General features: G+C 44.9%; 1 protein-coding gene across 1 annotated transcript; it reads left to right on the top strand.

The window, feature by feature from the left end:
* Window positions 1-29,450: 29,450 nt before the first annotated feature.
* Window positions 29,451-120,179, top strand: ADSS1 (adenylosuccinate synthase 1). Its single transcript, XM_082275480.1, has 13 exons — window positions 29,451-29,726; window positions 68,152-68,254; window positions 71,123-71,185; window positions 74,772-74,822; window positions 75,381-75,447; window positions 77,848-77,955; window positions 79,533-79,614; window positions 93,299-93,425; window positions 101,643-101,797; window positions 106,759-106,883; window positions 113,567-113,664; window positions 115,801-115,950; window positions 120,017-120,179. The coding sequence occupies exons 1-13, from the start codon at window positions 29,553-29,555 to the stop codon at window positions 120,067-120,069; spliced, it is 1,356 nt and encodes a 451-aa protein (XP_082131606.1). The 5' UTR covers window positions 29,451-29,552; the 3' UTR covers window positions 120,070-120,179.
* The last annotated feature ends 24,000 nt before the right edge of the window (window positions 120,180-144,179 follow it).

The raw sequence follows: 144,179 nt of genomic DNA, 5'->3' as shown, positions 1-144,179 counted from the left end.
TGGAGTCTCAAAACTTCTCAGTATGAGGGCAACATCGTTTAACAAATATTCAGGGGCTGAAAAAAATCAGTTTTAATAATCCATGAATAATGAATGAATACATTTTACTTGGATCTGTATTTGAATCAGCGTGATAGGAGTTAAAAACAAGAGGGAGAGCCAAGTCCTCCCTTACATATGGGGTCCCATCAGAGCTCTCCTTACTTAGTTCCCCGTTTGCAACAATGTCTTCAGGTTTGCCACAGTTTTCATCAAGGTCCCCACCAGGGTTCTTCTACCTATGTCAGGGTCCCTATCAGAACCCTTCTTAGGAGTCACTACCTTTATATCAGGGTCCCATCAGGAGTCCCCCACCCTCCACAACTGAGTTTTCATTAAGGTCCACACCTTGAATTCCCTTCCTTTGTCACTGTCCCTATCAGAGCCCCCCTTTACAACAGAGTCTTCATCAAGATCCCAATAAGAGTGCCCCTGCCTTGCATCAGAGACCCCTTAATTGTCTTCTTTCTTTACATCAGGGTCCCCATCGGTCTTCATCAGGAGTCCCCAGCTAAACAAGCAGCCAGGGCCAGACTGGCCATAGGGCAGACCGGGCGTATTCTTCTGGCCGTCTGCCCCGCGTTACGAGTATGTCCCTGCCACTCCCCACTCCTAAGGCACTGTGTCTGCGCTGGCCGCTCACTGCGGCCGGTTCCGCAGCCATCCATCATAGCTCAGGAGGGGTGGACCAGGTGACCGTGACTCACTGAAGAGGGTGGAGCAAGAGAGGACCCCTTCTGCTTGTCGGGACGGGAAGAAGCGGGAACGGAGTCTCTGGCTCTGCAGCCGCACGCACCGCAGACATCAACACACCACCCAAGCCAAGGCCGGCTGCAAGGTAAGGAAAGGGCATCCCATCCCTCCCACTGCCATCCAGCCCATCCCTCTGCTGGATCCCACCATCCCTCCCACTGCCATCCCTCTCCTGGATCCCACCATCCCTCCCACTGCCATCCCTCTCCTGGATCCCACCATCCCTCCCACCGCTAACCATCCCTCTCCTGGATCCCACCATCCCTCCCACCGCCATCCCTCTCCTGGATCCCGACATTCCTCCCACCGCCATCCCCCTCCTCGATCCCGCCATCCCTCCCACCATCCCTCTCACCGCCATCCCTCTCCTGGATCCCACCATCCCTCTCACCGCCATCGGTCTTCCAGGATCCCACCATCCCTCCCACCGCCATCCCTTTTCTGGATCCCACCATCCCTCCCACTGCCATCCCTTTCCTGGATCCCACCATACCTCCCACCGCTAACCATCCCTCTCCTGGATCCCGCCATCCCTCTCCTGGATCCTGCCATTCCTCCCACTGCCATCCCCCTCCTGGATCCCGCCATCCCTCCCACCGTCATCCCCCTCCTGGATCCCACCATCCCTCTCACCGCCATCCCTCTCCTGGATCCCACCATCCCTCCCACCGCCATCCCTCTCACCGCCATCCCTCTCCTGGATCCCACCATCCCTCTGCCTGATCCCATCTCTCCCACCGCCATCCCTCTGCCTGATCCCATCTCTCCCACCGCCATCCCTCTGCCTGATCCCATCTCTCCCACTGTCATACCATACCTGTCTGATCTCCCCCCCTCCCATGAGTGGTGATGAGGATAGGGATGACATCAGTGGCAATGGTGGTGAGGATAGGGATGACATCAGTGGCAGTGAACATTGTCATTCCTATCCCCACCACCACTGCCACTGATGTTATTCCTATCCTTACCACCACTCCCCACTGATGTCAACCCTATCCTCATCATTCCCACTGATGTCATCCCTATCCTCATCATTCCCACTGATGTCATCCCTATCCCCACCACTGCCACTGATGTCATCCCTATCCCCACCACTGCCACTGATGTCATCCCAATCCCCACCACTGCCACTGATGTCATCCCAATCCCCACCACTGCCACTGATGTCATCCCAATCCCCACTACCACTGATGTCATCCCTATCCCCACCACCACTGATGTCACCCCTATCTCCACCACCACTGATGTCACCCCTATCCCCCACCACCACTGATGTCACCCCTATACCCCACCACCACTGATGTCACCCCTATTACCACTGCCACTGATGTCATCCCAATCCCCACTGCCACTGATGTCACCCCAATCCCCACTACCACCACCACTGATGTCACACCTATCCCCACTACCACTGATGTCATCCCAATCCCCACTGCCACTGATGTCATCCCAATCCCCACTGCCACTGATGTCATCCCAATCCCCACTGCCACTGCTGTCATTCCTATTTGCACTGCCACTGATGTCATCCCTATCCTACCACCACTACTGATGTCACCCCAATCCCCACTACCACCACCACTGATGTCACCCCTATCCCCACTACCACTGATGTCATCCCAATTCCCACTACCACTGCTGTCATTCCTATTTGCACTGCCACTGATGTCATCCCTATCCTACCACTGCTACTGATGTAATCCCTATCTCACCAATACCATAAGAAACTACATATACATTTTGGGGGCGCCTGTGAACAAAAACCTTGATTTTACTACACGTGTAATATATGACCCTGCACACTGGAATGAGAGCAATAATTATAGGATCATTATTCATGGTTAACTCTTAACTGATGACCTCTATGATCTTTAATAGCTTTGCCTATGGAAAATACAGGGTACTGAAATATGTTGCTATTTTCGGGCATGCATAGTCTTAAGGGTTGACATGTTGGGTATTTATTTACTTGACACAAACTCATCTTTTATATTTTACCCAAAAATTAGGTAATATATTTTCAATGTACCCTAAAATTACCTGTTATCTCTTAGCCTGGGTTCGCATCTAAATAGCAACCCGTCCATGCAAACAGATTGCGGAGTGTATGTTAGGTTAACGACACCCCGCAATTGGTTTTCAAAACACAGTGTGATTTGCAGAATCGGATCGCATGGGTGTGCAGGCTAAATATAACTAAAAAACATAGAGAAACCGGTAGGTGTTCATCATTGGTAATTTTGTTTTTTAAAAAAAAAAAAAAAAAAAAAAAAAGGGCTGCTCAGCCTAAAATGCCCGGGCCTATTTTATGTCCCAGTCCGGGCCTGCATGTAACCCTGTGTTATCCAAACTAACCAACTAAACCCTCCATATACAAATTACCATTCCTCAAACATAGCAGAGCGCTGTGTGTTCAGAGATTTACATGGCAGTGCAAATGTATGAACACTCATTATTTAGAGAATCATAGATGAAGAAGCTAATAATAGTATAAATACATCATAATAATCTATTATTATTTATTAGCTAGTCTTCTATCTATCATCATTTATAGAGAATACAGATAATGACAGGGTCGCTTTCATGATAAATATGTAAATGATCAGATTGGGGGAATTACCTTTCTTCACTATCAGTGACGTATGGTGGGTTTTTGTATCTTACACTGGTGAAATTGGTGGGTGGTGCTGCCGGGCTGGATCCGCCTACAGTTTCCTAGATCCTCTAGTAAAAATGTCCGACTCGGCTTCAGTAAATGCCGCCCCCTCTCTGCCTCTAATGCTCTAGTTATAATCTCCGCCCTCTGAGAGTCCAGCTGTGACTCTGTAGGAGGGCATTAAGGTGGGCGAGACGGAGAACGGCCGAATCGTTCTGCTCTTCTAGCTGGTCAATCGCAGACTCATCCTCACGCGGAGGGACGAACTAAATAAACCCCTCTGACTGCGCGCGCTCGCAGCTGATTGGCTGTCTCGCTAGCAAGCTCCGCCCCCTCAATCCTGCTGTCTTTCACTGCCAGTGGGCGCGGCCTGTGTGTGTGTGTCTTCTTAGCACCGACTCCTCCCACCGTCCTTAGCCCGTACAGCAGCTTCTCTCCTCCCTCCCTGAGCTGGCTCCGCCCCTGATTCCTTGGTTATGACAGCTCTCTCCTCGTAGCGGTGTAGTATACAGGGGGGTCCCCGTGTGCTGGGTATCTATCCTGTACAGGGGCGGACTGATAACCTATGGGGCCCCCGGGCAATATGAGATCATGGGGCCCCCCTGTGTCCATGTCCATGAGTACACATGTTGCAGCAGGAGTTAAACCCCCTGTTGCTTTTGGTGGGTTATCGTGACCCATTCAAGTGAATGAGGCCCACTCAGCAAACACCCTGCAACCATGTGCAATGCACATAGTTTCAGCATGCTAGTGTGTGATTCAAGGAGTTGAAGCAGGTGATGAGGAGGCAATACAACGCCTTCTCATTGCCTACTTTAACCCTTTTTTTTTTTTGCTGTACTGCACAAGGTTGCACAGCCTTTGCAATGCAGCCCCATTCACTTGAATGAGTTATGCTTGGCAGGTGCTACATCTGCCAAGCGTGACAGGACATATAATTCCTGATGCGGATGCAACATGTGTACACCCCTGGCCCTTGCAGTTAAAGGGGGTGTGGTGGGGGTGAGTAAATACAGGGCTCAATTCTGAGGTTTTCCTGCCCCCAAACTGCAAATTTAAACAGGCCCTTGCTGTCCTGAACAACCTATCCCAGTTGGTGTTTAGGGGACCCCTTGAAAGAGGACAGAGAGGGACCCCTGAGATAAAGACAGAGAGTGACCCTTGGAATAATGACAGAGAGTAGCCCCTGGGATAAGAACAGAGAGGGACCCCTGGGATAAGGACAGAGAGGGGCCCCAGGGATGAGAGCAGAGAGGGTCCTGGAATGAGAACAGAGAGAGGGTCCTAATATGAGAGCAGAGAGGGGGTCCAGGGATGAGAGCAGAGAGGGGGTCCTGAGATGAGAGCAGAGAGGGGGGTCCTGGGATGAGAGCAGAGAGGGGGTCCTGGGATGAGAGCAGAGAGGGGGGTCCTGGGATGAGAGCTGAGAGAGACCCCTGGGATGAGAGCAGAGAGGGGGTCCTGGGATGAGAGCAGAGAGGGGGCCATGGGATGAGAGCAGAGAGGGGGTCCTGGGATGAGAGCAGAGAGGGGGTCCTGGGATGAGAGCAGAGAGGGGGTCCTGGGATGAGAGCAGAGAGGGGGTCCTGGGATGAGAGCAGAGAGGGGGTCCTGGGATGTGAGCAGAGAGGGGGTCCTGGGATGTGAGCAGAGAGGGGGTCCTGGGATGAGAGCAGAGAGGGGGTCCTGGAATGAGAGCAGAGAGGGGGCCCTGGAATGAGAGCAGAGAGGGGGCCCTGGGATGAGGAGAGAGGGGGTCCTGGGATGAGGAAAGAGGGGGTCCTGGGATGAGGAAAGAGGGGGTCCTGGGATGACAGCAGAGAGGGGTCCTGGGATGAGGAGAGTGGGGGTCCTGGGATGAGGAGAGAGGGGTCCTGGGATGAGGATAGAGGGGGTCCTGGGATGAGGAGAGAGGGGGTCCTGGGATGAGGAGAGAGGGGTCCTGGGATGAGGAGAGAGGGGTCCTGGGATGAGGAGAGAGGGGGTCCTGGGATGAGGAGAGGGGGGGTCCTGGGATGAGGAGAGAGGGGTCCTGGGATGAGGAGAGAGGGGTCCTGGGATGAGGAGAGAGGGGGTCCTGGGATGAGGAGAGAGGGGGTCCTGGGATGAGGAGAGGGGGGGTCCTGGGATAAGGAGAGAGGGGTCCTGGGATGAGGAGAGAGGGGTCCTGGGATGAGGAGATAGGGGGTCCTGGGATGAGGAGAGAGGGGTCCTGGGATGAGGAGAGAGGGGGTCCTGGGATGAGGAGAGAGGGGTCCTGGGATGAGGAGAGAGGGGGTCCTGGGATGAGGAGAGAGGGGTCCTGGGATGAGGAGAGAGGGGGTCCTGGGATGAGGAGAGAGGGGGTCCTGGGATGAGGAGAGAGGGGTCCTGGGATGAGGAGAGAGGGGGTCCTGGGATGAGGAGAGAGGGGGTCCTGGGATGAGGAGAGAGGGGGTCCTGGGATGAGGAGAGAGGGGTCCTGGGATGAGGAGAGAGGGGTCCTGGGATGAGGAGATAGGGGGTCCTGGGATGAGGAGAGAGGGGTCCTGGGATGAGGAGATAGGGGGTCCTGGGATGAGGAGAGAGGGGTCCTGGGATGAGGAGAGAGGGGGTCCTGGGATGAGGAGAGAGGGGTCCTGGGATGAGGAGAGAGGGGGTCCTGGGATGAGGAGAGAGGGGGTCCTGGGATGAGGAGAGAGGGGGTCCTGGGATGAGGAGAGAGGGGGTCCTGGGATGAGGAGAGAGGGGGTCCTGGGATGAGTGGCAATCTGCACCTCTTTGATTTGGGGAGAAGGGGCGGTAAGAGAACATGTGCTGGGGGTGCATTTGGAGGGGAGAGGTCAGAGTTGAAATCCCCTCACACCACCTCCTCACCTTCTAGCACAAGTCATTCCCCCTCCAAAAGCATCCCCCTAGCATATGCCCCGCCCCCATCACTTCTCCATATGTGCATCCTTGTTATCTGTCCCCCTTCCGTATCCATAAACTATGTACAGTACTTACCTCAGATAATCAGTGCAGCTCTTGAAGTTAATGTCCCTCCTCCCCGGCTACTCCTCCTCCTGTCTGTGTACTTCAGAGCCGTGGAGGAGGATCCTTGGTGAGCTCTGTGTGTACTGTGCAGGCATCAGTTGGGGGACAGATGTAAGTGTCAGCTGCTGCAGAGGGACGATCGCTGCGTGAGGGAGCCCAGGCACCCTGAAAGAGATGCAGGGAAGGTGTCCTGAGTGCCCACGCTAGTGTGTCTCTGTCAGGCCAGTTACCGGAGCTCAGCGCTGGAACTTGTTCTGGCACTGGGCTCCGGGATCATCACAGATGCTTTGGAAGGTAGGTGCCAGGAGTCTTTCATGGGGCCCCCTACTAGCCCCGGGCCCTCGGGCAGTGCCCGAGTGCCCTAATGGTCAGTCCGCCCCTGATCCTGTATATAGGGGCCTCATGTACTGTGTTGGTGTATAGATGTAGAAGGGCCCCTGGGCTATGTGCAGTGTGTGTATATAATATATTTGTCCCTGGTGTTTGTGTGGGTATAGAGGGACCCCTGGGCTCTGTGGTGCGGGTGTATGGCTGGGGGGGCCCCTGGTGTGTGCGGTGTGAGTGTATAGTGTGGCCCCTCGCTATCATTTTAGCTCAGTAAAGCAGTGATAGGTGTGTAATGCTGGACTCCGCTCATCCAATCAGAATTCTTCTGTCATGTACTGTCTGGTTGCTATGGGTTACCACATATTGTTGGCTCCTATACTGTGCAATGGCCAGGGAAGCGGTATTTCCAGATGGGCAGTCAGTACTGGGAGTCGGCAGAGTCCTCCCATGACTGGTTTATGGTGAATGGGACCTCTGCTGAGAGAATGTACAGGCTGAGTGATTCCCCTCTACTGACAGCACAACATTTATGAATTTTTCCTTGGCTTCAGTTAATCCCACCCCTATCTTCCATGTTTCTCTAAATTGCAAAAAAAAAATTGGGGGGGGGAGGGGTCAGCAGAGCACAACACCTTTCAGATCTAGACCAGAACTACTTCTCCTGCCAGCAGATGCAGAGTGGGACGCTTACTCTCTGTGTGGAAGCAGCAGTCTCTCTGCAGAGGTCCAATACACCACCTGCTGAGTCAGAGCCCTCCAATCAGCAGGAAACATGACCTTTGCTGATTGCACAGCTCGATGTCGGACTCAGCTGGAGGTGTCGGACCTCTGCAGAGAGACACACAGAGCGAGTGTCCCACTTTGTATCTGCTGGCGGGGGCAGGCTTTTCTGTGCAGGCAGTGACTACATAAGGAAGAAAATAAGTATAAGATAAGAAGACGTCTCGGCTTCATGCAGCTGGAATGTGTATTGGTTTTATGGTGATAGTACTATTGTGCTTTACCATCATGTCATCCATAGCAGGGGATTTTGGGGGGGGGGGGGGAGGGGAGTAAAAATGCATTTGCTGTCCCCTAGACCTGGAGTCTCAAAACTTCTCAGTATGAGGGCCACATCGTCTAACAAATATTCAGGGGCTGAAAAAAATCAGTTTTAATAATCCATGAATAATGAATGAATACATTTTACTTGGATCTGTATTTGAATCAGCGTGATAGGAGTTAAAACAAGAGGGAGAGCCAAGTCCTCCCTTACATATGGGGTCCCATCAGAGCTCTCCTTACTTAGTTCCCCGTTTGCAACAATGTCTTCAGGTTTGCCAGTTTTCATCAAGGTCCCCACCAGGGTTCTTCTACCTATGTCAGGGTCCCTATCAGAACCCTTCTTAGGAGTCACTACCTTTATATCAGGGTCCCGATCAGGAGTCCCCCACCCTCCACAACTGAGTTTTCATCAAGGTCCACACCTTGAATTCCCTTCCTTTGTCACTGTCCCTATCAGAGCCCCCCTTTACAACAGAGTCTTCATCAAGATCCCAATAAGAGTGCCCCTGCCTTGCATCAGAGACCCCTTCATTGTCTTCTTTCTTTACATCAGGGTCCCCATCGGTCTTCATCAGGAGTCCCCAGCTAAACAAGCAGCCAGGGCCAGACTGGCCATAGGGCAGACCGGGCCTCTATTTCGGGCACATGATTGTCACTAGTGTAGTGTCCCTCCGCTGTCCGCTCTGATGCCGGTTGCCGCTGGCCTCTCCGCGGCTGATTCCGCAGAGAGGGCTGGCCGCCGCATTACCAGCCGCTACCGCATATTCTTCTGGCTGTCTGCCCCATGTTACGAGTATGTCCCCGCCACTCCCCACTCCTAAGGCATTGTGTCTGCGCTGGCCGCTCACTGCGGCCGGCTCCGCAGCCATCCAGCGTAGCTCAGGAGGGGTGGACCAGGTGACAGTGACTCACTGAAGAGGGTGGAGCAAGAGGGAAGCCCTTCTGCTTGTCAGGACGGGAAGAAGCGGGAACAGTGTCTCGGGCTCTGCAGCCGCACGCACCGCAGACATCAACACACCACCCAAGCCAAGGCCGGCTGCAAGGTAAGGAAAGGGCATCCCATCTCTCCCACTGCCATCCGGCCCATCCCTCTGCTGGATCCCACCATCCCTCCCACTGCCATCCCTCTCCTGGATCCCACCATCCCTCCCACTGCCATCCCTCTCCTGGATCCCACCATCCCTCCCACCGCCATCCCTCTCCTGGATCCCGCCATTCCTCCCACCGCCATCCTCCTCCTGGATCCCGCCATTCCTCTCACCGCCATCCCCCTCCTGGATCCCGCCATCCCTCCCACCGCCATCCCTCTCCTGGATCCCACCATCCCTCTCCAGGATCCCACCATCCCTCCCACCTCCATCCCTCTCCTGGATCCCACCATCCCTCCCACTGCCATCCCTCTCCTGGATCCCACCATCCCTCCCACCGCTAACTATCCCTCTCCTGGATCCCGCCATCCCTCCCACCGCCATCCCTCTCCTGGATCCTGCCATTCCTCCCACCGCCATCCACCTCCTGGATCCCGCCATCCCCCTCCTGGATCCACCATCCCTCTCACCGCCATCCCTCTCCTGGATCCCACCATCCCTCTCACCGCCATCCCTCTCCTGGATCCCACCATCCCTCCCACCGACATCCCTCTCACCGCCATCCCTCTCCTGGATCCCACCATCCCTCCCACCGCCATCCCTCTCCTGGATCCCACCATCCCTCCCACCGCCATCCCTCTGCTGGATCCCACCATCCCTCCCACCGCCATCCCTCTCCTGGATCCCACCATCCCTCCCACCGCCATCCCTCTGCCGGATCCCACCATCCCTCCCACCGCCATCCCTCTCCTGGATCCCACCATCCCTTCCACCGCCATCCCTCTGCTGGATCCCACCATCCCTCCCACCGCCATCCCTCTGCTGGATCCCACCATCCCTCCCACCGCCATCCCTCTCCTGGATCCCACCATCCCTTCAACCGCCATCCCTCTGCTGGATCCCACCATCCCTCCCACCGCCATCCCTCTCCTGCATCCCACCATCCCTCCCACCGCCATCCCTCTCCTGGATCCCACCATCCCTCCCACCGCCATCCCTCTGCTGGATCCCACCATCCCTCCCACCGCCATCCCTCTCCTGGATCCCACCATCCCTCTCACTGCCATCCCTCCCACCGCCATCCCTCTCCTGGATCCCGCCATCCCTCTCCTTGATCCCACCATCCCTTCCACCGCCATCCCTCTCCTGCATCCCTCCCACCGCCATCCCTCTCCTGCATCCCACCATCCCTCCCACCGCCATCCCTCTCCTGGATCCCGCCATCCCTCTCCTTGATCCCACCATCCCTTCCACCGCCATCCCTCTGCTGGATCCCACCATCCCTTCCACCGCCATCCCTCTGCTGGATCCCACCATCCCTCCCACCGCCATCCCTTTCCTGCATCCCACCATCCCTCCCACTGCCATCCCTCTCCTGGATCCCACCATCCCTCCCACTGCCATCCCTCTGCTGGATCCCACCATCCCTCTCCTGGATCCCACCATCCCTCCCACTGCCATCCCTCTCCTGGATCCCACCATCCCTCCCACCGCCATCCCTCTCCTGGATCCCACCATCCCTCCCACCGCCATCCCTCTGCTGGATCCCACCATTCCTCCCACCGCCATCCCTCTCCTGGATCCCACCATCCCTTCAACCGCCATCCCTCTGCTGGATCCCACCATCCCTCCCACCGCCATCCCTCTCCTGCATCCCACCATCCCTCCCACCGCCATCCCTCTCCTGGATCCCACCATCCCTCCCACCGCCATCCCTCTGCTGGATCCCACCATCCCTCCCACCGCCATCCCTCTCCTGGATCCCACCATCCCTCTCACTGCCATCCCTCCCACCGCCATCCCTCTCCTGGATCCCGCCATCCCTCTCCTTGATCCCACCATCCCTTCCACCGCCATCCCTCTCCTGCATCCCTCCCACCGCCATCCCTCTCCTGCATCCCACCATCCCTCCCACCGCCATCCCTCTCCTGGATCCCACCATCCCTCCCACCGCCATCCCTCTCCTGGATCCCACCATCCCTCCCACCGCCATCCCTCTGCTGGATCCCACCATCCCTCCCACCGCCATCCCTCTCCTGGATCCCACCATCCCTTCCACCGCCATCCCTCTGCTGGATCCCACAATCCCTCCCACCGCCATCCCTCTCCTGCATCCCACCATCCCTCCCACTGCCATCCCTCTCCTGGATCCCACCATCCCTCTCACTGCCATCCCTCCCACCGCCATCCCTCTCCTGCATCCCACCATCCCTCCCACCGCCATCCCTCTGCTGGATCCCACCATCCCTCCCACCGCCATCCCTCTGCTGGATCCCACCATCCCTTCCACCGCCATCCCTCTGCTGGATCCCACCATCCCTCCCACCGCCATCCCTCTGCTGGATCCCACCATCCCTCCCACTGCCATCCCTCTCCTGGATCCCACCATCCCTCCCACTGCCATCCCTCTCCTGGATCCCACCATCCCTCTCACTGTCATCCCTCCCACCGCCATCCCTCTCCTGGATCCCGCCATCCCTCCCACCGCCATCCCTCTCCTGGATCCCACCATCCCTCCCACTGCCATCCCTCTCCTGGCTCCCACCATTCCTCCCACTGCCATCCCCCTCCTGGATCCCGCCATCCCTCTCACCGCCATCCCTCTCCTGGATCCCGCCATCCCTCCCACTGCCATCCCTCTCCTGGATCCCACCATCCCTCCCACCGCCATTCCTCTCCTGGCTCCCACCATTCCTCCCACTGCCATCCCCCTCCTGGATCCCGCCATCCCTCTCCTGGATCCCGCCATCCCTCCCACCGCCATCCCTCTCCTGGATCCCACCATCCCTCCCACTGCCATCCCTCTGCTGGATCCCACCATCCCTCCCACCGCCATCTCTCTTCCTGATCCCATCTCTCCCACCGCCATCCCTCTGCCTGATCCCATCTCTCCCACCACCATCCCTCTGCCTGATCCCATCTCTCCCACCGCCATCCCTCTGCCTGATCCCATCTCTCCCACTGCCATACCATACCTGTCTGATCTCCCCCCCCCCTCCCATGAGTGGGGATGAGGATAGGGATGACATCAGTGGCAATGGTGGTGAGGATAGGGATGACATCAGTGGCAGTGAACATTGTCATTCCTATGCCCACCACCACTGCCACTGATGTCATCCTTATCCCCACCACCACTGCCACTGATGTTATTCCTATCCTTACCACCACTCCCACTGATGTCACCCCTATCTCCACCACCACTGATGTCACCCCTATCCCCACTACCACTGATGTCACCCCTATCCCCCACCACCACTGATGTCACCCCTATCCCCCACCACCACTGATGTCACCCCTATTACCACTGCCACTGATGTCATCCCAATCCCCACTGCCACTGATGTCATCCCAATCCCCACTGCCACTGATGTCATCCCAATCCCCACTACCACCACCACTGATGTCACCCCTATCCCCACTACCACCACCACTGATGTCACCCCTATCCCCACTACCACTGATGTCATCCCAATCCCCACTGCCACTGATGTCATCCCAATCCCCACTACTACTGATGTCATCCCAATCCCCACTACCACTGATGTCATCCCAATTCCCACTACCACTGCTGTCATTCCTATTTGCACTGCCACTGACGTCATCCCTATCCTACCACCACTACTGATGTCATCCCTATCCCCACTACCACCGCTGCTACTGATGTCATCCCTATCCCACCAAAACCATAAGAAACTACATATACATTTTGGGGGCGCCTGTGAACAAAAACCTTGATTTTACTACACGTGTAATATATGACCCTGCACACTGGAATGAGAGCAGTAATTATAGGATCATTATTCATGGTTAACTCTGAACTGATGACCTCTATGACCTTTAATAGCTTTGCCTATGGAAAATACAGGGTACTGAAATGTGTTGCTATTTTCGGGCATGCATAGTCTTAAGGGTTGACATGTTGGGTATTTATTTACTTGACACAAACTCATCTTTTATATTTTACCCAAAAACTGGGTAATATATTTTCAATGTACCCTAAAATTACCTGTTATCTCTTAGCCTGGGTTCGCATCCAAATAGCAACCCGTCCATGCAAACAGATTGCGGAGTGTATGTTAGGTTAACGACACCCCGCAATCGGTTTTCAAAACACAGTGTGATTTGCAGAATCGGATCGCATGGGTGTGCAGGCTAAATATAACTAAAAAACATAGAGAAACCGGTAGGTGTTCATCATTGGTAATTTTTTTTTTTTTAAAACAAAAAGGGCTGCTCAGCCTAAAATGCCCGGGCCTATTTTATGTCCCAGTCCGGGCCTGCATGTAACCCTGTGTTATCCAAACTCACCAACTAAACCCTCCATATACAAATTACCATTCCTCAAACATAGCAGAGCGCTGTGTGTTCAGAGATTTACATGGCAGTGCAAATGTATGAACACTCATTATTTAGAGAATCATAGATGAAGAAGCTAATAATAGTATAAATACATCATAATAATCTATTATTAGCTTCTATTATTATTTATTAGCTAGTCTTCTATCTATCATCATTTATAGAGAATACAGATAATGACAGGGTCGCTTTCATGATAAATATGTAAATGATTAGATTGGGGGAATTACCTTTCTTCACTATCAGTGACGTATGGTGGGTTTTTGTATCTTACACTGGTGAAATCTGTGGGTGGCGCTGCCGGGCTGGATCCGCCTACAGTTTCCTAGATCCTCTAGTAAAAATGTCCGACTCGGCTTCAGTAAATGCCGCCCCCTCTCTGCCTCTAATGCTCTAGTTATAATCTCCGCCCTCTGAGAGTCCAGCTGTGACTCTGTAGGAGGGACATTAAAGCGGAGTTCCACCCTGGTTATACATTTCTTTACAAAAATACCCCCGGGACAGTCAGGGCTAGCACATTCCACAATGGCTAGCCTCTGATCTGTCCCGGGTTGCACTTACCTTTCAGGAGATATACTTACCTTGAAATTGTCTTCTCCAGCGCTGCCATCTCAGGTGTGGGCAGCTTGAAGCCAGCACGATCCTCTTCCGCGTCCTCTTCGGTCCTCTTCCTCCTTCTTCGGTCCCACGATGCACTGCACCGGCCCCGACGTCACTTCCGGGTCGCGCGCGTCATCCCTCCACAGCTTCTGGGCATGCCCAGAAGCTGTTTAGAAGGGGATGACGCGCGCGCCCCGGAACTGACGTCGGGGCTGGTGCAGGCGCAATGATTCCTGGGAGCTATGACGTTCAGCTCCCAGGAATCATTGCAAAAGCCAGGAAGTGACGAATCGCCGTGGCCGCCGAGGGGAGGAAGAAGGAAGTAAGGTGAGTATATTTTCTCTAAAAGGTAAGTGAAAAAAAAAAAAAAATTGCGATTATCCATTTGTTTTTCAGGTGACCGGGAGCGAGAAGATGGAGGTAAGTATAAATTTCGGGTGGAACTCCGCTTTAAGGTGGGCGAAACGGAGAACGGCAGAATCGATCCGCTCCTCTAGCCGGTCAGTCGCATACTACTGAACCTCCCTCGGAGTGAGGCTCTAAATAAATCCCTCTGACCGCGCGCTCGCAGTTGATTGGCTGTCTCGCTAGCAAGCTCCGCCCCCTCAATCCTGCTGTCTTTCACTGCCAGTGGGCGCGGCCTGTGTGTGTGTGTCTTCTTAGCACCGACTCCTCCCACCGTCCTTAGCCCGTACAGCAGCTTCTCTCCTCTCTCCCTGAGCTGGCTCCGCCCCTGATTCCTTGGTTATGACAGCTCTCTCCTCGTAGCGGTGTAGTATACAGGGGGGTCCCCGTGTGCTGGGTATCTATCCTGTATATAGGGGCCTCATGTACTGTGTTGGTGTATAGATGTAGAAGGGCCCCTGGGATATGTGCAGTGTGTGTATATAATATAATATATTGGTCCCTGGTGTTTGTGTGGGTATAGAGGGACCCCTGGGCTCTGTGGTGCGGGTGTATGGCTGGGGGGGCCCCTGGTGTGTGCGGTGTGAGTGTATAGTGTGGCCCCTCGCTATCATTTTAGCTCAGTAAAGCAGTGATAGGTGTGTAATGCTGGACTCCGCTCATCCAATCAGAATTCTTCTGTCATGTACTGTCTGGTTGCTATGGGTTACCACATATTGTTGGCTCCTATACTGTGCAATGGCCAGGGAAGCGGTATTTCCAGATGGGCAGTCAGTACTGGGAGCCGGCAGAGTCCTCCCATGACTGGTTTATGGTGAATGGGACCTCTGCTGAGAGAATCCCTCCCACTGCCATCCCTCTGCCTGATCCCATCTCTCCCACCGCCATCCCTCTGCCTGATCCCATCTCTCCCACTGCCATACCATACCTGTCTGATCTCCCCCCCTCCCATGAGTGGTGATGAGGATAGGGATGACATCAGTGGCAATGGTGGTGAGGATAGGGATGACATCAGTGGCAGTGAACATTGTCATTCCTATCCCCACCACCACTGCCACTGATGTCATCCTTATCCCCACCACCACTGCCACTGATGTTATTCCTATCCTTACCACCACTCCCACTGATGTCAACCCTATCCTCATCATTCCCACTGATGTCATCCCTATCCTCATCATTCCCACTGATGTCATCCCTATCCCCACCACTGCCACTGATGTCATCCCTATCCCCACCACTGCCACTGATGTCATCCCTATCCCCACCACTGCCACTGATGTCATCCCAATCCCCACCACTGCCACTGATGTCATCCCAATCCCCACCACCACTGATGTCACCCCTATCTCCACCACCATTGATGTCACCCCTATCCCCACCACCACTGATGTCACCCCTATCCCCCACCACCACTGATGTCACCCCTATTACCACTGCCACTGATGTCATCCCAATCCCCACTGCCACGGATGTCACCCCAATCCCCACTGCCACCACCACTGATGTCACCCCTATCCCCACTACCATTGATGTCATCCCAATCCCCACTGCCACTGATGTCATCCCAATCCCCACTACCACTGATGTCATCCCAATTCCCACTACCACTGCTGTCATTCCTATTTGCACTGCCACTGATGTCATCCCTATCCTACCACCACTACTGATGTCATCCCTATCCCCACTACCACCACTGCTACTGATGTCATCCCTATCTCACCAAAACCATAAGAAACTTCATATACATTTTGGGGGCGCCTGTGAACAAAAACCTTGATTTTACTACACGTGTAATATATGACCCTGCACACTGGAATGAGAGCAATAATTATAGGATCATTATTCATGGTTAACTCTGAACTGATGACCTCTATGATCTTTAATAGCTTTGCCTATGGAAAATACAGGGTACTGAAATATGTTGCTATTTTCGGGCATGCATAGTCTTAAGGGTTGACATGTTGGGTATTTATTTACTTGACTCATCTTTTATATTTTACCCAAAAATTAGGTAATATATTTTCAATGTACCCTAAAATTACCTGTTATCTCTTAGCCTGGGTTCGCAACTAAATAGCAACCCGTCCATGCAAACAGATTGCGGAGTGTATGTTAGGTTAACGACACCCCGCAATCGGTTTTCAAAACACAGTGTGATTTACAGAATCGGATCGCATGGGTGTGCAGGCTAAATAGAACTAAAAAACATAGAGAAACCGGTAGGTGTTCATCATTGGTAATTTTGTTTAAAAAAAAAAAAAAAAAAAAGGGCTGCTCAGCCTAAAATGCCCGGGCCTATTTTATGTCCCAGTCCGGGCCTGCATGTAACCCTGTGTTATCCAAACTCACCAACTAAACCCTCCATATACAAATTACCATTCCTCAAACATAGCAGAGCGCTGTGTGTTCAGAGATTTACATGGCAGTGCAAATGTATGAACACTCATTATTTAGAGAATCATAGATGAAGAAGCTAATAATAGTATAAATACATCATAATAATCTATTATTATTTATTAGCTAGTCTTCTATCTATCATCATTTATAGAGAATACAGATAATGACAGGGTCGCTTTCATGATAAATATGTAAATGATCAGATTGGGGGAATTACCTTTCTTCACTATCAGTGACGTATGGTGGGTTTTTGTATCTTACACTGGTGAAATCTGTGGGTGGCGCTGCCGGGCTGGATCCGCCTACAGTTTCCTAGATCCTCTAGTAAAAATGTCCGACTCGGCTTCAGTGAATGCCGCCCCCTCTCTGCCTCTAATGCTCTAGTTATAATCTCCGCCCTCTAATAGTCCAGCTGTGACGCTTTAGGAGGGCATTAAGGTGGACGAGACCTTAGAACGGCCGAATCGTTCTGCTCTTCTAGCTGGTCAATCGCAGACTGATCCTCACTCGGAGGGACGAACTAAATAAATCCCTCTGACTGCGCGCGCTCGCAGCTGATTGGCTGTCTCGCTAGCAAGCTCCGCCCCCTCGAACCCACTGTCTTTCAATGCCAGTGGGCGTGGTCCGATTGTGTGTGTCCTCTTAGCGCCGACTCCTCCCACCGTCCTTAGCCCTTACGGCAACTTCTCTCCTCCCTCCCTGAGCTGGCTCCGCCCCTGATTCCTTGCTTATGACAGCTCTGTCCTCGTAGCGGTGTAGTATACAGGGGGGTCCCCGTGTGCTGGGTAAATATCCTGTATATAGGGGCCTCATGTACTGTGTTGGTGTATAGATGTAGAAGGGCCCCTGGGCTATGTGCAGTGTGTGTATATAATATATTTGTCCCTGGTGTTTGTGTGGGTATAGAGGGACCCCTGGGCTCTGTGGTGCGGGTGTATGGCTGGGGGGGCCCCTGGTGTGTGCGGTGTGAGTGTATAGTGTGGCCCCTCGCTATCATTTTAGCTCAGTAAAGCAGTGATAGGTGTGTAATGCTGGACTCCGCTCATCCAATCAGAATTCTTCTGTCATGTACTGTCTGGTTGCTATGGGTTACCACATATTGTTGGCTCCTATACTGTGCAATGGCCAGGGAAGCGGTATTTCCAGATGGGCAGTCAGTACTGGGAGCCGGCAGAGTCCTCCCATGACTGGTTTATGGTGAATGGGACCTCTGCTGAGAGAATGTACAGGCTGAGTGATTCCCCTCTACTGACAGCACAACATTTATTATTTTTTCCTTTGCTTCAGTTAATCCCACCCCTATCTTCCATGTTTCTCTAAATTGCTGTCCCCTAGACATGGAGTCTCAAAACTTCTCAGTATGAGGGCAACATCGTCTAACAAATATTCAGGGGCTGAAAAAAATCAGTTTTAATAATCCATGAATAATGAATGAATACATTTTACTTGGATCTGTATTTGAATCAGCGTGATAGGAGTTAAAACAAGAGGGAGAGCCAAGTCCTCCCTTACATATGGGGTCCCATCAGAGCTCTCCTTACTTAGTTCCCCGTTTGCAACAATGTCTTCAGGTTTGCCACAGTTTTCATCAAGGTCCCCACCAGGGTTCTTCTACCTATGTCAGGGTCCCTATCAGAACCCTTCTTAGGAGTCACTACCTTTATATCAGAGCCCCCATCAGGAGTCCCCCACCCTCCACAACTGAGTTTTCATTAAGGTCCACACCTTGAATTCCCTTCCTTTGTCACTGTCCCTATCAGAGCCCCCCTTTACAACAGAGTCTTCATCAAGATCCCAATAAGAGTGCCCCTGCCTTACATCAGAGACCCCTTCATTGTCTTCTTTCTTTACATCAGGGTCCCCATCGGTCTTCATCAGGAGTCCCCAGCTAAACAAGCAGCCAGGGCCAGACTGGCCATAGGGCAGACCGGGCGTATTCTTCTGGCCGTCTGCCCCGTGTTACGAGTATGTCCCTGCCACTCCCCACTCCTAAGGCACTGTGTCTGCGCTGGCCGCTCACTGCGGCCGGTTCCGCAGCCATCCATCGTAGCTCAGGAGGGGTGGACCAGGTAACCGTGACTCACTGAAGAAGGTGAAGCAAGAGGGGACCCCCTTCTGCTTGTCGGTACGGGAACAGAGTCTCTGGCTCTGCAGCCGCACGCACCGCAGACATCAACACACCACCCAAGCCAAGGCCGGCTGCAAGGTAAGGAAAGGGCATCCCATCCCTCCCACTGCCATCCAGCCCATCCCTCTGCTGGATCCCACCATCCCTCCCACTGCCATCCCTCTCCTGGATCCCACCATCCCTCCCACCGCTAACCATCCCTCTCCTGGATCCCACCATCCCTCCCACCGCCATCCCTCTCCTGGATCCCGCCATTCCTCCCACCGCCATCCCCCTCCTGGATCCCGTCATCCCTCTCACCACCATCCCTCTCCTGGATCCCACCATCCCTCTCACCGCCATCGCTCTCCAGGATCCCACCATCCCTCCCACCGCCATCCCTTTCCTGGATCCCACCATCCCTCCCACTGCCATCCCTTTCCTGGATCCCACCATCCCTCCCACCGCTAACCATCCCTCTCCTGGATCCCGCCATCCCTCCCACCGCCATCCCTCTCCTGGATCCCGCCATTCCTCCCACCGCCACCCCCCTCCTGGATCCCGCCATTCCTCCCACCGCCATCCCCCTCCTGGATCCCGCCATCCCTCCCACCGCCATCCCCCTCCTGGATCCCACCATCCCTCTCACCGCCATCCCTCTCCTGGATCCCACCATCCCTCCCACCGCCATCCCTCTCCTGGATCCCACCATCCCTCCCACCGCCATCCCTCTCCTGGATCCCACCATCCCTCCCACCGCCATCCCTCTGCTGGATCCCACCATCCCTCCCACCGCCATCCCTCTCCTGGATCTCACCATCCCTCCAACCGCCATCCCTCTCCTGGATCCCACCATCCCTCTCACTGCCATCCCTCCCACCGCCATCCCTCTCCTGGATCCCACCATCCCTCCCACCGCCATCCCTCTCCTGGCTCCCACCATTCCTCCCACTGCCATCCCCCTCCTGGATCCCGCCATCCCTCTCCTGGATCCCGCCATCCCTCCCACTGCCATCCCTCTCCTGGATCCCACCATCCCTCCCACTGCCATCCCTCTGCTGGATCCCACCATCCCTCTGCCTGATCCCATCTCTCCCACCGCCATCCCTCTGCCTGATCCCATCTCTCCCACCGCCATCCCTCTGCCTGATCCCATCTCTCCCACCGCCATCCCTCTGCCTGATCCCATCTCTCCCACTGCCATACCATACCTGTCTGATCTCCCCCCCTCCCATGAGTGGTGATGAGGATAGGGATGACATCAGTGGCAATGGTGGTGAGGATAGGGATGACATCAGTGGCAGTGAACATTGTCATTCCTATCCCCACCACCACTGCCACTGATGTCATCCTTATCCCCACTGCCACTGATGTTATTCCAATCCTTACCACCACTCCCACTGATGTCAACCCTATCCTCATTATTCCCACTGATGTCATCCCTATCCTCATCATTCCCACTGATGTCATCCCTATCCCCACCACTGCCACTGATGTCATCCCAATCCCCACCACTGCCACTGATGTCATCCCAATCCCCACCACTGCCACTGATGTCATCCCTATCCCCACCACCACTGATGTCATCCCTATCCCCACCACCACTGATGTCACCCCTATCTCCACCACCACTGATGTCACCCCAATCCCCACTACCACCACCACTGATGTCATCCCAATCCCCACTACCACTGCTGTCATCCCAATTCCCACTACCACTGCTGTCATTCCTATTTGCACTGCCACTGATGTCATCCCTATCCTACCACCACTACTGATGTCACCCCAATCCCCACTACCACCACCACTGATGTCACCCCTATCCCCACTACCACTGATGTCATCCCAATTCCCACTACCACTGCTGTCATTCCTATTTGCACTGCCACTGATGTCATCCCTATCCTACCACTGCTACTGATGTAATCCCTATCTCACCAATACCATAAGAAAATTCATATACATTTTGGGGGCGCCTGTGAACAAAAACCTTGATTTTACTACACGTGTAATATATGACCCTGCACACTGGAATGAGAGCAATAATTATAGGATCATTATTCATGGTTAACTCTGAACTGATGACCTCTATGATCTTTAATAGCTTTGCCTATGGAAAATACAGGGTACTGAAATATGTTGCTATTTTCGGGCATGCATAGTCTTAAGGGTTGACATGTTGGGTATTTATTTACTTGACACAAACTCATCTTTTATATTTTACCCAAAAATTAGGTAATATATTTTCAATGTACCCTAAAATTACCTGTTATCTCTTAGCCTGGGTTCGCATCTAAATAGCAACCCGTCCATGCAAACAGATTGCGGAGTGTATGTTAGGTTAACGACACCCCGCAATCGGTTTTCAAAACACAGTGTGATTTGCAGAATCGGATCACATGGGTGTGCAGGCTAAATATAACTAAAAAACATAGAGAAACCGGTAGGTGTTCATCATTGGTAATTTTGTTTAAAAAAAAAAAAAAAAAAAAAAGGGCTGCTCAGCTGAAAATGCCCGGGCCTATTTTATGTCCCAGTCCGGGCCTGCATGTAACCCTGTGTTATCCAAACTAACCAACTAAACCCTCCATATACAAATTACCATTCCTCAAACATAGCAGAGCGCTGTGTGTTCAGAGATTTACATGGCAGTGCAAATGTATGAACACTCATTATTTAGAGAATCATAGATGAAGAAGCTAATAATAGTATAAATACATCATAATAATCTATTATTAGCTTCTATTATTATTTATTGGCTAGTCTTCTATCTATCATCATTTATAGAGAATACAGATAATGACAGGGTCGCTTTCATGATAAATATGTAAATGATCAGATTGGGGGAATTACCTTTCTTCACTATCAGTGACGTATGGTGGGTTTTTGTATCTTACACTGGTGAAATCTGTGGGTGGCGCTGCCGGGCTGGATCCGCCTACAGTTTCCTAGATCCTCTAGTAAAAATGTCCGACTCGGCTTCAGTAAATGCCGCCCCCTCTCTGCCTCTAATGCTCTAGTTATAATCTCCGCCCTCTGAGAGTCCAACTGTGACTCTGTAGGAGGGCATTAAGGTGGGCAAGACGGAGAACGGCCGAATCGTTCTGCTCTTCTAGCTGGTCAATCGCAGACTGATCCTCACTCGGAGGGACGAACTAAATAAATCCCTCTGACTGCGCGCGCTCGCAGCTGATTGGCTGTCTCGCTAGCAAGCTCCGCCCCCTCGAACCCGCTGTCTTTCAATGCCAGTGGGCGTGGTCTGATTGTGTGTGTCCTCTTAGCGCCGACTCCTCCCACCGTCCTTAGCCCTTACGGCAACTTCTCTCCTCCATCCCGGAGCTGGCTCCGCCCCTGATTCCTTGCTTATGACAGCTCTCTCCTCGTAGCGGTGTAGTATACAGGGGGGTCCCCGTGTGCTGGGTATATATCCTGTATATAGGGGCCTCATGTACTGTGTTGGTGTATAGATGTAGAAGGGCCCCTGGGCTATGTGCAGTGTGTGTATATAATATATTTGTCCCTGGTGTTTGTGTGGGTATAGAGCAGGGATCCTCAAATGACGGCCCTCCGGCTGTTGCAGTACTACACATCCCATGAGGCATTGTAAAACTGTGACATTCACAGACATGACTAGGCATGATGGGAATTGTAGTTCCTGAACAACTGGAGGGCCATAGATTGAAGACCCCTGGTATAGAGGGACCCCTGGGCTCTGTGGTGCGGGTGTATGGCTGGGGGGGCCCCTGGTGTGTGCGGTGTGAGTGTATAGTGTGGCCCCTCGCTATCATTTTAGCTCAGTAAAGCAGTGATAGGTGTGTAATGCTGGACTCCGCTCATCCAATCAGAATTCTTCTGTCATGTACTGTCTGGTTGCTATGGGTTACCACATATTGTTGGCTCCTATACTGTGCAATGGCCAGGGAAGCGGTATTTCCAGATGGGCAGTCAGTACTGGGAGTCGGCAGAGTCCTCCCATGACTGGTTTATGGTGAATGGGACCTCTGCTGAGAGAATGTACAGGCTGAGTGATTCCCCTCTACTGACAGCACAACATTTATGAATTTTTCTTTTGCTTCAGTTAATCCCACCCCTATCTTCCATGTTTCTCTAAATTGCAAAAAAAAAAATTGGGGGGGGGGGGGGAGGGGTCAGCAGAGCACAACACCTTTCAGATCTAGACCAGAACTACGTCTCCTGCCAGCAGATGCAGAGTGGGACGCTTACTCTCTGTGTGGAAGCAGCGGTCTCTCTGCAGAGGTCCAATACACCACCTGCTGAGTCAGAGCCCTCCAATGATTGCACAGCTCGATGTCGGACTCAGCTGGAGGTGTCGGACCTCTGCAGAGAGACCACTGCTTCCACACAGAGCGAGTGTCCCACTTTGTATCTGCTGGCGGGGGCAGGCTTTTCTGTGCAGGCAGTGACTACTTTAGGAAGAAAATAAGTATAAGATAAGAACACGTCTCGGCTTCATGCAGCTGGAATGTGTATTGGTTTTATAGTGATAGTACTATTGTGCTTTACCATCATGCCATCCATAGCAGGGGATTTTGGGGGGGGGGGGGGGGGGGGAGGGGAGTAAAAATGCATTTGCTGTCCCCTAGACCTGGAGTCTCAAAACTTCTCAGTATGAGGGCAACATCGTCTAACAAATATTCAGGGGCTGAAAAAAATCAGTTTTAATAATCCATGAATAATGAATGAATACATTTTACTTGGATCTGTATTTGAATCAGCGTGATAGGAGTTAAAACAAGAGGTAGAGCCAAGTCCTCCCTTACATATGGGGTCCCATCAGAGCTCTCCTTACTTAGTTCCCCGTTTGCAACAATGTCTTCAGGTTTGCCACAGTTTTCATCAAGGTCCCCACCAGGGTTCTTCTACCTATGTCAGGGTCCCTATCAGAACCCTTCTTAGGAGTCACTACCTTTATATCAGGGTCCCCATCAGGAGTCCCCCACCCTCCACAACTGAGTTTTCATCAAGGTCCACACCTTGAATTCCCTCCTTTGTCAGTGTCCCTATCAGAGCCCCCCTTTACAACAGAGTCTTCATCAAGATCCCAATAATGGGCCATACACACTATAAGATTTTCTGAATCCTTTTTCCTTTAGATTTACCAAAAGCCTATACTATGAGGTCAAACCTAAACACTTTCAATTTGTATGCAATCTGGCAGGCCCTTGCACTACATAGAAAAGGTAAATCTGAAGGAAAAAGTCTTCAGAAAATCTTATAGTGTGTATTAGGGCTGCACGATATTGGGGAAAAAAGTATATTGCGATATTTCGTTTTTAACGATATATATCGCGATATTTCTCCAGACAGTCTCCGGAGGAGGGATCAGTTAGCAGAGCTCAGCTTTCTGCCAGGGGATCCACCACACTCCTAGAACTTCTCCCGCCTGAGCCTTCTGTCGGAGCCAGAGTGTAGAGGAAGCGGGCTGTCGGTAGCAGCCTTTGTCCCGCAGTGCTCCTCCGCCATGCTCCGGCCATCTCCCCCCTCTCCTGCTGCAAACACTGTTCCGCCGCCATGCAATCCGCCCCGTACTCCAGCCCTCCCTCTTAGTCAACAGCCGACCATTACATCCGCCCATTGTCTCTCCATTGAAAAACATTACAGCCTGATCCCACCCCCGATGCAGCCAGGAGAGACAATGGGCGGAGTAATGGTCAGCTGGATACTAGAGGCAGAGCTGGGAGGGAAGTGTGGGACGGACGCAGTCACTGTAAGTCCTCCTCCTCCTCCCCCCGAGTCCCGACTTCTCCCCGCTCTGCCTAATGCCGAAATATCGTGGCTTCGGCGATATGAATATCGCCCGTGCCTGCAGAACGATAGTCGATATCACATCGACTATCGTTCAGCCCTAGTGTGTATAGTGCCCCTGTCTTGCATCAGAGACCCCTTTCATTGTCTTCTTTCTTTACATCAGGAGACCCCAGCTAAACAAGCAGCCTTGCAGTGCAGGAGCAGCCCCACTTCAAGGGAGAATTTGAAGGCTTCCTGGAGTTGTGCTTTTTATTTATAACAAGCAGTGTAATTACTTTCCATCTGACCTTGTATCGCTCTTTATGTCCCTGTACAGAGCTCAGACTGAGATAAGGAGAAGCCGCTAAAAAAACCGAATAGATTTATGTGCTGACAGGAGGTGAGATCAGAGTGACAGATGAGCCCATCACTGTGCTGCTTCTCCTTTCCTTGTCCAGTCACAGGGTGGGGGAGGAGCCATGACAGTCTGAGCTCATTGGAAGTGGTGGGCTGATTTTTTTTTTTTTTTTTTTTTTTGCTGGCTGTCATTTTAACCCAGAATACTGAAGACCTCTAGAGGTAAAGAATTACCAAGGAGAATGAAGGTGATTATTGCAGCCAAAGATTATTTTTTTTAATTATCATTGACTGAAGTTCTTCTCAAAGATTCTTTATGATGGGTGTTCGGTGTCTTTTAACTCCCCCTACTTCTCCTTAAACAGCTTGGAGCGTAGAGCAGCTGAATGCATTAAGTCCTAAAAATAAAATGTCCATCTTCTGTCAGTCCCGGTAATGACCCCCCCCCCCCTCCATACTATAGTATCCTTATATCAGTTTTGTATTGTGTATTTACAGCTTTAACAAATTTTGGTTGCTAAGCGCACTTCCCCCATCTGTCTTGGTTATGTCCATCAGCAGTGTGCTCCTCTGTCTAGCTATTCATTCATCATGCTGTAATGTTGCTTTAATTCATGAGATTGATCCATAAATCTCTGAGAAGCATGTTTCCGGTCTCCAGAATGGACCGGGAGCTGTTGGTCGTATTTCTCACATGTCAGTCTGATGCTGCGGCAGGTTGTGTTGGTGTATTTGTTTGGGTCAGAGATTTTCGAGGGTGGCTGCAGTGTCTGCGTTGTGGTTAAACACCTCCAGAGATATGAACCCCTGGACCGTGCCTATTTTTGACACTTGGTGTTTACAAGATAAAATCATTTTTTTTTTTTTTTGCTAGAAAACGACTTTGAACCCCCAAACATTATATATTTTGTTTTTTAACAGAGACTCTAGAGAATAAAATGGAGATCGTTGCAATATTTTTGATCACACTGTATTTGCGCAGCGTTCTTCCAAACGCAATTTTTTTTTAAAAAAAAATTAAATTTTTGAGTTGAAAAAATAAAAAAAAACAGTAAAGTTAGCCCAATTTTCTTTCCATAAAGTGAAAGATAATGTTACGCCGAGTAAATTGATACCCAACATGTCATGCTTCAAAATTGCGCACGCTCGCGGAATGGTGACAAACATTGGTACTTAAAAATCGTTATAGGCGACACTTTCTACAGGTTACCATCTTAGAGTGATGCCCCATACACACGTGCAGATTATCTGCAGACTTTTGTCTGCAGACTTACCAAAACCATATAATATAGGGTCAACCCTAAACACTTTCAATTTGTATGCAATCCAGCAGGCCCTTGCACTACATAGAAAAGGTAAGTCTGCAGACAAAAGTCTGCAGATAATCTGCACGTGTGTATGGGGTATTACAGAGGAGGTCTAGGGCTCAAATGATTGCTCTTGCAATCATGTATACAAAAAAGATTCCCCTTGTGGAATGGGACTGTAAATGCCACTAGACACTGTGTATTGTATAAAAAATAACTTTATTGAATTACCAAATTTTAAACAAACAAAAAAGACAAAAAATAACAAGAATCAAAAACACATACAGGGCATTAAAATATTCATGCGTTTGACAGACCATATACCGAACCAAGATAAGGACGCTCAGGTGTACAAGGCGATCATGGAACCGGAACCGACCCTACGCGTTTCGGGCATTGAGAAAGCCCTTCCTCAGGGGTCACCCAAAGTTCCAGATAAAGCACCTAGTGTATCTAGGAAAGCAAGATGTTTTAGTATATTGTAAAATAAATGTCTATACATCCATAAACAGGCAATTATATACTTGTCTTATAGTGCATGCTTTATGCTAATGAACCTACCCTTTGCGTCCAACCAATGGATTGGATCGGTCTGTCAGATTAAAAACGGTATTGCTACCGTATGGAGGGATGCCCAAGTTCCCCAAGGCCCGTTCAGGGCAAAGATCCGTGAGAGTATAGAAGAAATTGCAGTAGCTGCCCAGAGGGACCGACAGGGCACCACGATGACCGGTAAGTGTGTGTCTCAATGTGGACCGCTCACATGTAGGGGGATATGTTCATATATCATACCTAATGCAAAAATGTAGAAAAATAAAAATACACAAGGGCTGTAATGACCAGGGATAGGAGTTTACCTTGCAAATTGGTCACAGGCCCCTTTATACCCTGAAAAAAGACATTTACCTGTAGTATATGAAGTAAATGAGACCGCAGAGGGTCATGTGGAGTAGGTGTAGTAACAGTCTCGTATTAACGTGGTCAGAGTATATGATTATCTGTAAAAGTGAGGGGGTATGAAAAACTATTAGGGAAGCCATTGGGTTAAAAAACACAGTATCAATAAGATACGGTGACACCGGGATCCCAGGATTGTGCAGAAAGCCAAGAATACGTGCACAAGAGAACGTGATACAGGAGAATACAAGATTGGGGTGGGAGTGAGTTATATTGCTCTAGCAATCACAGCGATACCTCACGTGTGGTGTGAACACCGTTTAAATATGTGAGCGGGACTTGTGTGTGCTTCTGCGCGCAAGCTAACGGGGACAGGGCGTTTTAATTTTTAAATTTTAATTTTAAATTAAAAATTTTAAATCTTCCTTATAGCCTAGCCCTAGGCCATCTTTATGTAGAGCAAGAATTCTTTTTTTTCAGATCCTCAGAGTTCGTTGCCATGTTGAACTTCCAGTGACCAGTATGAGAGAGTAATAACAGCAACTTTAACCACTTAAGCCTCGGAGGATTTGGCTGCTAAAAGACCAGGGGGTATTTTGCAATTCGGCACTGCGTGACTTTAACGGACAATCGCGCGGTCGTGCGATGCTGTACCTAAACGAATTTGGCGTCCTTTTTTTCCCCAAAAACAGAGCTTTCTTTTGGTGGTATTTGATCACCTGTGCGTTTTTTTGATCACGCGCTATAAACTTTTTAAAAAAAAAAAAGAGCGTAAATTTTGCAAAAATAGCAATATTTTTCACATTTTTTTTTATATGAAATTCCCCCCCAAAAAAATGTAAAAATCAAAATTTTTTAACATTTTCGGTCAATTTGTTTTATGCTACCTATGTTTGGAGGAAAAAAAAAAAAAAAAAAAAAAAAAAAAAAAAATCGCAAAAAGCGTATTTTGATTGGTTTGCGCGAAAGTTATCGCGTTTACTAACAAAGGGAAAGATTTTTGTCATTTTTGTTGTTTTTTTTTTTTAACGCGTAATGGCGGCGATCTGCGATTTTTTTTGCGGTACTGCGACATTGCGGCGGACAGATCGGACCCTTGACTGACATTTTTGCCACTTTTGGGGTTACCAGTGACATTTCTACAGTAATCAGTGCTATACATATGCACTGTTACTGTAAAAATACACCGGCAGTGAAGGGGTTAACTTTTTTAAAGGGACGGGCTATGTGTGTCCCTAGGGGCGTGCTTTCTTCTGTGATTGGCTGTGGCTTCAGATGTATGAAGAGTGATCAACGGTTCTACATAGTAGAACCCTATGATCATCCTTCATACACAGGGGAGAATGACAGGCAGCTTGTTTACACAAGCCGCCTGACTTTCTCCCTCTCCCCCGCCGATCGCAGAACAACAAAAATATTGTTGTTTTTTCAAAATTTACGCTATTTTTTTGTTTATAGCACAAAAAGTAAAAATCGCACAGGTGGTCAAATACCACCAAAGGAAAGCTCTGTTTGTGGGAAAAAAAGGACGTAAATTTTGTTAGGGTACGGCGTCGCACGACCGCGCAATTGTCATTTAAAGTCACACAGCACCGAATCGCAAAAAGTGGCCCAGACATAAGACAGCAAAATCCTCCGGTGGTAAAGTGGTTAATCTGATCTTTCTCTTGGCAAAGTTTTTTTAATCTAATATTAGGTTCATTATTATTTATAAATAGCTTCTATTATTATAATCATTTAGTAGCTAGTTATATTTATCATCATTTATAGAGAATACAGATAATGACAGGGTCGCTTTCATGATAAATATGTAAATGATCAGATTGGGGGAATTACCTTTCTTCACTATCAGTGACGTATGGTGGGTTTTTGTATCTTGGTGAAATCGGTGGGTGGCGCAGCCGGGCTGGATCCGCCTACAGTTTCCTAGATCCTCTAGTAAAAATGTCCGACTCGGCTTCAGTGAATGCCGCCCCCTCTCTGCCTCTAATGCTCTAGTTATAATCTCCGCCCTCTGAGAGTCCAACTGTGACTCTTTAGGTGGGCGAGACGGAGCACGGCAGAATCGATCCGCTCCTCTGGCTGGTCAGTCGCATACTACTGATCCACCCTCGGAGTGACGCTCTAAATACATTCCTCTGACTGACCGCGCGCTCGCAGTTGATTGGCTGTCTCGCTAGCAAGCTCCGCCCCCTCAATCCTTCTGTCTTTCACTGCTAGTGGGCGCGGCCTGTTTGTGTGTCTTCTTACCACCGACTCCTCCCACCGTCCTTAGCCGTTACGGCAGCTTCTCTCCTCCCACCCTGAGCTGGCTCCGCCCCTGATTCCGTGCTTATGACACAGAGCTCCCCCCTCGTAGCGGTGACCCCGCCTCCTTCAGTGCCTGTCTCATTTCCTTCACTTCTCCCGCCTTTGTAGGTCCTTACTTTGCCTGTCACTGAGCGAGGACTCGGGTCATGTCCGGCACACCGGCCGCCAACGACCGCAGCCCCCCCGGCACACAGAAGAGGCCCCGGCACGATGTGGGCAATAAGGTCATCGTGGTCCTGGGGGCGCAGTGGGGGGACGAAGGCAAGGGCAAGGTGGTGGATCTGCTGGCCATGGACGCCGATGTGGTGTGCAGGTGTCAGGTACGTCCGTGACCCCGGGGTGTCCTCTACAGCGGGGCGGGATCCCCGGAATGGACCATTCATTGGAACCCCCGCCATCTCCATCCCCGGGAAGACACGTGTTCCCTGCAGGAGGAGGAGTGAGACTCCTCCGTACACAGCTCACCCGGGGGGCTTCTAATGTCCTCTCCCTACACATGGAGGCCAATCAGAGCCGGACCGGCCTGCCTGTCACCCCCCCCGGCTTCTATGCTGGATGTCTGTACACCTGTGTATATGGGGAGGGCCCCCCCCCTGTGTATATGGGGAGGGCCCCCCCCCTGTGTATATGGGGAGGGCCCCCCCCCCCTGTGTATATGGGGAGGGCCCCCCCCCCCTGTGTGCTGGGTATATATCCTGTATATAGGTTCCTCATGTACTGTGTTGGTGTATAGATGTAGAAGGGCCCCTGGGCTATGTGCAGTGTGTGTATATAATATATTTGTCCCTGGTGTTTGTGTGGGTATAGAGGGACCCCTGGGCTCTGTGGTGCGGGTTTATGGCTGGGGGGGCCCCTGGTGTGTGCGGTGTGAGTGTATAGTGTGGCCCCTCGCTATCATTTTAGCTCAGTAAAGCAGTGATAGGTGTGTAATGCTGGACTCCGCTCATCCAATCAGAATTCTTCTGTCATGTACTGTCTGGTTGCTATGGGTTACCACATATTGTTGGCTCCAATACTATGCATTGTGCAGGATCCTACAGAATATCTCCATCTATATATAGTGCTGGACTTATCCCAGAGCCCGGGGCCCCGTGTGCCTGGAGGTGTCCTGTGGATTCTGTGCTGGGACCGGTGAGAAGTGTGCAGATCAGAGGAGTCACCAGTCATCTACTCCAGTCCTGACAGTGACTTCTATTGTTATAGCTGGAGGGTCAGTGTGATGGCCAGGGAAGCGGTATTTCCAGATGGGCAGTCAGTACTGGGAGCCGGCAGAGTCCTCCCATGACTGGTTTATGGTGAATGGGACCTCTGCTGAGAGAATGTACAGGCTGAGTGATTCCCCTCTACTGACAGCACAACATTTATGAATTTTTCCTTTGCTTCAGTTAATCCCACCCCTATCTTCCATGTTTCTCTAAATTGCAAAAGAAAAAAAAATTGGGGGGGGGGGAGGGGTCAGCAGAGCACAACACCTTTCAGATCTAGACCAGAACTACGTCTCCTGCCAGCAGATGCAGAGTGGGACGCTTACTCTCTGTGTGGAAGCAGCGGTCTCTCTGCAGAGGTCCAATACACCACCTGCTGAGTCAGAGCCCTCCAATCAGCAGGAAACATGACCTTTGCTGATTGCACAGCTCGATGTCGGACTCAGCTGGAGGTGTCGGACCTCTGCAGAGAGACACACAGAGCGAGTGTCCCACTTTGTATCTGCTGGCGGGGGCAGGCTTTTCTGTGCAGGCAGTGACTACTTTAGGAAGAAAATAAGTATAAGATAAGAACACGTCTCGGCTTCATGCAGCTGGAATGTGTATTGGTTTTATAGTGATAGTACTATTGTGCTTTACCATCATGTCATCCATAGCAGGGGATTTTTGTGGGGGGGGGGGGGGGGGAGTAAAAATGCATTTGCTGTCCCCTAGACCTGGAGTCTCAAAACTTCTCAGTATGAGGGCCACATCGTCTAACAAATATTCAGGGGCTGAAAAAAATCAGTTTTAATAATGAATGAATACATTTTACTTGAATCAGCGTGATAGGAGTTAAAACAAGGAGAGCCAAGTCCTCCCTTACATATGGGGTCCCATCAGAGCCCTCCTTAGTTTCCCCTTTGTAACAATGTCTTCAGGTTTGCCACAGTCTTATCAGGGTCCCCATCAGACGCCCCCTTAGGAGCCCCTGTTTACAACTGAGTCTTCATCAAGGTCCCCACCCGGGGGTTCTTCTACCTATGTCAGGGTCCCTCTCAGAACCCTTCTTAGGAATCACTACCTTTATATTAGGAGTCCCCCGCCCTCCACAACTGAGTCTTCATCAAGGTCAACACCAGGAATCCCCTCCTTTGTCAGTGTCCCTATCAGAGCCCCCCTTTAGGAGCCTCCCCCTTTAAAACAGAGTCTTCATCAAGATCCCAATAAGATCTAGTTTGACAGTTGTGTTGGATAATATAGTTTATACATGATACCTACGTCCCATAATAATTGGAAAAGGTTGTGGAACCAACTACCGAAAAGAAAAAAAAAGGGGGGGATTGGTTATTGAGGGCTTAAACAGGGACTTTGTTGGTATCGTTCTCTCAATGTAGAACACCCATATTTTTTTATATAAAATTACAAATTCTTTATTAAATGTTTACATATAAAATTCCATATACATAGGACATACAAATTATAAAAGAAATGGCAATTTGACAAAAAGACAAGATTAGAACTTCTCATAATTACAGAGTACTTGGTGGGCCCATTGGGCTATCACCTAGGTCAGTGATGGCGAACCTTGGCACCCCAGATGTTTTGGAATTACATTTCCCATGATGCTCGTGCACACTGCAGTGTAGTTGAGCATTATGGGAAATGTAGTTCCAAAACATCTGGGGTGCCAAGGTTCGCCATCACTGACCTAGGTCCATGCCCAACATGTTTCGCTGTATGTTTCTTCAGGGGCGAATTATAGTAGAGAAAGTCCTTTGTTATCTAGAATATATTGTAAAAGATAATACTAATGGTCATACATTCATATTTTGATATTAAGTGATAACCCTCAGTTGGATATACCCCAGTGCAGTGTCCACATGCGCCACACTACCAGAAGGCCAGCCAGATGGAATAGGAGCGTATATGGCATGCAGTGTCCCCCTGGGCGAGTGTGGGGGTAATAGAAGAAAAAAAAAAAGAGAAGATATATTGTAGATATTATGACCCAATGAGCAAAAATAAACTATTTATGGAGCCCTCCAACCTAGATTGAATAAAGAACCACCATACTACTCAGTGATTTACCATTACCACAATATAGACCTATTATAGCTGGGTACATACCCAAATTATTGCCAATTGAAGCCTAAACATTGAGTTTAGCGGGGAATCGAGTCCTAAGAGGCATTGGTCATATGCCTACACCGATTTCCACCATGATTCACATATTCGCTGATAAATATAATAAGGGGAAACAGAAGGAGATGGCATAAGAAGGTGTGAGTGTATATTAACATATACTGGTGCCAGTGAACATACCCCATATTTATAGAATTGGGGTAGCCAAAAGCGTCCCACATGATTTATATGCACCAGAGCCCATAAGGGTTTCCTGGCAGTGTGTGTGTGTGTGTGTGTATGTATATATCCAGCTGTAATAGGTCTATATTGTGGTAATGGTAAATCACTGAGTAGTATGGTGGTTCTTCTTTATTCAATCTAGGTTGGAGGGCTCCATAAATTTTTTTTCTTTTTTTTTTTATTGCCCGAAGCGTGTGAATCACACTCAAAAAGACTTAGCACCCGGTGCATAAAAAGTGCACACACGCAAACGTGAACACACAAAAACTGTACAGGGTGTGCAAAAATGGTCTGGCCTCCGAAGAGGTTGGACCTATACCTTGATCCCCCGGGGCGCAAGACTCCTGACAGGGACTGAGGTACTTCCTATGGTTTGCCTGGCCGAGACCTGGCAAACCCCGTTCTCCAGGGGGACTGCCGAAACAGCCCACCCCAAGTACTGGGTGGGGCTCCCCCGAAGGGAGACCCCATGAGAGAGGGCGAACTAAGCCAGAAGGCCATGTCCACCCCCCTCCCAAGACTTTCAAGGTAGGCCCAGAGACCCACACCGTACTCATCGTGCAGGAAGAGAAGAGTGAAAGTGAAGTGACACACCACAAAGACAAATACACACAAACAAAAAGGTGGGGAAGGGGAAGTGGAGAGGTGAATTAGTGCCTAAGTGAAAATACAAAGGCAGGCCTTCCGGCCGGAATAAAAATTCCTCTGGTCGAAGCCAAAAGGCCTTGCCCAAGAGGCAGGTGCTGAAAAAGTGTGTAGGTGCAGTCAGTGGTGTATTTTAGTTTTGTGCTGCCCTAGGCAAGACTAAATTTGGGCGCCCCCCTCCCCCTCCTATGTAAACGTGCCCCACTCCTTCCTTTTTAATGGATGTGACTCCCTCCAAAATTGAGAGGGGGTGGGAGAGAGAGAGGGGGGTGGGTGAAGGAGGTAGAGAGAGGGGGGGGTGAGAGCGAGAGAGGGGGGGTGAGAGAGAGGGGGTGAGAGAGAGGGGGTGAGAGAGAGGGGGTGAGAGAGAGGGGGTGAGAGAGAGGGGGTGAGAGAGAGGGGAGAGAGAGGGTGAGAGAGAATGGGGGTGAGAGAGGGAGGGTGAGAGAGAGAGGGGATGAGAAAGAGAGAGAGAGATGGGGGGTGAGAGAGGCAGCTCTAGCAACTAGTGGCCAACAGAGTCTAAGGTGGAGGTGGGCTTTTTTGACACCCCCTGCAAAGTGCCGCCCTAGGCCTGGGCCTTGTCGGCCTAGGCCAAAATACAGCATTGGGTGCAGTGACCATGGTGCCGAAAAACTCAAGGCGAGCTGCCCCTCACCAGTGAGAATTAAGGCACCCCTGGGCTGCCACCCCAGGGGCACATACACTACGGGCTTTTTCTATCCCGGCCCAAAGGCCAGACCGAGTGTAGCCCTATCCTACCAGGAGGCTTTAGAACTTTAGACAGCTTAGGGTGAGCCTGCCTTCAACTGGGGACAAGCCTTTTGCAAGGCCAGATTCAACCCAGGAGGAAAGGCTCTCCCACCGCCATCCGCCGTTCCTTACCAATCACATCCAGGAGCAGTACTAACTGGCCACAGATCCAGTTTTCTCGCTCCCTTCAAACTGGTAGGGGCGGACCCATTCAAATCAGAAGGCAATGGACCCATCCGGCTTTCTCTGATGTGGCTTACTTCCCAGTCCCCTGGTAGTTCCGGAGCGCCCTGGTTCATTTCGGCCCCCACCGATACTAACCATCAGGTTCCATACCAACTGATAAGAACAGATACTACACTTTATCTTAGCCAAAAGGCAGAGAAGCGATGGAGGGCTCCATAAATAGTTTATTTTTGCTTATATAGTATACAGGTATCAATTTTATACTGTGTCCCCCTAAGGGCAACTGCTTCAACTCATGGGGAGCAGGAAGGGTCTTCTATTATCTCCAGTTATATGCAGATGTCCCGAGAATCACAAGATAAATCTGTGAAAAAGGTCCATCAGTTAACCATAGTCCCCAAACAGTAAGGCAAAGATCCCCCCTTCTATCATGCATGCTCCTGATAATATATACCGCCTCTCGCGTCCCCGCTGCTCTGTCGCCATAGCGGCACTGACGTTTAAATTACCCCAGCCCGTGTGCCTCGCGTCCAGTCGGACGTGACGTCAACATGGGTCCGGTCTCCCAACTGAGCATGCACTCTGCCAACTGCAGGGATCTCACAGAGCTCTGTGGATCCTTAAAGCCGTAAGAGACCGGATGAACATAAGATTATCCTGCCCCCCCCACCCGGAGGCCGCAACACTCGCCCAGGAGAAAGCGCCACGTCGCCACCTAGAGGCTTGCTCAGATGAGTGCAAGGCATGGTACACTGGCGTGCTGGGATCAACTGGATAGGGTTCCCGCCGAACTAGTAGAATTTAGTGCTATTCACATTCGACATTATTAAAACAATATATATCAGAAAAAAGAACAGAACAGTGTATGAAGTACTTAAATACAAAAAGGCTACTTCATCATTATGATCAAATGCAGTAGTGTTTGTGGATTTCCACAAACCGTCAATCAGTTGCATTTAATACATAGATAATGTTGTATACCATTAGACAATGTATTCCCAAAACGTCATAGCACATCTAGACCATAGACCCATCGATTCTCGAATTCGCGGGCAGCTCACCATTTTCTGCCATCACCTGCTGTGGTATATCAAATAATATTGAGCACAGTGCTGCCTGCAATGCATATTTTAAATTGTATTCTATGATGTAACATATGAACATTTCATTTTACATCACCATCCAAAGGGTACATATTAGGGATGCACCGAAATGAAAATTCTGGGCCGAAACCGAAAATTCAGGATGCCCTTGGCCGAAAACCGAAAATGACTTTTTCCCCAAATGATTTTAAATAAGTTATCTGACACTGACTGACTGACACTCTGCAATTAGAAGGGGATGAGCACTAGGCTGTGAATCCGTTCTACTGCTGACACTTATGCAGGACAAAAGGGGAGAAACAGTTTTTTTTTTTTTTTTTTTTTTTACAGCACATAACATTACCTTCCTCCGCAGCGAACACCACGTGAAGGGAGGAGGTTGGTGGAGCATGCAGCAGTCAGCGCGGAGGAGAATGAGATCCTCCTACACTCTGCATTCTGGGTCCCTCTCCCCCAGGACGTCACTGGTCTAGCAAGCTGTAAATCACAATGAAGGCATAGGCATCAGATCGCGGCGGACAGGGAAGTTAATAGCTCACTTTTTGCACGGATCAGCGGCCATACATTTTCAGCATATTTAACCCCCTATCGGCCGAAATGAGAGAGTTGCATTTTCGGCCGAAAATATCGGTGGCCGAAATTTAGGTGCATCCCTAGTACATATCTGTACTAGATTTAAATTTGCCATTCGTCTTACAGGAATGGCTTGTACGTTAGGACCTCAATAATGCCTGGTGGCATTCAAAAACTCAATCCAGTAAGTCTCCCTTTGTAGCACCCATTTATCCCAGTTGCCACCCCTGGGGTCTGGGGGTACTACCTCCAGGACAAAAAATGTAACAACCGACCAGGACAAAAATGTAACAACCGAATTATCGTATCTGATGGAGTCCTATTTGTTGGGAAACGGTTGTTTGTATTTTCCCTCCATCTGAGTAGTACAAAAGGTTGCCAATTCTCTGATTTGGCGCACTGTTTTGCCCACGTAGAAGGCGTTGCAAGTGCATTGCTTTAAGTACAGGATCCCTTGCGTAGTACGATCCGCAAAATGTTTTACCCGGTACCAGCTGCCATTGGGGAGGGAAACCCCTCTTCCCTCTAAAACCCAAGGGCAACGGGCACACCGGCCACATTTAAATGTCCCCTTAGAGCGTGTTGTAGTGTCTACCTCCTGTGCATAGTGACTCCTAGTTAGGCTGTCTCTGAGGGAAGGGGCCCGCCTAAACACCAATTCCGGGTTGGGTTTAAGGTATTTAGTTAGTGTGATCGCTGGTCAATAGATGCCAATGTTTGGCCATAATTTTGAGCAGTTCTTTTTCATGCATTGAGTAACGTGTAATGAATTTAACTGTATTGGTTTCCTTTCTAGATGTTGTGTTGTAGATCAGTTCAGCGCGGGAACGTGCTCTTGCTTTGTTGAAGGCCTTTCTCAATAGTCCTGGAATAACCTCTTTCCAAAAGTCTATCTTGCAGGCCATTGGCCTGAAGTTGAACATTGGAGTCAGATGAACGATTCCTCCTAAGACGACCTGTGCATACGGAATACTTTTCACAAGGGGAGCGGGATGGGCACTTGCTGCGCAGAGATGTTGCCCCGAACTGGGCTTCCTGTATAAATCTGTCTCCAGCTCTCCACTCGGAAGGCTATTAATCTGGAGATCTAAAAACTATATACCACTCTCACTGATCGTACGAGTGAACTTGAGATTAAATTAATTGAAATTCAAATTTTCCAGAATTTCTTCCAATTCGCCACGCGAGCCTGTCCAAATTATTAGTAAATCGTCTATGAAATGATGCCAACATAAAATATAGGGTAGCCATTGTTCCACTGTTTCACTTGAAAAAATAGATCTCTCCCATCCCCCTAAATAGAGGTTTGCGTATAATGGTGCGCAGCAAGTGCCCATTGCCACCCCCTGTACTTGTAGAAAGTATTGCTCCATAAATACAAAATAATTTCTGGTTAAAACAAACCAAAGTAATTGTAGGATAAATACCATCAATGGCCACTGATCAAAGTTCCTGTTTTAAGCCCTCAATAACCAATTCCCCCCCCCCTTTTTTTCGGAAGTTGATTCCACAACCATTTCCAAGATCCCAATAAGGGTTCCCCTGCCTTGCATCAGAGACCCCTTCATTGTCTTTCTTTTCAACAGGCTTCCATCAGGAGACCCCAGCTAAACAAGCAGCTTTGCAGTGCAGGAGCAGCCCCACTTCCTGGAGTTATGCTTTTTTTTTTTTTTTTTTTTTTTTAATTTTTAACAAGCAGTGTAAGTACTTTCCATCTGACCTTGTATCGCTCTTTATGTCCCTGTACAGAGCTCAGACTGAGATAAGAAGCCGCTCAAAAACCGAATAGGTTTATGTGCTGACAGGAGGCGAGATCAGAGTGATAGATGAGCCCACCACAGTGCTGCTTCTCTTTTCCTTGTCCAGTCACAGGGTGGGGGAGGAGCCATAACAGCCTGAGCTTATAGGAAGTGGTGGGCTGTTTTTTTTTTTTTTTCTGGCATTTTAACCCAGAATACTGAAGACCTCTAGTGGTAAATAATTACCAAGGAGAATGAAGGTGATTATTGCAGCCAAAGATTATTTATTTTAAGTATCATTGAAGTTCTTCTCGAAGATTCTTTATGATGGGCGTTCTGTCTTTAACTCCTCCTACTTCTGCTCCTTAAACAGCTTGGAACATTGAGCAGCTGAATGCATTAAGTCCTAAAAATAAAATGTCCATCTTCTGTCAGTCCCGGTAATGACCCCCCCTCCATACTATAGTATCCTTATATCAGTTTTGTATTGTGTATTTCCAGCTTTAACAAATTTAGGTTGCTATGCGCACTTCCCCCATCTGTCTTGGTTATGTCCATCAGCAGTGTGCTCCTCTGTCTAGCTATTCATTCATCATGCTGTAATGTTGCTTTAATTCATGAGATTGATCCATAAATCTCTGAGAAGCATGTTTCCGGTCTCCAGAATGGACCGGGAGCGGTTGGTCGTATTTCTCACATGTCAGTCTGATGCTGCGGCAGGTTGTGTTGGTGTATTTGTTTGGGTCAGAGATTTTCGAGGGTGGCTGCAGTGTCTGCGTTGGGGTTCATATCTCTGGAGGTGTTTAAAATGGAACATCATTTGGCATTGCTGGAAGTTTGGTCAGTGGTGAAAACAGCAGTTCAATGTTTCTAAATTCAAAATAAGGCACTTAGGGGAAAATAATCCTCTTGCGTACAATGTTGGCCAGAACTGCAGAGGGAAAAATTTGAGGGTGTGTTTTTTTTTTTTTTTTTTTTTTTTCCAGATGAATTTGAATAGTGTGACCAGGCAGTTAGGCAAGTGAAAAGAATTGTGGGGCTGTGTCCTCAATCTCCTTTCCTTGTTTCAAAGATGAAACATGAGAGATCTGTTTAGACCCTCTGATCTCAACCACGGTCCCATCACACGTTCCTGGAATGAGCTCTTAGGACTCTTTCACACGGGCCCGATCAGATCCGCCTGTCAGTTTTTTAGGTGGATCGGATCCTCCATGCAGCTCTATGGGGCAGCGGGTGTCAGCGGAGACACTTCCGCTGCCATCCGTATCCGATCCTGTCCGTGAAATCTGGACGGATGGAAACCCTATGTTTCCATCCGTTCAGGGATCGGATCTGATGAGAGCGGACAGGCGGTCCGCTCTCATCCGATCCCCCCCATAGAGGGCAGTGGGGGCTGAGACACCTCCCTCTCCGCTCTGCAAGCGGAGACGGAGCTGTCATTTGCCGGCTCAGCGGGGATAGCGGATCGATCCCCGCTGAGCAACACGGATCCGCCTACGGAGGCGGACCGTGTGAAAGAGCCCTTAAGGTACTGGGTGCTGTAACGACTGCCAGTTGGATACTGGAACCTGCACGATATGTAGATATTCGCCAGCACACCAGGATCATCAATTTCGTCCAAACTTGTTTTTTATTTGAGAAAGATGTAATGCAAAGTTTTGTTGCAACGCTGGATGCCTTTGTCTTTATTTGGACGAAATTGATGGTTCTTGGTGTGCTGGTGACTAAATGCAAATCTCACCCAAGCCCCCCCCCCCCAAAAGGGTTTTCTAAAAATTGTTTAAAAAAAAAAATAATGTGAAAAAACTTAAAAAAAAATACTGACACCAGTGGCGACACTACCAGGGTCAGAAAGGTTGGACTTGTGACCGGGTGACTTGAACCCCTTCAGGAACCCCACTCGCCAGAAAGGGTGGACCCTTATTAGGGGTCACAGCCACTTGTGTTATGAGGGAGCATCCAATCTGTACTTATAGCTGGTAGGAGTTTATAGCATGCCAAATCTTCTCCTTGATGAGAGAAACTGGATGGTATCCCTTCAATTTGGTGGCCCTGGACAGCTTTTTTTTTTTTTTTTTTTTTTCCCCCCCAACAGATGGTGATTACAAGTACTGTTATTAGGGTGACAGCTTGATTTTCAGTCTATATTTTATTTTACAAGGGTTTCTTGAAACTTGGGAAATATTTGGTTCTAATCTTTCTCTATAGTTTGCTGCTGACAGTTCTAAACATTTGCCGGCGATGCGTAGTTGGAGCTGGGGAGGGGCCCGGCGGCCGTTGCGGCTTCAGTGAGAGGAGGGACCCAGGCTAGCGCTGGATTTCCATGGTGTTCTGTGTGCGGGGTGTGTTGGCGTCGCATACTGACGAGACATGTCTGCTGACATCTGATGTGATCCTGTCCATTAAATCCAGACACATGGAAACCCTATTTTCCATCCGTCTGGCGGATCGGATGAGAATAGACAGGCAGTCCGTTCTCATCCGATTCCCCCATAGAGGACAGCGGGGATCTGATACCTCCGTCTCCACACACAGAGCGGAGATGGAGCTGTCATCCGCCTGCTCATCGGGGATCGGCGGATCGATTCCCAGCTGAGAACGGAGTCCGACGACAGATCGACAGGTGTGAAAGGGGCCTTACGGTCTCACTTTTGTGGGTTTTACTATCCGTACCATTAGAACCAGATTTGTAGACCATAGGAGGGTGACGTGGACCCCAGTGTCCCTATACACTTCACATGGCCGGTCCACTTATGCCCCGTTTCCACTGAGCGGTTGGGTACGGTATGCAATTTTTGCAGTTTCCATTGTCAAAAGTTGTAAATGGTACCATAATTCCGAATCGTACCGTACCACTTTTTTGGTACAGTTTTGTACCAAAAGCAAATTAGTACCATACCAACAGGGTGGAGCAATACTAGGGATGCACCGATCAGACTTTTTTGGAACCGATATCTGGCGTTGTGAAATTGCCGATACCGATCCGGAGCTACACACAAAGCAAGCAGCTGCAGTACAGAGCAAAGCCGCTGCTTCGTGTGTGGCTCCTCCATTCACAGGCGGAGTGCATCTGATATCACTCCGCCTGTGAGCCGGACCTATATAGGAAGTAGCGGCTCCCATCCCATACTACTACTGCACCTAGTAAGGGATGGCTGAGCTGTTACTCGGCAAATACCGGATTAGCCCGTGGGACGGCTAAATTTTACCGCCGATATAGCTATTTTGTCCGGATCGGGGCCGATTTCCGATCCGGACAAAATGGCGATACTGTTGGCGATAGAAACGCAAGCCTGATCATGGTGTACTGAACCGTACTGCTCAGTGGAAACGAGGTACAAGGGTCTCCCATCTGGGTCATTGAGCAGATTTCAGTCTCCTGTTTGCAGGTAGGTTCCAAAATCTTTGTGCGAAACCTTTTTGGTTTTTCATGTGTTTTTGTAAAGGTTATATTTTTTTCTTTTTATTTTAAGTATTAAACCTGTTCTACTTACCTGCTCTGTTCAGTGGTTTTGCACAGAGCAGCCTGAATCCTCCCCTTCTCGGCACCAGCATTCCTGGCCCCTTCCCCCTGCTGAGTGCCCTCATAGCAAGCTGCTTGATCCTGAGCCACTTTTGTCTGAGTCGGGTGTCTCGCCCAATGAGGTGGGAGAGCCTCGGCTCTTGTGCGTCCCTAAATCGAGATGGGCTCAGGTAAGGGGGGGGGGGGCTCTGTGTTGGAAATTTGCACACTGCATGCATTTTGTGCACAAAGGTAAAAATCTTTAAGGTAGAAAATCTTCAGCCATTTAGGATCACTTTAACACCTTGAGCTCCCAGGGTCTAAATGAGGAACTAGTATTAGACAGTATCCATTTACAAATCATTTTGTTACAATACAATGTTTTTACTATAACTTTTTTTGCAGACATCCTTTCTTGTAAAGGTGCGCATCTTAACTGGTCTCACGATTCGATTATCCTGTCAACAATTAGATTCCGCAATGCATCACGATTACTATAAAAGACAAGAGAAGGGCTCACCGACCTAGTGCAATACCATAAAACATTATTTGGAAAATTGTTAAAACCACGTCATACATTATACTATTATAGTATTCTATATAAAAGGTTAAAACCAAAGGATTCCTTCGACTATCCAGAGACCGCAGGACCATATTCCTTAGGACAAGCTAACTTGAAGGTGTCCATATAGATTGGGATTAACGCATGTCGAGGGAGAACCCTCTTCCTCAGAGCCATCAGTGTCAGTGCCTCTGTTTCACGGAACCCTTCCTACAGTGTGTAAGGGTTAATGTAAACCGATGCCTCTTACATCATCTCCGATCTTTTATCGCGCACTCTGGCCAGAAGTAGGGGGGAGGAGGAAAACGGCCGGCCAGAGGGCACGATGAAAGATCGGAAATAAGGTAAGAGGCATCTGTTTACATTAACCCTTACACACTGTAGGAAGGGGTCCCTGAAACAGAAGCACTGACACTGATTTGTTTCAACTTTTAGAGTGCACTGGCAGGACTGTCCTGGGAGAGACCGGGGGGGGGGGGGGGGGGGGGGAGCTGGGATGACGTTGTCCATGCATCGATGCGGCCGTTCCTCAGCATCAAATCTGAATAGTTTAGGCTACATTCACACCTGAGCGTAGCGTTTTCACGCGATTTTTACCGCGATTTACAGGCGTTTTTTGTGCAGGCGGTTTTTAGATTGAATAGAGACCAATGGAAAACGCCTGTAATCTGCCCAAAAAGAAGCTCATGTACTTTTTTGAGCATTGGGCGTTTTTCTCACAGCGTCAAAACGCTCAGATGTGAACAGGGGCCATTGAAATGAATAGGATTTGTCTTGTTGGGCGTTTTGAGAGCTGATCCTAGAGCAGAAAAACGCCCCAAAACGCCTACATGTGAACGGAGCCTTAAGGATGCATCGATGCTACGATTCATTTCAATACCCCTACTTTCTTGTAAATGTTTCAACTTTTTTTTGTTTTGTTGATACAATCCGTAACACGTTGGTCTGTAAGGCTGCATTCATGCTTATGCAATGCCAGACATTGCATTTGATTTACACTGCATTGCTGTACACACCTCATGCGACGTCTGTGTGATGCATATACAGCCACAGTTTGTATGGCTGAAATCGCATCGCATTCGGCTCAGATTGGTGAAGTACCCTTTTTTTGGTCTGCGCAGGAATCGGATCACATGGGTAGTTTGCACTGTGTTCTGGGAACCAATTTGGGGGTGTTAACTTTACATTGACACCTGCTGCAGAGAGCAGTGTGAACATCCTGCAAGTCAAATGCAATGCGGAAAAACCCGCACATGAATCGTTGTTCACGCATCGCACAAGTGTGAACCCAGCCTCAGATACAAGTGGCTTGAGACATCGGGGTTTATTTACTAAAGCTGGAGAGTGCAAAATCAGACTCGTTTCTGCATAGAAACCAATCCGCTTGGTTTCTATGTAGAAGTGAGCCTGATTTTGCACTCTCCAGCTTTAGTAAATAAACCCCATTGGGTCAGGATTTTTGGTTACTTCACCTAAATACTAAACTCATGTATGTAAATAGTAGTGTTGGTTTTAGTTTTGTAAAGGAAAAAAAAAAATTATATATATATTTTTTTTTTTTTTTTTTTTAACCACTTATGCCCCCGAAGATTTTATTTATGCAATGCAGGCTAATCATGGCTGGTGGGAGGGACCTGCTGGATGCTGTACATGGCATCCAGAAAATGTCAATGCCTGGCCTCAGTAGAATCCTCAGTCCATTTTTAACCAAAAGACTAAATTTCGAAAAAATTTGACTTTCTAAAATAAAAATATCTACATGAAGCGTGCAGATTATTTATATCCCGGAAAGAAATCAGCCATCATTGTTCATCCAACTATTCCATATTCGCTCTGGCTTAATAGAATAAATGATGGTGTTAAATTGCAGCTGGGTCTAAAATAGTTTATTGTAGCTGTTTGCTGTGATTATTTCTACTTTTTGGTTTGTTTTTGACATTTGCTACAGTTCTCGGTGCAAGGAAATGAAATTCCCTATAAATGTAATATATCCACCTTCCTAAACATATATGGCCTCTATTGAGGAATGACCGTCATCCTTGGCAACCAAAGTATCGTATGTATGTTCTGTTTTTCTTCAGCCTCTTTGCTTCTTTGCAGCTGCTTCTTGTCTACTTACACTCGTAGTATTGGTTGCATGGCGTTTTTTAGGATGGGTTTCCTGGTCATGACAGAAGCAGAGCATGCCTGTGGTTTGTGCATTTAAAATGCTTGTTTCTCGTCTACACAATGTGGGACAGGATATTGTTACCTTATAACAGGAAGTACCCAAACATGGATTTTCATTGCAGTGGCGGCTTTGCCCGTAAAATCCTTTTCTCAGAGTTTATTGATACACCGCTCCATATTCTTCACCATAGGGTTATGCTGCCCTCCTACAGGAGTAGGACTAGGCAGACAACGCAAAAGCTTGGCTACACCCTGTGGGCCGTCCTCGGCTGGCATAACCCTCCTCTCTGCATAGAGATACTCAGTTTGTGTTTGCCTAGTTCAGGAGTAGGACCTAGTCTCCCTGCCTGGCCGAAAGTCTTGGCTTCTTTGTCTATTTTTTTCCTGCGGTTTTGTTTTTTGGATTTCTTTTTTTTTTTCTCTCCTTATGAGATCTTCTAGCAACTGCCAGGCTGAGCGACGGGCTGGACTATTGCAGTTCCAGTGGTCCTCTATGCCTGGTCAGCGGGCACATGCAGACTGTAGTAGTAGCTCTGCGCTCGGTCGGCCATGACATAGCCTCACTGGACGGGGCTGGCCCCCAAGTTAAGCGTTTTGCATGGTCGCATACGACCAGGTCTCGGCCTGAGTCGCAGCGTTCCTTCTGGCCATCAGCTCCTCCACTTTGGTGGTGAGGAGGTTTCTGTTTTGGGAGTGTTACCTTCACGCTTCTCTGGATTGGTAAGTAAAGGCCCCCTCCTTCTTCCCTGGATTTGGTGTGGGGCGCAGGTATTCCCTGGGGTGGTTGGTCCCTCCGGGGTTCTCAGTGTCCTCTCCTTGTGTCCTGCACCGGCTCATCCCAGGGTATTGGCCTTTTATACACTGGATGATGTTCAAGCTATTTGGCAGCCACTGAGTCCCTTCGGGCGTCAGACTCATTCTTTGTGATTAGAAGGACAGCGGAAGGGGCTTCTGCTTCCTCCACTACCATTTGCAGATGGATCAGACAGACGGTGATCCAACCCTATTCGCTTACCGTTTAGGTCCCCCCCCCCCCTTTCCCTGTGATGGCACATTCTACTTGGGCACATCATGCTTATTGGGCCTTTTGTCATCAGGCAACAGTGGCACAGGTGTCCACTTGGTCGTCGGTTTGCACTTTTCAACGTTTTGGCATCTGCGGTTGCAGCCTTTGGCCGCAACGTTTTTGCGGGCTGTGATTTAGAGGATTGGTTTTTCCCTCTTGAGGGTTTATTTCAGGTTGGGCTCCTGTTCTAGTTGAGCTGCTGTTACCTGGATTGGGTTTGGTTTTCCCACCTCTCGTGTTTGGCACTACTTTGGGACGTCCTTAGGTGGCGAATATGGAGCAGTTTGTCAATGAATGGAAGCGAAAATGGATTTTTATACTTGCTGTAAAATCCTTTTCTCAGAGTTTGACACACAGCACCCCACCCCTTTAAGGAGTTTTTTTTTTTTTTTTTTACTTTTGTTACTGCTTGTTACAAAACTGAGCATCTCTAAGTAGAGAGGGGGTTATGCCAGCTGAGGACTGCCCACAGGACGTAGATAAGCGGTTATGTTGTCAGCCTAGTCCTACTCCTGTAGAGGGCAGCATAACCCTATGGTGAAGAATATGGAGCTGTGTCCGTCAATGAACTCGGAGAGAGATTTTACGGTGAGTACAAAAATCCAATTTTTTTTTTTTTTTTTTTCTTACATTCCCCCCCCCCCCCCCCCCCGTAGTTCAGCTTTAAAACTTGCAATTTAGTGATTGAGTTAACATCTACACTAAAGCCCTGAGAGCCAGACGGGGGATTCCATTGCTATAGACCTCAGGTGGGGTTTTCCTCTTGATGAATAAGGTCTGTTCTGAGCTGGAATTTCCTTAGCCCTCTTTCTTTATGTGTCTAGACTGGTTGGCAGATCTCTGAAGGACTCATCGGTGGAAACATCTCGGCGTTGTGCAGTCATTTCTATGAGGCTCTGTAGACCTGGTTTTTCTAGGAGGATCCACAGGAAGCATTCGTCTGAAACGTTTCCTGTGCAAGCCCCCGGAAAAGCCGCACTTCTCACATCTCACACCAAATGGACACGAAAACTGCTTCTTTTTTTTTTTTTTTTTCAGATGGGATTTTATTTGTTAATGTGTAGTTATTGATATGATGTAGAGCACAGTGTAGGTGCGAGACAGCACTTTGCACTTTGGCAGACCTTATGTGGATTGAGTCCTTTAAATGCTGAACTGACGATGGTTCCTTGCTCAGATTCCTCACCAATCGGCTGTTTTAATGGTGGCACCAAGAAGATTTGGGGGTCTCTCTGTTCGGTCTGCTATGTTTTTGCCACAACATGACCAGCTTTAGAAGCTCTCTATTGTTTAAATGCAGGATGTTATGTAGGTGACTTCAAGGTCTATATTAATGGGTCATGTTCTGTGGCCTTTTAAAAAATACTTAAAGGGAACCCCCCACACTGCAGTATTTAACGATTATTTTTCTTTCTTTCCGCTTAGTGAATAGTTCTTTCCAAACCTTTTTCTCCCCCTCACCTACTCCTTCCTCCCCCCCCCACCCCCCCTCTCCATTCATGAATTCATCAGACCAGGCCACCTTCTTCCATTGCTTCATGGTCCATTTCTGATGCACATGTGCCCATTGTAGGCACTTTTGGCTGTGGACACACAGGTCAGCATGGACACTCTGCCTCTTCTGCAACTACACAATTATCTGTGATGCCCTGTGTTGACGAAACCAGCATTAACAAAAGTTACTGTATTTATCGGCGTATAACACGCACCTAAATTTTAGGGCAGAAATTTCAGGAAAAAAGCTGAAATTTAAAATAAACAGCTTTGAACTCAGAACATTTTTTTAAAATTAAATGTAGTCTTACCAGTGCCCATACATGCAGCCTCGTCACTGCAGTGCCCATACATGCAGCCTCGTCACTGCAGTGCCCATACATGCAGCCTCGTCACTGCAGTGCCCATACATGCAGCCTCGTCACTGCAGTGCCCATACATGCAGCCTCATCACTGCAGCGCCCATACATGCAGCCTCGTCACTGCAGCGCCCATACATGCAGCCTCGTCACTGCAGCGCCCATACATGCAGCCTCGTCACTGCAGCGCCCATACATGCAGCCTCGTCACTGCAGCGCCCATACATGCAGCCTCGTCACTGCAGCGCCCATACATGCAGCCTCGTCACTGCAGCGCCCATACATGCAGCCTCGTCACTGCAGCGCCCATACATGCAGCCTCGTCACTGCAGCGCCCATAATTGCAGCCTCGCCACACATAACTTTTAAAAATCTCCAGAAAGCGGCGCCGAGAGGTAGAATGATGATGATATGTTTGACGTCGGCATAGGAGGCGGTACTTCCGATAGCGCGTCCTTCCTTCTCCTCGGCGCCGCCCGCCCCCTTCTACCTCTCGGCGCTGCTTTCTGGACATTTTTTTTATATCGGCACATAACACTGCATTTTTAGGAGGAAAAAGTGCGTGTTATACGCCGATAAATACGGTAGCTATTTGAGATACAGTAGCTCTTCTATTGGATTGGCCTACACAGGCCAGCTTTCGCTTCCCACATGTATGAATGAGCCCTGGCCACCCATAGCCCTGTCGTGGTTCACTGTTATTCCTTGAATCCCTTTTGGTTGGTCCTGACCACTACAGACCAGGGACATCCTACAAAAGCTGCAGTTTGGGAGTTGCTCTGATCCAGTCTGTTAATTAGATTGGCTTTTGTCAAATCCTTACGCTTGCCCATTTTTTTTTTTTTTTTTTTTTTTTTTTTTTTTAGTTTTTTTGCTGCTTTTAACACATCAACTTCAGGAACAACATTTTCCATTGCTGCCTAATATATTCAACAGAATTTCCGGTGCCATAGTAAGGCGATATTCACTTTACCTTTCAGTGGTCATGATGTTAGATCTGGTTGATGGATAAAGAATAACAAACCACAGCAGATCGAATACAAACCTTGTGCTATAAGATATTGTACAGACCTAATCGGTGAGCCGGCAGAGAACAAGGAAGTGCCAGCCACTAATGATATGGCAGGAGTGTGGGGAAGAAAAAAACAAATTAAAATAAAAGCACACATTGACCTTAACTGTTTATCAAGGTGCTGCTCTTAAAGGTCCAGTGCCGATCCTCTTCCCTGTGGCACCCTTTGCTCTTCGGCCACTCTGTACAGCTGCCATGAGCAGTAAACTGCCCTTTTTTCTAAGCTAAGAGTCGTAGTTCTTGGCCTTCAGAGCTCAGGACTCACTAGGTGACACTGATGGGTTTTTGGGTTATTGTCCTTATGCTCTCACATGCTCCTCCATACCTGGATGTATGCGGTATCTTCATAGCAGCTGTGTGGAATGGCAGGGAACTATTTTTAAAGGAAACTTTAGTCAAAAACTTAGATAAAATGTAATTCCTGTAATCACCTTTAAGAGATTTCCCCCCTCCAAGTACTTTTCTTCCTGCCACTAGATGTCCTCAGCTGTTTGGCCAATGTTCAATCCACTTCCTCTGAGCCCAGGTCATCCTGAACCCACCCCCAGTCCATGAATGGAAAGGAGAATCGGCACAGTGATGAGCTCATCTGTCACTCTGCTCTCTCCTATCAGCATGCTTTTTGTACGGCTCCTCCCTCTCATGCTCCAGCCCTGCTACACAAAAAGGATACCGGGTGAAATACAGGTACTTTTTGTTAAGTCTCCATTCACACTACCGCGACTTGTCAGCCTGACAAGTCGCGGTCCATTGACTGGTACAGGACCCGTTCTAATAGGAGTGACACAAGTCGCTCCGACTTAGAAAAAGGGTCCTGTACTACTTCGGGGCAACCTCGGAGCGATTTGCATAGACGTTCATTATATGAAGTCCGTGTAAGTTGCACCAAAGTCGCGGTGCACGGGACTTCACAGGTCGCCCCAGAAGTTGTGCAGAATTCGTGCGGCTTCAGTGTGAATGCGGTATTATAATAATCCTAATAATAAAAAAATTGTGTAATGCATTAAACAGTACGTTCATGGGGAAGGGGAAAATGAAGTCAGCAGATTCTTCTAGTTCCAGTTCCTCCATATACCGCTGTCTTGGTTTCGGGAGCCGGTTGTCACTTCCTGATGACTCTCGGCTGGCTCTTTTCTTGGCCTGGAATGAGGAAGTTGTAAAGGTACTCTGTCCTTTAAAAAATACGTAAATTCTTTACCGGCGGACGGAGAAGAAATAACTTACTTTTATGGGAGAGAGTCTGCTGTGATGTTTACAAAGCTTCAGTAATTGTATTTGTAATATCGGTCTAGAGTTCAGCTTTCACGTCAGAAAAATCCTATTGACATATATATGAACAATACACATTCAGGGGCTGTATTTGACCTGCTTTGCTATGTGTTTCTTTGGATGCAGCATGTCCTATTAGGCTACATTCAAACGGGCATAAAAAATGAACTCCTCTTAGGAAATTTTGTCCCGGGGGGAGGGTACTGTGTCTGACATACATGTATACATATGTTCTAGGATCCAGATTTTTTTTTTTTTTTTTTTATTATATTTGTGTGTTCCAGACCTGAACATGCATCTGTGTGAATATTGAAAACGCAGCGGTGTTCAGATCCATGAAGAAAAAACACTTATGTAACGTGCCGGTTCACATCTATGCGGCTTTGACAGCCAAAATCCTGCATGACTTTGTTGCTGCTTACTTGCGACTTCATTAACAGAATTCAATGCAAGTCACAGTCACCCCAGAGTAGTGCTGGAACCTTTCTAAGTCACTGCGACTTGAGTCGCACCATTTAGAACAGTACCATTGCAGTTAATGGAATGCAACTTGTCATGCGACTTTGAACTTACAAGTCACATGCCAATGCGTGGCAGTGTGAACCGAGCCTAAATGTGAGGTTTTTTTTTTTTTTTTTTTTTTTTTTACTAAATTTTCTATTTATTTAACATTTTTTTCATACAGAGTTCAACAAAAGAAAAAGCATATACAAAATTAAACATCGCACTTGAACATATCCTTTCATATCTAAATTATACTATAATAAGAATCCAGTAGGAACATATATTCCTAATTTCAATAAATTTTTCTCTCTTGGGTATAAATAAAAGTATCCGGTGTGTAGTTTAAACGCTAAAAAGAAGAGAAAACCCCACTCCTCCAGGATTCCCTAGAGCTCTAATCTATTCATGGTCCTACTGATTATTGTACGATAAAAAAAAAAAAAATTGAGACATTAAAAAAGTTGTGAAGTAAGAGGTTTTTTCCTAATATATTCTATACATTAAGATAACGCTGCTTGTGTAGCGGCTGCCCCAGCACCCCTTGAAACTTACCTGAGCCCAATTTCTATCCAGCGATGTCCACGAGACCCTTGGCTGTCTGGGACTCTCCCTCCTGATTGGCTGAGAGACAGCGGTGGCGCCATTGGCTCCCGCTGCTGCCAGTCAGGAAAGTGTGTCTGAACTGACACACGGAGCTGTAGCTTGGCACTGGTGCTCCCATAGCGAGCTTTTTCCTGTGGGGGCACCCAAGAAGAGGAGGATCAGGGCTGCCCTGTGCAAAACCACTTCCCAGAGCAGGTAAGCAGAACTTATTTAAAAAAAAAAAAATGCATGCAGTCATTTTTAACCACTTTAGCCCCGGAGGATTTGGCTGCTCAAAGACCAGGCCCTATTTTGCAATTCGTGACTTTAACGGACAATTGCGCGGTCGTGTGATGCTGTACCCAAATGAAATTGACGTCCTTTTTTTCCCCAAACAGAGCTTTCTTTTGGTGGTATTTGATCACCTGTGCAATTTTACTTTTTGCGCTATTTTAGGCCAATTTGTTTTCTGCTACATATTTTTGGTTAAAAAAATCACAAGCGTATTTTGATTGGTTTGCGCAAAAGTTATTGCGTTTACTAACTACATGAAAGATTTGTCCATTTTATTTGTTTTTTACTAGTTATAGTTGTGTGTGTATATGTATATACATGTGAGATGATGGGGTGGGGGGGGGGGGGGATGTTATCATTTACAGCTGACAGATAATATGGAATTGCTCTGCACCTACTAATCAGAAATATAAAAAATGAAACGATCGAATGATTCATATAAAAATATTGGGAGTGCTATGGTTCCCAGAACTGTTTGTTTTCAAGGACTGGCTCCTGCTGTCTGATCTTCATTGACGGGGGTGTTTAAAAACAGAGAATTTTTAAATTCCTGATTTGAGGTCACATGGAAAGAGGCCGGTGTAGCGTGAGAATTACCTACCCCGTGAGAATTACCTACCCCTCGTCACTTCCGGCCAGGAACAGCTGAGCAGCGCAGCAGTGCGCATGCTCAAAGGGCCGGATACCTAAAGGGACGACAGAGGAGCAGACTAGTGCGCATGCGCACTAGTATGGAAATAGCACGGTGTACCGTGGAAAAAACCTACCCACGCGGCGGTTAAATAAAACAGCGGGGTTGCAATACGAATCATCTCCGCTCCTGTGGCTGTCACTTCCCTGCTCTCGGCAAGTAAATATAAAAGCGGCTGGCATCTCCGTGATTTATCTTTTCATACAGCCGCCGCCGCTTTTATATTTACTTGCCGAGAGCAGGGAAGTGAGAGGCACAGGAGCGGAGATGATTCGTATTGCAGCACAGTTGTTTTAATGTAACAGCTGCATTCCATACAGTGCCGTGAACCGGAAGTGACGAGGGGTAGGTTTTTCTCACGGGTAGGTAATTCTCACGGAACACCGGTAGGCAGCGTCTGGTAAAAGTGGCTGAAAATGAACACTGGACTGATTCTTCGTTCCAAAGGGGATTCTTGAGAAAAGGAGAAATGTACCTGCTAGATGTACATTAGTGTGTTACCCCAACATTTCATATTCCTGATATGTCTGCTGTACCAGGTAGTTGTTTTTAACCACTTGCTGACTGCTCACTAGAGCACTACTGTGGCAAAGTGGCTCGATAACGTCTGGCGACGTAGACCTACGTCACCAGACATTCCCCTCTCTCGGAGGCTCGCTCCCGCTGTGTTCAGTCACAGTGGGAGTCGGGCCAGGGGAGGAGCGGCGGCGATCGCCGCTGCTCTTCCCCGATCGTCGGGGAATAGAGTGTGGAGATCCGCCTGCTTGTGTAAACACAAGCGGGCGGATCTCCTAAGTGACAGATTGCAGGGTTCAGCATAGCTGAACATGCGATCTGTCCCTGTGTCACTCAGTCACCTCCCCCCACACACGTTAGTAAGCACCAGGCATACATTAACCCCTCCCTCTCCAATAAAATTAACTCCTTCCCTGCCAGTGTCATTTTTACAGTAACAGTGCATATTTATAGCACTGATTACTGCAGTAATGTCACTGGTACCCCCAAAAGTGTCAAAAATGTCAGTCAAGGGTCCGATCTGTCCACCGCAATGTCACAGTCCCGCAAAAAAAATCGCAGATCGCCGCCATTACTTGTTAAAAAAAAACGCCAAAAATGACAAATCTTTCCCTTGGTAAACACGATAACTTTTGCGCAAACCAATCAAAATACGTTTATTGTGATTTTTTTTTTTTTTTTTTTTTTACCAAACATATGTAGCAGAAAATAAATTGGCCAAAAATTTAAAAAAAAAATTTGATTGTTACATTTTTTTTTTTGGGGGGGGGGGGGGGGAAATTTCATATAAATGTGAAAAATATTTTTTTTTTTTTTCAAAATTTACGCTCTTATGTTTATAGTGCAAAAAGTAAAAATCGCACAGGTGATCAAATACCACCAAAAAGCTCTGTTTGTAGGGAAATAAAGGACGTAAATTTAGTTTGGGTACGGCGTCGCACGACCGCGCAATTGTCAAAGTCGTACAGTGCCGAATCGCAAAAAGTGGCCTGGACATAAGACCGCAAAATCCTCCGGTGGTAAAGTGGTTAAAATATAAAAAAAAAAAAAAAAAAATTGCATTGCTTACTTTGTCATTCCTCATGATTGTGCCAGTCCCCCTGCCAATATGTGCTGACACGCGTCTTGCATAGCTATTTGCTGGGAAGATCCGTGTATGGCTCTTTCCCTGCCTTCTGACATGCCCACCTGCAGTCTCTACCCCAACCCCTCTAAGCTCCTTATGTGATCACTTTTATAAAAAAAAAAAAAAAAAGGAAAAATGTAAAGTGTGCATATTTCTGGTTTTGGGTTTGGCACTGCATTAGTGTATATAATTACAAACCTGTTTTTCTTACCCTGCTCTGTGCAGTTGTTTTGCACAGAGCAGCCCAGATCCTCCCCTTGGGTCCCACGCCGTCACTCCTGGCCCCTCCCTGCTCCCAGAGCAAGCTGCTTACTCTGGGGGCACCCACACAGGTGTGCTCCTGAGCCATGGCTGTGTCCATTTACACATGGAGCTGCTGCTCAGCCCCACACCCACTTTCTCCTGATTGGCTCAGTGGCTGTGATTGACTACAGCAGGGGTCAATGGCCAATCATGAGTGATTCCCCCTGAGGGCCAAGGTTCTCGTGGACATCGCTTGGTCGAGAGTGAGCTCAGGTAGTATTAGAGGGTGGTTACTGTAACCATAGGATGCATGAAGGTTAGCTTTGTGCCTTTTACAGCCACTTGAACCCCCCTTGCCACCCGGCTCTTTAAGAGGTTTATGACGTAGGGAGGCAGGGCATGGCTTTAACCTTCCTAGCGGTATTCCCGTGTGTGGCTCGGGGTTAAATTTCAGTGGCAAAAGCGATAACCCTGAGCCACGCTCGGGGTACCGCTAGGAAGATCGCTGGATCCTGTAAGAGAGGGTACTCACCTTGTCCCGGGATCCAGCGATGTATCCCGGCGGTGTGCGGCGGCGGATCTTCCTCCCGATGCTCTGTGTGCCCCGGCTCCCGTCTCCTGCGCCGTGACGCTCGCAGGGGGTGGAACCGGCGGCAAATTCAAAAATTAAAACACACTGATACATTGCAAAATAAAATCAATTCACATTAGTTTTCCCCCCAGTGTCCTTTCCTGCAGTTTTACTCTTATCCTATCTTATCCTATCTTATCCTATCTTATCCTATCTTATCCTATCTTATCCTATCTTATCCTATCTTATCCTATCAAAAAAAAATCATATGTAAATAGTTGGTTTGGGTTGCTCATTCTTAAGAATTACATGCAAAATAATGGTACCGCTTTCAGCACCTAAAATCCGAAAGAATCATACCGCCAGGGAGGTTAATATCACATGACTGTCGTGATTGGGTGTCACAGCGGTCATGTGATCTGAAAACCCTCGATTGCAGTGATTGGAAGCTTTCGGTTAGGCACAGATAACTGTCTGGAGCGCGCGCTCTCGGCACAGGTGTTTGGGCAGCAATTCACGCAAATATGTGGCGCCAAGCAACAGGCGCTGCAAGGCAACCTGTTTGCATATGGCCGGGGCCCAGGGGTTAAGGTCACCTTGATTTTAACTTTCCCTGAGTGACCAACACTGGAAGCATCCCATCTTTTACTACTTCCCATGTTTACTAGCGAGTTCAGAGTCCCGGTTAAGCCCCTCACAAGTAAACGCTGCTTGAAAGGTCCATGTGGTCTATAAATACAGAGCGCTGACTCCTCAGGATGTTGTAACTAAAGAAGAGCGAGTGGCCGAGGCTCCTTAAATCTCCCCAGTGTGGAACAGGTGGCAGTTATTGCAGGCTCTGTGTCCTTTGTATATGTTGTATGAGAAGAGGCTGTTTATATGTCAGACCGGACATTGGCTGGATCAATGGCAGAGCATCATGGAGGACAGATGGAGGGGGTCGTAGGTCTTGGTTCTGATTATTCAGCACGCATAGAAGTGAAAGGCTGGTCAATTCCCCACTAAGCTGGTGGCCAGCATTTCTATGGAAGCTCAGTCGGTGCCAAACTTTTGTGGGCTGAAGTTGTAAAGCAAAACTTCAGTCAAAATAGCAAGATACAAATGAAAACAAAAGGTAAAGCCGCTTTAATTGCACTTTTCATTCCGAAGAGCTCATCTACAGTGGGTGTGGTGTTTTTTTTTTTTTTTTTTTTTTTTCTACTAGATGTTCTCAGCCTGTTGGCCAGCACCATGTAACCCACTTCCTCTGAGCCCAGGTCATTCTGAACCTGCTCTCAGCTTGTTAATGGACAGTTAGGGAGAAGCAGCACAATGAGCTCATCTGTCACTTTGCATTCTCCTCCTATCAGCATGCTCGTTGTCGGCACGTGAAATGTTTGGCTTCTTGCACTCCAGCCCTGCTGTGCATGGACTGCAAAGGCTGATAACGGTCCTAATTAGGTACTTGCACTGCCTGTTTTTCACAAAATGCATTTAATGATTACAGAGCTGTAATTCTGTCTTTTAGATCTGTTTTAACTATAGACTGACAGCTGGGAGGGACATTCTTCGCTCTGGGTGGACGTCCTATGACATCCTCCCAGGAACAAGCCTTTGGACGTGCCCAATGAGACGCGCTTTGTCACAATATGTCACCCGATGTGTCTACCGGACACAGCCGATAAAAAAAATCACTGTACTGGCCCGCTGCCTTTATCATGTGGTCGTTGTGACCAATCGCACATCATAGGACATTCTAAATTGTACATAATGGATGGCTTCCATTCATGCCATTGATTTTGTACTATTGTGATGAGCTCTGTGATAGGTCACAGTGATCACATGGTACAACAGTGCGTTTTTGAATGTGATGCAGGAAACGCGCATGGGACACCTTTCCTGCACCGCATTCTGTTGTGAACCGGCCATCGATGCCAGAAGACCAGAAAAGTTTATTTTATGTACTGTATGTTTTGTTCATTTTTAGGACCGGAAGATGAGGAGGGATTATAAGAGCCGGTTCACACTACCGCGACCTCTAAGTCGCCTCATAAGGGGCGACTTGTTAGCGCGGCTTTCAGCGCGTATTCAACACGACTTGTATGATAGACGACTTTGTATTTGGCCAATCAGAATATGATGGTTCTGGGTCATGCTCAATCACACAAAAAAAAGTTCTTAAAAATTTTTAGTTATTAATAGACAATAATTGAAAAAAGTATTAAAAAAAAAAAAAAAAAAAAAAAAGATTTCTTTGGATTTAGTGTCTCGGGGGTCTAAAAAGTGCCACGTAGCAGTGCCACGAATCAGTGTCCACCAGTGCCACTCACACAGACCAGGCAGAGATAATGGTATATAGGAACTGTAGGCATGGCTGCCATGTGGGGAATGCCTGGCTAATTTTCCTCCTTCTTCCTGCAAAGTCGGATCACAGTCGCTTCAACTAAGATAAGGATCCGACTTGGACGCGACTCCCATTGAAGTCTATTGGGACAAGTCGGATACAAGTCGCCTCAAAGTAGTACAGGACCCTTTTCTGAAGTCAGAACGACTTCAGTAGTGCCAATTTAGACGGCTCTCATTGATTTACATGGGATTTGTTATGTCAAGCGACTTGAGGGCACACAAGTCGCCTCGCATGTCGCGGCAGTGTGAATCGACTCTAAATGGACTGGGAAAAGTAAAAAAAAGTGTTTTTTTTATTTGTTGGATAAATGATATATTGCATGCATTCTATTTACTACTTGTAGCCAACCTGTAGGGAGTGAAATCTATTATGAGCTGTGTAGCAGGATATCCCATTACACAGCTGAATTAGCCGCTGTTCACACCAGTGTGATGTCATGTGATTTGACAGTTCCTAATCGCATGACAAGTTGCACCCCATTGTCGGCAATGGAACCATTCAAATTGCTGCACTCATGTTGCAGCAACTATAAAAAAGGTTCCTGCGCTACTTTTTGACTATTTTATTGTGACTTGCATAGCCTTCTGTTGAACTACAGTTGCAAGCTGCAGTGAAATCGGAGGTGCAAACTGCTCTGATCTGCGGCTTTGAGAGCGTGGTAAAAACGCTCCCCCCAAACATTTGCAGTGCGGATGACGCATGCTTTGAACTTGTAAAAAAAAACACACCACAAATGCCTTCAATAGCTGGTTAGTGAGCGGTCTGGGAAGGCAGCTGATTGTAAAAACAAGCATTGCCGCAATAAAAAGGCAAACAAAACCATGTGGGGTCCCCCCAAAATCCTTATCGGACCCTTATCTGAGCATTCTGCCCAGCAGGTCAGGAGAGGGAGGGGATGAGCAAGCGGCCCCTATTCACATGGGGGGGCTGATAGCTAAGGACTCATTGGTTAAGGATGCGGAGGCCGGCTTCTTGGCCCGCTCCATAACCAGCTAAAATTTGCACTGTACTAACGCGCTGAAACCATGTGCCAGTGCGGTTAGGGCGTGTTACAATCTGCTTGAAAGGCTTCAAATGTTTCTGACTTGAGGCTTCAATTTTAAAGGGTAGAGATGCTACCACTTCATGTTTTGATAATGTCAACAGCACTGTGTGCTGTCCATTGTATCATTTGCATAGGCGTTTGAGGGGTGTTTAAACTGCCCCTCAATGCCTGCTTTAAATGCCTGTGTGAACTTTAAAGTACAATGTTAGCCCAAAACATTTTAGTTTTTAAGCTGGGTAGATGAGGGTTATACATCCATCGCAGACTTCTAGAAAGAGGTGGATTTTCACTTCCTCAAAACAGAGGGGTAAATCCTTCCTTCCAGCAATAAAAACCCTTCCCCCACTATCAAAGTCTAAAGTTTTTTTTTTGCCTTTACTTGTTTAAATAAATGGACTTTTAGGTCTTGAGGGTGTCCATTCCATGTGTTATGCGGCAGGTTGTTGACAGGCGGTTGGATGGGTGAGGATGGTGTAAAGTCATCAGATTCCCAACTCCAGAGGAGAGGCTTTTGTAGAGTGCTGTGAACTTGAGGAATGTGCATGCTACAAGGCTGTCAGATGTTAGAATCTCACACCGGGTGTAGTCTGTATCTCCAGCTCATTGTATCTACACACGTACCGAACGATCGGCCGTCTTTTGTCCAGGGCTGTCGTGTCTGTTGAAAAGTGCAAAAGACTGCACAAGAATTTTGTCCGCCGACTGCAGAAGTGATGTCATGTAATGGTTTACTTTCCCTGTCTTTTTTTTTTTTCTTCTCTGAGCATGCCCAGTCTTGCAAATTTGCTGTCTGTCGGCCGAATTCTGTACTGACTGGCGAACAATCGGCCGTTCTGGTGTCGGCATACAAAAATTTTCATGCTTGCAAGACAGATTCTTTTCGGCCGAAAGTGCGCTGTCGGAAGCATCATACTAACAAGCCGAAAATCGGCCGATCGTTCGGCGGCCTAACATTTTCGTCCGACAATCGGTACGTGTGTACGGGCCTTTACCCCCACCAAGAATCAATGGCGTACAATAAAGCACAACTCCACCTTGGATTTGTATGCAGCTTTAACTGTACATCCGCTCCACCTCACTGGTACAGTTTCACAGGCAATCCTCGGGGTCCAGTTTCTTGGGGCCTTTGTGTACATGGGTTTTAAGGATCTGTTTACATGTATCCCAGAGTACTTGGGAATTGACTACATGGGCTTCAGAGCAGTTTTACCCCAATTGAACTTTTTGGTTTAAGGGGTTCACCTTGACAAAAAAAAAAAATAGCCTATGCAGGGAAGTAGTCAGAGCTTCAGTTTGTTTTACAGGTCCCCAAAGTAGGATAATACTGTTGGTACAGGTGTGGGCCATTTACACACCTCCTGAAGCCTGGCTTAAACTCCCAGAAATTGCATTATCCTGTCCTGCCTTGTTGCTAGGATGGTGCTAAGACACTCCCTAGACGTTACTGCTCACCCGCACTATCACAGCAGTGAGCTCTCAAAACTGCGCATGTGTGGTCCAACATCTACTCCATTGAGTATCACTGAGCTCAGAGCTACTGCAGCAGGGGCGACAAAGGGTATGAGGGGGATGACTAGGCTGGGAATGTCTTGGCAGCACCCTAGCAGGATGGAATGATGCCATCTCTGGGAATTTTTTTGGCCAGGCTTCGGGAGGTATGTAAATGGCCTAAATCATGAGCAAGGGCTGTATCCAAGTTTAGGACCCTTTTTCATACGGGTGTTCCGATCAGGTTTTTTCAGGCAGCCATGATTGAAAGGTCCATGGCTTCCTAAGGACAGATGGGTGTAAACAGACTTGTGTCCATTTACACGCTTACCTTTTTTTGTGTGCAGTCAGCCCATTAAAATGGTCATCTTCCATTTAGGCAGAGTGGATTGGTAGTAGCAAGGGGTAAATGGAGTCTGTTTACTCCCGGCCATCCATAGAGCAGAGCAGGGATCTGACTGTCCACTTAAACTACAGTAAGCAGACACTAATGTGTCATGATCAGCTCACAGATCCTCTGCTGATCAGAATGGAATCCGCCCTGTGTAAAAGGGGCCTTAGGCTGGTGGCCATACATGTTCAATTTTCCTTTTAGATTTACCAAAAACCATATGAGGTCAAAGCTAAATGACTTTCAGTCATATCGAATTAGGCAGGCCCTTGCGCTACATAGTTTAAAGAGGAAGTAAACCCTCCTCTGTAACTTGTACCTATAGGTAAGCCTATGATGAGGCTTACCTATAGGTACTGTAAATATCTCCTAAACATGTACGGTTTAGGAGATATTTATCTTGCATGCAGCCAGTGACATCACTGGCGCATGCGCTCTGAAGGAACAGCCGCTCGTGCCGTTACCGGCTGCTCCCGTGCGCATGCACGGGAGTGACGTCATCGCGGCTCCAGCCAATCAGATGGCCGGATGCCGCAAACCCGGAAGAAGGGCGACAGAACATGTCGCCCATGAGACAGGTAAGCTGTCGGCACTGTGGGGCTTCGTTCTTGGGTAAGTATTTCATAATGAGCTGGTATGCGATGCATACTAGCTCATTATGCGTTTTTCTTTCAGGTGTTGGGAGGTTTAGAACCTCCTTTAAGGTAAATCTAAAGGAAAATTGTACAAGAGTATTAAACATGTATGGTCAGCCTTAGTAAAAACTGCAGTTTATTTACAATTGTACCTTACCTGCATGTGCAGATTTTTAATAAAGGTGAGCTAACCCTTTAAGTTGTCTAAATGCATTACAGGTGTGTGTGTGTGTGTTGTGTTTTTTTTTCTCTTAAGAATGCAGTTGTAGCCTAAAAAGCCTGTCCCTTGTCAGCATGCTTCAAAGTGGGACCCTTGCTGTCTGGAAGCAGGGGTCTCTCTGCAGAGGTCTGACGGCACTATGCATCTGTGCAATAAACCTCAACTGTAAACCATTTGTGCGGTTTTTGGTGCGCTGTTAATAAAATGCTGCCTTTCCGGTTTAGTACTATATAGCGCATTCGGAGCACAATTTAAAATGAATGGCTGCAACACGCTGATTTAGTGATGGGTAGTGTGGTAGCACTAAGGTTTTTAGATCTATTCTAAGGTCAGTGTGTACTTTGCTGCATTCTGTTTTCTTTCCCACAAATCAGAATGCACTCTAAGAGCCCATTCACATTAGCGCGACTTGTCAGCCTGACAAGACGCGCTCGGTTGCGGTCCATTGATTAGCACAGGACCTGTTCTAATAGGAGTGACACAAGTCGCTCCGACTTAGAAAAAGGGTCCTGTACTACTTTGGGGCGGCCTGGAGGCGACTTACATAGACTTCCATTATGTCAAGTCGCGCCGCACATCGGTGCACGCGACTTCACAGGTCGCCCCCCAAAGTCGTGTCGCGCTAGTCTGAATGGGCTCTAAATGTCCAAATGCATTAGGCACTGGTCTTGCATTTGCCGTGCAGTATGAAGTGTATTTATGAAGAGAAATTTGCATAGTTTTTCATCCATCGGCAATGCTCTCAAAATTATTCTGTGCAAATGAGGACAAGACCTAATTATCTCAGGCAGCAGTCTTTGCATATCAAAGGTGTGAATTGGGAAAATACCACATTATGGCCAGTAGGCGGAGTTGAGAAGTATTCCTTTTTTTTTTTTTCATGTGATGGTAGGCGCCATCTACTGGCAGTATTGCAGTATTTTGCCTATTTTTACATTTGATAAGAGTATATAGCCTGAGAATCTAGAACACAGGTGTCAAACACAAGGCCCGTGGGCTGAATCTGGCCCGCCAGGCTTTCATGTGGCCCTTGCACCCAGGGCTTTTTTTTTTTTTCAGCAGGAAAGTGGTGGAACTTCGTTCCGCCACCTCCTGGATCTTGCAAATCAGTGCTGACCAATGATCTCCCTGCAAGTGAGATGCGGAGCCACCTACACTGCCAGGAAGTACTAGAGCCAGGCAGATTAGATGTGGGGAAGCTTTTTTTTGGGGGGGGGCACACTGTATTCCGCACACTCCTGAACTCTGCATGCTGCATAGTACTGTTCTCTGCACATAGTGCACCCATAAACACTGTCATACACTCCTTAACCCTGCGCACTCTTGAACTCTACAATCTGTACACACCTACTCCTGAGTATCTAAGTAGATGCAGAGTCTTGCAGATACAACCGGCCCCTTGAGGAAAACCCTAATTCTGATGCGGCCCACAAGTGAAGTGCATCTGACACCCCTGATCTAGAAAGAGGAAGCATCCCTGGTGCCGCACATCCAGTGTCCTGTGATGGTTTTGTTAAAGATGACCTCAGCCTGAGCTCTGGAGCTTGGTCATTAGGATCCCCATGACTAAGCTCCAAGGGGTGGAGTGAAACGCGTTTGGGGCATGGCCTGACGGGAGCCCAGGCTGAGGTTGTCTCTAACAAAACCATCATAGGACACTGGATGTGCGGCACCAGGGATGCTTTCTCTTTCTAGTGACTATAGGAGCTGGGACGAGTTCCATCCCTTGCTGGCACTCCTGCAGTGGATGCGGCATCACCCACATTACTTCCCACAGTGATTGAGCCTGAGCTGCACAGTAACAAATTGTGGGTCACATATAGGCTGAGTGTTTTTTTTTTTTTTTTTCTTCCTCGTTCATTGACGGACGTAGTTAATGATGCATATCAGTAGGGTTATACTCCTTCAGATCCAGCTCAGGTGACCAGGGATTCCCTGATCTAAGGACTTCGGTCCCCAATTCTCAAGCAAGGAAAATCCTTCCACATATATTGGACGATAAGACCATCTGTCCATTTTTATCCGATCCTCCAGACAGATGGAAAATAGGGTTTCCATCCGTCCGGATTTCACGGATCGGATAGCATAGCAGCAGGTGTTGGCAGGGATGTCTCCGCTGACATCTGCTGCTCCATAGGGCTGCATGGAGCATCTGATCAGGTCCACCTGAAAAACTGACAGGCGGACTGGATCGGAAAGCCCATGTGAAAGGGGCCTTCGGCTCATGGAGCGATTACCTGCAAATGATCAGACCAGGATGCAAATGGTCTTGTGTCTAGGGCCAATTGCTGCATAAGTGGTTACATGTGAGCACATGCAATTAGCAGCAGCGGGAGCTGTCGGCCTCCTATTGCTTTCATTGGGGCTGCTGTCTGCAGCTAATTGCTGGAATCCTCTGCTGGGTCTCCCACGTGTAATTGCTAATGGGCCTTTTTGCAAGTGTGAATGGGGCCTTAATAAATGTATATCGGTTTTAATTAAAAATGCCTTTTTAGTAGTTCGCTGGAAGATGGCAAACCTTTTTCCTACCTATTAGATAGCTAATGAGAAGCTTTTCTGCGGTTCGGTGTGATGGCTATTTAAAGCTCAGTGCTAGGCCTAGCCTCCTGTTCAGGCTGCACCTTTAAAAATACAGTAGTAGAAGGTCAGGTTTTATATTACAAGACCCAGAATGGAAGCTCTTGCATTGCTTGGCATTCTGGGTAATGGTGTGTATTCATTAATATCGCAGTTTCCAAATCATTACCAGCTTTTCAAATAATGCCCAAGGCTCCGCTGCGTATTCCAAGCAGTGTTTTTTTTTTTGGTCAACATTTGCTTAACCACTTCCCGCCCGCCTTATAGGCAAATGACGGCGGGGAAAGTGGTTGCATTATCCTGACCGGACGTCATAGGACGGCGGCAGGATAATGCGCTCTGCGCACCCCCGGTCACACTGACACACCGCATCTCCGATCTCGGTAAAGAGCCTACCGACGTAGGCTCTTTACCATGTGACCAGCTGTGTTCAATCACGGAGCGCCGATCTGCCCGCCAGTGCCCTCCCCATCAGTGCCCATCATTGCCATCTATCAGTGCCGCCCACCAGTGCCTATCAGTGCCCACCAATGCTGCATATCAGTGCCTCCTCATCAGTGCCTGTCAGTGCAGCCTCATCAGTGCTCATAAGTGCAGGAAAAAAACGTATTTATTTACAAAATTGTATAACATAAACAAAAAAAACTTTTTTTTTTTTTTTTTTTTTTTTCCAAACTTTTCGGTCTTTTTTATTTGTTTAGCAAAAAAGAAAAAACCTTACGGTGATCAAATACCCCCAAAAGAAAGCTCTATTCGTGGGGGGAAAATTACATAAATTTAGTGTAGGTACAGTGTTGCATGACCGCGCAAAATGCAACAGCACTAAAAGCTGAAAATTGGCCTGGGCAGGAAAGGTGTGAAAGTGCCCTGTATTGAAGTGGTTAAGCTGTCTGCCATCAAAAGAACACTTGGCCAAACATTGGGTATCATGTACCAAGTTTGTTCTCATTTTCAGTATCGAGTGTAAATTTAAATATTAAAATTTAAAAACTAATCAAAATCTTGCATAAGGTTTTACATGTTAATAGAAGATTGAAAATTTACATGGCAGAACAACTTGGGGAGGGTTCCATGAAGTTGATCAGGCTCTTTGGTTAGGGGGTGGCAACTGTCTCCCAGTTGTACTCTTTCATTGTCAAACATGGAAAGTACAAGCCGCTGTGCCAACACGCATAGCGCAGGCCTGAGCAACAGTTTGGGTGCTCAAACTGTTGCCTATCTTGTACCCTTTGTACCATGCTGAAGTGCAGGGATGTCCAAAACGTGCTTGTTTTATTGTTTTACGAGTAAAGCCTCATGGTTGTAGCAATGGTGCCACAATTATTTGGGTTGGACTTTATATTGTAGAAGATAATAGCTTGGAGACCACCTGGGTGCATGGTACACCAGTAAATATTCAAGAGTTATAATAGTGCTGCTTATTAGCCTATATAAGCTACAGTGTTTTTCTTCTTGAGCGGCTAAAAGTAACCATATTTTGAAACAACTAGCTGGCAACCGTCTTGGTCCATTGGCTCTTCCTTTTCTAAAGCCATTTGTTTAGTGTTCACTACCTTATGACCTTTAGCCTAAATGTTTGCTCACTTGCGGCCCAAGTTTTAGTTTTGGATAGTGATGCCACTTCTGGTGGCCCAGAATGATGCACTGGGACTAGGCCACTGAGACCAAAACAGGTAGCGGTTGTTCCTGGGCACTTTTCCCTGTCGGGAGGAAATTTTTGCTTTTTGTATAGCTGCTCTGTTCCGAAATACCCATGTCTAATTTAAGAATATGATCAATGGCTAGCTACCTTGTCTATGGAGAGAGAGATAACACCGCTCAGGCTAGTCAAAGTCCACGATTCAAGGTGGGTGCTGAACCTTGGCTCGCCACCAGGAGAAGAATAAAAGAAGAAAATGGTGGCACACCACCATGGAATCCAATGAAGAAGAGTTCCTTTATTCACATAAGTGGTACAAGGTATTGCATGGTAGGACAGATGCATTTCACACGACTGCTACCTGCTTGTTCACTACCAAGTAGTAGTGGAGCTTCTTTTATACATAACTTATCTGACAGAATGTGACCTTTTGACAAAATGTCTTACCAATGGTAATTCTACTTGCTTATTCCTAATGTCATATTAGTGTCTTATAATGTGGTTTTTGTGTGGTCTCCAACGTAATGTATTTCTAATGATATATTCCTTCTGGGGTGATTGGATCACCCCCTTTTCATCAAAGCGGTGGGGAAGGTCGAATGGGGAAGGTAATATTGGGCGTATGCTATAGGCCCCCCCCAACCAGAGGGAGGAGGGTGAGGCGGACCTCATGTTACAGATAGGATTGGCAGCAAGGATGGGAAATGTCATAATGGGGGACTTTAATTATCCTGATATAGACTGGGCAGAAGGAACAGCACACTCAGCCAAGGCTCGGCAGTTCCTAAATGTTTTGCAGGACAATTTCATGGGTCAGATGGTGAATGCACCGACAAGAAACAATGCGGTACTTGACCTACTGATTACCAACAATATAGACCTGCTCACGGATATAGAAATACGGGGAAACTTGGGAAACAGTGACCATAGGTCAATAAGTTTCAGTATTAATTACAGTAATGGGAAACACAAGGGTAATATAAGGACACTGAATTTCAAAAGAGCCAATTTCCCAAAACTGCGCTCGCTGCTAGAAAATATCAATTGGGATAGAACCCTGGGAACAAAGAACACGGAGGAAAAATGGGGGTGCTTCAAGAGCATACTTAACAAGGGGATTGGCCAGTGCATTCCAAAGGGAAATAAATTTAAAAGAGCAAAACTAAACCCTGGGTGGCTAAACTCCAACATAAAAATGCATATTAGTGCTAAAGAAAAGGCCTTCAAAAAATACAAGACTGAGGGGTCATTGGCAGCATTTAAGCATTACAAAGAGTGCAATAAGAAATGTAAAGACGAAATATACTGTACTGGCGACCCTAGCATAAGGAACAAACTATTCAGAGAAAGGAAATACAATAAGACACGTGGCCACTCACTAAAACTAGAGGAAGGGCGGTTTAACCTTAAAATACGCAGGGGGTTCTTCACTGTGAGAGCAGTAAGGATGTGGAATTCTCTTCCACAAACCGTCGTATCAGCAGGGAGCATCGATGGTTTCAAAAAACTATTAGATGGGCACCTTAAAGACCACAACATACAGGGGTCTACAATGTACGGTTAGCAGCAAACACACACACACACACACATCATAGGTTGAACTGGATGGACTGATGTCTTTTTTCAACCTCCCTAACTATGTAAAAAGCTGAGCATTGCATTTAGTTCAAACCGGGAAATTAACCTGTTCTAGGACCCAAAAATTTTGAAATTGGTTCAACTAAAGGAATAAAACTGGTATCTGTGAATGTGCGAACATATAATTGTATAGATACTACTTAAACTCTGGTATTGTGGGAGGGTAGTAGTGTCTCTGGGGTTGTGGGAGGGCGGTGGGCCTCTGTGCCAGGTTTATATAAGACTTTCCATGACCAAAGGAAAATGACACAAATGGTGTACGTACTCCTGTCCCATTTCTCACCCTCTTATGTTTGAATACTGCCCTCAGGCTCAGTCTCCGACAGAAGGGGGATCATGCTCTGCTTCAGTAGGTCACAGTACATGTTGGCATTCATGGTTCCCTCAATGAACTGTAACTCCCCAATGCCAGCAGCATTCATGCAGCCCCAGACCATAACACTCCCACTACCATGCTTGACTGTAGTACGCAAGACACACTTGTCTTTGTACTCCTCACCTGGTTGCCGCCACACACGCTTGACACCATCTGAACCAAATAAGTTTACCTTAGTCTTATCAGACCACAGGACATGGTTCCAGTAATCCATGTCCCTAGTCTGCTTGTCTTCAGCAAACTGTTTGCAGGCTTTCGTGAGCATCATCTTAAGAGGCGGCTTCTTTCTGGGACGACAGCCATACAGACCAATTTTGATGCAGCGTGTGGCGTATGCTCTGTGCACTGACAGGCTGACCCCCTCACCCCTTCAACCTCTGCAGCAATGCTGGCAGCACTCATACATCTATTTCCCAAAGACCACCTCTGGATATGGCGCTGAGCACGTGCACTACTTCTTTGGTCGGCCATGGCAAGGCCTGTTCTGAGTGGAACCTGTCCTGGTAAACCCCGCTGTATGGTCTTGGCCACCGTGCTGCAGCTCAGTTTCAGGGTCTTGGCAATCTTCTTATAGCCTAGGCCATCTTTATGTAGAGAAACCTCCTTTTTTTTTTTTTTTTTTTTTTTTTTTTTTTTTTTTTTTAGTTCTTTGCCATGAAGTGTCATATTGACCTTTCAGAGATCAGTATGAGAGAGTGAAAGCGATGACCCCAAATGAACACGCCTAATCCCCATTCACACCTGAGACTTAACTACTCACATGACAGCGGGGAGGGAAAATGGCTAATTGGGGCCCAATTTGGACTTTTTTTTTTATTTAGGGGTGTACTCCCTTTTGTTACCAGCAGTTTAGACAATAATGGCTGTGTTGAGTTATTTTGAGGGGGACAGCAAATTTACACTGTTATACAAGCTGTACACTCACTACTTTACATTGTAGCAAAGTGTCATTTCTTCAGTGTTGTCACATAAAGATATAATAAAATATTTTACAAAAATGTGAGGGGTGTACTCACTTTTGTGTATGTATCTGTAATTAGCATACAGTTGGTGTGCGTTTGTAGGGAACGGCACCTTTTTATTCTCAAGACAATATTGTTGGTGAAATGCAGCAACCAAATAGTCCAACCTTAACTGTAAAAGACAAACTGAAGGGAAAGGAACAATGGTAAAAGTATGTGTTGAGCTGTGGGGGGTCGGGTTGGTATACACAAATTGGCAATACACAACAATGTTGCTAAGAGGAAGCGTCGGCCAATATTTATAGTTTGCTGACAAACTTCACTAAGAATGACCTACTACTTATAATCCAGTGAATCTGTCTGAGGATGCAGTGCAGAGCTAAAACATTAATTGGTGTTCCTTAGTCTGGTTAATGAAAAGCCAAACATGCCAAGTCTTCAAAACATGGCAGTAGATGGCCTTGTCAGCTTTCTCCTGCCCAACATCCCTCCTTTGAAAAATGGAAGAAGCTAGGCGAAAAATTGTCGGCCAAAAGTTTTTTTTTTTTTTTTTTGTTTTATACGGATGTGAATGCAATGCATGTACACCTGTGTTTGTCTCCATTAAAAGCAATGCAGCTGCGTTCAGATACGTTAAAAAAAAAAAAAAAAAAAAAAAAAAAAAAACACGCGTGTAATGCATTTTATGGCCTTGTGAATGAAGCCCTAAAATACAAATTGCAATGATGTCTTGTAATGCTCGCTGAAAATACTTTTCCCTTCTTTAGGCAGGTTTTCTAATAACCAGGATTTTTTTTTTATTCTTCTTTGTCTTTCAGGGAGGAAACAATGCAGGGCACACTGTGGTGGTAGACGGCAAAGAATATGATTTCCATCTCTTTCCAAGTGGCATTATTAATAGTAAAGCTACCTCCTTCATTGGTAAGTGTCAGACAACGCTACGATGTTCTTGCTGCGTATGACTCCGCTTCAGCATGTCTGAACATTCAGTTCTATTTTGCCTAACACACCGCATGCTATGTTCCCCCGGGTCCTCAACCCCTTCTAGTGGAGATTTTTTGGACTTTTTTATGAAGGACTGGGAAAAGTGTTGCGGCTGCCTGTACCAGCTTTGCAAAAAAACTTGCACCAAAGAAGAAAAAATAAAAAATTCGAATGAAAAATAGACCTCTGAATGCAATTGCGAACATGCGTGCACAGATTGATCGTTTTAGGTGTTGCTAGTTCCCAACGGTTAGTATATAACTGGTGAAACTGAAATCATGGAGCATTCGATGGACAGCCAAACCCTAAAAATCAAACATTAAAGTAATTCTAAAGGCTGTATTTTTTTTTTTTTTTTTTCTTTCAAAACCTATAATGCTTGCCTACTCTGTGTAATGGTTTTGCACAGAGCAGCCGGGAAACCTTTCTTTTTGGGCCCCCGATAGCAAACCTCTTGCTATGGGGGCACTCGAGCAGGTGCACTCCTCCCACCCCCGCTATCTCATTGGAAGAGTGCTCAACCATGATCAAAGAAGGGGAAAATGTGTACGGAAATGACAGATGATCATTGCTGACCACCACATCACCCGCCATTTTGTAACAGTATCAGCCATTCCAAATCTGATGTCCATTTTGTGTAAGAAAAGGGTTTCTCTTATATAGATCTTGGTAAACAAGTTGATAAAATTAGGAAGTCCGCTTATAGGATGGGGTAATTCATACAGCTATCCAACACTAAAGAAATAATGTCTGGCTTTGACAGCAGCAGGAGCTCATGGCTCCCACTGCTACTTCGGCCAATGAGGAGAGACAGACCTAGGAGAGCTACTGCTCTCATGAACAGCGCTGGATTGAGATGAGGCCCAGGTAAGTATTAGGAGGGACTGTGGAGTGGCTGCGCTTTTTACCTTAATGCATACCCTGAATAAAAACAGAGGGTTTACCTTCTTCATGCAGCGCCTGCCTTACGAACACACTGAGCAGGGCTTAGGAGCGAGCACACAGGAGTGCCCCCCCCCATAGCAGGCAACATGCTAAATGGGGGCACTCAGGAGGTGGAGGAGCCAGGGGCACCAACGGGGGGGGGGCCCAGAAGGAGCATCAGGGCTGCCCTATGCAAAATCATTGCACATAACAAGTAGGTATAACATGTTTGTTATAATAAACCCCAACCATTAAAGGGTAACTCCACTTTTGTGCGGGGAAAAAAATAGCAAAGAAAAAGTAATATAGCGTATACAATTGTGACACAAGTCCTATTGTAATTGAATGTTAAAAATTACCTTTCATTTTCAATCTACAGCTCTGTAACTTTCTGAAAATGCAATATGGCTACTTGGAGGTGTTCTGTACACAGAATGTGTACCGACCACACCCCCCAGAAACCTAATTTCCTGCCTGTGTGATTGGCTCACCAGTTTTTCCTGAAGCCTGCACTAAGATACAAGTCGGCCTTCATGCATCTGCAACAAAAATGTAATTTTTGGTTAGATACTACCAATAGAAAACCACACTTAAAGGGATGCAGGCATAGCCGCTTTCCTCAGAGCTCTGCAGGTGCAGCAGCTGATTGAAAATTATAAAACCACTCCCATTAGACTCCCTTTACCACATGGAGACAAACAAACTTCAGAATTAGTTCAGATTAAAAAAAAGGCAGGAATCCACAACAGTTTGTTAAAATCCCTGCAATGTACAGAGATCACCCAGAGGGAAATGTTTTTTTCCCAACAAAAGTGGAGTTGCACTTTAATAATCCTGTAAAAGGCACCCAATAGCCACCTAAAATTCACTTGAGTATTACCACGCTGGCTGAATGAAAAAAAAAAACTTGTGTACCTAGCTTTGGAGTCTACATAGTCTGTGAACATATTGAAACGCGTCAGTAGACACCCTTTATCTGCTCCTTTCATGCTTTTGTTTTATGAAATTGGATTTAAAATTTACACTCCTAAGCAGAAACGACCGTATGGCATTTTTACATTTATTAATAAAAGGTATTCCACAGTGAAAAATTTTAGTCTTTGAAGCTAAATAAAAAAAAAAAATCTGAAAAGTTTTGGCAAAGCACAACCAGCTACTGCCTGCAGGGCACAACGCTCACATTCCATTGTTTCAGTCAGTGACGGGCTTTTACGCTCTGTCAAACATTTAAGAAGAAAGGCTTCTGATTAATTCATCTATAAAATATAAGCGTGCGATAAAAGCGAGAAGCAACTGAATAGAGAAAAGGCTATAAAGGCAAAATAATAAATTGGTTTAACTGTGAGGTTTATACACATTGCTGTGTACACAAGAACAAGCCGTGAAAGCCGTACTTCATCTAGTTTTATTATCCTTTACCTGACCCCTTGGGACGTTTACTTAATGGGGTTTTATGGCAAAAAGCACAAACTTTATCTAGTGCCAGACGAAAGCTATATAAAAAAACGCTGTTGTAAAACGACCCGACCCGTCGTATATTCTTGTTTACCATGACAAATGTAGCCACAGCATATTTCCCTGGCTGCACAATAATACCGTTCATTTTCTGCTTCAGGGCTGGAGCCCTTTCATCGACTTGGTGATCTGTAACCCTTGTGGGAATAATGAGTGGTCTTACCCCGAGTTAATGCATTTCAAGGCTATTTTGGTTTTGCTTCTGAAGTGTCTATATTTGAGCAAGGGAGATAATGCTAATGGAGCATGATACAGACTTTAGTTCTATTATATGAAGTGTTATATTTTTGAAGTGTATGTGATTGATATAAATGTTTTTCTGCTATTCAGTTTTTCCTTTTTTTTTTTTTTTTATTTTCTTTGCAGGTAATGGTGTAGTAATACATCTACCAGGCCTATTTGAGGAGGCAGAAAAGAATGAAAAGAAAGGTAGGTAGTATATGATGCATTAACTGGTGGTTAGGTTGAGCTAGATCAGGGGTCTCCAAAGGGACAGTTTACTGTACTTCAGACCTTAGGAGGGCCACACTGTGGCCAGTGGGAGTAGAAAGAGTCCCAAATTCAGTGGGGAAAAAATGCCCCATTGTTACAGTAAGGGTTATTGCGCGCCATTATTGGTGTAAGTGGGAGAAGTTGCGCCCCTTTGTGGAGGTCAATGAGCCCCATTTTTTTGTCATTTGCAGGAATTGGGCCTTATTGTTTGTGTTAGTAGGATGACTTGTGTCCCATCATTGTCAGGGGGGGGAGGGGGGGAGAGACTTATGCCTCATTATTTTTAGTGGATGAATAGTGCCCCAAGGGCCAGATTAAAGAAAGCAAAGGGCCGCATCTGGCCCCCAGGCTGCAGTTTGGAGACCACTGAGCTAGATGATCCACACAGGTGGTGGCAGGTGATTTGGACACAAGGGTTTAAAAAAATTGTAGCGTATAGGGAATGATAGCCTGCTCATCATTAAGATGAACTGATCGGGTTGTGGTCCATCAGGAACATTGCATAAGGTAGTCCTGACTCCTGAAGACTGAAGGGGGGAAATTATCAAAACTGGAGCAGTTGTTCATGGCAACCAATTCTTGCTTTCATTTTCAAAATTTTAAAAGCGGAATTTCACTCCCAGGAATATATCCCTCGTTGCAACATGGTACTTCAGTCCATTGCTTCTATCCGGCTTCTTCCAGGTGCTAGGTTTTCGGCCTTTTAATTGGCCAGTCGGCGACTGGAAGATCGATCGTGCGCGCGGGGGGGACTCTTCTGCCACTACCAGGGCCCCCATCCGGTCTATCCCATCGAGGAGGCTGGGGGGGGGGCCCCCAGAAGCTCAGCAGGCCACCATTTTCTTGTAGTTCATGCGCTAAGATTGGCGGCCATGTTTGTGTAGCCCGGCGGCCTCTTTGTGGTGGATTCCCATTGACACTCAATGGCGGCCATGTTTTTGGAGTCCCTAGAGGCGTTATTTTTGGCGGTGAAGCCCCTCCTTATACCCTAGTGCTGGCACTCAGGTTTCCTTCTACATGCAGATCACTGCGGACACATGCTGGGCCTTCCTGGTGCATCTCTGGTGTGGGTGGTGAGTCTGGGGGGGGTCTCTCTCCTGGGGTCGTCAGTGCTTTGTGCCTGACCGCTTTGGGGCACTATAGCATGGTGAGATGTTACTAAACAGTGTTTTTTTTTTTCCAAATTTTTTTTCTGCGATTGCCCCTGGTGCGACATGGACCCTGTGGAACTCATTTCCCCACCTGACCCCCCTCTTGGAGGCCGCAGGGCCCTCCGGATCCCAGCAATCCATAGATGCACTGTTGGCGGTCCTGGAATCTTTTGTGTCCCGGGTGGAGGTGGCCTTTAAGAGGCAAAGTGCCAAAAAACTTTAAGGATCCGGCGGATAAAAAGGGAGAGTCTGTTTCCTGCAATATGTACTCCCTGGCAGGGTCTGCACTAAGACCGGTGTTTACTATTGCCCTTGGGTCACAAACCTTGACTGAATAGGCTAAATTATTATGCCGTGACCTTGAGGTAAACAATTCCTCCGACTCCTAGCCCACCCCCCCCCCCCCCTTGCGGAGCTGGCAGACCAGTTGGTTCAGGGGCTGCAATTTCTTTGCAATGCCTCACTGGATGCGGCTCCTTTATTGGCCGAATGTTGGTTTTGGCAGTTGTCGTCCGGCGTATACTTTGGTTAAAATGCTGGTCTGCGGATCAGACCTCAAAGGCCTTGTCTGACTTTACCTTTTTCAAGGTGATAGCCTATTGGGACTACCCTTGATGACATTATCAAAGGTCTTACAGGGGGTAAGAGTACCTTTCTCCCACAGGCTAACCAGGGTAAGGACCCTCGTCCTAAACGGGGTCCCTCCTTTTTCAGCACTTTTTTTTTTTCTGTCCCTCAAGGTCACTTGACAAGGGATCCAAGTCCTTCAAGGCCCCTTCGAGTGGCTCCAAGCGACCCTGGTGTGACAAACAGAAATCTGGTTTCTCCAGAGTTTCGATCTGTTCCCTGGTAAGGTTCTTCCCTTCCAATGTGCGCCTGTCCCTGGATCGCTTACAGGCTCTCTTTGGGGCGGTACAGGACCTGTTACAACAAGGAGTAACCCTTCCGGTTCCGTATTCAGAACGCTTTCAGGGCGTTCACTCAAAACTGTTTAAGTCCCCAGGAAGGAGGGAAAGGTGTGTCCGATACTGGACCTAAAGGAACTGAATTGCTTCATGCGAGTTCAAAAATTTAAGATTGAGTCAGTTCGCACAGTGGTGGCATCCCTACATCGGGGGATATCCTGGCCTCCATAGACATCAAAGATGCCCACCTTCACATTTTGCCATGGGAGAGGATCACTATCAGTTTGTGGCGTTACCCTTTGTTCACGCCTCTGCTCTTTGGGTCTTCACAAGGATGTTGGTTCTGGTCCTGCCATTGTTACGCCATTGGGGAAAATTCTATAAAGTGGATGTTTTGGCATCTGCGGATGCTTCCTTTGGTCCCAAGGTTTTGCAGGCTGCTGTTTAGAGGACATGGTCCTCTTTGAAGGTGTGTAGTGTTTTTATCAGGTGAGCTTTGGTTTACCTGGTTGGCTGTAGTTGGCCTTAGGAGTTTCTTTTCGCTGTTCCCACCCCTCATGTTTAACACTGCTTTGGGACGTCCCAACGGTTAAGATCAGGAGCTGTCTGTCAATAAACGAAACAGAAAATGGGATTTTTGACCTACTGTAAAATCCATTTCTCTGATGTTCATTGGACACAGCACCCTACCCCTCTGTTTTGTTACAAGCAGTGTCAGAAGAATTACAAAACGCCTGAGTACCTATATCGGAGAGGGAGTATACACCTTGGGACTTGCCTGTAGGCGTAGCCAGATGTTTTTTTTTTTTTTTTTTTTTATTCTCTGCCTAGTGTCCTACTCCTGTAGGGTGCAGTAAAACCCAATGGTTAAGATCAGGAGCTGTCAGTCAATTAACATCAGAGAAATGGATTTTACGGTAAGTCAAAAATCCCTTTTTTTTTTTTTTTCCAGTACATCTTTGCAAAATATTCACATTTCACCTTGTTTATGGCTTTAAAAAGTTGCAGCTATAGAAACAATACCTAATGATTTGCCAGAAATCCAGTGAGCTCCTTATTTGTTTGAGCTGACAACAATGTGCCTTAGCTGCACTGAAATGAAAGTGTCAGCTTTTCCTGGTTCTGATGTAACAGACTACAGACCATCTCCTCCCCCCCCCCCCTCTTATCTCCATAACAAGTATCATGTTCTGTAGTTCAGCAGGATTCATAACTTGGGGTTTTCAGTGTAGCAGAGTAGTGAAGTCTGCTCACTACAAGACTTCTAGAATAGTGAATATGGAAAAAGATGTTTCTGCTACTAAATTATTGGAAATTACTGTGTTTTGGAAAGTTTTCTCAGATAAGAGATGTTGGTAAAAATGAATGTCATGGAGCAACTTGCATGCATCTATTACAGAAGACTTCTGAAAGGCCTTTTGGCATGTTTCAGAAGTAATACTTGATCATTTAATATCTTTTCAACAGGGTTGAAAGATTGGGAGAAGAGGCTAGTCATATCAGATCGAGCACATATAGGTAAGTAGATGTTGTAGAGGGAGAAATATTTTAAAAAGTGCAATCCTTAAACCTTATGTATTATAGCAAATTTTTATGGTAGGTTTTTAATAAAGAAGCATTATCACTTTGTTTGCATATTTACTTGCCCATCTGTGCTCCATTGCCATCTCCATTGAAGCTCTCCTTCCATTAGGCTTCTGGGTGTGGGGGAGCATGTCACATTGCTCAGTCCAAGTGGCCAATCACCAGGTCCAAACCCTGTTATGTGACATAATTTACCAGGTAAGCTCTGACACAGAATCTAGGGTGGGCTTCTGCATTGAGGAAGTGGCAAAGAAGCACCAATGGATGAGCATACCTTCCCGGATGTTTGGGAGTGTCACTGGAAGTCATGGTCCCTTTACCCTAAATGGGTAACACAACATTGTTTCTAAAAGTTGGTGTGTTTTTTTTTTTTTTTTTCTCTGTGTAATTTAACTTTCCCTAGGATTTATTTTCTTTTCCTGTAATGTAACTGAATTATATTGAAATCCTCTTACTACTTGGTCTCTTCCTTTATGTATCTCCTCCATATAGTGTGTGACTTTCACCAGGCAGTTGACGGTCTCCAAGAAGTCCAGCGACAAGCGCAAGATGGCAAAAAGTAATTATTTTTGGAAACCGCTTCCTTAGTGACTTTTCTTAGGACAATAGTGAACCTCCATAGCTGCAATACTACACAAAACCCTCTGATTTTTAACGTAAACTGTTAGACAGGGTAAATTTGTTTATTTTTGCAGGCTGGCTGGTATGTGTGCTTGGAAATCTTTTACTTATGATGTGCATAGCCCTTTTGTGTGCACCTTGCTGCGAAGGCCAGTTGTATATTGGTGGTTGTCACTTTTTTTCAGTTGGATGAATTGGGTGCTTAAACTGGATGCCTTTTGCTGCCATTGTGCTTTTGCTGGGCGTCGTGTGCGTCCCTGTGCCTTTTTTAAGAGATGTATGGGTGTGTTTTTTTTTTTTTTATTTATTTTTTTTTATCATCCTTATCTAGGTGGATGTAGCATCGGTCCCCTGGTGCCTCAAACTGAGCGATTCAAAACCGCTGATTGCTCCGAAAAGCGCTTCATTCAGCAGCTCTCTGCTCTGCGCTCACTGGAGCGCTGGGCTGTGAAGGGGGTGGGGGCGGCCGGCTCATGCTCATAGCTGCTGGCTGAGCTCGGTGCCGGTCCAGGCATGTGGGTGAATCCCAACTCCATTGTCGCAATCTTGCCCAAGCCTGGACTGGCTCTGTGACGTCAGCCTACAGTGGGCTTCAGACCGAACTGCCCTCCTGTGATCCACGGAAGCACAGCCAAACAAGCTTTGGCTGTGCTTGGTCTCTCCATTTATATATGCTCCTACTATGGAGGCTCTCTAAATGTGTAGTTAGAACTGCAGTAAATACAGAGGTCCATTGTTGTGGGCACTGCATTTATTTGCAAATGTGTGCAAGCAAAATCCTCTTTATGTAAATTGTTAGGATCATTTTGGTTCTTTTGCAGGCTGGCTGGTAAGGGAGCTGGAAAATCTCGTTTGTGATGGGCATCGCCCCTCCATGTGCACCTTGCTGCAAAGGCCAGTTATAGATTGGGGTGGTTGCCACATTTTTTGTACAGTGGCTACATTATGTTATATATTTCAGAATTTCGTTATTAAGAGGGACTTTGTTGTGGTCTTCCTATAGTACAGAACACAAGGCAGCTGCACACTAAAAGCCCTTCTAAATCCTTTTATTTTCTTTTGTGTCATGGACCCTGATTGTAGCTGAATAATGGGGGGGGAAGAGTCTGCTGCTTGGTGAACACAAGATCTTGTGAAAGTTTTTTTTTTTTTTTTTCCGGTGGTGTGTGAGAATAACCTTTCACTTGATTACCGTGTTCACCAAACTACTAGGCACAATCTTTCTCAATCTTTATTACTTTGCTTCAATCCAGAGTTCAGCCAGTTTTAAGGTTGTGTATCTAATCAGGTTTTATTTTATTTCAATTTATACCTGAACTTTTAACCATTTAAAGTTTGAGCTATTTTGTATCCAAGTTTTTATAATTGAATATTTTTAGATGTAAATTGTCTTTTTAGCCCTGATGGCACAATAGGGCTGGCTTTGGAAATACAATGGCTTGTCTTGTCACAGTCATGTGATCCCTTGTGTCAGCCAGTGGTGGCTGCAGGGGAGAGGACAGAGCGCCCTGCAACTGCTGGGAAAGCAAGAAGTGATGTTCCATAGGCTCCCATGGTGTTTGCTTTCTCTCCACTCCCATGCAGCCATCGCTGACTCACACCGGGAAGCCAGATCATGTGATTGTACCAGAGTGGACTGAAAATGAGAGAGAGAGAGAGAGAGAGATGAACAATTCTGGATAAAATAAGAACCACAATTTTTTTTTAATTTTTTGCTTAGAATAGAATAAAGATCACGATTCGATTCTGAACTTTATTTTAAAGCGGTTGTAAACCTTCTGGGGGGGAAAAAACAAAAACCTGCAAGATAAAGGCATAATGTGCTAGAGTGCACTGCATACTAGCACATTATGAAATACTCACCTTAGGATGAAGCCCTCTCAGCGGCGCCTTGCCACCGCTGTGAGCTGACCTATTCTCCTCCTGTTCGTTCTTCTGGGATCGTGGACTCCGGTGCTGAGATTGTCCAAAACCTCGATGCACACGGGAGTACCGGCATGGGAGCTCTCTGTTCCGGCACGGTTTGCCAGACCTTCAGAGCGCAAGCGCTGCTTTCAGCGGCTGCATGCAGGGTAAATATCTTCTAAACCGCGTGGGTTTAGGAGAAATTCAATTTTACCTACAGGTAGCCTTATCATAGGCTTACCTGTAGGTAAAAATAAGTGGAGTATACAACCGCTTTAGAGATTTACAACACCTGAACAAAAAACAAAAAAAAGTTAAGACTAGTTGGGCTTTAGCTGGAATTTTACTTTTAAAAAGAATTCAGTTTCCCTGTAAATGTGGCTTCATAACTGTATTATTGTATTCTCATTCTCTTTTTTTTTCCTGCTCTCAGCATTGGCACTACGAAGAAGGGAATTGGACCAACATACTCCTCCAAAGCGGCACGTACTGGTCTTCGTGTGTGTGACCTTCTTTCAAACTTTGAGGAGTTTTCATCTAGGTTGGTTATTTGACATGTACTGTATGTAGGTGGTCATTTTCTGCTGGAACTTTAATCTTGGTTTTTCATTGGCATTCTCTACTTCTGGCGTTCTGGAAATATGCTTGTCAATCATAAGAGAAGCTAAAATATGCTTTAATATTCATACTGTAAATAGGATATATAGTAGTTATATAAAACTACTTCTGCATCTAGGTTACTGAAGTTTTTATAGACTAGGATTACAACTAGTGGATTTGTTGCTGTTAGTATCACTGCTTGGTAGTTACCCTTTTTAATTGCCCCTGAGACAGAAAGCGATGGGGAAAGCCAGTTAATCTTCCAGTGGGGACAAAAATAAAAATGCTGGTAAAATGGCTATGGTGAGGAAGAAATTTTTACCCCCCTCATGACCAGGGCATTTTTTGCTGTTCCGCACTTTGTAATAACATATCCAATAATAAAAAAAAAATAAAATAAAATTTCTTCATACATTTAGGCCAAAATGTATTCTGCTGTCTTTGGTTAAAAAAAAAAAAAAAAACACAAGAAGTGTAATATTGATTTGTGCGAAAGTTGTAGCTTCTACAAATTATGGTGTGTGTGTGTGTGTGTGTGTGTGTGTGTGTGTATATATATAAACTGGAATTTACGCAGCTATAGACGTTATACTGTAATGGTGGGGATTAGTGACTTGGTGTGATTGTGATAGGGCGGTGGGCAATCTGACGCTAACACGCTATCACGCTATCTGGGAGGGCCATTAACTGACGTTGCTAGGGACACGAATAGTGATCAGTGATAATACTGTACACGGACACTGGGAAGGGGGTTAAACTGTCTGCCTAGCAGTGTGTAATGTGTGCTGCTTTTACTTTCTAATGTGTTATTTTATTTTTTTTTCCCCCTGCTTTGCAGGGAGACGAGACAGCCAAATTGCTGTTCTTATGCGCACATAAGATGCGAGTTCTGTGTTTTTGTGAACACCGAACTGTCTGATTGGACACAGACGATCAGCTTATTTTAGGCCATAATCATTGGCTAGAATCTGCAGCCTAACTCATGTTGTGTCCAATCATAGCACAGATCGGCAGGAGGCATGATGAATCTGGAAGACAGGTGGCAACGTACATGTACGTTGTCAGGCCTGCCTGTGCTGGACCATCCCAGATGCATACTGTGGGTGGGTGGCAAGTGGTTAATGGATGTCATGCGTGTCAAAGGCCACACCTTTGTGATCTACAGGTGAATAAAATGGTAAATAGAATACATTCTACAGGTGAATAAAATGGTAAATAGAATACATTGCATTTACGCATTGACACTTGCAGTCTCTGCAAGTGTCATTTTACACAGGAACCGCTTTGACAGCCAGTAAAAGCGGTAGGGTAAGGGGGAGCTGGATGTAAGCGATGCATCCTAAAAACATTGATGCTTTTTGGGTCATGTGTTTTATGTTCCATATCTTTAGGTGGTTAAGCTGTTAACTGTGTCCGGGAAGCACTGAGGAATAGATAGGAGCATTCTGAATCTTGGCCTACAGATCTGCTATTTATTGTGGGTAAGGGCAGATTTATTATTTTTTGCTTTTTTTGCAGGTTTAAGAACCTGGCTCAGCAGCATCAATCAATGTTTTCAAATCTGGAGATAGATGTAGAAGGCCAGCTGAAGAAGTTAAAGGTAATGTCAAAGGAAAAATGGATTATATTCTGAATATAGGTTCTGAACAGCGCATCCTATTTGTAGCAAAAAAATATAATTGCCTATATAGTTGTGAAATCCTGTTGCCACTGTAGGGTAGAAAACAAAAAAGCATTTACCGTATATACTCGAGTATAAGCAGACCCGAATATAAGCCGAGGCACCTAATTTTACCACAAAAAACTGGGAAAACTTATTGACTCGAGTAGAAGCCTAGGTTGGGAAATGCAGCAGCTACTGGACCACCACAAGACCCGAAACGGGCTGCGGACATGGTACAGGAGATGCAGGGCTGTGGGCATGGCACAGGAGAATCCCCTGTACCATGCCCCCAGCACTGCATCTCCTAACGAGATGCAGAGGAGTCCTGCTTACCTTTCCACCTTACATTTAAAAATGGCGCCACCACGTCACTGCGCATGCGCTGTCTGCCCGGGAATAGCCGAACATGTACGGGCTTTCCCATGCGGCAGCGCATGCACACTGAACAGGGAAAAGGTAAGTGAGACAGTGACTCGAGTATAAGCAAAAACATGCTGAAAAAGTCAGCTTATACTCAAGTGTATACGGTAATTTGTTCTTTGCGGCACATATACTGCACCACCATCCAGCGAGCGTGCGCAGACACCAGCTCTGCGCTAGGTTGGCCAAGAGTTAGTCCCACTGGACGGGGACTGGCCCCACGAGTAAAACGGGTCGCGTACGACCGGGTCTAGGCCCGAGTTGCAGCGTTCTTATACGCCGACAGCTCCCCCGCTTCGGCGGAGAGAGGTTCTGTCAGCAGATTGCACCGGCCTGTTCCTGGTATGGTCCCTCTTCACCTGGCAGATTTTTGGGTGGACGCGGGCCCCTCCCTAGGACGATCTGACCCTCCACAACCCTGGGTTCGCCTCTGTCCTGTCACACACCACCACCTACCTGCCCCCCCCCCCCCCTCACCACTGGGGCTGTGGGTTGATTGTAACTGCTCCAGGGGGCAGGGGCAGGGGGGTGCGCCGACGACGACGGACGAATGATCGTGCCGGGGGGGGTGTGTAACTGTCAATCCCAGGGCCTCCTTCCTTTTGATCCCATCCAGGAGGCTGGGGGTACCCACAAGGGTACTCAGGCCCTGCGGGGCAGCCATTTTCTTGTAGCCCATGTGTGCTGTAAGATTCGGTGGCCATTTTGCGGTGGATTTCTAATAGGAATCACTGGCGGCCATGTTTTGGGAGTTCCTGGAGCCGTTTTTCTTTGTGGAGCCCCTCCCTATACCCTAGTGCTGATTTTCAAATCTTTCTTTCTGGATCTAGATCGCTGCAGATACATGCTGTGCAGACGTTCTGGGCCTCCTGGTGCATCTTTGGTGTAGGGGTGGTGATTCTCCCTCTCCTGGGGGTCTTCAGTGCGCTCTGCCTGACCTCTTGGGGGCACTGTTGGATATTTTAAAAGGGAAACTTTTTTTTTTTTTTCTACCCCTGGTGCAACATGGACCCTGCAGAACATGTGTTCCCACCTGGCCCCCTCAAGGAGGCCACAGGGCCCTCTGGATCCCAGCTGTCCATAGATGCACTTTCGGCAGTCCTGGAATCATTTGTGTCCTGGGTGGAGGTGGCCTTTAAAGGGCGAGGTGCCAAAAAACGCCCTCTGCCTACCCCTGCTTCATCTGATGTGTCAGATTCGGAGTCTGATTCAGACGCGGGTCTCCTACCTCGCGCCCTGTCTCCTCTGACAGCGAGGGTGACATCTCTACCTCCACCACCGCGCAAGAAAAGGCGTTGGTGGACGCACTGGTTGTATCTGTGCATGAGACCCTTAAGTGGAGGACACAGCTGCGACTTCGGCGCAGGTTATGTTTGGCACTCACAAGCCATCCAGAGCGGCAAAGGTTTTTCACTTTCCCTTGTATTGACAACATGCTCAAAGTGTGGGACCGCCCAAAGCATTCCCCCTGGGGTGCTTAAGCGGATTGCTAGACACTACACCTTTGAGGATTTCTTTATAAAGAAGTGGACTGTGCCACCTATGCTGGATCCTCCGGTCTCGAGACTGAATAAAGCTGCCATGATCCCAGTGGAGGATTCCCTGTCCTTTAAGGATCCGGCGGATAGGAAGGCGAAGTCTGTGGCCCACAATATGTACTCCCTGGCAGGGTCTGCACTAAGACCGGTGTTTACGGTTGCCCTTGCCCTGAAATCATTGACTGAATGGGCTAAGTTACTACCCTGTGACCTGGAGGAGAAACCTCTTCCTCCTGCCTTTTGAGAAGCTGTTGGCCCAGCTGGTGCAGGGGATGCAATTTGTTTGGGATGCCGCGCTGGATGCTGCTCCCATTTTTGGGCCGACTGTTGGTTTTGGCAGTGGTCCTCCAGCATATACTTTGGCTAAAGTGTTGGTCTGCGGATCAGACCTTGAAGGCCTTAAAGCGGTTGTAAACCCTAAAAAAAAAAAAAAAAAACCCTGCAAGACAAAGGCATAATGAGCTAGTATGCATCGCATACTAGCCCATTATGTGTAACTTACCTTAGAACGAAGCCCCGACACGGACCCCCGGACATCGCTGCGGGCGCTGCCATGATCCCTTGCGCGCGGGAGTGATTTTCCGGCAAGCTCCCGGCAAACATAATTGAAGGTCCCCCCGGACCTTCAGAGCGCATGCGCCGCTCGCGTGAGCGGCTGCATGCACTGCAAATCTCCTAAACCGTGCCGGTTTAGGAGATATTATTTGTACCTGTAGGTAAGTGTCAAAAAGCGGGATACTACCGCTTTAACTGATCTGCCTTTTCAAGGAGATTGCCTGCTTGGGTCTACCCTGGATGACATCAAAGGTCTCACAGGGTAAGAGTACTTTTCTCCTGCAGGCTAACAAGGGTAAGGACCCGTGTCGTAGACAGGGCTCCTCCTTTTCAGCACAGTCTTTTTTTTTTTTTTTTTTTTTTTTTTTTTTTTTTTTGTCCCTCAGGGTCAATCGTTGCCAAGACTTCTTCGTAGGATCGAGGCAGAAGGGATTCCGGTCATTCTTGTGGCTCCGGACTGGCCTCGCGTGGTATGCCGACCTGATCAGGCTAGTCGCAGATGCTCCTTGGAGACTTCCTCTCAGGCAGAATCTACAGTCTCAGGGGCAATCTACCTTCCTGCTTTACAGTTGCTGGCTTTGACGGCTTGGCTGTTGAGAGCCAGGTGTTGGAAGGATAGGGGTTTGTCTGCTTCAGTGATTCCTACTCTACTTAAAGCGACTTCTAGGAAGATCTATCATCATACATGGAAGTCGTATATTGCGTGATGTGAGTCTCTTGGGGTTCCCTCTCACTCTTACTCAGTGGCTTGGATCTTGGCTTTCCTTCAACGTGGAGTCGATCAACAGTTAGCCTTGAGTACGATCAAGGGTCCGGTTTCGGCCTTGGCAATTTTCTTTCAAAAGCCACTGGCTGCCCATTCCCTGGTGCGTAACTTTATCCAGGGGGTGCGACACTTGGTACCTCCGGTGCAACCTCCATTTGGCACCTTGTGAGCTTAATTTGGTGCTGTCTGTTCTCCAGAAACCTCCTTTAGAAAGTATTCAGTAGATTCCTCTGCTTACCCTATCCCAGAAGGTGGCCTTCTTGGTGGCTATTACTTCTGCGCGCTGTTGGAACTGGCGCCGTTCTGTCCTCCCTATCTGGTGGTTCACATGGAGAAAAGTGGTACTTCATCTGTTTCCGTCCTTCCGAAGGTTTGTTTCCAGTTTTCACTTAAATAAGGACATAGTGTTACCCTCTTTTGTGTCCTTTTGTGTCCTAAGCCTAAACAGCCTAAGGAAATTGCATTACATACATTGGATGTGGTTCGGGCACTCAGGGTGTAGTTGGCGGCTACGGAGTCTTTTTGAAAGTCGGATTCAATCTTTGTACTCACTGATGGCCCAAAGAAAGGGCTGCCTGCGTCTGCTGCGACTATTTCCAAGTGGATCAGACAGACGTGCAGGCTTATTCGATTAAGGGTCGGGTTCCTCCTTTCCCTGTTTAAGGTGCATTCTACTCGAGCGCTTAGTGCTTCCTGGGCTTTTCACAATCGGGCATCTGTGCTTCAGGTTTGCAAGGCGGCTACCTGGTCGTCTGTTTATACTTTTACAAGGTGGATGTGCTGGCATCTGCTGATGACTCTTGGCCACAAAGTTGTGCAGGCTGCCATTTAAGGGTGTTTTAGTCTCCCTTGACGGTGTTTTAATGTTTTTCAGGTTGGTCTCATCTTGTTCTGATTAGACCTATGTTGGCTATGGTTTAGCCGTGGGGAATTTTTCTGCTGTTCCCACCCCTGATTTTTATGGCACTGCTTTGGGACGTCCCTACTGATATCAAGATCAGAGACTGCGTCCGTCAATGAACGATAGAGAAAATAGGATTTTTGTCTTACCATAAAATCCTTTTTCTCTGAGTTCCTTGACGGACGCAGTACCTGCCCCTCTATTTGAGTTGGGTTGGTATTTTTCTCTGACACTGCTTTGATACAAAACTGAGATCCTATAGCAGGGATAGAGGGTATACCCCCCTGGGACTGCCCATAGGTTTAGCCAGAACTTTTCTGCCTTGTGTCCTACTCCTGTAGGGGGCAGTATAACCCTTCTGATATGAAGATCAGAGACGGTCTGTCAATTAACTCGGAGAAAAGGATTTTACAGTAAGACAAAAATCCAATTTTCTCGATGGGCCTTTCGAACTATGGCCATCATGAGTAAGGGCATATTTATGTGTAAGGGCAGATTTATGTAGCATTTACTTCCTGGAATCTGCACTTAGCTCAGGCATTCCGGGTGGGGGGGGTGGGGTTTCTTGATTCAGAAAGCCTCTTATTTACCTTCTGATGAAATGAAAGAGGGGGGGGTGGAGGCCTATGAAGACTCCTGGGGTGTATGACATATTTTGGTATAGGCCAGTAAGCAATTGAAGAAATGTGTGGAAAAAATTAATCCTATCTATTTACTAACACTAGCGGTACATAAGCGTTAATGCTGTTTTGAGAGAGTTTAGTTCTGCTTTAAATCCCCTCAGTTGTCGTCTGCACAGATTACCACAATAAAAGGTTTTTACTCTATCCCTGTTTTGGTGACAATTTAAATCATGGGCCTATAGTGATGGTGAACCTGTCCAACTGGAACCTAGGTGAAGTTTTAACGCTTCACCATTCTGTCCAAAACTTAAAAAAAAGTAACTTTTGATACAGGTTTTAAAGCGGATATTGAGCCAGATATCAATTTTTTTTTTTTAATTTTGGGTACAATAACCCCCTTCACGCCGAGCATATGCAAATCTGTGGCCCGACTGGGCTTTTTTCCATAGGGCTGCATGTTTGCGTATCTCCCTTTTTGTGCTGGGAGCGCTCCCAACACAGAGACCAGGGTCTCGGAGCCCTGGACCCCGTTCCAACGATCGGGTGACCCGGTATCGTCCGCTACATGTCCCGATCACTGTGATGGCTTCTGATTGGCAGTCGGTGATCAGCCATTGTGACGCCCTCCACCGTGTCTTCTCTGAATTTACACAAGAGATGCATGGTATCTTTCTCTGTCCTTGCAGAGATGGGGGGAAAAGTGTATAAAATGCCTAGATCAAGGTTTGATCTAGGTCAGCGCCAAGGTTAGTGTTTGTCAGGGTCAGTAATTTTTTGGACAGGATTTTTTTTTTCGCATCAGTGGTCCATGTGTTTTTAGGTTGGATAAAAATGCGCAATATTGTTTCTGGTCTGTACTATGGGTACAAACAACAACTAACATACACATGTATTGCTGTGATCATTGGGAGCAGTACAATTTTATTTTTATTGAATTTATTTGTATTTTATATTGGGTTGTTATTTGGTAGCTTATGGTAGTAGCATGAAATATACAGTTCACTTTTTGAAGAAAAAAAAAATTATATTCTAGAATATAATTTTATTTATTTTATTTTTTTTTCTTCAATATTTTCGGCCAGCTTTCATTTGGTGGTAAATGGATATCGAATTCTTCTTTTTTTTTTTTTTTTTTTTAACAAATGAAAGCCCAATTTTGTCCTGGAAAAAACTGGTATAATCCACCTGGATGCAAAAAGTAATTGTGATATGTACTGTTATACTAACACATGTCAAAGTTGCAAAATTGGGCTTAGGCATGAAGGGGTAAAGCAGACCAGCACTGTGAGCTAATCAGACTTTTCTGCAATGTTAAACACGGGTGGCCCATGTGCTTGAGGCCTTTTGAATGTCTGGTCATAGATTGGGTCCTCTGCCAGGCTGTATAGCTCCACTGCAGGGTAGTCTACAAGGAAAGCCTGACCTGGTTATAGAAAATTGCATGATGTGCTGAATACAAATACAAAGCCTTTGGCCGTTAAGACCTTTTCCACATATGTATTCTTTTTTTTTTAAAGGTATTTTATTGAACAAACAAAACAATACAGAACAGAGAAATAATCAGAACCATGTCAATTGAGGAGCCAAAAAAAGACACACACAAGACTCCATTTTACAACAAAAGCCATGACAAAAATAACATACATAGCTGTCAGCCGTACCATTAGTATAGAACCCTAGTCAGAAACTGAAGAAGCAGTCCGGTCAGAGTCCACCCAAAAAGACCAAATTTTCCGGAACTTCTTGGGGCAGCCTCTGGCCTCATACGTCATTTTATACAGAGGCAATGCCTGATTAATGAGAGCAATCCATAATGGAACGCCAGGGGGAGCAGTAGACTTCCATCTAGTAGCTATAGTCTTCCTAGCATAAAAGAATGTCAAGCGGAGAAACAATTTAGTACGAGCAGGGGCGTCCTCGTCATCCACATAACCCAGCAGACAACGAAGGGGGCTACAAATATTGGATAACTGAGAGATATCTGCAATAAAAGCTGTGACTTCCGACCAAAAGGCCCGGACAGGTGGACAGTCCCAGAACATATGAAAAAATGAACCATCAGCAGCATTACACTTGGAGCATAGCGGAGAAGGCAATGTACCCATTTTGTGCAGGAGTACTGGGGTATAGTACGCCCTGTAAAGAAGCTTCAATTGGATAACCCTATCCCTAGAGGAGATAACAACAGGTATTTGTTCCGGAAGGACGTCTTGCCACACCTCATCCGACAATTCCGGAATATCCTCCCGCCACTGAGACTCAACCACCGCGAGCCGTTTGGAGTGAGAATGTAAAAGTCGAGTATAATATGTAGAGACCAGCTTCTCATGGGAAGAGTCAGAAAGAAGGTTTTCCAAGGGGGTCGGTTCAAGCGAGACATCACGGAGGCCAAACTGTGCGGCCGCCGTGTGTCTCAATTGCAAGTATCGGTAGTAAGCCGTGGGGGGCAGACCAAAGGTAGATTGCATGTCCGCAAAGGACCTGAAGGTTCCCCGGACATACAAATGAGAAATAGATTTCACCCCTAGGCGGGACCAGAAAAGGCCATCATCCCGACTAAAGAACTCCTTCAGCCGCGGATTGCTCCAAAGAGGGGCATTGGGGGAATGCAGCTCTGGAGGGTCGGAACCATCCAAGGCCGCAGCCGCGAAAATCCGCAGGGTGACAGAAACAAGAGCAGTGTTCGGTCTGCCCATAACGGACCTTCGATGTACCAAGTTTTGCAGTGATTCATAGGAGGTGAAAATAGCCGCTTCCAATGAAGCCGCAGCATTAGCATCCTCCGGGTGGAACCACCAATGAGCATGGGCTAATTGAGACGCGAAGTAGTATAGACGCAAGTTAGGCGCAGCCAGCCCGCCCGCGAGAACCGGCAGCTGCAGAGCATCCCTGGCCACACGCGCCGCCCGACCCCCCCAAATAAAGGAAGTCAGGAGCGAGTCAATGGCCTGAAAGCGGCGCTTAGGGACATATACCGGGGAATGGCTGAGCACATACAAAAAACGGGGGAGAAAAATCATTTTAAAAATATTAATCCGGCCTAGCACCGTGAGGGGAAGCGTAGACCAAAGCCGCAGCGAGGACCTAAGACGGGCAACCAGGGGATCCAGGTTGTTGGAAAAGAATTGAGACAAGGGGAGCTGAATCTCAATCCCCAAATATCGAAACCGATCCACAACCTGGAGGGGACAAGAGGCAAGGGAAGGGGGCAGAGCCTGGGGATCCAGGGGGAACAGCGTGGACTTACTCCAATTCACCCTGAAACCAGAGAAGTGACCAAAGCGTTCGATAACATTCAGCAGAATAGGGAGGGATTGATAGGGATCCGCCAGATATATCAACATATCGTCCGCGTACAGGGAGACCTTTTCTTCCAAACCATTGATCACAAAGCCCGCAATACCCTCACAAAGGCGGATCTGCGCAGCCAAGGGCTCAATGGCCAGGGCAAACAACAGCGGAGATAGCGGACACCCCTGCCTGGTGCCCCGAAAAATGGGAAAGGGGTCCGACACAAAACCGTTCACCCGAAGACGAGCACGAGGTAGATAATACAGAAGGCGGACCCAATTTATAAATCCGGGCCCAAAGCCAAATTTCGCCAGCACTTCCAATAAATAAGGCCATTCCACGGAGTCGAAAGCCTTATGAGTGTCCAGGGTCACAACGACCCTGGACCCCACAGAGGCATGAGTCGTCTGAAGGTTAGTAAAAAGTCTACGCAGGTTGATCGATGTAGAACGGCCAGGAATAAATCCCGACTGATCCGCACCCACCAAGTCCGTGACAACCGTATTCAGACGCCTCGCGAGGACTTTGGCGAGAATCTTGACATCAGTATTAATAAGCGAGATCGGGCGGTAGGACTCACAGAGAAGGGGGTCTTTACGTGGCTTGGGGATGAGCACAATGAGAGCTTCTGTCATAGAGGGTGGCAGACGTCCCTCCTTCAGAGCACAATTAAACACAGTCAGTAAATGGGGGACCAGCAATTCTCTATAGTGCAAGTACCATTCGATAGGAAAACCATCCAGGCCAGGTGTCTTATTGTGTGCGAAAGTGGCTAGGGCCTTGTTTATCTCATCCGCAGTCAGGGGCGAATCCAGAAAACTAGATTGGCCGGCCGACAACTTAGGCAAAGTAATATCATATAAGAAATCATCAAGTTCAACAATGGTATAATGAGCTCTAGATTGGTACAAGGAGGAATAAAAAGCAACAAAACTGGCCAGAACATCGGGGGTTTGTTCCACAATGACACCGGCGTGGCTGGTAATCCGAGGGATGACACAGGGCTGGTATTCCGGCCTAGCCAAATAAGCCAAGAGGCGACTGTTCTTATCGCCCAGTTCAAAAATGCGCTGATTTTGATAAAGGAGTTTCTTCTGTGTACGCTCCACAACCACCAGATCCAAGTCCCGAGCCCTGGCCCGCCAAGAGGCATGGTGCTGGGGAGTAGGGTCATCAGTATATTGTCGTTCAGCCGCATGCAGCGCCAGTTCGGCGTCAACCAAATTAGTCTGGCGAGCCTTCCTGGCACCGCCCACGGCAGACGAAAAGGTACCTCTCATGGTCGCCTTAAAGGCCTCCCAGGTCAACAATTCAGATCCAGCTTGTTTATTGAGTGCCCAATATGAGTTCATCTCCGCCGACCCCTGGTCAGTCACTGCCTGGTCCGCCAGCCACAGGGGGCTGAGCCTCCAGAGTTTATAATTAGGGGGGGACCCCAAGGCGAGATCCACCAGTAAAGGGGAGTGATCCGATACTGCGCGGGGCAGATACCTGACACCCGAAAGAAGACTCAGCAGTTCCCGAGGGAGCAGGCAGAGATCAATGCGGGACAATGTATTATGGGAGCTGGAGTAACAGGAATACTCAGTAATCCCCCCATGTTTCCATCTCCAGGCGTCCAGGAGATCCAATTTGTCCAAGTAGGAGCATAAAGGAGTTGGTGCGGAGGAGACAGCTCCAGACCTGTCCAGAACAGCATCGAGGACCGTATTAAAGTCACCCGCCATAATAAGGGGACCCTCAGCCATTTCCAAGACCAGACCCAGCAGACGGTCAAAAAACTGTCTAGTAAACGGCGGAGGGACATAAACGTTAACCAGGGTATAGGGCTTACCCAGAAATTCGAAGACAAGAATAATAAAACACCCCGAAGGGTCAGTCTTCAAATGCTTAATGGTGACAGGGGCTGATTTTGCAATTAGAATCGAAGTACCGCGAGCATACGAGGAATACGTAGAGTGTAGCGCGTACGCCACATGCGCCCTCTTTAGGGCCATCACCCTGGACCCCTGGAGATGGGTTTCCTGCAATAAAACAATGTGTGGGTTATGACGTTTTAAATATTCGAAAACCAGGGAACGCTTGACTTTAGAATTTAGCCCCCTGACGTTCCAAGAGACTAAACGGAGAGTAGACATAGTGATATGTTAAAAATCAGCGTTGGTGACCGGGGGGGTCCCAAAAAAGGGGGAGGCCCCCCCCCGAGCACCAAGACCTCACAATATGGCAGGCAAAACCACTGGCAGGCAATATGCATGGGAGGATAAGACACAGACAAGAACCAAAATATTATCAAGTACAGCAAGGCAGAAATGAAAATCGTAGCACCTAGGCGTAAAAAAAATCCCTGATAAGAGTCCAAGAAGACATGACGGAGTAAACGCAAATCAAAAAAAGGGGGGAGAGACCCCCACAATCCCAGATAAACACAAAAACAGTAGTAACCCAACACCCATCCCACCCTAACCCACCCGGCCCTCAGTCCCCAACAGTTGAGAGCTTGAAATCCCATAACCAGAAAACAGTGTAGTTCAGGGAAACGTGGATCTGCTCGTCCTGAAGCAGACAGGAGTGGTAGCAAAAAAAGGGAAAAAAAAGGGGGGTGAAGGGGAGCAACCATCCCCAAAAATGCCCTTCCAGAGGAACAAGGAGGGTCCCCCCATTCAGGAGGACACCCGACAATCACAAAAAAGAGTTGTAAGAAGGATCATAGAATATAAAGGTGCATCCCAACGACATCCAGGAGGAAGAAAGGGAAACCTAGCAGCAGTTGCAAGACACAGGCCAGCGATCACCGACGGGGAGACCTATGATCCTGGGAGGGAGGGGAGCGGCGTCCCAGGGAATCCACCCACTGCGCAGCGTCCTGAGGATCCTGAAAAAAGTGGGCTTTACCTTGATAGATGACCCTCAAACGAGCCGGGTACAGGATACTATACGGCAATTGTAAATCCCGCAGTCTCCTCTTAACTGCCATGAAGGAGGCCCGCTGTTTCTGGGTCGCAGCAGAGAAGTCCGGGAAGATAGATACAGCGTGGTTATTATACAGGATTCGGCCCTTGTCCCTAGAGGCCCGGAGCACAGCCTCCCTATCACGGAAGTGCAGGAGCTTGATGAGAAGAGGACGGGGTGGGGCCCCGGGCGGCAGGGGGCGCAATGGCACTCTGTGCGCCCTTTCAATGGCAAACAAGGGGGAGAAAACTTCCTTCCCAAAAGTATCGATAAGCCAATGTTCCATGAATGATTCAGGATTTTTACCCTCCGACCCCTCCGGAAAGCCCAAAAAACGCAAATTATTGCGCCTGAGGCGGTCCTCCATGTCCGTTAGCTTGTCTGTAGTAGCGACATGGCCCCTCTGTAACTCTGACACAGTGGACTGCAGGGGGCGGTGGGCATCTTCCATGTCACTAATACGCTGCTCCGCGTTGCCCACCCTGTGGCGAAGGTTGTGCACATCCTGTTTGAGAAACGACATGTCCATCTGTACAGACTCAATCTGTGAGGCAAGCGAGGTCTGACAGTGCTGGATAGCGTCCATTATGGCAGACAGGGTAGGTTCGGGCCTATCCACAGACAGGGCAGGCTCCGAGGGTACAGGGGAGCCCAGGGGAGGAGAGAGGGCATCACTTACAGTCACCGCCAGCCGAGACGATCCAGGAGAGATCGCTTCCCCCTCCACAGAGGCCGATGTCATCCGCACAGCCGAGGAGCGAGCGATCTGGGAGGAAGGGCCCGCAGCACGCGCCGGGCCGGCGCCATCTTGGGATCGTGGCAGCGTGAGGTCCGGCGGGCGGATACCGAGTGCATCTGGACCGGGAGGACCGATTTTGACCATCGCCGCGGGTGCACCGGGATATCAGGAGACAGGAGACGTCGGAATCAGGTGAGTAGGATGTCGGGTTCCAGCAGGATCACGGAAGGATCAGGGCAGATAGGACAGAGCTCCGGAGCCGCGCTGCTTTCACATCCGAGTTCCGGCCACGCCCCCCCACATATGTATTCTAACTTTTTTTTTTTTTTTTTTACCATTTGCCCAGAGTTCAGGTTTAACTAGATTCCTATAGATCTGTCATCTAGTATGAAAGACTAAAAACAAAGTAAACCAGTCTGTACTGCTAAATGTTCAGGGTTTTTTTTTTTTTTTTTTCTTTAAACTGCTAACCTTTTAGTCCAACTATGTGAATTAATTTTGAATGGGTTTGAATCACCAAAGAAGTGCAGGCAGCTTTTTTGGAACCACACCTCAACCAGATCCGGTGAAGGCAAAGTAAAATTTTTGCATTGCGTTTGCGATGTCAACTTTTGTATTGATAACCACAGCAGATCGCAAACAGTGCAATTGCAATGTGGTGCAGGAAACGCAGAGGGATCACTGCGTTTCCCACACTGCATATGTGAATCTAGGCTTAGTAATTCTAATTATCTTAAGCCAAATGTTTCTCCAAAGTGAGGGAATCCCCTCTTAGTTTTTACCCCAGCAAGTGTCCACATTGTAAGATTTCCCCTCTGTTCCCTCTGTCTTGGTGACAGTGGTCTGCAGGACAAAGAGCAAATTGGGAGACACAAACACTGTAATAAAAACCTGGCAAAGCCTCAACTTTTTTTTAGGCATTGCAGCCAACATGGGACCATGTACCACATTTGATGGCAATGCCCTAAAGTACTCTTTAGGGGATTTTGGATCCGAATCTTTGGCTTCATCCATTCAGTCACAGATGTACATATTTGCAGATCTTCTGAACTGGCTTTATTCCAGAAATTGCCCTCTGAGGTCCCAAAGTACTCTAGGCAGTTGATTTTTGTATAAGACTTTGGCAGCCAGGATAACTGAGGAAACTCTGGAAGCAGCCTGTGGTACCGCTTGAATAGATAAAATGCAAATGTCATTGGATTATGGTTAATGATGGGCTCATCTGTACCCTCCAACACCACCACAAAATTTGACAAGAGGTGGGATCCATTGATCAGACATCTTATCTATTGATTATCGAGTCCTAAGGAAGCCGTCCTCACCTTTTCTGCCAATACAGGCAATGCTTTATCTTATTTCTGGAACATTGTTGGAAGGCCTGTCCTATTTGTATCAGTATGTTGGTGGTTGCCTCTTGTGCCTTTTTTACTCCATCTATAATTTCTGTCAGAGACCTCTATCTGGTGGACCATTCGTTTTATGGTGTCATTGTGTTGGTTTAACGTGCCTATTTTTAAAAGAATTTGCACCTAGAATTTTGGATACAATTTGTACTGACCTTTTTGTACTTGAGAGATTTTGTTCTACTTGAACTGTTGCCTTCAGAACTGCTGAAAATTAAATAAAAATATTGAAATATAAAAACCTGACAAAGGTCCCCTACTTTAATTTAAAAAAGAAAGGGTTTTGGATGCTTTCATTATGAATCTGTTCAAGGAAGGAAGCATCCCTCCATATAGCTTTGTACATTTGACCCAGAAGTTGTTGCCTAATTTTTATTTTAGAACAAAATTGACTGGGTATGCCAAATAACCCATTACTCTTGTGATGTTACAGATGTACGCTGAGAAAATCCGGCCGATGGTGAAAGATGGAGTATACTACATGTATGAAGCCCTTCACGGTCCTCCAAAGAAGATTTTAGTAGAAGGAGCAAATGCTGCATTACTTGACATTGACTTTGGTTAGTTCCAGAAAATTACTTGTGTGTGTGCCAGAGGGCCATTGCAGTCAGCTTTGTCTAAAAAGAAAGCCCGAACACTGCAGCAACAATAATATAATAATTATTAGAATAAAAGCACCATTGGTATGCTTACTATAACCCTGGCTAATGTAGACCTAAGCTTTTGGTTACCTATTTGCTGCTTCCGCTCCAAAGACGAAGCATGGTGTGCCAGAATGTTAGCTAAAACTAATCTCGGGGTATAGATCAAATAAAAACCTTTTTAAAAGTCTTCTACTTCCTAAATTTCTGTTCCATCAGGCCTTTAACCACTTGAGTACCAGCCTTTTATATAAATATAGAATTAGTACAGCACTATAAATATAGAATTAGTACAGCACTATAAATATAGAATTAGTACAGCACTATCTTTTAATACAGTGATCTATGTGCACAATTTGCTACACATGTGAAAGCATATGTATAAACCTATATTTACTGTGTCAAAATGTAGCTAAATCAGCCTGTTGTATACCCCTTTATTATCAGGCCATTTTGGAGCGCTTTCAGTTTGACAATTACTCCTTTCACCCAGCACTGTACCCAAATTTTACATATATTTTTATATTTTTACAATTTTTTCTTTTTTTGTATTTAGTGACGTATGTGTGTGTGTATAGGGATGCACCGAAATTTCGGCCGCCGATATTTTCGGACGAAAATGCTACTATTTCATTTCGGCCGATAGGGGGTTAAAGCCGAAATTGTATGGCTGCTGATCTGTGAAAGTGAGTCATTGACTTCCCTGTCCGCCGCGATCCGATGCGGTGCCTTCATTGTGATTTACAGCTTGCTAGACCAGTGGACGTCCCGGGGGAGAGGGACCCAGAATGCACAGTGACAGTGTAGGAGGATCTCATTCTCCTCCGCGCCGATTGCTGCATCACTCCACCCACCTCCTCCCTTCAGTGCCTTCACGTGGTGTTTGCTGTGGAGGAAGGTAATGTTGATATGTGCTGTGCTGTAAATAAAAAAAAATTTCTCCCCTTTTCTCCTGCATAAATGTCAGTAGTAGAACGGATTCACAGCCTAGTGCAGTGCTCACCCCCTTCTAATTTCAGTGTGCGAGTTAATAAAGTTAACCCCTTAGATCAAAAAACTAAGAGAATCCGCACTTAGAATAACAAATAAAGAAATTAAGAAATATATATGTATAAAGAGATGATAGAGAGATTGGCTGCAGCCCACTTCAAAATATAACCCTGGGAGGGGTTATACAATAGATATATAAAGAGAATAAAAGGGTATATATGAAGAGAAGAGGAAGTGATTGGCGCTGCTGGTGTATATGTAGGATTGAATGTGAATATTCTGTATCAGCGTAGTGTGTAAACTGAGAAGGGAAAAAAATACAGATGTGTGTGTATGTGTATATATAGGGAAATAAATTATCAATATATAAATAACCTCAATAATCTACATAATAAAAGTGTCAAACACGCCTATAATAAATAACCCATAAATTAACAGCAATAAATAAGCAATATATTCAATATCCTATAAAAGCTCTCACTAATGTGGATAAAAAAGAACGTGTGGCTTATACAGTACATAAATATGAACTTGGCAAATATAGAATAAATATAAATGAGCAATAACAAGTGCAGTAAAACGTATATCCTCGTGCACGAGGATGTACGTTTTACTGCACTTGTTGTTGCTCATTTATATTCTATTTAAGTGATTTGCTAAGTTCATATTTATGTACTGTATAAGCCACACTTTTTTTTCTTTTTATCCACATTAGTGAGAGCTTTTATAGGATATTGAATATATTGCTTATTTATTGCTGTTAATTTATGGGTTATTTATTATAGGCGCGTTTGACACTTTTATTATGTAGATTATTGAGGTTATTTATATATTGATAATTAGGGATGCACCGAAATTTTCGGCCGAAAATGGGTTAAACATGCCGAAATTAATGGCCGCCGTGAGGAAGGAGGAGAGCACAGCGCTGGTTTGAAAAGTCCCTCCTCTGGCCGGCTGCCCGCCCGCCTCCCTGTGATGTCCCTACTACTACTGCAATGTGTATGAATGAACTGACCTGACACCGGGCGGGAGGGCGAGCGAGCAGCCGCTAATAGCTATAACTATGTGAGCGTTTCACTTCCCTGTCATGCGGGTATCTCCGCTGACAGGGAAGTGAAGCGCTCACATAGTTACAGCTATTAGCGGCCCTCCCGCCTGGTGTGTCAGTTCATTCATACACAGATCGTAGTAGAAGTGACATCACCGGGAGGCGGGCTGCTGGCCAGAGGCGGGACTTTTGACTGAAGGACACCGGAGGAGCAGAGTGTCTGACAGTAAGGACGGGGGGGGGGGGGGCAGAGAAGAGCTTACCAATGGTATTAGTATTATGCAGCATGAGGGGGTTAATGTATTGCCACTGCTGGTCACTGATGCATTAGTGACTGACCAGTGGCAGTTAATTAACCCCTTTGTGCTGCATTAGTGCAACCAGTGTTAACACTGATACTGGTTGCACTAATGCTGCACAAAGGGGTTAATTAACTGCCACTGGTCGGTCACTAATGCATCAGTGACCAGCAGTGACAATACATTAACCCCCTCATGCTGCATAATACTAATACCATTGGTAATTTAACTTTTTGGTTTATGCCCCTCTTCTATCTATTTTAAAATTATTTGGGGGAAAAAGTCATTTTCGGTTTCATTTTCGGCCCAGAATTTTCATTTTGGTGCATCCCTCATACATACATACATACATACATACATACATACATACATTTTTTTTTTTCCCTAAAGGGCTCTTTTACACTAAGTTTTCAAGTGCTTTTGCGTTTAAAAAAAAAAAAAAAAGCGCCTGAAAAGCTCAAAAATGCTTCCCTTTAAAATCATTGAATGTGTTCAGACTGGGGTGGTGCGCTTCCATTTTGGTTAAAAAATCCTGCATTTTTGGTGTGGTTTGAGTCGCATGTCTTTTAAAAACCGCACCACAAACGCGTATATGTATTTTTGCAGCATATCAGTGCGAAAGCGCCCTAAAGAGGAAGGAACAAGCAAATTTTGAAAAAAGAACCCGGTTCCCTTAATTTCTGTTAAAATAAAAATGCCAGGAAATGTACCAAATTCCTGAAGTGACCCCTTTTTGGAAAATCTAATTTTTTGCCACAATTTTTTGGAAATAAACCTGCTGGTACTGAGGGTGTTAAACAGTTTGAGAATGGTGAACTAGATACATGAATGTACAGGTCATACACCCAAGGAGGCGGCAGTGAAGGGCTTAACCACTTAAGCCCCGGAGGATTTGGCTGCTAAACGACCAGAGGGTATTTTGCGATTCGGCACTGCGTGACTTTAACGGACAATTGCGCGGTCGTGCGACGCTGTACCTAAACGAATTTGGCGTCCTTTTTTTCCCACAAACAGAGCTTTCTTTTGGCGGTATTTGATCACCTGTGCGATTTTTTTGATCACGCGCTATAAACAAAAAAAGAGCGTAAATTTTGCAAAAATAGCAATATTTTTCCCTTTTTTTTTATATGAAATTCCCCCAAAAAAAATGTAAAAATCAAAATATTTTCGGCCAATTTGTTTTATGCTACCTATGTTTGGTAAAAAAAAATCGCAAAAAGCGTATTTTGATTGGTTTGCGCAAAAGTTATTGCGTTTACTAACAAAGGGAAAGATTTTTGTCATTTTTGTTGTTTTTTTTAACGCGTAATGGCGGCGATCTGCGATTTTTTTTTTTTTTTTTTTTTTTTGCGGTACTGCGACATTGCGGCGGACAGATCGGACCCTTGACTGACATTTTTGACACTTTCGGGGTTACCAGTGACATTTCTACAGTAATCAGTGCTATATATATGCACTGTTACTGTAAAAATACACTGGTAGTGAAGGGGTTAACTTTATTTGAGAGGGAGGGGCTGTGTGTGTCCCTAGGGGCGTGATTCTAACTGTGATTGGCTGTGGCTTCAACTGTATGCAGAGTGATCAATGGATCTACATAGTAGATCCATGTGATCATCTCTCATACAGAGAGGAGAATGACAGGCAGCTTGTTTACACAAGCTGCCTGACTTTCTCCCTCTCCCCCGCCGATCGCAGAGTGGCCGGCGGCGATCGGGTCCGCCGGTCACACGCGCGCGGGGGGTCCGTGACCACGCGGGAGCGCGCCTCCGGCGGCGCGCGCTCGCTCCCTAGACCCTCACAAGCTAGTGACGTAGCCCTACGTCACTTTGCCTGTGAGGGGCTGACCGCCCACGTAGATAGTCGTGCGGCGGTCGGCAAGTGGTTAACCGGTTGCAGACCGCTGCACAACTATTTACTGCGGCGGTCAGCCCCGGCCAGGCAAAGTGACGTGTGTATATATACGTCACTAGCCTGGGAGCCAATAGCGGGCGAGCGCGCGCCGCCGGAGGCGTGCTCCTGCCTCGGCTCGTTCATGGACACCTCCGTGCGTGTGACCGGCGGACCCGATATCCACCGGTCACTCGCAATCGTCCGCTTTGAAGGGAGAAAGGCAGGCGGCTAATGTAAACAAAGCCGCCTGTCCTCCCCTGTGTAAAAGCACTGATCTAACGGTCCTACGGACCATTGATCTGTGCTGTTACACACACAGCCACATCCCTGCACAGTTAGAAGCACGCCCCTAGGGACACACATAGTCACTGCATCTCTAATAAAGTTAACCCCTTCCCTGCCAGTGTCATTTTTACAGTAACAGTGCATATGTATAGCACTGATTACTGCAGTAATGTCACTGGTACCCCCAAAAGTGTCAAATGTCAGTCAAGGGTCCGATCTGTCCGCCGCAATGTCGCAGTACCGCAAAAAAAATCGCAGATCGCCGCCATTACTCGTTACAACAAAAATGACAAAAATCTTTCCCTTAGTTTAGTAAACGCAATAACTTTTGTGCAAACCAATCAAAATACGCTTATTGTGATTTTTTTTTTTTTTTTTAACCAAACCTAGGTAGCAGAAAACAAATTGGCCAAAAATTTTAAAATTTGATTTTTACATTTTTTTTTGAGGGAGAATTTCATAAAAAAATGTGAAAAATATTGTTTTTGCAAAATTGTCGCTTTTTTTGATTGATTTCCGTTAAAGTCACGCAGTGCCAAATCGCAAAATACCCCCTGGTCAGGAAGGGGGTAAAATCTTCCGGGGCTTAAGTGGTTAAAGAGCGGTTAACAGACTTCAGGGCAATGAATGGGATTAATGTACATGTGCAGGATAAGGGAGGTGAGGGGTTCCATTTGATGGTCACTAGGGACTCTATTGCAGGCAATGTGTATTGATTTTTGTAAATCTTGCACCAGCTATCTAGGAAACAATAGCTATGCTGTAGAGTAGTAAAAACACACCAGGTAGCAAGACTGCCTCACTGGACCCCCTTCCTCACCCTATTCCCATTCACAAAATCCTTGTTTTCTTTCTTTTTTTCACAAATGTATAGCATTCTGTGATTGGAGGGTGAAGGCATCACAGCACCCTGCCCTCAGTACTCCTTTCCAAAGCCCTCAGCCCCGGTGCAAGCAGTGGCTGAATCTTGGGAGGAGTCGTGCAAATATCAAAATGCCTGGATGTCTTCCCAAGGCTTGCTTACTAAAACTCTTCCTAGAGTTTCGGATGCTTGGGTCCACTCTGCATGCTGTGGTTCCTTCTGCTGTCTCCTACATCGCTGTGAGATACATTTGTAACGTAGGGGTAGAAAAAAACAACCGAAGCGCAGAGCTGAACAAGGCTTCTGACACATCCGGAAGTGCCAGATGCAAAATACTTTAGGAAGACAGAAGAGATTGGTGGCAGAATGGGCAGGCATGGCTTTAATTTTTACTGCATCTGAGTGCCACAAACTAAAAACTAGACCCCCTTCATGCCAAAGCCTTTTTCCGACACTTGTTTCTTACAAGTTAAAATCAGTATTTCTTGCTAGAAAATTACTTGGAGCCCCCAAACATAAATATTTTTTTTAGCAGAGACCCTAGAGAATAAAATGGCAACCATTACAATATTTTGTCACTATTTGCGTAACCATCTTTCAAATGCAATTTTTTTTTTGGTAGAAGTACTTTCATGAATAAAATAAAAAAAAAAAGTAAGGTTGACCTAACTTTGTTGTATAAAATGTGTAAGATGTTGGGCCGCGTGAATAAAACCCCTAACATGTCATGCTTTAAAATTGCGCACACTTGAGGAATGGTGACAAACGACGATACTTTAAAAAATCTCCATAGGCGACGCTTTAAAATAAACGGTTACCTCTTTAGAGTTAGAGGTCTAGTGCTAGAATCCATTACTCTCCCTCTAACGATCGCGGCAATACATCACATGTGATTTGAACACTGTTAACCCTTGTGGGTGCGACTTGTGTATGCGGTTGCTTCTGCGCGCAAGCACAAAGGGATGAGGCACTTTTTTTCCCCCTATTTATTGTGGTGGTTTTTTTTTTATTATTACTGTCACAAGGAATGTAAGCATCCCTTGTGACAGTAATAGGCAGTGACAGGTACTCTTTATGAACAAAGCGCTGCGCAAACTATTGGTGCTATATAAATCCTGTATTCTAATAATAATGAAGGGGTCTGGAAGACCCAAAATCCTTCCTTTGCACTGAAAAGCATTTAAAAACTCTTAGGTTTGACTTTTTTTTATCTGGCCCTTTAAGGCTCTAGTAACTAGAGTTGATGTCCCTGACGCCAAGAGAAAAATGGTGATGGGAGGGCACAGTCTGTGATCAACAGCCTCAGCTCTGTTCCTGTGTGCTGTGTGAAGGGGGGGGGGGGGTTGTCCCTTCCCCTCCCCTCCAATCAGGTCTTGGCGCTCTTCACTGATGTAACTTCAGCTCTCCACCTCCTGCTTTTCAGAGCCGATAGATCCTGTGTAAATTCTGCACTTTGAATACATAGAGAGGTACAACTTCTGTAGGATGATTTGTTTATCTCTGTTTTATCACCTGTGAGGCCCGTCACTTCACTGGGTATATGGAAGGGTTTGAACCTACTTTAAACTAATGCCATTTTAAAGTGAATCTCCGCTTTTTTTTTTTTTTTTTTTTTCACTCCTGCTACCTTATGGTGGTATCTGCACATGTCAGATATTTACCCATCCAGCTCTGCCCCACTAGAATTCTCTCATGCCCAGCCCCAGCTCTGTCCCACGCCATCATGTTCTTTCTGGTATCATAGAGAGGCCTGTGAGCTCTTCTTGGTTTAGTGGGCTGGTCTCCTGATGACGTACCAACAGGCCCGCCACCTTCCTTTCCTGAATGGAGATGCACAGCGGGCAATGTGCATGTCAATTGCCTAAGGTGAACTACTTGCATGGGGAGGCAGGGTTGGACATTTTTGCTTTAAAAGGTATAAAAAAAAATGCAATGTTTAGAGGATGGAAGGAGGGGTTAGGCAGAGGAAAAGTGGAAGAAGGGTGAAGGTCCACTTTAAAAATATCAATTGGTGCTCTTCCCATAGTAGGTATTTTGTGAAGAGTGAATCCAGCCCCAAGCACATCTCATGATTTTCAGAGCTCGGACCTGTCGTCGTCTCTCTAGGATGGACCAGACGTTAGATTTAGTGCCTCCTAGAGATACATGAGCTAGCGCCCGTCTCGAACCTTTAACAAGTTCAGCAATAGCTCGTCAACTTATTGCTCTCCTTTTGTATCCACTGAGCTCAGCAAAGCATAATGAGAATATCCAGGGATCAGGACAACGTTCCCTTCTGTACTGCTAGGGGGCACTTATCCTAACCGCTGATCCATCCTAGAGAGTAGAGGACAGGACCGAGATGTGAAGGTAAGTGTTTTGGGCAAGCTTCAATACTTTCACAAAAGGCCTACAGGTATGGAAGGAGTGCAAATGGATATTTATAATTAGTTCACGTTTTATAGAATAGTGTTCATAGACATGTATAAAAAAAAATATACTTTTTTTTTCCCCTCTGCCCTAACCCTTTAATTTGGCTGGAGTTTTCTTTTTTAATGGTCTGTTTCTAGAGGTTTATGTAAATTATATTAGTGTATAGTAATGTGTTATATAATATTTTTTTTTTTTTTTGTAACTCTGTACCTGGTGGATTCAGTATTTGTACTCTGCATAGTAATACTGCATAGTGATTGTACTTTATTATTCTATTGTCTTAAGTGAAAGTTGTTTTTTTTTTTTTTTTTTTTTTTTATCATTGTGAAATTACTCTTCTGTATCTGCAGGAACGTATCCCTATGTGACGTCTTCCAATTGTACAGTAGGAGGTGTGTGCACTGGACTCGGAATCCCTCCTCAAAATATAGGAGAAGTCTATGGTGTGGTGAAGGCTTACTCCACTAGAGTAGGAGTTGGAGCCTTCCCTACAGAGCAGATCAATGTGAGTGTTCTGGTGTAGGTATTGGGGTTAAGCCTTTTATTTTATGGGCCTCTTTAGCGGGAATTGCATCTGTGTGATCAAAAACCAACTCCGGGCAATAGATAAACCAGTGGACCATTGAGGAGGTGCTAAAGTGGGAAAGGATCCCTTTGCCAAAATGTGCAAATATGCACACCTTGTATGCCTTACTCAGTTCTCTGTTCCAGCAAGTCCATTCTCTCTCTTCGTTATACCATGTCCACTGCTTCTATCTTCACTCTGAATGAGGAGTCTTCCGCACTTGATTGGCCAGCCAGAAATAACGTTCATTCCCAGGTGAAATGTCACACAAACAATGCTCCACTGGTAACTAGAATGCAACTTTTAATCCTTGCAAGCTCTGTATACTGTACGTTTTATTCCAAGACCAGACAACTGAATATGTGAAAAAAGAACTCTCTAGGGAGTTGGTTCACATCCCCACTACGAGTCGCCTGAAGCTCAAAGTTCTGGGGCTTTTTTGTAGCTCAAATCGGGCATATTGGTGTGTTTTTAAAATGTTTTTTTTTTTTTTTTTGTTCTATAGAACAGATGCGCCAACATTCGGCTCTCTTAACCACTTTACCACCGCCCACAGTAATATTACTGCGGCAGAGTGGCTCGTTATCGTCTGACGACGTAGTACTACGTCGTCAGACACTCCCCCTTCTGGGCGGCGCTTGCGCGCCGCCGGAGGCTCGCTCCCGCTGCTTTCAGTCACAGCGGGAGTCGGGCCAGGGGAGGAGCAGCGGCGATCGCCGCCGCTCTTCCCCCGATCGTCGGGGATCTAGTGTGGAGATCCGCCCGCCTGTGTAAACACAAGCGGGCGGATCTCCATAGTGACAGGGAGTGACAGATCGGACTGTTCAGCATAGCTGGACATCCGATCTGTCCATGACTCACTCAGTCCCCTCCCCCCCCCCCCCCACACGTCAGTAAGCACCAGGCATACATTAACCCCTTCCTCTCCAATAAAATTAACCCCTTCCCTGCCAGTGTCATTTTTACAGTAACAGTGCATGCATATAGCACTGATTACTGCAGTAATGTCACTGGTACCCCCAAAAATGTCAGTCAAGGGTCCGATCTGTCCGCCGCAATGTCGCAGTCCCGCAAAAAAAATCGCAGATCGCCGCCATTACGCGTTAAAAAAAAAAACACCAAAAATGACAAATCTTTCCCTTTGTTAGTAAACGCAATAACTTTTGCGCAAACCAATCAAAATACGCTTATTGTGATTTTTTTTTTTACCAAACATAGGTAGCAGAAAACAAATTAGCCAAAAATTTAAAAAAAAATAAAAAAATTGGTTTTTACATTTTTTTGGGGGGGAATTTCATATAAAAAAAATGTTAAAAATATTATTTTTTTCAAAATAAACGCTCTTTGTTTTGTTTATAGCGCAAAAAGTAAAAATCGCACAGGTGATCAAATACCACCAAAAGAAAGCTCTGTTTGTGGGAAAAAAAGGACGTAAATTTCGTTTGGGTACGGCGTCGCACGACCGCGCAATTGTCAGTTAAAGTCGCACAGCGCCGAATCGCAAAAAGTGGCCTGGACGGAAGACAGCAAAATCCTCCGGTGGTAAAGTGGTTAAAGCAATCTTAGTGGATAACTAGCAGCGGGAGAGGACATCACCCCTCCCGCTGCCTTCTGCAGCTTTTCTGAGATCTCCTGCTGAGCAGCCAGCGATTTCACCGTTAATCATAGAGGCGATCAAAGACCAGAACGGCTTTGATCGCCTCTGATATAGGAACCCAGAAAAGAGGAGCTTATAAAGAGTACCTGTCACAAGTGATGTGTACATTCCTTGTGACCGCAATAAAGGTGATCAAAAAAAAAAATTAAAACCGTGAAAAAAAGTTTTACAGTGCCCCCTGTGCTCGCATCCAAAGGCAAAACGCGTGTGTCCAACATGCACGCAAACAGCATTCATCCCATACATGTAAGGTATTGCCACGAACATTTGATCATGGGCAGTAATTGTAGTACCCTGTAAAGGCTTTTAATAAGTTTGTTACTGTTGCACAGACGTGCACCATTGTAAAACGTGAGATGTTTTGTATTTACTCGGCTTAACATCTACTATATTTTACAAAGCAATTGGGTTATGCTTTGTTTACATTAAAATTAAAAAAATATATTTCTTTTGTTCTTTGAAGGACATAGCCCGTGATCCTAACCATTGGGTTATATTGTCCCCTACAGGAGTAGGACACTAGGCAGAAAGTCTGGCTACGGCTATGGGCAGTCCCAGGGGGTATACTCTCTGCTATAGGTACTTAGTGTTTTTTCTGCCTAGTTAGGCGTAAGTACCTAGTTCCTTGCTGGGATCTCTGGTTCTGAGAATATTTTCTTTTTTAGACATAATTTTTTTTTTTCTGGATTTTTTTCCTGTGAGATCTACAATCAACTGCCAGACTGGGTGACGGGCTGGATAATCTAGATTCAGTGGTCACCTGTCTGGCTAGCGCGTGTGCGCAGACCTCAGCTCCGCCCTAGGTCAGCCGTGACATAGCACCACCGGACAGGGGCTGACCTGTGAGTTAAATGCCTCGCGAGGTCTCATACAACCGAGTCGCAGCGTTCCACCTGGCCGACTGCCCCCCCATTTTGATGGGAGAGGAGGCTGTCTGGAGCGGTGCCTGCCTGGTTCCTCCTGGTATGGTAACTGTCTGACTTCTCCCCCTGGAGGGTTTTGGGGTATATGTGGGCCCCTCATGGGACTGTCAAACCGCATTCCCATTAGGCGCCTCCCTCTTCCTGCCTGTACCATTTTTTTTTTTTTTCTGAGGCCTAGGGATCCCTCCTGGTTCCCTGGGAGCCTCGTGGTGCCGTCATTTTCTTGTAGCCTGTGTGCTTAAAGCACAGCAGCAATGTATGTGTTGTCCGGCAGCCATGTTTCATTGGTTTGCTGTTAAACAGCGGTGGCTATGACAGTGGAGACTTTGGGGTGGCGATTTTGGCGGTGGGTGCCCCTCTTCCCCTGGTGCTGACTCCTGGATCTTTTAATTTCCTAAATGTCGTTCGTGCGGTGCAGATTCTCCTGGTTGCTGCGTTGCCTGGTTTCTGCGGGGTGATGAGTCTGGTGGGCCCCCCCCCCCCTCTGAGGATCAATTGGTGCTCTGTGGCTGGCAACCGGGTGGGCTGCCAGGGTGGAGGGGGTTGTCCCTTAGCAGTGTTTTACACTTTTTTTTTTTTTTGGTTCCCCCCTTGTGACGAGAAGGTGGCCTCTATGGGGGCTTTCACCTCTGTGTGCAGGGTGTCGGAATTAGTGGCGTTACCCTGTCGTTCGCCTTACTTGGTGGTTTAGTGATAAGGTGGTTCATCGCCCCTGTCAATTGTCCTTCCCCAGGTTGTTTCTGATTTGAATGAAGACTTGTTGCCTTCCCTGTGTCCCAGGCCAAAACATCCGAAGGAAATTGCTTTGCATGCCTTGGTTGTGATCCGGGGGATTAGGGTGTACCTCACAGCTACGGAGTCTTTTAGGAAATAAGACCCACTATTTGTGCTTACCGATGGGCTTCAGAAAGGGTTGTAAGCTTCCTCTGCGATCATTTCCAGATGGATCAGACTATGATTCAGGCCTATTCCAACAAGGGTCAGCTTCCTCTATTCCCTGTCAAGGCGCCCTCTACTCGGGCGATCAGTGCCTCCTGGGTCTTCTGTCATCAGGCGTCAGTGACGCAATTTTGCAAGGTGGCCACCTGGTCGTCAATGCACACTTTAACGAAGTTCTATAAAGTGAATGTGTTGGCATCTGCAGATGCTTCCTTTGGCCGCAAGGTTTTGCAGGCTGCTGTTTAGAGGACCTGGTCCTCTTTGAGGGTGTATTTTGTTTTTCAGGTGAGCTCCAGTTTTGGTTGAGCTCCCGTTTTCCTGGTTGGCTATAGTTTTGGCCCTGAATTTTTTTTTTGCTGTTCCCACCCTACATGTTTGACACTGCTTTGAGATGTCCCAATGATTAAGAAGATCAGGCGCTGTGTCCGTCAATGAACTAAAGAAAAAATGGGATTTTTGACTTACCATAAAATCTATTTCTCTGATGTTCATTGATGGACACAGCACCCACGCCTCTGTGGAGTTGTAATTTTTTCTGACACTGCTTGTAACAAAACTGAGTACCTTTTTAGCGCAGATGGAGTATACTTCCTGGGACTGCCCATAGGCGCAGGCAGACTTATTTTCTGCCTGTGTCCTACTCCTGTAGGGGGCAGTATAGCCCAATGGTTAACAGGAGCTGTGTCCGTCAATGAACATCAGATTTTCTCTCCCCATAAAACAATTGAGTTTGAAAAACCACCTTAACGTGTGATATTAAAAAGTTGCAAAACCCACCAATTTATTCTCTAGGGCCTCGTCTTCAAAAAATGTTTGGGGGTTCTAAAACTTTCTAGCAAAAAATACTGATTTGTATTTTTGCATGTAAGCAAAGTGCCAGAAAAGGCCTGGTCTTATGCCTTAAGTAGTGCAGGAACTCAAGTTGCTCCTATTAGAACGGTTCCATTGGACTTAATGGGGTGCGACTTGTCATGCGACATGTGCTCTCAAAGTTGAGTGCATGTTGCACCAGTGTGAACCGGGCCTTTAAGTGAATGAAAAACAGCAATAAATTATAAAACTGATTGTTTTCTCTATTGACAAAAATGCTTTAAAAACATAAAAACATGCATACAAACGCCCAAAAAAAAAAACCTGCTCAAAAATATGAAGCTGAGGTTTAAGTGCACCCATAAAGCCTTTATATTTGCCATTAATAGCATTATGCAGATCTGATTGCTATAAAATAAAGTGAACTCTTTGGTACCACACAGCGCTTTAGCGAGTTCTCATTGCCCACTTTACTTGATATACTCAGCCTGCTTAAATGTACAATGGTGACTGGGTCATTTAAACTGCAGTATTTCATGTTTGCCTAAAGCGTAGCTTTTGACTTCTTGCAGGATATAGGCGAGCTTCTTCAGACGAAGGGTCATGAATGGGGAGTGACCACAGGCAGGAAGAGACGGTGTGGTTGGCTGGATCTGGTCATTTTAAAATACGCCCATATGATCAACGGATTCACTGCGTAAGTGCACGGCTTTTCACTAACTGAAGGAGATCTGCACAAAATCGTGGTGCTTTGTAGAATTTTAAACTGCCTGTTTGGGAAGGGAGGTGGAGGAATTGTTGTCCAATAGCAGCAACCCCTGTCATATTCCACCTCTTTTCTACATCCTTCAATAGGATTACAGAAACAAGTTAGAAATTGAATGGGTTTACCTGAGTTCTACTGCTTTTTATTTAGTTTGTTTTTTTTTTTTTGAAAATGCTGCAGTAAGAAGAATTCAGACTTTATTACATGTATATTCAATGTCCATGTCTCATTACAAGTTAACTTGGTGTCTTCAGCTTTAGGAAGATGCAAAGTGTGTTCATATCACTGGAATATTGGTTCCAAAATGGGATTACCACTTCAGTTTTAGCTGACCTAAAAATGGAAAAGTTAAATGTCATTAGTTAAAATGTTTTATTTTCCTTCAAAAATGTTTATTGGGAATCACAAACTATTGATTTAGGTTTTAACCACTTGACCTCTAGGAAAATGTACCCCCCCCCTTCATGACCAGGCCATTTTTTTCCGATGCTGCAAAAAAAAAAAAAAACTGTGGCCTGTAACTGAACATTGCACCGACGCTGTACATCACATTTTTTGTCTTTTTTTTTTTTTCTTTTCTTCCTCCTGCTTTAAAAAAAAAAAAAAAAAAAAATATATATATATATATATATATATATATATATATATGTATGTATATATATATATATATATATGTATAATATTTATATATATATATATATATATATATTTATGTATAATATTTATGTATAATATTTATATATATATATATATATATATATATATATATATATTTATGTATAATATTTATATATATATATATATATATATATATATATATATATATATATATTTATGTATAATATTTATATATATATATATATATATTTATGTATAATATTTATATATATATATATATATATATATATATATATATATATATATATATTTATGTATAATATTTATATATATATATATATATATATATATATATATATATATATATATATTTATGTATAATATTTATATATATATATATATATATATATATATATATATATATTTATGTATAATATTTATATATATATATATATATATATATATATATATATATATATATATATATATATTTATGTATAATATTTATATATATATATATATATATATATATATATATTTATGTATAATATTTATATATATATATATATATATATATATATATATATATATTTATGTATAATATTTATATATATATATATATATATATATATTTATATATATATATATATATATATATATATATATATATATTTATGTATAATATTTATATATATATATATATATATATATATATATATTTATGTATAATATTTATATATATATATATATATATATATATATTTATGTATAATATTTATATATATATATATATATATATATATATATTTATGTATAATATTTATATATATATATATATATATATATATTTATGTATAATATTTATATATATATATATATATTTATGTATAATATTTATATATATATATATATATATATATATTTATGTATAATATTTATATATATATATATATATATATATATATATATATATTTATGTATAATATTTATATATATATATATATATATTTATGTATAATATTTATATATATATATATATATATATATATATATATATATATATATATTTATGTATAATATTTATATATATATATATATATGTATAATATTTATATATATATATATATGTATATATTTATGTATAATATTTAGATATATATATATATATATATTTATGTATAATATTTATATATATATATATATATATTTATAATATTTATATATATATATATATATATATATATATATATATATATATTTATGTATAATATTTATATATATATATATATATATATATATATATATTTATGTATAATATTTAGATATATATATATATATATATATATATATATAATATTTATGTATAATATTTATATATATATATATATATATATATATATATTTATGTATAATATTTATATATATATATATATATATATATTTATGTATAATATTTATATATATATATATATATATATATATATATATATATATATATATATATATATATATATATATTTATAATATTTATATATATATATATTTATGTATAATATTTATATATATATATATATATATATATATATATATATATATTTATGTATAATATTTATATATATATATATATATATATATATATATATAATATTTATATATATATATATATATATATATATATATATATATATATTTATGTATAATATTTATATATATATATATATATATATATATATATATAATATTTATATATATATATATATATATATATATATATATATATATTTATGTATAATATTTATATATATATATATATATATATATTTATGTATAATATTTATATATATATATATATATATATTTATGTATAATATTTATATATATATATATATATATATATATATATATATATATATATATATATTTATGTATAATATTTATATATATATATATATATATATATATATATATATATATATATATATATATATATATTTATGTATAATATTTATATATATATATATATATATATATATATATATTTATGTATAATATTTATATATATATATATATATATATATATATATATATATATATATATATATATATATATATTTATGTATAATATTATATATATATATATATATATATATATATATATATATATATATATATATATATATATTTATATATATATGTATAATATTTATATATATATATATATATATATATATATATATATATATATATATATATATATATATATATATATATATATTTATGTATAATATTTATATATATATATATATATATATATATATATATATATATATATATATATATATGTATAATATTTATATATATATATATATGTATAATATTTATATATATATATATATATGTATAATATTTATATATATATATATATGTATAATATTTATATATATATATATATGTATAATATTTATATATATATATATATGTATAATATTTATATATATATATATATATGTATAATATTTATATATATATATATATATATATATATATATATTTATGTATAATATTTATATATATATATATATATATATATATATATTTATGTATAATATTTATATATATATATATATATATATATATATATATTTATGTATAATATTTATATATATATATATGTATAATATTTATATATATATATATATGTATAATATTTATATATATATATATATGTATAATATTTATATATATATATATATATGTATAATATTTATATATATATATATATGTATAATATTTATATATATATATATATATATATATTTATGTATAATATTTATATATATATATATATATATATATTTATATATATATATATATATATATATTTATGTATAATATTTATATATATATATATATATATATATATATATTTATGTATAATATTTATATATATATATATATATATATATATATATTTATGTATAATATTTATATATATATATATATATATATATATATATATATATTTATATATATATATATATATATATATATATTTATGTATAATATTTATATATATATATATATGTATAATATTTATATATATATATATATATATATATTTATGTATAATATTTATATATATATATATATATATATATATATATATTTATGTATAATATTTATATATATATATATATATATATATATATATTTATGTATAATATTTATATATATATATATATATATATATATATATTTATGTATAATATTTATATATATATATATATATATATATATATATATATATTTATATATATATATATATATATATATATTTATGTATAATATTTATATATATATATATATATATATATATATATATATATATATATATATATATATATATATATATTTATTTATGTATAATATTTATATATATATATATGTATAATATTTATATATATATATATATATGTATAATATTTATATATATATATATATTTATGTATAATATTTATATATATTTATGTATAATATTTATATATATTTATGTATAATATTTATATATATATATATATATATATTTATGTATAATATTTATATATATATATATATATATTTATGTATAATATTTATATATATATATATATATATATATATATATATATATATATATATATATATATATATATATATATAATATTTATTATGTGTGTGTGTGTGTGTGTGTGTAAATATATATATAAATATATTTTATCCAATTTCTTCATGTTAGGCCAATATATATTTTGCTACATATTTTTGGTTAAAAAAAAAAATCCCAATAACGCTCTATTGGTTGGGTTACAAGACCACTATAGCGTCTACAAACTATGGGATACATTTATGGATTTTTTTTTTTTTTTTTTTAAATACTAGTAATGGAGGTGATCAGTGACTTGTAGTGGGACTGCAATATTGTGGCGGACAATTGGAAACTGACACTTTGCGGGAACCAGTGACACTAATATAGTGATCAGTACTAATACACAAATACAGTGATCAGTGCTAAAAAATATGCAGTCACTGTACTGACACTGGCTAGGATGAGGTAAAAATATAGGGTGATCAAAGGGTTAGCTGTGCCTAGCCAGTGTTTGTGTACTGTAGTGCTGCTTTTACTAAGGGATGAGGGCCTTTGGTGGCGCACGCCCCCTAGGCGGGAGTGCAGAATTGCACGTATATACGTGATTCGGCATAGGAGAGCTGCCCTGTAGCAGCAAATCTGCTATGGGGCAGACAGCAAGTGGTTAGACAGACAAAAAGCATGGTATTCGTTTCTAACATAACTACCTTTGGGTGGAGACAAGATCATTCATTTAAGGACTTGGTCATCTGTACAGCTTCTGGATTACCGTGTAGATACATCCGTAAATTAGAAACAAGTGACCCTGCCACATGAAGCGGTTTGCAGCTTTTTTCCAATCTGTGACCAATGGCTTTTACATGGATCCAACCTACCATTTTGTTTTCAGTCTGCAAACTAGGGATGCAACTAATGATTAGTTTCATAATCGATTAGTTGGCCGATTTTTTGTTTTGATCGGATAACCTTAAAAAGGTGTGGTGTATAATTTAGTTATGTAACATTTTTTAAAACAAGACAATTTATTATGCAGTGTGGTGTAGTGAGGCGCTACTACCCTTGCTGCATGATGATTTTGTAACTTTTAGTACAGACCCAGAAATTAATCAATTTCCAGTGTTAAAGTGCAATCGTGTCTTTTCCTAGTGCAATCAAGATTTTTGCTATATAGGATGCAGTGTACCACTACTATCCTGTGTAGGCACAAGTTTGGTTTGTTTGGCCCTGAATATTCAAATTCTAGAAGTGCAATCAAACAAATGTGCAAACCAAAAAAATTCTGTGAGGTCTCTTCTATCCCGTTATTTGGAGTGATTCATGCCCAAAAATAGGTTGTGCTCTTGGTGAGTGTATATATTAATATATTGCACTTATAAAATAGTCATACCTTTTTATACGTTTGCACAAAATCACTTTAAAAATACCAAGTTGTGGACTATAGCAAAACAAATATAGTTGCACTTTTGAACCCACATATTGCACCAATTGCACATTTTCTTGATTGCACTGGGAATTGCACTATTGCACTTTGGAATTTATTATAACATTCATGATGAAAAAAATTATTTTGATGTATATTTATGCATTTTTGCATTGGTTTGCACGTTTGATTGCACTTTCATATAATTTGAATATTGAGGGCCAAACCTAAACCAAACGTGTGCCTACACAGGATAGTAGTGGTACACTGCATCCTATATAGCAAAAATCTTAATTTGCATTAGGAAATGGCACGATTGCACTTTAAGGGCTCTTTCACACGGAGCGGATCGCAATGTGGAAATGACTCACGCTGATAGCAGAGGACTGAAGCAGCAGACAGAAATTAGTTAGTGCTCTTAATTGAGACAAGTGCACACTATAGAGGGATATTCTTTGTTCATATTTATGTCTGAGGTTTTCAACCGCTTTAATATCAGTAGTGGTTCTAGACTAGTCTTGACAAACTCAATTGTACCTTTAGGCCTGGGAAACTTGCACTAACAGTTTGTACTGCAGGCACTTTATTGCATCAAAGAGCACCCATGGTTTTTGTGGTCCCAAGATGGTTTTCCAGAAGATCCATGATAAAGTTCCTGGTGGCCGCTTTGGCCCTTCCTCTCTTGCCTTATGCCATTCACTATTGGCCCATTACTGCGATGGTCACTTTAACCACATTAGTAAGGTGTTGAGGTTGAAAGGGGTTGTCCAGAGCTAGCCACTAGCAAGTCACTTTTATGGGAGGGGAACCCCTGGGTTTTTGGGATGCATTACAAGATAACCACACTAAGTGCCTGCAGAATGTGTCTTTTAGGAGCTTTGTGGTCTCATGGGTTTAAGGCCTATCAGTGCACGATAAATGCTTATAGATATATTGTCTGATCTCTTACAGCTTGGCTCTAACAAAACTGGACATTTTAGACACACTGGATGAGATTAAAGTTGGTGTGGCCTACAAACTCAATGGGAAGAGGATCCCTTACTTTCCAGGTTTGTGCATTACAGAATGTTTCATTCCAAATAGCTTTTCTTTTCAGTGAGGGCGCAGTCTAGACAAGCTGGAAAATTTGGTCATGAAAGTGGTTCTAAAATCATGTGTTTTGTGGTTTGTGTTTTTTTAACAATGCATCTCTTCCCCCAAATATTCACCTGAGTCCTGTATTGATCAAGCACTGTGCTTGTCTGCAGGTCTCCTTCCCTCTCTTACAGGCTTGGATAAGTGCAGAGGGAGTCATTAGCTCCTGCTGCTGTCAGTTAAATCCAGTGAGTAGGAAGCAGGGATGGGGCCAAGCCATGCTTAGTAGGTCAATGGATGCACACAGCCCTGGTCGGGAGCAAGCCTGCATGTGTGCCACCAAAGGAACTGGCTTCCTATGGTGGCACAAGCAGAAGAGGAGCAACCTAGCGCAGCGGTGGAGGACTTAAGAAAAAGGAGTTTTGGGTCTGACCTGTGATATTCCATAGCATAGAGCAGTAAGTATAACATTTTTATTTTAGGGGGAAAAGGATTAACTTTACAGTTGCATAAATTTAAATTTTAAAGTTTGGGTTCTTGTTGGTGAGCAGGGATCCCTGCTCTGATTTGCTGAGAACTTACTAGATTCTCTGGTGGATCAATTTTTATTATTCGGTTTACCCTACCAAAGCATAAACCCAAGAGATGTTGGTATACTTCTCTGGCGCTTCCTTACTGTATAAGAATAAAAAAATATGCAATTCAACATTGAGTGACATCCAGCAGAAGACTGGAGGAGAGAACCCCCTGATTTTGAGATCTTGCACCTGAAGTCCTCAAAATATAGGTTCAAATTTGAACCTGCCAGCAGGTCAGGTGCACAATATGGGATACATTTAGGATACGTTTAGGGCTGACTTGGCCTTTGGTTTAACACAAATTTTTGTTTTTGATGGGAGTAAGGAGATATAGCTCTGTGTATGCTTAGTTGCAATTTGGAACATTGAGGAATATTTACTTCTTGTGTGACCGCATTGGCCAGTCACAAAGTACCAGTGTTACATGGGTGGAAGAGGGTAACACCTCTCCCTCACTCTGCCAGATTTGTTCCTTCCCTCCTTACAGCCAAATGGTGTGGTTTCGGGGAATGTACTAAACGGACCCAGTTACTTTCTCTACATAAAAGTCCTACATGGCTGGATTAAAAAAAAGAAAACAAAATTACCCCATCCATGCTAAACGTGTGCATTGACACATTTCCAAAGCTGGCTGTTGTGTTTAGGTGGCCATGGCACCCATAGCTGCCTGAAGAGTGATAGGCCTCCGTCACTGTTTGGCCTATTCATTTTCCACCTGGCTCAGTTGATTTTATACATCAAATGTTTTTGAGCTGACCAGCTTAAGTCTCTGCCAGCTTTAGAAGGGCCAATGGAATATTTGGATTGACTGTATGAATATTAGTATATGGTTATACCGGACGCCTCCCAAAAACTCAAAATGATTGTAAAGTCTTGTTTGTTAAAATTAAAAAAAAAAAAGTTACTTTCCACCTCTGCAGTTGGCTTTGCACAGGGCAGCTCAGATCCTCTTCTCAGGTCCCTGTTTGCTGCTCCTGGCCCCTCCCTCCTATTGAGTGCCCCCACAGAAAGCAGCTTGCTATGGGGGCACATGAGCCGAGCTGCAGCTCCGTGTGACCATTCAGACACGGAGCTGCAGTTCAGTCCCCCTCTCCCCCCCCCCCCCTCTTTCCTGATTGGCTAACTGGCTTTTGACAGCCGTGGGAGCCAATGGCACCGCAGCTGTATCTCAGCCAACCAGGAGAGAGTCCCGGACGGCCAAGGGACTCGTGAACATTGCTGGAGAGAGATGGGGCTCAGGTAAGTTTTAGAGGGTGCTGGGGAGGCTGCTACACCTAGAAGGCTTTGTATCTTAATGCATAGAATGCATTAAGATACAAAGCCTTCTGACTTTACAACTCTTAACATCCCTAATCCCTTACCCTGTTTCCTTGAGCAACAAAATATAAAGACATTTATTCTGCATGGTGTCAGGAGTTAAGAACACATTGCATACTATCATTCCTAATGATGCCATTTGTTGATTTTAGTAGTCTGCATTCACTTCCACAATATGCGTGACTTTTTTCTTTTTTTTTTTTTTTTTTCTTTTAGCGAATCAAGAAATTTTGCAGCAGGTAGAAGTAGAGTATGAGGTCATGCCAGGCTGGAAGAGTGACACCACAAGTGCCAGAAAATGGGAGGAGCTTCCTGCCAATGCTCAAAATTACGTCCGATTGTTGGAAAATCAAGTCGGAGTGCCTGGTGAGTGCTTGAGTCATTTTGCTTGTATTAGAACAAAGTAGAGTCGCATAGGAAAAGATTCCTCTAAGAAGGTTTTAAAGTGTGAGAAGCTATATGGTCCCCTCTGGACAGGGTGGGGGATGAGCCACTTCCCACAAATGTGTGAGTACATATCAGCTTGGGCTATTCAGCTCTGTAAACAGACTTTTCTGTCAGTCAGGTGACTAAAGCCAAGCATAAATGGATCGGAATTTTGGCTGTTTCAGCAGAGACCGGCCGAGATTTGAACCATGTATGGGCAGACTAGGGATGCACCGATCCGATATTGGGATCGGATGTCGGTGCCGATACTGCCACAATAGCTGGATCGGTAAAATTAACCGATCCACGGGCCGATCCGGTTTTGCTGTGTCCCGGCTCAGCCGCCCCTTGGTGTAGTAGTTGGGATGGGAGCCGCTACTTCCTGTATAGGTCCGGCTCACAGGCGGAGTGATATCAGATGCACTCCGCCTGTGAATGGAGGAGCCATACACATGAAGCAGCGGCTTTGCTCTGTACTGCAGCCACATGCATATTGTGTATGTGTGTGGTTTCGGTATCGGCAGATACACAATGCCAGGTATCGGGACAAGAAAAGTCAGATTGGTGCTCCCCTAGGGCAGACCGATAGTTGACCGATCCAGCCTACGTACTTTTTTTGGCAATTTATTGCTGGCGGGATTCCTTCATCAACAGTGTCTGTGTTCATGGGGTAATCGAGCGATTTTCGCACCATCTATGGCTGTCCTAAAGCTAGCCAGGAAAATTTGTGAATACTTGGAGCCCTGCCTGCCAGCTGGATATGAAAGATGTGATGAGATAAAATATGAAATGTCAATTCTTCCTAATGAAAAATAACTTCTCTCTTTTGGTCACTGATGGACACCATATTCATATCTTCTTAGACCCTTAACCTTTTACTGCTCTCTCCACAGGAGTAGGACTTGGTGGAAATAATTTTGAGTATGCCCCTGGGACAGTCCCAAGGGGTATACTCCCACTTCCTACTTCAGGACTTTCTCCCCATGCCTTTTTCCTGTCCCGCCTGCTGGAGTTCCTACAAGGTGTAGATCAGCGTTTAGCTCTGGGCACCATCAAGGGTCAATTTTCCACCCTGGCAATATTTTCCAATGGCCGCTGGCCACAAATTCCTTGGTTCACACTTTCGTGCAGGGGGTTCGCCATTTGACTCCTCCGGTGCGATCCCTGGTACCTCTGTGGGATCTGTTTGGTACGGTCGGTATTTCAGAAACCTCCTTTTGAAAATAGTTGTGAACTTCCTCTGATCACGGTCACAGAAGTTGGCTATTAAGTCTGTGTGTAGGGTATCGGTAGTTGGCTGCGTTGTCCTGTCGGTCACCTTGCCTGGTGTTGCGACCCTGTCAGACGTTCCTTCCTAAGGTTGTCTCGGGGTTCACCCTAAATGAGGATATTGTGTTGCCATCTTTGTGTCCTAAGCCTAAACATCCTCATGAAATTTCCCTGCGTTCCCTAGATGTGGTTCAGGCAGTCAGGGTGTACCTGGTAATGGAGTCATTTCGTAAATCGGATTCCTTGTTTGTCCCAAAGATGGATCTTGTAAGGGGCAGGCCACATCTGCTGGTGCATCAAGGCGCATTCTACAAGAGTGCTTATATCTTTTGTAAGGTGGACGTGTTTGCTTCTTCGGATGCTGCGTTCGGCCTCAAAGGTTTGCAGGCTGCGATTTGCTGAGGCTCCAGCATCTTGAGGGTGTATTTTTTTTCCTGATGGTGAGTTTCGGTTGTTCCTGGTTGAGCTCCTGGATTTCCTGGTTGGCTATGTTTAGCCCTTTTTGAGAATTATCTCCATTGCAGTGTTTTTCCCACCCCTCATATTGACACTGCTTTGGGACGTCCCAAGGGTCTAAAGTTATGGAGCTATGTCCGTCTGTGAATGAAAGGGAGAACTGGGTTTTGTCTTACCATAAAATCCTTTTCTGAGGTTTACTGACACACAGCACCCGCCCCTCTGAGTTGGGTTATGTATTCTTCGAACGCTGCTTGTTATAAACTGAGGTCCTAGAGCAGGAAGTGGGAGTATACGCCCTGGGACTGCTGCAGGGGCGTACCCAAAATTATTTCTGCCTAGTCCTACTCCTGAGAGCAGTATAAGCCCAAGGTTCTAAGAAATGGAGCCGTGTCGTCAGTGAACCGCAGGATTTTACGGTGAGACAAAAAATCCAGTTTTCTTTTTCTCAAAAAAAAAAATAAATCTATTCAGAATCACTTTGCATTACCTCTCAGGGACAATTGATGCTTGCATATGCTCAGATGGGTCTTAAATCGCCCTGTACTGCCCACAGCACATGAATAGGGTGCACACAGCTTGGCTGATGGGTTAACTAGGGCTAGTAATGAGACTTTGCAGAATTGCCAGTTCACCTGCTCCAGAAGGTTTTACCCCCTTCATGGGCAGACCATTTTTTTCTATTTGTCATTGGGCTACTTTACTGATAATTGCGCAGTAATGCAACTCTATAACTAAACAATTTTATATACTTTTTTTCCACAAAATAGTTTTCTTTTGGTGGTATTTAATCATTTTTATTATATAAAGGAAAACGGACCAACAATTTGAGGGGGAAAAAAATGTTTCTATCGGCTATAAAACATCCTATAAAAATAAAAAATCAAATCTCTTAAATTATGGCAGACATGTCTGCTACATGTCGTTGGTAAAAAAAATTGGAATTTTTATGTATTGAGATATAGATAGATATAGATGGATGTATAGGTGTGTATGTGTGTGTGTGTGTGTATATATATATATATGTGTGTGTGTGTGTGTGTGTGTGTGTATATGTATATGTGTAATGTATATGTGTAATATATATGTATATGTGTAATATATATGTATATATATATATATATGTGTGTGTGTGTGTGTGTATATGTATATATATATATATATATATATATATATATATATATATATATATATGTATGTATATGTGTATATGTGTGTGTGTGTGTGTGTGTGTATGTGTGTATATATATATATATATATATATATATATAATGTATGTATATGTGTGTGTGTAATGGCGGCAATCAGTGACTTGTACACGGGTAGTGCGGCGGGCAATCTGACACTGATGCTGGGGACCACTGACATCACCAGTGACATTATTTCAATGATCAGTGCTAATATGTGCTGTCACTGTACTAATGACACTGTGCAAGGAGTGAAGATCTAGGGGCAATCAAAGGGTTAAATGTGTGCCTAACAAGTGTTTGTGTGTAATGTGTGCTACTTTTACTGGGGAACTAGTTTTTTTCGTTCCCTGCTTAGCAGGGAACTAGATCCCCTGTCACTGAACACAGCTCTGTGTACATTCAAAGAGCGGTGTTTGGAGAAACTGGGAGACAATCACTGAGTGGCGGCTGTCAATCATTGGCTGGGACCCGGTAATCGGCATGTGCTGTGACCAATCGCAGGCAAGCGTGCCCACCTACCCAGAAATGCAGTTACACATGTATGCGTGATTCTGCACAGCCGGCCCGCTCTGTAGCAGTAAATCCATTGTCAGGAAGTGGTTAATCTGTTTTTGATCACTACCAGGTAGAGGTCCTATTTGTGGGAGTGATGGAAAGGAACCCCGGGTATCCCGATTTCAAGAATTCTTTTGCCTTTCTGTGTAGTTTGACAAGCATCCATGCATATATTTAAAAAAAAAAAAAAAAAAAAAAAAAAACCTTTTGTACTGGCTTTCAAGCAGACTTATTTTTTTTTTATTCAGTGTGATTACAGTCACAGGCAATTACAAAGGAGCAAGCGCCCTCTCCTGGCAGTATATGGGTACACCATAAAATCTTTTACCAGTCAAACATCATAATTGCCAGTTAGCCAAGTGATCACTGTGGCATTCAGGAAAAAGATACTGGAGACTATTTGTATTGAGCTAGCACAGAAATAAGGGTGAAACTTGGCAATTAACAGGACCTTATAGTCAAAGTGCAGAATTTTCAGAATATGTACCTCTATGGATCGTGCAGGATGCAACTGATGGTTTTTCTTTTCTCTGCAGTGAAATGGGTTGGCGTTGGAAAGTCTCGAGAGTCTATGATTGAGCTGTTCTAAACTTTCAACTTCCTTGTCACTGATTTCAAGACAAAGCACCGCCATCGTCAGTGACTGTAGTGACTAGTGTACGCTGCTACATGTTCTGGACCTGCTGTGTGAATGGTTTCCCACTTGGGTAAAAATTGTGATGGCTTACAGCCATGTTAATAAAAACCGGTTTGAAATAAAACTTGTCTGGTTGTAATACTGTAAAGGAACGCTAGACCTGGGACACAGATTTTTTATTTTTTTTTTTGGTCAAAATTTTAGACCTAGAAGAAAGGGAAATTACAGAATGAAAATTATAAATTCTGCCTGGTGTATAAGGACAAAACCCATGCGCTGCCAAAGAGTGTGATAAGGAGAAGTTATTTGAACAGCTGCTGCAATCACTGAATGTGTTCCTCACTTGAAATGACAAAATCAGAAAGTTCTGCTGTAGTAATGCTAATGTATCAATATGCACAATAAATGCTATATGAAACGGAGTGAATAAGGTAAACCTCATTAATAACGAGTGCTTCTAGATAAACCTTCTAATCCAGTGCTCCTTAACCCCTTAGCGCTGGCTGCCACCAGCCCTTTAAGGTGTTTGCTATGCGGGGGATGTGACTTATGGCCACGTGAATGGCGGTCACATGATCATAAAAAGTCCCAATTGCAAACGGCGATCAGGAACTTTTCATGAGCAGCTGAGAGCGGCAATGTGTGCCCTCTCAGCACAGCACTGTCGGCTCTATTGCATGCAAATATGCAGCCGCTCGACGCCGAGAGGCTGCATATTCATGTGCTAAAATAAACCCCATGTCCAGTGCTGAAAGATCCAGAACACTATTCAGGAATAGTGTATTTTCAATGTGTGAAATATTCCACTCGCAGTGTCTCGAGTGTGAAAACCACTATAAACATATTCGCCTGTGGTTTTTAAAAGAAAAAAAGAAAACTCTGCTGGTGTATTTTAAGACCCAAATCCCAGTGCTGTAAGGGTTGGTGTATCTTCACCAGTGCTCCACCAATTCGTGAAAAAAATAAGGGTGGGCATGTAGCATAGGTCTAGAAATGCCTGTTGCCCAATGTCAGGGGTAATCAGATGTATAGCCTCTTTAGGGAATGGTCACCACGCAGCTCCTTCAGTTTCTCCTCTTTATCCAATTAGTCTGAAGATCCTAAAGACTGCCATGGTGTAGTACGTAAAAACTCCAAATTAATTGTAGACCCTTGTAAAATCACATTCCAATAAACTAAAGATCTGGCACGAACTGAATGCAACTTGTCGTTACTCCTTGTAGGTCATCTGTGATGTCAGCTGGCTCCTCCCTACACCTATTTTAACTAAGCATGTGACTTCATCAGGGGTCAGGATCATCAGGGGCCTGATGAAGTTCAGGGTTAGTGATAGTCTCCTGGATGATATTTGAACTAAGCATCCCAGTGCAGAAGTGCCGAACTACTAAGCCAATGTGCTGCCCATATGTTCTTTAGGAATCTGGTTACCCTGTCTAACTCACAGATTCTGCAGCAACCAAATGGATATCTGCTTTATTTTAAAAGGACGGCTGGAATCTGCAAACTGCATTAATGTAAAAAATGTTGTTAAAAATCAGCCCTCTGAAATGTAAGACCTAATCATTCATGACTGTTTCCACAAACTATTATTTCTTACCTAGATAGTTTTCCCTCATTTCCACCATCCCTGTAAAAGAAACAAAAAAAAAAACTGTTATATTTTCTACCCACAAAAATAACCTGTTCAATACAAGATGAATAAGGCCCCTTTCACACTAGTGGACCGAGCAGATCAAGCTGTCAGAACGATGGTGCCATGCTGGTCTCCTACAGACTGCCAGTGTATCTGTACCTGTACAGGCAAGCAGATACAACCTGACAGTAGGAGAATGAACTACCACAGTGCCGTGGTAGTTCATTGTAAACTGCAAGCCAACAGCCGCAAAGCATACCGGACCATTCACGGAACACTGAATGAGTGACGGCAGCTGGGATGGCAGAGCCCTGCTCAGCCCCGTTTTTGTTTAAATTGACAGCTAGCAGGGGGGGGGGGGGGAAGATCCCCCCCACTAGCTGTCAGATTCAGGGTTCAGGGGCTGGTTCATTTGTAACGTTTTGATGCACTCACATTTCCAGAAAAAAAATTGGCAAACACGTGTGCCTGCAACGTAATGCATCGGTAATCGGTGGATGGTGGGTGCAATGCCAGGCTCCTGCATGCTTTTCCTCCATCTCCATGTCTGTATTGAGGAACAGACTTTCAGCTGAAGAGCTAGAGAAAGTTTCAATGAACGAAGTGTGACAACCATTAGACTTGTTCTGAGAACTACAACTTCATCCCAAGGCAGACCAGACTTGTCATTCATATACAGATCTATGAAAGGATGACGCAGCTGTGCAGGTGGAGTGATGTCAAAATGGGCACCTGCTGCAGGGAAGAAGTAGTGTCAGGAGGTCAGCTTGCTGCCATGTTACACACTAAATATGGGTATAGCATACTCTAAAAGCATAGCCCTTAAAGTGGTTGTAAACCCTCACGTCTACCCATTGAAATTGGCCTCAGGTGATGCATGGGGAATGAAACAAATCCTTCTACATAAGTTGTACCTGTTTATCTACAGCTGTCTTTCTGTTACATCCATTCAAAGTGCTGAATTTACACAAGAGATCTCAGCTCTGAAAAGCAGAGGGCTCCGAGCTGATTGGAGGGAAGGGACACACCCCCTGCACACAGGGAGAGCGGAGGCTGTCAATCACAAGCTCTGCCCATCACCATTTTTCTCTGTCAGGAAAACCTTGTCCGAAGGGATTTATGTTAATGGCAGAGGAGCGAGGCAGTGGACAGACATTACACTTATGCCCCATACACACATGCAGATTATCTGCAGACTTTTGTCTGCAGACTTACCAAAACCATATAATATGAGGTCAAACCTAAACACTTTCAATTTGTATGCAATCCGGCAGGCCCTTGCACTACATAGAAAAGGTAAGTCTGCAGACAAAAGTCTGCAGATAATCTGCACGTGTGTATGGGGCATTAGTGCTCTGGATTGAGACAAGTACACACTATAGAGCGATATGCTTTGCTCATATTTCATGTCTGAAGTTTACAACCACTTTAAGTTAAAAATCCAATTACTAGAATGGCCTTCCCCCTACAAGTGTTAATATTATGTAATTGTATAGGTTTTAAATCTTTTTTAATTATACAGCTTTCATTACAATGACGTCATCCTGCCATAAAGGTCTTGTTCAAGCACTGTTATGGGGCAACAACTGTCTTATTCCTGTACCCCTGGGTGAGACATGTGACAAGTGGCTGAACCAACACACATTGGGGGAGCTTTAATAAAGCTGGTGTATGCAGAATCTTGTGCAGCTGTGCATAGTAACCAATTGGGATCAAAGTTTTATTGTCAAAGCCTAACTGAAGAAGCTGGTTACTGTAACAGAGGTCAGAAATACTGGATTTATTTTCCTTTTGCTTTATCAAATTGACAGTCTCTAGTCTAGATGCAGCTTGTAATTAAGTCAACTTATCTGCTTAATTCAGTTTGTGAGTTCCTGTGTCCCCACAGAGGGTAGGACATGAGACGCCCTATGCAAGAAGCGCAAAAATGTATCCTGCTTGAGGATCGAGCCAGACGCCTCGGCACCAGGGAGGTGTGTGGTTCAATTCAAAGTCCTAGAGATAACAATGAATGGGGTGGTCAGACTGTAAGAGAGCTTACTTTGCTGATGGACAGAGGGGCTCATGTATACATGGCAGTTGAAAACCTTTTCTGAACTCTGGAAACAGATGTTGCATAAACGTCCCTTTTGCATACCATGTTTATGCAAGTTTAGCAGAATTTATGAGCATTTTGAGTTTATAAATGTTTAATAAAAAAAAAAGCCTAACCAACTGCCTCTAAACTACTATAAACCACTCTGGACACTGGGACAATACTCTATTCTCTGCTCTTCCTTCAACTACTGTCTGTGGCCCTAAAGCTAAGGCCAGGACACATAGCTCTTTAAGGACCCGCAGTGGCTTTGTGAAGGACCTCTGCCGTCTGGACCTTCTTGTTTCCTGCCACTCTGCCTGGACTTCTCTGCTGAGCCCACTGTTAACCCTAAATTGCTGTACTGGATTGCGGCCTGCTACTCATTGTGCCCTGTGATTCTGGACTCAGTCCCTGCTTTACTAGATTGCTGTTCTGTGCCTCTGGACTTATCCCTTGATGTGCTCTATTGCCATTATTTTATACACTGCTCCAAAAAATTAAAGGAACACTTTTTTTTAACTGAGTATAGCATCAAGTCGGTTAAATGTCTGAAATCTTGATCTGGTCAGTTAAGTAGCAGAGAGGGTTGTTAATGAAATTAACAGGTGCACTGGATGGGCAACAATGAGATGACCTCCAAAACAGGAATGGTTTTACAGGTGGAGGCCACTAACGTTTTCCACCTACTCCTCTTTTCTGACTGTTTTTCCCCTAGTTTTGCATTTGGCTAGGGTCAGTGTCACTACTGGTAGCAGGAGGCGATACCTGGACCCTATAGAGGTTGCACAGGCAGTCCAACTTCTCCAGGATGGCACATCAATACATGCCATTGCCAGAAGGTTTGCTGTGTCTCGAGCATGGAGGAGATTCCAAGAGACAGGTAGTTACTCTAGGAGACCTGGACAGGGCCGTAGAAGGTCCCTAACCAATCAGCAGGACGGGTATCTGCTCCTTTGTGCAGGAACAGGATGAGCACTGCCAGAGCCCTACAAAATGACCTCCAGCGGGCCACTGGTGTAAACGTCTTTCACCAAACCATCAAACAGACTTCATGAGGGTGGCCCGAGGGCCCGACACCATCTAGTGAGCCCTGTGCTCACTGCCTGGCACAGTGGAGCTAGATTGGCAGGCCTGCAACTGGTACTCTCACCCTGAGCACATGTGAAAGTTTCTGGAGAGGCCGTGAAGAACATTATGCTACCTGTAACATCATTCAGCATGACCGGTTTGGTGGTGGGTCAGTGATGGTCTGGGGAGGCATATCCATGGAGGAACGCACAGACCTCTACATGCTAGACAATGGCACCCTGACTGCCATTAGGTACCAGGATGAAATCCTTGGACCCATTGTCAGACCCTACCCTGGTGTAATGGGTCCTGGGTTCCTCCTGGTGCATGACAATGCCCAGCCTCATGTGGCGAGAGTATGCAGCCAGTTCCTGGAGGATGAAGGAAATTATACTATTAAATAGCCCCCAATGCTCGCCTGACCTAAATCAAATGGAACACCTTTGTGACCTTACGTTTTGGCCCATCCAATGCCTCCAGATTGCACCTCAGTCTGGAGGAAATACTCCAGGACATCATCTGTTGTCTCATTTGGAACATGGGCAGACACTGTCAGGCATGTATACATGCATGTGGGGGGGGCCATACAAAATGAGTACCATTTTGAGTTGCTGCAATTTGATTTCAGCAACATGGACTAGGAGGGGTGTCTTTGAATTCAGCCCTCTGTTTGATGGAAATAAAAAAAAATGATCTATATACATGTGGCATCCTTTCATTCCTAACACATTACCCAGTCCATATCTGTATTGATATCCAGCATTTAGATTTTTCCCCATTGAGATCTAAAGTGGTTTCAACGTTTTTTTCCTTTCATTTTTTTTTTTGAGCAGTGTATTTTTTCATGTCCTTCATGGTGTTGGCATGATTGCCCTGTGGCCTTCCCTGACTCCCTGTTTTTGTACCCCCCCCCCCCCCCCCCCAAAGAAAAAAGGTCCCCTTGGTCAGGGGCCCTAAAATCGCTCTTGGTCTCTGTGTTTTCTGTTCCACCCACACCTTCTTCAGTTACTATGCACATCTGAACCAGTTTTAGGACATCTCCCCAATGTGTAGACCTGGTTTGCTGTTGCCACTATTAGAAAATCCATCAAGAGCAATGATTTGTGTATGTAAGCAAGGGAATGTAGTCTGAAAATGCCTGAAAGTGGCTGAAGGAGATCAGCAGTGAGATGTATTTTGTGGGGAAAATGGCAATTGTTTGATACAGAGTACATTAGTTAAATCTGGGACCTATTTCTAGCGAAGAGCTATAAATGATTGGTTGATAGAAACCAGCAGAGCTTCCCCTTAGATCTAGAGCAAATGCACTTGAAGTGCACAGTATATTTGCCTTTAGTAAATCAACCCCATTGCGTAGTTCACATTGAGCCTGCATTTAATGAGTCATTCATAAAATGCAGGCTGCAGTGTGGCGCCTATGGTGTCCCATGGAGTGCTTGCTCTGTAATACCATAGAGAAGGGATTCCCAAACTATGGCCCTCCAGTTCTTCAGGAACTACAATTCCCATAATGCCTAGTCATGTATGTGAGTTTTACAATGCCTCATGGGATGTGTAGTTCCGCAACAGCTGCAGGGCCGTAGTTTGGGAATCCCTGCCATAGAGAACACTCTTGACTGGAGGAATGGCCAGTCACATGACTGAGGGGTTATGTAACTGTGCTTGCTGCCCTCCACACCCCCATTTTTCATTATTTTTTTGGAATGAATGGTACGATATTTGCTGCAGAGTCCTGAACATTACTGGGCTTTATAAATGGATAAACTGGCATCCGGTTACAGCTTAGATTTACAAGACTGACCTGGTTGTCCATATTGTATGCCTCGTCATACGCTGTTCTCCAGCGGTAGATTTCTGGTTTACCATACACATCTAATGGGATTGCCCGACTTCTGGGACTTTCATCTTCAGTGAACTTTTCTTGAGTTTTCTCCACAGTCTTGAAGTGCACAGTTTTACCTGCAATGCTTGATACACAGAATAAAACAATGTCATTGCATATTTACCAAGCACGCTGCAATACGCTAGATTTGAATGAAGCGTCACTTTTGTAAAACTTCAAAAAACTAAAAAAAAAAAAAAAAATGAATCCGTGTTTAGAACGCACACCAGCACACGTGTTTCAGGTGTGAAAAAGCTGTTACTATTAAAAGGAAATGTTCTAAACTGCATGCATTTTAATACATTGGGGGCTGATTTACTAAAGGCAAATAGACTCTGCAATTGCTCCAAAGCTTAGTAAATAAGGGGAAGCTCTGCTGAAATCCATCTTATCATCTGCAAGCAAAAATGCTTCCCACATACAGATTCCCAAATACAGATTTATTGATGAACGAACATTCCCATTTACCTTTGATCTATCTTATGACTTGGAGTCTTTAAGATGCTCTTTTCCATTTCCATGGTACGCAACTAAAGCTAGAACAAAGTAAACGTGTATAAACAAGATTATTATTTGTGCCAGATTTTTTTTCATATATCTGTGAAACAGGCTATATACAGTACATTACAACCTGATTGTACCATCTCCCTAATGAAATCATGTAATCAGGAGAATGTACAATAAAATTATAACCGATAGAGGTCTGTTAAAAAAACAAAAAGTCTCAAGCATTCAGCTGTCAAGAATAATCCTGTATCTTTGTATATGTTAATTTCCTATGATTAACTCCATCTAGTGCCCAAAATGTGGTATTGTCCTGCAATACTTCAATCATGGAAATACCACATTATAGCCACTAGATGGAGCTGACAATCAGGAAATAAACCTATTAGGCAAAATCTGCAAATGACAGGCAGCACAGAATTTTTCTTTATAAATAGACCCCATAGTCTCATCTTTACACGTCTCACACCTGTAAGGCCCCTTTCACACGGACAGACTGATCGGGTCCGCCTGTCAGTTTTCCAGGCGGACCCGATCGACTATTGCTCTCAATGGAGCAGCAGATGTCGGTGGACACGTGTCCGCTGACACCCGCCAGCATCTGATCTTGTCTGCTAAAAACAGATGGATGGGGATCTGTTCCCAATCCGTCCAGCAGATCGGATCAGAAGACAGTTGGATAAAAACGCACAGGTGGTCCGTTTCCGTCCCACCACCCATAGAAAAGAGCAGGGTGTGTCTATATCCGCTCTGCACAACAGACACAGCCCTGCCATCCATCTGATCAGTGGAGAGATCCTCCGCTGAGCAGGCGGATCCACTTGACTGGGACCGCCCCATCTGAAAACAGCTCAAGCGTTGCGCTCCATTTGCATTGGATGTCTAGCCTCGCTACAAAGGCCAGCAGCAGGGGAATCTGATTCCTGTGGCTGGGATTGACAACTGTGCGTGGATAGCTGCAGCCGCCGAGCCTGTACTCTGCACTGGCAGGCTGGCCGCAGCTACAGTGCCTTAAAAAAAGTATTCATACCCCTTGAAATTGTCCACATTTTATCATGTTACAACCAAAAACGTAAATCTATTTTAGGTGATAGACCAAAACAAAGTGGAACATAATTGTGAAGTGGAAGGAAAATGGTTTTCAAATTTTTTTACAAATATCTGAAGTGTGTGGCGTGCATTTGTATTCAGCCCCCCTGAGTCAATACTTTGTAGAACCACCTTTCGCTGCAATTACAGCTGAAAATCTTTTTTGGGCTGTCTTTACCAGCTTTACACATTTAGAGTGACATTTTTGTCCATTCTTTGTGTTGTCTATCACATAAAATACATTTACGTTTATGGTTGTAACGTGACAAAATGTGGAAAATTTCAAGGGGTATGAATACCTTTTTAAGGCACTGTATTTGTGACTGTTAGCACAGTCAGCAATCGCTGACTGTGCGTTTCTGATGGATCGATCAACCCTCAATGTGTCAGGAAACCAATCGTAAATCAAATTGATCTGTTTTAATAGATATTTTTAAGGCTGATGTTTTAGGTCTGATTTCCTTGCATAGGTAAATCAATGTAAGTATGCACATATCATACATGATTGATTCCTCTGTAAACTTCAAATTACTGTAGTAGTTGGTGTTCCTACAGTGATAGCATTCTTCCGAGTGGCTGCAATTCTGCTTAGTAACCACAGGGGGGTGCTTGCTGGGTGCTGTCAACATCTAGAGAATGCCTTGTATCAATGAATTGTGGTGGGGATGCGGGGCAGTGATGTCACAATGTCAACCTCATCCAATCAGAGAACACCAAGTTTTCCTCAAATAAATACAAGGCTTTCTCTAAATGGCACTGCCCAGTAAGCGAACCCCCCCCCCACCCCCCCCCCCCTTTGGTTACTAAGCAGAACTGCAACCGCTCAGCACTAGACATGGAAGTTTGCTGTGATCACTGTAGTAGCAACAACTACTACTACTACAGTGATTTGCAGATTACACAAAGATCAGTCAGGTATGAGATATGCATATTTATGTTTGTCCACCCTGAACCATATTTATGTTGGTCCACCCTGAACCAATGTAACTATGTAATAAAAGTCATACCTAAACTTCAGTTTTACATTGTAAAAACGATGGATCTTTTCAGGTGATTGCAAAATGCAGAACAATACTGTGTTGCAGCATTTCCATGACAGATCACTTGTTTGCGATCATTTACCTAAAATTGATTCTGAACCTCTTTGTGTTTGGCCACCTTAAAGTGGAAGTAAACTTCCATTGATTGTTTGTACCTAGAGATAAGTCTTTAATAAGGCCTACCTATAGGTACTGTAAGTATCTCCTAATATTTACTGCATATGCTGCTGATGATGTCATTGGTGCATTCGCTCTAAAGGAACAGCCACCTGTGCCATTTCTTCAGAGCTTCATGCCGTGACTGGCAGCTCCTGTGCGCATGCATGGAAATTAGTAGTCAAATTTGACTGGGAGCAGAGCTGAATAAGGGAACCAGAAGGAAGCTGCAGAAACTGTCCAGGGCCACCAAATTGAAGGGACTACCATCCAGTTTATCTCACCAAGGAGAAGATTTGGCATGCTATGCACTCCTACCAGCTATAAGTACAGATTGGATGATCCCTCATAACACAAGCGGTTTTGACCCCTAATAAGGGTCCACCCTTTCTGGTGAGTGGGATTCAAGTCACCTGGCACGAGTGATCATCTTTAACCACTTAAGCCCCGGAAGATTTTACCCCCTTCCTGACCAGGGCCTATTTTGCGATTCGGCACTGCACGACTTTAACGGACAATTGCGCGGTCGTGCGACGCTGTACCTAAACCAATTCGACGTCCTTTTTTTCCCACAAACAAAGCTTTCTTTTGGTGGTATTTGATCACCTGTGCGATTTTTTTAATCATGCGCTATAAACAAAAAAAGAGCGTCAATTTTGCAAAAATAACAATATTTTTCACATATTTTATATGAAATTCCCCAAAAAAATGTAAAAATCCAAAATTTTTTAACATTTTAGGCCAATTTGTTTTATGCTACATATTTTTGGTAAAAAAAATCGCAAAAAGCGTATTTTGATTGGTTTGCGCAAAAGTTATTGCGTTTACTAACTAAGGGAAAGATTTTTGTCATTTTTGTTGTTTTTTTTTAAACGCGTAATTGCGGCGATCTGCAAATTATTTTGCGGGACTGCGACATTGCGGCGGACAGATCGGACCCTTGACTGACATTTTTGACACTTTTGGGGTTACCAGTGACATTACTGCAGTAATCAGTGCTATACATATGCACTGTTACTGTAAAATGACATTGGCAGTGAAGGGGTTAACCTTTTTTGAGAGGGAGGGGATGTGTGTGTCCCTAGGGGCGTGTTTCTAACTGTGATTGGCTCTGGCTTGATGTGTAAGAACAGTGATCAATGGTCCTACATAGTAGAACCGTATGATCACTGTTCATACACAGGGGAGAATGACAGGCGGCTTGTTTACATCAGCCACCTTCCTTTCTCCCGCTCTAATGGACGATCGCAAGTGCCAGGCGGACATCGGGTCCAGCGGGCACACGCGCGGGGGGGGTCCGCAACCGCGCCTCCTGCGGCGCACGCTCGCTCCCCAGAGCCTCATAGGCTAGTAACGTACCCATACGTCACTTTGCCTGTGAGGGGCTGACCGCCGCAGTATATGTACTTGCGGCGGTCGGCAAGCGGTTAAGCACTTTTGCATCTTCACTGAAGCACTTCATTGTATTTTGTTCATGTGTCAATTTTTGTTGGCTATATTGCACTTTAGGGCACATGAAATTTGAATTTTTTTTATTTTATTCTGTGGACTCTATTAATTCACTGAACGCTTTATAAATTATTAGCAATTTTATTTTATATTTATGGTCATACTTTGCACCTTATGCACGGAATATTTGCACATTTTTTTAAATTCCACTACATGTTTGGTTATTTATAATACTTATTTTGCAAGCGCTGTATTATCCTGTTTCACTATGCATGGAAATTACATCACTTGGCTCTGACCAATCACACAGCCGGAGTCTGCGGACCCTGAAGGAAGACAGGCGAAGACTGATTCGGCCTTCAGCGGTGAAACGAGGGCTTCATTTACAGGTAGGTTTCACATAATGTGCTAGTATGTGATGCATACTTGCACATTATGCCTTTATTTAGCAGGTCAGGGAGAAAAAAAATAAAACAAAAAAAAAAAAGAACAGCACTTTACTTCCTCTTTACCTCTAATGGCCAAATTTTCTAATCCCATTTTACAAGAATGCTGCAGAAAGCGAGTCCCCTCTTTGCATAGGTAATGACCAATCCAGAGCTTCTACAGCAGTATAGTCCCCAGATCTATTAGATGATAAGAAGGCATTCCTCTTTTCCTCGCATCCATCTATAACTGAATTATCTTTGGGTAAACTCAGCCTTTCATATTGGTGTGGGCTGAATCAGCCGCATACACAAACCTTGGATCTGTTTATCATCTGACAGCAAGCAATGACATTAATGTAGAAGAGCAGAGATACAGTTTAAAGGTCATATATTGGATTTGCAAGAGCAAAGTGATACAAATCCTTACAAGAGATGATGTCTTACTTGTGATCTCCGGCTGGCTGGAATTAGCAGGGCAGCTCTGTGTTCTATGAAGAGAGTTTGTTGTTTCTGTATCCTGGAGACTGTCCATGCCAGAGCTGCAACAACAAACTGCTGCTTTACCCTACAACTGGATGGACGGGAATCGCCCTTTCACAGCAAAGAGGGAATGGGACTGGAGACCATTCGAAAAGTTTTATTATTGCTAGATTTATAAGTTGTACATAAGCCCTGTCTGTAAAGAAAATATTTTAATAAATTGTAATAAAGTAATACATACATTAATGTATTAATATATCAATAAATGCAATAATTAACAAATTATTAATTTATCTAATACATTCAATTATTTTTTTAAATACTTTATTCTTCTGGTGCCAGCACCTTCCTCTTGAGAAGATACCGCTGCTGAAGAATTTTCTGCATCTGACATTAGGCTAGGTTCACACCTGTGTGCGTGGTGCCGCTGCAGGACTTTCCCGCAGCTGCAACCACCCGTACAGCGAAACGCAGGACCCGCAGGCGGGTGCCGTTAAGCCCAATGGCACGCCGCCCGCACTGATAATTGCACCTACGCTTGGAAACCTTAATAAAAAAAAAAATTGTAAAAAATAGTGCAGATACTTCTTTCCTGTGTGTTGTGGGGCACGGCGGCCCATTCAAATGAATGGGGTCTCGTGCCCGCGCAAACCGCGGCCCACATGGACGCACAGGTGTGAACCTAGCCTTACTGATGCCTGGGCACCCCTCTGCAAGCCATGGTTTCATCCACTAACCCTAGGACCCGGTAAGGGCCAGCAGAAGGAGTCACAGTGCACAGGGGGCAACTGGTATCTGACACTCAGTGTCAGATGCCGGATCCTTCAGCCACTAGTTCTGCCAGCCCTACCATGGGTCCTTCTGGGTCCATAAGATTGTCACAGGTCCTAGAAGATTGCTCGTCCACTCGGGACACGCAGCGCGACTCACGCATGCGCAGTGCGCACACGGCTGCGAAGCCACAAGCTGTCACAGCCGGGTGCACACAGTAGTGATGCCGGAGCCGCGGGGAGAAGAGGGAGAGAACTGAGGCTCCCGCCGGCCGCATCGTTGGATCGTGGGACAGGTGAGTGTGTGATTATTAAAAGTCAGCAGGTACACTTTTTGTAGCTGCTGACTTTTAACTCCGCTTTAAAAGAGAAGTACAGCCAAAGCTTGTTTGGCTGTACTTCTCCTGTGGATCACAAGAGTGCAGTTTGTTCTGCCCTCCTGTGACCTGTTTTCAGCAGACAGTGGACTCATGCTGCAGTAAATATGATTTTTGGAGAAAAAAAAAAAGCCGAACTTCCCTTTTTTTGCTATTAGGGTTTTATTTCTGTTTGTGACTCTATTGGAGAGATTTTCATTCACTTCCTGTCCTTGTGATGCCTGTCTAAGAGTTGAGGGAAGCAGGAAGGCATGGACAGAAATATTATCAGAAGTCTGAATATAATGGGTTTTTGTCGATGTCCCTAAGGCTTCGTTTCCACTATTGCGACTTGCTGTGCGACTTGACACATGTCAAGTCATGCATGGTAGCCAATCAGCTTCTAACTTCAGCTTGTTCAATTAAGCTTTGACTATATAACCTGAAAGCTGATTGGTTTCTATGCAGAGCTGCACAAGATTTTGCCCTCTCTAGTGTCAGTAAATTTTGGACTTGGATGTTGGGGGCTTTCAAATGACTACTGATTCATTTGATTTTCTTTGTCACTGCTCATTTCCAGTCCAGACCTCGGCTGGCCTGTTTCCTTTCCAATCTCAGCTTCTCTCACATCTTTCCTCCTAAACCAGACAGTAAATGCTGCCTTGGGCAAGCCAAGCTGTGAGCATTTTACTCTGCATCTGGTCTGTAATTCAATTTATAATCTTGATGAGGAAGGTGAAGGCTGGTGACAAATGGGAATTTTCTAATTGCAGCACCCTTTAGGGCCCTTTCACACCATTGCTTTAATACGGTATTGTGGCATGCTTGCATTAGGCTCCATTCACACCAATGCAGTTTGCATTTGAGCGTTTCTGCAGTGCTTTATGCTGTGATTTTTGTGGGTTTTTACCTTGTTTTTGCCACTATTTGCGCTTTGCGTTTTTTAATGCTTTTTTTTTTGGCAAATTTGTTGTTGGGCAGATTAAAAAACCCAAATTGCAGTAAAAACTCACTACATACTTTTCTGCAGCTTCTCCATTGAAGTCAATTGAACCAAAAAAGCAAAAAAAAAAAAAGCACCGTTTTGCATTTTAAAAAGTCCTGGACTCTTTCCAAAAATGCAGAGGCAATACATTGATGGGAACCTGTTCCATAGGAACCTGTGTTAAAAATGATGTCCTGCGTTTCTGCAAAAAGCATGAAAAAATGCATTGATGTGACTGGAGCCTTATTGCCTTGATAGCACATCAACTCTAAGGTGACCAGACGACACTGTCCCTGGAGCAAGTCTGTTCCCGGTTTTGTCCCCGAATTGCAGGGGCGGCACGAGGTGCAGGGCCAATCCTGGGCGAGGGGGGGGGGGGAACAAATCCAAGGGGCAGTCTGTCCTGGGTGGCACACACTGGGGAGTGTCAGGCTGGCGTCGCCCGCTGTAACAGCTTTAATTTGAATCACCGGTCGCACGCTGTCACACAAAGTCCCGCCTCCTGGTTTGGCTCCTTTGATGGACAGCACACTTCTCCAATGACGGGACATGTGCTGTCCATCATAGGTAAGAGCCGATCCAGGAGGCGGGACTTGTGTGATGGCGGGTGCACGATGATTCAAATTAAAGCTGACATAGTGTGCAACGCCAGCCTGTGTGATGATCAGGCCGGCTCTACTCTTCCTCTCTTCTCTCTGATCCCTTGCACTGGTGAGGCTGCACTGCTGGGAACTGGTGGGGCTGCATTGGATGGGCACTGGTGAGGCTGCATTGATGGGCACTGATGAGGTTGCATAGATGGGCATAGCTGAGCCCTGCATTCTTTATGTAGCGCACTGCTGATCCCTGCATTCTTTATGTAGCACACTGCTGAACCCCACATTCTTTATTTAGCGCACTCCTGAGCCCTGAATTCTTTATGTAGTGCACTCCTGAGCCCCGCATTCTTTATGTAGTGCACTCCTGAGCCCTGCGTTCTTTATGTAGTGCGCTCCTGAGCCCCGCATTCTTTATGTAGTGCGCTCCTGAGCCCTGCGTTCTTTATGTAGCGCGCTCCTGAGCCCTGCGTTCTTTATGTAGTGCGCTCCTGAGCCCAGCATTCTTTATGTAGTGCACTCCTGAGCCCTGCGTTCTTTATGTAGCGCGCTCCTGAGCCCCGCATTCTTTATGTAGTGCACTCCTGAGCCCTGCGTTCTTTATGTAGTGCGCTCCTGAGCCCCGCAATCTTTATGTAGTGCACTTCTGAGCCCTGCGTTCTTTATGTAGCGCGCTCCTGAGCCCCACATTCTTTATGTAGCGCACTCCTGAGCCCCACATTCTTTATGTAGCGCACTCCTGAGCCCCACATTCTTTATGTAGCGCACTCCTGAACACTCCACTCTGTAAGTAGGGCACTCCTGAACTTTGGACTCTGTTTTATCTTATCTTCATAACATTTGGTAGTCATATCTCAAAAAATTCTAAAAAGTATCTTTTTTTTTTTTTAAATCATGAAAAAATGTGAGAATTAATGTATATATCATACAATCATTCCATAAACACATACCACATACACTGCATATATAATTTAAGTAAACTATGCTTATAAAATAGTTTAACATTTGCCAATAAAAAAATATCTCAAAATATTTCATTTTAGAAATCTGGTCACCTTACTCAACTCTGAATGGCACTTCAACGCACTAAAGCAACAGACCTGGGTTGCAGCACACGGTACTGAGTGATGTAGTGTGCTGCATTGCCAAAACATGTGACATAACATACTAGAGTGCACTGCAGAGGTGAAGGGGTCCTAAATGATGAACTATAGACAAACAGCTAAATATTATGCTGGTAATGCACTGATGTGAAATGTTGTGCTTTTGTGCATTCAAACACACTTCCACATATGATGCATTACCCAGGTGGGGGAAAAAAAAAAAACAGAATTTTTACTTTAGTGCATACTTTCACCTCAAACTGTCCATGTGAATGAGGCCTAGGAGTCATACACCTCTGCCAGACTGCATTGAACTTCTTCTATGAGGTCCGCCTCACACATAGATGTCTGTACCCCTTTTGAATTTTCCTTTGAAATCAATGAAAATGTAGCAGAACCTAACGCGTACTAATACCTGCTGCAATGCACGTCAATGTAACAACTCAAACCCATGTAGGAAATGGATGATATTTAAGGCCTATTTACATTGTGTGTTAACATTTGTTATGTTAAGGCAGCCCAATGGCTGCCAACACATATTGCAATGGATCAAAAAAAAAAACACACATGACCCATTTAGCAATGCAGTGTACCACATGGTGTTGTGCCCAACTTTACAGAGCATTGGGGTTTCATTCACAATAAAAGCCAAAACAAAGCAGGTGAGTTGCAGTAATGCATTTTACCACAAGGTACAAGTGTGCAAATTGTGGTAAAATGTGCATTTTACTAAAACACACAATAAGCAGCACATTGCAGTGCTATTGGCTTTGAATAGCACTGTGATGCAGGTTTTAATACACAAATAGGAGGCTTGTGCATTAAAGACAAACAAGGGACATTTGTTTTGTGCATTTTGTTGAAAGCCTATTCAAAATAAATGGACTGCCTTAAAGAGGAAGTAAACCCTCCTCAGGAAGTTGTACCTATAGGTAAGCATATATTAAGGCTTACCTATAGGTACTGTAAATATCTCCTATCTCCGTTTAGGAGATATTTACCTTTAATGCAGCCAGTGACGTCACTGGCGCATGCGCTCTGAAGGAACGGCAGATCGTGCCGTTCCTTCAGAGCCCCGTGCCGTGACATTCGGCTCCCGCGATGCATACTAGCTCATTATGGGTTTCTCTTTCAGGATGTAAAGAAGAGAAAAAATTTTTTTCTCGGTGTACAACCTCTTTAATGCAAAATACCACGTTAAAGCGGAGCTCCACCCAAAAGAGGAAGCTTTGCTTGCTTGCCTCCTCCGCTGCCACATTTGGCACCTTTTGTGGTAGAGAAAGAAACAAAAAATAAAAGCAGAGGAATGGTTCTAGAGACAGTAGGAGGGTGCCAATACTTCCGCAAGCGACAAAATTATTTGGTGTTGCACGTGGTTATAATGTCTGCAGTATTTTTGGAAAGCCGCTCAATTGTTTAAATTTATGATACAAATTTAATTTCTAGAATGAAAAGCGACCCATCCACATGTGGACCCTGAAAACTCAGAGGCATCATGTAAATATAGCCAGCTGAGTCTATTAACCACTTAAGCCCCGGAAGATTTGGCTGCTAAAAGACCAGGGGGTATTTTGCGATTCGGCACTGCGTGACTTTAACGGACAATTGCGCGGTCGTGCGACACTGTACCTAAACAAATTTGACGTCCTTTTTTTCCCACAAACAGGGCTTTCTTTTGGTGGTATTTGATCACCTGTGCGATTTTTTGATCACGCGCTATAAACAAAAAAAGAGCGACAATTTTGCAAAAATAACAATATTTTTCAAATTTTTTTATATGAAATTCCCCAAAAAAAAAAAAGTAAAAATCTAAATTTTTTTAACATTTTCGGCCAATTTGTTTTCTGCTACATATGTTTGGTAAAAAAAATCGCAAAAAGCGTATTTTGATTGGTTTGCGCAAAAGTTATTGCGTTTACTAACTAAGGGAAAGATTTTTGTCATTTTTGTTGTTTTTTTTTTAACGCGTAATGGCGGCGATCTGCGATTTTTTTTTTGCGGTACTGCGACATTGGGGCGGACAGATCGGACCCTTGACTGACATTTTTGACACTTTTGGGGTTACCAGTGACATTTCTACAGTAATCAGTGCTATATACTGTATATGCACTGTTACTGTAAAATTACACTGGCAGTGAAGGGGTTAACTTTATTTGAGAGGGAGGGGTGGTGTGTGTCCCTAGGGGCGTGATTCTAACTGTGATTGGCTGTCTGTTGACCTGTAGTTACACTGATCAACGGTTCTACATAGTAGAACCGTATGATCAGTGTTTCTACACAGGGTTTACACAAGCTGCCTGCCTTTCTACCTCTCCCCCGCCGGTCCGCGCCCGCTCCCGAGAGCCTCACAGGCTAGTGACGTTAATTTACGTCACTTTGTCTGTGAGGGGCTGACTGCCGCAGTAAATCTACTGACGGCAGTCGGCAAGTGGTTAAAGCAGAACTAAGGCCATCGATTTAATAGTTACAAAAACTGTTACATTCCGTGCATGTGCCAGGAATGTAGCTATCACATTTTATTGTGCTCTCAACAAAACTGTCAAACCATCAAATGGCTGGTGTCATAACTGATCACATGTCCAGCGTCACGGATGCTCAAACAGATCAAACAGAGGCCAAGGTTGCAGCATCCTTGGCGGAAAACGATAGGAGGGTTTAATTTCGCTTTAAGCCCCATGGCCTCTAATATCAGCAATTCTACAACACCAGTTAAAGCAATGCAGAACACTGACTGACAGGTCAGAAGACTTCAAGTCCTTCAACATCACAGACCTCCAGACAACTGGTTTCATGTCATTTCTCAAGCCAATACCACCATCACGGAAGAAAGCTCCAAACTTGTTCACAGAGCAGAGGCCATCAGAACAAAGTCCAATTACCATTTTACAATCTCATTGGTTCTAATCTTCGCAAGAGGAACTAACAGCTGAATTGCAGTGATGCACTGAAATTTCGGCGGGTAAAAATCGGGTTTTCAGTGTTGCGCCAAAAGCAAAAAAAGATGGCTGCCAAAAATCCCTGTGATTTTGCCACAATGTTACTGTGCTTATGGTGTGTTTTTCATAGGTCATGTGACTCAAGAAAGGCATGAAAAAACATAACACGGGTGCATTTTCTATGCGCTCTTGCTGTGTTTTCAGTGCATTTCAGTGGGGAGGTGCTGACCAAATGTGCACCAAAAATGTGGCAAGATTTTTGACACCGCTTCAAAAAGTGCCGATAATGGCTGCCAAAAAATTCATATTCATTTAAATTCATTATATTAATTAAAAAGTCGAATATAATACAATTATTTATCAAAATATATATATATTTTTTTTAAAAAACATTCATTTTGGTTCTCGCCAAGTGTATGCTGAATTTTCGGTGTCTGTACCAGAATTTCCATTTCAGTGCACCACTACCAAAATTGTAAGCATGAGACATAATGGTTGCGATAGATTCATCTCATTATTTCTTAACTATTAGATGCCCCATGTAGGCCTTCCCATCCCAATCCTCCCACACTGTCAAAGCTATTTACCACCAGAGATGTATAGTAACTAAGTAGAACTACTTCACTACTGTACTTAAGTACCGAAAGACGGTATCTGTACTTTCCTAGAGTAGAATTTTTTTCTCCTACTTCCACTTTTACTTCACTACATTTTTTCGATGATTTCAATACTTCTACTCCGATATTTTTTTTTGTGCTGCATAGTTACTCGTTACAATTATAAAATTTACCACTGCCAGAACAGTAGATGGCAGGTTTCATGAAGCTCAAAACATGTGTATTATCAGCGCATACGAAAATAAAAGCTACTGTATGTATAAATAAAAGCTGCATTTGAAATAGTAAAAAACAATATGATGTTCAAACTTTTGACTTCTTTCTTTAATAACTACATAACACAGTACTTGTACTTTTACTTTCAGTACTTGAGTAGCATTTTTTTTTAAAACTACTGGTACTTTTACTTTCAGTACTTGAGTAGCAAAATTTTTTAAAAAAACTACTTGCAATACTTAAGTACAAAAAATGTTGAATACTTTAGTACTTCTACTCAAGTTACTTTTTGATCGAGCACTTGTACTTTTACTCAAGTCACTTTTTGATCGAGCACTTGTACTTTTACTCAAGTATGGGTTTCAAGTACTTTATACAACTCTGTTTACCACCAACATTATATTTACCCCTACAACCAACTATCCTGTTACCCTCCAGCCGTATTCTCCACCACCTCTGTTCTATGACAGTGCGGAGACCCAGTGATTGCCTGGTGAACCCATGTAATGTCAAGTGTTCATTCACCCAGTATACAGAGTCAGTACAGTAAGGAGAGTTTACTTACCAGAGTGTGATAAGTAGAAGCTCTGTTGGTGAAACCATCTTCCTACAGGCTGCATCCTGCAAATCCAGATCTGGCTTCAGGATATCAAGAAGGCTGTCAAAGCGGTTATGGAAAATAAAGGGTTAATAGCAAATATCGATATTATATATATATATATATATATATATATATATATATATACAGACACAGTATATGTATATACACACACAAAAATGTTAACGTGACACTATAATCCTAGTTTTATAAAATCTATTCCAGTATGTATTCTTAATTTTAACCACTTGCCTACTGGGCACTTTCACCCCCTTCCTGCCCAGGCCAATTTTCAGCTTTCAGCACTCTCACGCTTTGAATGACAATTGCGCGGTCATGCTACACTGCACCCATATGACATTTTTATCACTTTTTTCACATAAATAGAGTTTTCTTTTGGTGGTATTTAATCGCCTCTGGGTTTTTTATTTCTTACAAAAAAAAAGAAAAAAGACAGAAAATTTTGAAAAAAAAAAAGTTTTTCTTATTTTCTGTGAGTAAATTTTGAAAATAAATACATTTGTCTCCTTCACTGATATGCGCTGATGAGGCGGCACTGATGGGCACTGATGAGGTGGCACTTATGGGCACTGATGAGGTGGCACTTATGGGCACTGATGAGGTGGCACTGATGAGGAGGTACTAATATGCCGCACTGATGAGCACTGATAGGTGGCACTGCTGGGCACTGAGAGGCGGCACTGATGGACACTGATGGGTGGCACTGATGGACACTGATGGGTGGCACTGATGGACACTGACGGGTGGCACTGATGAGCACTGATGGGCGGCACTGATGAGCACTGATGGGCGGCACCATCAGTGCCCATAGTGCTGCTAGTCAGTGCCCATCAGTGCCTAGATGAGCAGGCACTGATGGGCACTGACTGGCAGCACTATGGGCACTGCTTGTGGGCACTGAAGGGGGGCACTGATGGCGGGCACTGTGGGCACTGATGGTGGGCAGTTATGGCATTTTATTTCCCTCTTGTGTAATCAGAGCACTGGTGATCAGTGCCCTGATTACATGTCTCTGTGTCCCCTAACTGCTGATCGGCTCTCCTCTTCCTCACACGCAGTCTCTGTGTGAGGAAGGAGAGCCAGCAATGAGAGATGATCTCATATGTTTACATTTGAGATCATCTCTCATTGGATGTTTCCGATCACGTGGCAAATGGCCGCTGTGATTGGCCATTCACCACGATCTGTGATTGGCTGTGTCCAACGGACACGGCCGACACAGATTTTCCCCGATGCACGCGCGCAGGAGCGCGCAGGGAGCCTGTCACTGGGAGGCCGTTTAAAGACGGCCTCCCGAAAATTAGAGCCTGCGCTGTAGCTGTCTTTCGGCTATAGCGCAGGCGGGAACAGGTTAAAAAGTCCCTTCTATTGCTCTCTGCCTCCTCCAGATCTCCAACTTCCATTGTTTGCTGCTGATCTGACTTCCGGTTAGAGAGCGGCTCCGTTCCCTTTCCATAGTCCCACTGTATGTAGGAATATAGCCTCCCTTTCTTGCTTGCTCCTGAGATGGACTAGGGCAGGGGGGGGGGGGGGGGGGGGTAGGTAACCTTGGAGAGGTGGAGAGCTACCTGAGCTACATGAAAGAGATCAAAGATCCACCGGGATTCAGCGCCCCTATTTTTTTTTTTTTTTAAGAAATGAACTGGCCAGGCCTAGACTACATAGTAAATAAAACTTAGAGATAAATAATAAAACACATTTCAATGTAAAAATATAAACTCACACTACCTAAAAGTGGATGGTGTCATTCGGTAGAGCAGGGAACAGTGTTAGTGGGGCAGAGGATAGTGTCAGTAGTTTTTTATTTTTTTTAGATTTTTTATTTTATTTTTTACAGTATTTGTTTGTTTTTTTTACAGTATTATTTTATTATTATTTTTTTTACAGTATTTTTTTTTCTATTTTTTTTTTTAGGAGCCCTGTTGGGGGGTCTTTGGTAAAATATTAGGGGTCTAAACAGACACCTGATGTCTCACTTTTGAGACAGAGAAAGGGACAGAGGACAGAGATTCCCTAGTCTCTTTCTCTGCAGCCTCAGCTGGACAGTGAATGAATGGGAAGAGCTCTGTGCTGAGTGGCTTTCTGTTCATTCACAAACAGAAGCATAGTAAACACAGTTTACTCTGCTTCAGTTATGAATGAACACAGTGAATGATCGGTAGTAATCACTCAATATGTTCATTAGGAAAAGGAAGGGGGGTGGTAAATTACACATTTACTAGCCCCATTTCCTGCTCTACATCCTGAAACATGGGGAAGGGGGAGTTACTGAAAGCCGCCTCTACTCCTCTCCCTTCTGACAGCATTCAGCCACTGCAGGAGAAAAGGGGATCGGTACCAATCAGTGCTGGGACAAGGCCACCTAGAGCACAGAGCAAATATGCCAAACTGCGCCCCCCCACCCCCAAACTCGAAGATGTATGAGCACTATGTGTCAGCAAAAATCCCTCTCCCCCCAAAAAAAATTGAGCACTAATGTGCATGATTACCTCCTAAGCATAAATTCCCCCACCTCCCAGTACAAATCCACCCCCTGCTAAAATATCCCCCCTTCCAGCACAAATCTTTGCTTCCCATTCAAAAAAAAAATCCCCCCACAAATTTCCCCTCCAAGTACACGTCCCCCCCCCCACTCCAAATCCCCCTCTTAGCACAAATATCCCCCCCCCCCGTCCCCTCTCCTAGCACAGACACCATCCAATCATACCTACTAGCACAAATCCCTCCCCCCCCCCCCCCAAGAAACGAAAAAACAAAATCACCTCCTAGAAAAAAATCCCCTTCCCCGTATCACCTCCTCTCGCAACTCCTACCCCCCAAATCCCTCCTCCCAACACAAATCCCCTCCCCTCTCAATCTCGTTGTGGCGCCCCCCCATCTCACATGATACCACAGTGCCCAAGGCAGCCGTCCCTCCTGCCCACCCCTTGTCCCAGCCCTGGTACCAATTGTCATTCAAAGTGTGAGAGCACTGAAAGCTGAGAATTGGCCTGGGCAGGACGGGGGTGAAAGTGCCCCGTTATTGAAGTGGTTAAAGTAGCACAGTGCCGAATAGCGTGAAATGTCCTGGTCATGAAGGGGGGGGTAAATCTTCCGTAGGTTAAAAGGCAGCGATCCCCGGTGACACTCCCCTCTCCACAGACATTCTGGTGAAGTTGGTGGGGTGTCCCCGCAGATCATCATACAAAATCCAGAACCTCGGCCTGCTTCTCCATTCTATGGGTCAGGGAGGAGACTGGACAGGACATCTCATCCTCAGAATGGCCAGAAGAATGACCTTGGAGAGGGCCTCAGACATGGGCAGAAGAATGACCCCGGAGAGGGCCTCAGACATGGGCAGAAGAATGACCCCGGAGAGGGCCTCAGACATGGGCAGAAGAATGACCCCGGAGAGGGCCTCAGACATGGGCAGAACAATGACCCCGGAGAGGGCCTCAGACATGGGCAGAAGAATGACCCCGGAGAGGGCCTCAGACATGGGCAGAAGAATGACCCCGGAGAGGGCCTCAGACATGGGCAGAACAATGACCCCGGAGAGGGCCTCAGACATGGGCAGAAGAATGGCCCCGGAGAGGGCCTCAGACATGGGCAGAAGAATGACCCCGGAGAGGGCCTCAGACATGGGCAGAAGAATGACCCCGGAGAGGGCCTCAGACATGGGCAGAAGAATGACCCCGGAGAGGGCCTCAGACATGGGCAGAACAATGACCCCGGAGAGGGCCTCAGACATGGGCAGAAGAATGGCCCCGGAGAGGGCCTCAGACATGGGCAGAAGAATGACCCCGGAGAGGGCCTCAGACATGGGCAGAAGAATGACCCCTCGGAGAGGGCCTCAGACATGGGCAGAAGAATGACCCCGGAGAGGGCCTCAGACATGGGCAGAAGAATGACCCCTCGGAGAGGGCCTCAGACATGGGCAGAACAATGACCCCGGAGAGGGCCTCAGACATGGGCAGAAGAATGACCCCCGGAGAGGGCCTCAGACATGGGCAGAACAATGACCCCGGAGAGGGCCTCAGACATGGGCAGAACAATGACCCCGGAGAGGGCCTCAGACA

This window comes from Pelophylax lessonae, assembly GCF_965119305.1.
Source record: "Pelophylax lessonae genome assembly, chromosome: 13".
In the NCBI taxonomy this organism is placed as follows: Eukaryota; Metazoa; Chordata; class Amphibia; order Anura; family Ranidae; genus Pelophylax; species Pelophylax lessonae.
This window is presented reverse-complemented; position numbering and strand designations above follow the sequence as displayed.

Bases quoted from the DNA above. Each gene is read 5' to 3' on its own strand.
- ADSS1 (XM_082275480.1), top strand. From the start codon at position 29,553: ATGTCCGGCACACCGGCCGCCAACGACCGCAGCCCCCCCGGCACACAG. The intron at 75,448-77,847 runs GTAATTATTTTT...TCCTGCTCTCAG, and splicing joins CAAGCGCAAGATGGCAAAAA to CATTGGCACTACGAAGAAGG. The intron at 77,956-79,532 runs GTTGGTTATTTG...CTTTTTTTGCAG, and splicing joins TTTGAGGAGTTTTCATCTAG to GTTTAAGAACCTGGCTCAGC.